General features: G+C 46.0%; 4 protein-coding genes and 1 non-coding gene across 19 annotated transcripts; 4 read left to right on the top strand and 1 right to left on the bottom strand.

The window, feature by feature from the left end:
* The first annotated feature begins 19,867 nt into the window (after positions 1–19,867).
* LOC133340395 (ribosyldihydronicotinamide dehydrogenase [quinone]-like) lies at positions 19,868–29,333 on the top strand. Its single transcript, XM_061548575.1, has 6 exons — positions 19,868–20,105; positions 22,618–22,791; positions 24,837–24,967; positions 27,043–27,156; positions 27,380–27,481; positions 28,355–29,333. The coding sequence occupies exons 1-6, from the start codon at positions 20,099–20,101 to the stop codon at positions 28,664–28,666; spliced, it is 840 nt and encodes a 279-aa protein (XP_061404559.1). The 5' UTR covers positions 19,868–20,098; the 3' UTR covers positions 28,667–29,333.
* A 9,312-nt stretch (positions 29,334–38,645) lies between these two features.
* On the top strand, positions 38,646–68,160 carry CNOT1 (CCR4-NOT transcription complex subunit 1). 13 transcript variants are annotated; one of them, XM_061548574.1, is made up of 48 exons: positions 38,646–39,028; positions 41,133–41,240; positions 41,370–41,468; positions 41,584–41,652; positions 41,758–41,812; positions 41,917–42,120; positions 42,685–42,853; positions 42,957–43,083; positions 43,171–43,281; positions 43,394–43,564; positions 43,669–43,796; positions 43,929–44,169; positions 44,280–44,399; positions 44,690–44,812; positions 45,201–45,352; positions 45,551–45,701; positions 46,058–46,259; positions 46,756–46,884; positions 47,610–47,734; positions 48,219–48,505; positions 48,703–48,781; positions 49,345–49,572; positions 49,903–50,043; positions 50,334–50,513; positions 50,707–50,823; positions 50,923–51,033; positions 51,316–51,393; positions 51,530–51,716; positions 51,889–52,013; positions 52,415–52,711; positions 53,184–53,327; positions 53,448–53,552; positions 53,714–53,833; positions 54,061–54,252; positions 54,415–54,557; positions 54,724–54,832; positions 55,348–55,517; positions 59,755–59,986; positions 60,945–61,193; positions 61,584–61,747; positions 62,147–62,264; positions 62,521–62,622; positions 63,247–63,420; positions 63,818–63,967; positions 64,124–64,304; positions 64,597–64,729; positions 64,856–64,990; positions 66,979–68,160. In XM_061548574.1, exons 1-48 carry the CDS (start codon positions 38,927–38,929, stop codon positions 67,055–67,057), a joined length of 7,116 nt encoding a protein of 2,371 aa, XP_061404558.1. In that variant the 5' UTR covers positions 38,646–38,926; the 3' UTR covers positions 67,058–68,160. The 13 variants fall into 13 exon arrangements, with proteins under 13 accessions (XP_061404558.1, XP_061404557.1, XP_061404555.1 ...); XM_061548573.1 differs by having other exon boundaries at positions 52,415–52,735; XM_061548571.1 differs by having other exon boundaries at positions 52,415–52,735; positions 62,518–62,622.
* On the top strand, positions 44,466–44,601 carry LOC133340509 (small nucleolar RNA SNORA76). Its single transcript, XR_009754909.1, has one exon. It is a non-coding gene; the product is annotated as a small nucleolar RNA SNORA76 (small nucleolar RNA).
* An 11,594-nt stretch (positions 68,161–79,754) lies between the features above and the next one.
* Positions 79,755–111,792, top strand: ZFAT (zinc finger and AT-hook domain containing). 3 transcript variants are annotated; one of them, XM_061548549.1, is made up of 19 exons: positions 79,755–79,934; positions 83,034–83,201; positions 83,400–83,756; positions 83,910–84,077; positions 84,611–84,749; positions 85,309–85,450; positions 85,886–86,037; positions 86,600–86,881; positions 87,518–88,110; positions 88,432–88,667; positions 105,357–105,444; positions 106,008–106,157; positions 106,707–106,880; positions 107,255–107,343; positions 107,508–107,646; positions 108,084–108,205; positions 108,617–108,734; positions 110,803–110,903; positions 111,348–111,792. In XM_061548549.1, exons 1-19 carry the CDS (start codon positions 79,925–79,927, stop codon positions 111,648–111,650), a joined length of 3,531 nt encoding a protein of 1,176 aa, XP_061404533.1. In that variant the 5' UTR covers positions 79,755–79,924; the 3' UTR covers positions 111,651–111,792. The 3 variants fall into 3 exon arrangements, with proteins under 3 accessions (XP_061404533.1, XP_061404532.1, XP_061404534.1); XM_061548548.1 differs by having other exon boundaries at positions 83,892–84,077; XM_061548550.1 differs by lacking the exon at positions 79,755–79,934 and adding an exon at positions 81,268–81,869 and having other exon boundaries at positions 83,892–84,077.
* A 330-nt stretch (positions 111,793–112,122) lies between these two features.
* SETD6 (SET domain containing 6, protein lysine methyltransferase) lies at positions 112,123–122,611 on the bottom strand. Its single transcript, XM_061548561.1, has 9 exons — positions 122,480–122,611; positions 121,145–121,261; positions 119,596–119,740; positions 118,782–118,923; positions 118,127–118,321; positions 117,672–117,795; positions 117,286–117,466; positions 113,275–113,414; positions 112,123–113,023 (listed from the first exon to the last, which is right to left on the bottom strand). Exons 1-9 carry the CDS (start codon positions 122,507–122,509, stop codon positions 112,697–112,699), a joined length of 1,401 nt encoding a protein of 466 aa, XP_061404545.1. The 5' UTR covers positions 122,510–122,611; the 3' UTR covers positions 112,123–112,696.
* Positions 122,612–144,179: the final 21,568 nt, after the last annotated feature.

Here is a 144,179-nt window from a genome sequence, read left to right as displayed (position 1 = left end):
GCATCTACCGCTCACACCAAAGATCCCCCGTGTAGCCGTCGCTGACAGTTGGGGCAAGTGCTGTTAGCGAGCACCGATGAAGGCCGGCACGGCACGCGAGGGGGTGGGTGGCCAGCACCAAGCCCGGCTCTCTTTGGCTCCCGAGTGGCGATGTTTATACATTGCACTGGGTACTCATTTGAGGTTGAGTCGACCTAGGGGAGGCCCATAACCGGTTCAGATAATCGTCATTGGTTTTGACCGTGAGAGGGAATCGAACTCGCGTGAGAATAGTCCACATCTATCCTCGAGTTCGGATTTCCAAAGCTCCCCGTTGAGAGGAGGCCCTTCTTCCAGCAGTGGCCACGAGCGAGACATTGCAGAGCTGTGCCTTCACCTGACTTGTATCGCCTGAATGTTCCTCCTACTTCAGGGCACTTGTCGACTCAACGACAGCCAAGACTCTTGTGTATGGTCTTTTTTCTCCAGAGATCTCTTTTTTACCACTCCGCAGTGGTTAAAAGTATTTGCGCATTACTGCTCCACATTTCTGGAATCCCCTTGCCGCTCATCTACAGCTTGGCTCCCTCCCTTCACTCCCCCTCTTCATTTCCCTCTGAAACTAAAACTCAGAGCATAGTTGCACCTGTACCTAACTGTTTTTTGGCGCCTCTTGCACTCATATTAAATTTGCACTGCTTTTTTTTATTCGTGTGCATTTTGTTAACGACTGTCCAATACCTTGTTTGTTAGTTGTGCAACATTCCTAAAGGACCCTGCACTCGCTCTCTCGTGCACCACGGATCTCCCGTGTAAAATAGCCGGGCAAATGGTTAAACGGAATAATCTGTGTAACAAATAAAATCAACTTAAAATGAGATTTCAATTAAATGCAAACAGTTTAGAAACAAACAAAAGACACTTTTCATCAAATAATTTGGCCAATTTGGGACATCAGCCGCGATTACCATTCTATGCCCCTCAAGGAATTATGAATCCCGATCAATTTACCTGGTCGTCTATTAACAGATTGTTCTGGCTGGCATCTCTGGAACACTTGAGCTATAGCAGGTTGAATAAATACAAATATACGATTGGCATCAAATATTGTCCCCATTCTCATCAACTCACCCCCTCAGCTTAACCCCAATATGAATAGGGACGCACCATGTCACGGGGTTGACCATCAATGACAACCAAAATAGCCCCAACCACCATCACCACCACCACACCCGCTCGAGTCACAGCCCCAAGACAGCCGCACGCCACATCGACATCAAAGACCGGACTTCCCAGCTGGCTTACCTCGCTGTATGAACAGTGGTTGTTGTAAAAGTTCTTGTTACAAACAAATAAATATATAATGGCAAATAATTTTACAATACATTGTTTAGGACTCTGCCGAAACATTACCCTGATCTTTATCACACACAGAGCATGGTAACAACAACTAATTCAATCTACTGTACAAGCAAGCAAGCAGCTGCTATTTTTCAAACACGCAAACATCAAATTCACAATCTACTCTATCTGCAAACGTAATCTGCGAATAAACATTTGGCTTCATTGTGCCAAAACGGGGATAAACCTTCCCCCATTGTGTCTCCGCTGATGCACTGCATCGGTAATGCTCGTTGCCCATCCTCGGTGTTTGAAGTTCCAAGCGATGAATGTGACGGTGCTTTGAGAGCGAAGGCGCCATGCCTCCCATTCGTGATCCCAGAACAAATGCAGTCGAAGATGAGAGAGAGGGAGACACACAAGATGGGAGAGAGAGAGATGCAAGATGAGAGAAAGGCACACCACCGACAACCTGTCAAATTATTGTTTTTTATTTTACCAGGTACGGCCCTACTGAACTATATAGCTATTTTCCAGAAGAGACTTGGCCACAAATGATAGCCCAATGAAGTGGCTTACCATGTGGAAATGTATAACAGCCAAATACTGTAAAGGTGTGATGTTGCGTCTAAATGTGGAGGGAAAAACCGGAGGACCCGGAGAAAAATCCACACGATCACGGGGAGAAAATGCAAACTCCAAATATACAGGCGTCAGGGTCGGGATCTAACCCATAACCTCCTGTGTACTAGACGAGGTAGTTAACATCTCTCACCTTGCTACGCCCCTAGCCGTCTTGCCCATCTTGCTTTTGGCAAACAGGAACAATCCTGGCACGCATGGCTTGCCAGTGACAGCTATTTACACAAACGGCTATCACGGGGCCCTATTCAGCTGCAGCCATTCAGGCCATAATGCATAGCACATAGCTTACATAGCAAATGGAGACAGGGACACACACGAAGGGGGCTGCATGTATTGATGGGGGCTCGGGACAATGCGATATGAATAGACTCGGCCAGGTCAAACATGCCAAGACCTCTTTTGGAAATACAACCCACAGAACAAACAGTTTTGTAATTATTTCACCCATTGTGAAACTTGCGGCAAGGGGGGGGGATTTGTTATTTTTTGACACTTTATTTTTTTCCAAAGCCCCTCTGCATTGTCGCGTGTATTTGCCTTGGTAAATCAACAATTGGGGCATTATCAACATTTCACCTGCACAAAGAATACGCGCTTGATCTCCGTCGTCGTCATCAACCTGTCTAATACGTTTGTATATAAATGTCACGGACACAACTGTATATCATCACCACCATCATCATAATCACCCGTGATCTATCCATTGCTGAACGAAGACCTCCCCGAGCTGTCGGCATGGCTCATGATTTCGCAATGCAACAACCCACCTCTTAGCGACTGCAAACCAAGATCCTATCGCTCCACCCCCTCCATGTTGTAGGGGACAGTTTCTACATTGGTTGCCACTTCCTTCGATAGACCCGTCCCGCTCATTCCAATTTAATAACCAGTTAATTAGGTCTTTAAGTTCATAGTTTCTCCAGTCATGCTCCTCCTCCTGCCTCTCAGTGCAATTCTTGTTTTTGCACCTTCACATTTTGTTACATGTTTACCATCAGTGTCCACACGGAATCCGTGCATTGTGGCTGGAAACTCGCTAAGCGCGTAACGTGGCAGTATTCGACGTGTAAAATGTGACCGCATCTCAAGATACTGCACATAAACGGGGTGCATATTTATTTTAGAGAGAGACAGTCCATCACAGGCAAAGGGAACAAAGGAAGGTCGTGAACTTGGGCTTGAACAAGGGCAGGGAGATCACAGCACGGATGGCTGGGGGGGACGTTCCAGACCTTAGGGGCAAGGGAGAATAAATTCCCTTCTGCTGAGCGAAGGTTAACTCGTGGCATAATAGGTTAATAATATACAAGGCGGGCCAAAAGTCAGGACATATTGTTATTATATTTGTTTAAACAAATCATAAAGGGTTATTTCCTTTATTTTGACAAATGTTCAAAATGACTGACATTTACATTCATGCATGCATGAATTATCTTCTGAAAGAAAATGTAGGACTTTTTCAAGATTGGGGGGTAATCTTTGAACATTCATCACTGATGTTTTGTCTCAATTCAGTACATTTTCTTTCCAATTTCAAATGTCATCTGAAAGGAAGAAATAAAACAGATATTAATGACAATAATATATACAATATTAACTTAAAGAATAACCAATTACAATGTTTTAATGCCAGCGTTAAATAAATGCAGCAATCACCGTATGTGTCCTGACTTTTGGACTACCCTGTACAATGGTAATATATTCATCGGGTCAAATTACGTTTGTATTGTCTATAGGGTACCTTTAAAGCATAGATTGAGGTTTAACATTTTCCCATAAGAACAAATTAACCTTATGGCGGCACCCCGGGGTCCCGAATAAACGGAAGTGAAACTCGTAAATAATAAATGTATTGTTGGCGACTCGGTCCCAGCGCGCACACAAACGCCGCGACCCGCCTGGCGCCGATCGTTCTCTTGTCGTGTCGTCCAAGCGCAACAGCGAGGACGAATGCACAGAAGAAACAAAACTTTGAAACTTTAATTAGCGCATCGTGCAGAGCTCGTCGAGAGGAACAGATCGCCGTCGCGTTCGCCTTCAACAGACGTAAAATTACGTCGCAGTGCAGTTTATGCGAGAGCCGGGGGCTTATGGGAGGGACCCCGGGGTCCCGCCATAAGGTGCATGAATAATCCCTTCTTCGACCTTTCCCGCCATCTAATATTGTGTACAGCATCTTCAGATAAGGACACATTTACACATGCTTTATGAATTAAAATGGTACCATTGTATTGAGACGGTAATAACAATGGTCGTATCAAGTATGACCACGACTGGGAAGCTGCTGCCAGCGAGCCTCACGCCAAGAGGCATCAAGTTGCATCACGTGAACCACGTGATAAAGTTATATTTCGGTCAGTCTGCCAAACTTGACTCGCAAATTATCATTGGCAGACAAATAATTACCCATGTTACGTCATTTTATATGATTAATGGTATATATTTAACATTTTAAATGGACAGTTAGGCGTGGTCACATTCCGGGCTTGTCAAACAAATTGAAGGGCTCATTTAAGCGGGCAGCACCTTTTTCAAAGTTGCAATGATGCTCAAACTCGGGTCATTCCCACGGAGTACTTTTGCAATAAAATTCGATGACATTGATGGTGCAGTGGTGAATGCACAGTCATGTGAGGAACACGGCGAAACGAGTCAGATTCCCAGCGACGGCTAAAATCGGTGGCAAGTGAAATATCCCGATCAGACCTCAACCACCCCCCGTCACCAAGTGTGGGTTGGTAAAGTAAAGTATCGTCAAAAAAGCCCCCCCCCCCCTCTCTTGACAAGGCATGGGAAGGTATCCAAATAACTGTTTTTACCAGGCAAGGTCCACGCGACCACGGACAGAGCACGCAAATTCCAAATATACAGCAGCAGGTGTCAGGATCGGGCTGGAACCCGCGACCTCCTGTAGACCAGGCAAGGTAGTTAACATCTCATCAGGATCAGGATGGAACCCACGACCTCCTGTACACCAGGCGAGGTAGTTAACATCAGGTTGACACAGGACTGTGATTCATTTATTTGTATTTAATTTCACCAACACTGCCATACAATGGGTCTCACGTTTGGCAAATCACCAGACCTAGTCACGTGTGGTACTGCGAGCCAAGCCAAATGAGCCGTCAGTTACGGTAATAACTCCGATCGCGCAATTGGATCCAACTGCCTGGCGCTTGCCAAGCAGTTGGAAACAAACACCAGCCCTGTCTTTTGGGAACGTTGAACATGCAATTAAATTGATCACATAATAACTCGACGGAGGCCCATAAGTTAAACTTGCAAAGGGAACAGCCCTTTCAGAGGAGATACGTGCTCTTCTTCTCGCGATGACGATGTTTGTCACAAAAGAAACGTCCGTGTGAAAAGTACATTCGTTGCACCCTCTTGCTCGGGAGAAGCGAAGATGGTTTGTAAAACGGCAACATAAACATCCTCCGTAGAGTTTTGGAAACGGACTTCACTTGCAGGCCGTGTAGGTTTTAGCAAGTGCTCGCCTCAACAAACAGACAACGTTAAACACGCGGTTGCCATAGAGTAAGGGGGTAAACAGCACGAGCGGCCTTGGAGAGCACTCTACCCCATCGCGGGGCAATGCTGATCACAGACGGACAACGTCGGACTTGTGCTGCAAAGAAAGCTTTGTCGCGGAGGGCCGGTGGCATGTGTGTGATGACAGCCGAGGAAGCGTCGGATTCATTGCCTTCCCCCTTGCGTAAATGTCTTCTCCGACTTGGGGTTTCCCCGCAGCTACCGGTGTTTAGAGTTACTGTTACAATCTTCCTCGCAACAAAGGAAACCTCGCACGTCACTGCACAAGCATTTCTGTTTATTACAGGGGTGGCCGAATTACGGCTCACGGTGCAGCTCAAGTTAGAGACGAAACTCGCAACTTCATTTGACATCAGCAGCAATCCGCGACGCGACCCACGACACTCGCTCCTGGCAGCGGAGCCAGACCCGAGTACGTCTGATGTGCTCCCAAAGATTTCAAGTTATTTTTTGACTCCATAAACCAACCGGGAGAAGAAGAAGACAAGCCGCATGCCCACCGTGCGTCTCATGGCCACAAGACTCGTGGTGGCTCATTGGGTCAGCAAGTTTGGGAAGCCCAGTCATATTGTATACATGCCATAGGGGGTCAGTGGCACAGTGGTTATCCATGGCTAACATCGGTGGAGTTTGATAGGAGTCCACCCCCTTTCTCCAACACAAATTGGCCACCGTGATGGAGTATGGACAAAGACTCCCCATGACTGATAGCATAGGGAGTGGCTTGACAAAGGGGTGTACGTTCATATTCTTCTTGCATGTACATTATGACTAGGCATGTCACCACTGCTTGATCACAGTTGATGTTTATGCACACAATACATGAAGTTACGGGTGCTGTACGGATCAATAATTTATAGAGGTGGACAAGTTGCTCAGAGGTCATACGTAACTGCAGAGAAGTCATCGCTGAGATTCTGGGTCTATATCCAGGCAGTTGCCTGTGATTGAACCAATTCTTTAGCGATACTACGCTGGCAGTAATGCACAACCACAAGCAACAAAAAAACCTCTCACATTCGTCCAAAACACTGCCTGAAAAATAAAACGATATAATGGGCAACGTTTTGGGCAAAAACACTTCATAATACAAATAATGACCATTATGTTTGACTTAATGTTTTGGCAGTGTTATTGTTGAATGTGTGGGGTTTGTGATTAATCTGTGTTCTCAAGCACAGCGATAGCATCAAGCCGGTTTGAATGTAGAATGTGAGCTCGACTCGGGCAGCCCCGCCGCGTGGCAGAGTGGGTGGGGGGGAAGTGCTGCCTCTTACGGGCTCTCGAGAGGTAGCTCTGTGAGATCCACTTCCATGGGCTGTTCTCGAACACGAAGGGTTGCAACTGCTGTGCAAGAGATCTGACATCGATAGCATAATCTGGAGAGACACAAACTGTGAAATCAGAAAGATTCAACAATGATGACGTGTGCAATGTATATACAAACTACTAGGCAGCAACCTTTAAGAAAGAATTAGAACAAACTAAACAGACGATACCAACAAGACGGTATTGACACGAGACGAAATAATATATTCTTCAATAGCACGTGAACCCCGGATTGTTAACAAGGCGTCAAATCATGTAAGTAAGGAGCAAACTTCATACTGGTAGGAACCTCCTGGTTACACCAGCCCACAGGGGATTATTGTGTCCGTCCGTCGTGCATCCAAAAATGGGAGGGGTGGGGCTGGGTGGAGAAGGGAGGGTGGGGAGGGGCTCAGTGGGGAGGGTGGGGAGGGGCTGGGTGGGGAGGGGAGGGTGGGGAGGGGCTGGGTGGGGAGGGTGGGGCTGGGTGGGGGGTGGGAGGGGTGGGGCTGGGTGGGGAGGGGCTGGTCACCCCGTGGTGCCCTTATAAAACTCAACGTTTAACCTACTCACGCCGGCTTGTGCCCGCCCTCACAGTCGGGCATATTTGTGGAATACACCACGCCGCCGTTGACCCTGGCCATTGATCGAGCAACCCAACGTTCCTACCAGCTCCCTCCGCAGGAATGTGTTAATGTAAAACTTCACAGCATTGGTTGGATCCAATCTGCACGATACATACCTTCCTTACTCAAATGCCCAACGATTTGTATGCTCTCAAAACTCATCAGCTCAGTGCCTATATCACCGCAGGATTCACCCAGAAAAAAATCGGCATGCAAAAATATGAATCAGCGATGCACCTTCAGGTGCAAGAAATTCGATCACTGCTGTTTCATGTGAGTATTGCCCCAAGCCCCCATGCAAAACTATAACAATAGCCTGCTGTCCCAAGTTATCAAAATAGAGACATGACAGATGGAATATTTATTGCTCCCACGGGCCACTTTATATTGAATTTACCAAACAATGAAAAAAAGAGACAAATACATAATGTTTGGGGTACTGACGTTTTTAAACCCGTAGTGTTTACAAATGTCGTCAAAACGTTGACAATTCCATGCTACAATACACCTTGTCTTTATGGCCTTTCGCACTGCCTTTATGATTTTAAGCGTTAGTCGATGGAAGTGTTCAAGAACATTTGCGCAATTAATTTACGTCAAAAGAATAATTAGCAAGCCCAACAACAAGGTGACTGACGGCACAACCATGAAGATGGATGTCACAAAACATCTACACCTGTAACCTCGCCCTCGTGGCCACAAAAGGAGAAAACAACCAGGGCAAATACAGATGCGGCACAATTAAACATCTTGATTTAATGTATCACAGGGCTCGTTATGCATTCGGCAAATACGTGTGCAATTGGACATCTGATCTACTCCCCAACTCTGCACAAACGTGTGGATCGAACGTGGTAGGGCTGCAGGCATTTGACAAGCAACGAGTGGATCACCCCCAATAGCTTCTAGCTTGATACACCACGCATACAATATGCAGGATGCACAGAGAGGTGACACACTAGCATAATTCATAACAAAGGTTTTTTGGGTTAGATCGCGTAAATACAGATGAGTCGTTAACCCACCATCACCCGACACAGCCAATTAGTAAGGTTTGTCATGTAAACAAACCGTGTCAATTAATTACGGCTTCAGCACACCGATGTGTTGGAGAGTAAACTCACAACATTTACAATTGGAGTATGGGTTTACTCTCCAACACAGAAACTGTGTATACATATGGTCCATGTGCCCAGACCAGAGATACTTTATTTCGGCACGACCTGGGTGGCATAAATGTAGTGGCTCCATTGGCTGGATATGACCAACAACATTGATAATAATTTCAAATTAGTGGATTACCAAATAATGTTGTCTTAGCCATGTAAATAAATCGGTACGACTAAATTTTATACAAATTAAAATGGTACCAACATCTTCTCTGGATATATCACCCTATGCAATATATATATGAACTCCAACGCTCAAACGTTCATCTTGGAGCCCCTGGAAGCACTGCTCAAATAGCAACATGCAAATCGTCATTGCTGTGTGTGGTCTCGGTTCGAGGCATTAAAACCTGGCAGTTGTCGCCCCTCGGCGCAGGATGTCCGCCACAAGTCGCCGCTACACCGGTGCAGCCCTCGCATTGGCTGCCTCATGTCTCCGGGGAAAGGGCCTCTCTCTTCCACGCGAGCCAGAAGTCTTGGGAGAAATTACATCACCCACACTTTATCCCACGACACAATCTGCCGATTGACTTAGTGGAGTACCCAATTTGCACAGCTGGGTGTCCAGGGACCCGCCAAATGTTGCAACTCTGCCATTCCGCGAGATGGATGCGAACGGGCGGCTTCTCAGAGGCACTGCGGCAGCAGTGACGGGGATCAAGTTGACTTTAGAGTAACACTGTTGCCCCGTCTGACATGTATATGATGTTAACTTTGTATGGATTCTCAGTTCGGTTTTTTTCAGGCTTGCAGAAATATAGGGGTTGTCTGCAGATGCATTCAGGATTTTATAATAATTAAATAAGTGTGCTAATATATGTATATATAATTAACATTTGCACATGTATCACATGTCCTAGAAATTGCTTACCTGGAGCAAATCCTGTGGGATGTTCTTTCTTATTGCCATAATAAACCTCGTAAACAGAACCGAGTCTCTTAATTACAAATTGACAAAAGCACACATCAGTTTAGAGTCCTCACGTGTCAAGTCTAGAATGGAACTGTAACCACATAAAACCCGAAATCTATATTCTCAAATCAGCTGCACAGCCTGCATCCAAACAAATGAAGGCAAAAACTTCTAATGTTTAAAAAAGCAATGTGCACATGAGCCAAACAAGTGGTCGTTGAACAAATGGCGAGACATCGCGCAACGATACACCAGAACCTAAAACCTCTTACATTTCAAATGATGTGAAAACACATTCATGCACTTCGCCTAATGCACGTACACAATTACACAACCGAAGTATGGCCATGTGTAGTAATATAATTGACTTATAAGTGGTGGGGAGGCAGTGGCGCAGCAGTTGACGTGCTGCCCTACAGACTCTGGACGACTTCTGTTCGACCCCCCCCCCCCCCACCAGCCTTGGCTCTAACAATGGCAAGCGATACCGCAGCGGTCCAGCTCCCTTCAGACACCCCCCCCCCCCATAGCAGATATGACACAGGGGCATCCAGCAGTGGATTGACTAAAGGGTTTGTAAATTATTTTAATGATAATTTTAAAATATATCCACTCTTCAATTTGATTCGTCGAGAGCATCACACATTCTTGCAATGATGTGTTTTATTAATGAACACTGTATCAAGACGGAAATTTTTTTAAATGGGGTCTAGAGGTACTTTTACCAAATGTCACATTAAAATGGTCTGCTAATCCTGAACCTAAAAATCCTTACAAGTTCATGGGAATCATTTACATTTTGTATGTACCCCATTGTATTTAATATGGGTCATTAGGCACTTGAACTAAAGTCCCATTAACCGTCTGTTGATGCTGAATTTCAAATCTATGCAAGTTTTGTTTTGATTTCCATTTTGGAAAGACTACCCTGTTAATTACTAATGTTTAATTACCGATGTTGTGACATTACATGGAAGCTCAACTTTTCTTTAAAATAGAGCTATCTATATTTTCTATAAAAGCAACAGCACAGTACTGAACACATAGGTTCTCACATGCAGTACATGTTACATTTGTAAAAGCACCCATCCCAAAACCTATTCCATATTCTTCTATTTGAACGTGGTTCAGTTGCATACTCGCCAATTTAAGCAGCAGGCTGCCAACTTGTTACATCATTTTAGCACTTTGGTTTTTCAAAGCAAAATTTTTATACTTTTTTTCGAAAAGTGTATAAAGCGGCGTGATCATCTTTCGGAAATAAATGCCGTGTGGTTAAAATATTATTTTATTGCAGCCTACTTCTCAAATACAATCGTAGGTTTGGAAAAGCAAATACCAACATCTATACCAATACCCGCCGTTTGCTACTAAGTGACGGTGACGTCCCAACGGCGCCTGTGCCAGGCCAGGTGCACATCTATATACACAGACACAGATACACATCACGGGGGTATACACCCATAATGTAGCAGCTATTGTATGCGTAGACAACAGAAACAAGCGATATTTTTATTAAATGGAGCACTTGCTCGGATCACTCACTCAGCAACATGGACCCTTGTGTGCACAAAAGGAACAGCTCTCCGCTATCCCAAAACAGGTGACATGTCCTAGCCCCCGGTACAATGAACAGGTGAGATGCACTTGCTTTACTGACAGAGAACAAATTAAACCAGACCCTGCCACAGCAAACAGTTTAAAGTGCCTCGCACAACAGGAAACAAAATACTGTGACAGGGCACTCGTAATAATAAAAAAGTGCTAAATTATTGTGTTTGCAGCGATACCAGATAGGCGGTGTAATTGCACGTTTTCTAAATTATTTATCTTTCAAAAATCCGTGCCATAAATAATATAAATATTGTTTAAGCTATTCCGCTTCGTGTTCCGCACCATTCTCGTTAACGTCAATATGGAGGCCATACACGGCCGAGAAAGGACACGAATCCCTTTGGTTTGGCGGAAGTTTTCTGTAACGTGAAATGTCGCCATCCACTACCTGGTGTATTGATGCTCTGCATATGCTAAGCATGTACTACTTAATCTGCATTCTACAGCAATTTAATCGATGACATCAGCTGTGATCTAATGAATCATGACTATTTTGGCTGACAATTCAATATTAATCTGGTTTTTTGAATCTCGTTTGTATCGTACATCGTTTTTGTCTCGTTTCTACAATTTTGTTCAGAGCAAATGTAACGTGAGCACATAATTTGCGTAAAATGCAAACACTTACCCACACCTACCGATACATATGCATCTTGCATGTAAGAATACATTTATAATCGACAAATTGATGCACCATTCTACAGAATATGCCCCCAACAGTATATATATAAACATTGACCATTTCATGGGGTGGGTATTTGCCATGTGAATTCATGTTAAACTTCCACAAGCATTAACAAAAAAACATTTGGAACCAAAAGGTGCACACCATCCAAAACAACTGACTCTTTTAAGTCGTTTTCCTCGGACCACCTAGCAGACAGTTTGAGTAAATGTGGGTGTTGACCCGAGTCACCTGACTGACCCTTAAGCCCAGGAGCCAGGCATTTGTCAAAGCTGTGAGTGCAAGTCCATGTGCATTGAATTCAACCCACAGGAGGCATCTTTCGCATGAAGATTTAAACTAAGAAACTATACCACCAACTGGATGTGCTGCACGAGCACATAACAAAGCATTATAATCATTTGCGAGAATTTACGCGACCGATTCATAATTGTGTTTAATGTTAACCGATCACGGGCATGGGTAGACTCGACGAAATGTTGTTTTTGTATAAACAATCTAAGAGCTGTTAATCCCAAGGGTAGGAACCCTTGCTGAATGACCTGGCTTAGCGATGGCCACGGCGTCGCGTCTCGCACGCCATAAACACTCTTCCAGGTGATGACCGCCTGCCTTTCAAACTGTTCACATTGCAGGACTCCAGGAGGTCGTGTTTGTTTGTTCACACGCATGCTAAATTGTAATGTATTGGCAGCAATAGTCTTTAAATAATCCACTTTTTCACATTCACCAGGAAACATATATCTGTTTCCCCTTAAAGAAAGCCATTCCTATACGTTTTGTCCAATCTAACAAAATTGATTTCAAAAGTTTTTGACAGAACACTCAGATTTCTTAGTAAACAAAACGGGCTGGTTTCCATGCCACATGCCACAACTTAAATACACTTCAGCCAAACAGAGACAAAAAGGAAATCTTGTTGTGGCTGCGATTTATACATTGAGCCATTGCCCGCGACGCGCTCGGTTGCCTCGCGTGTAGACAAGATCTTCTGGTTGGTCGCGTCCCGTCTGTGTGGCCTCTCAAGCACGACGCGGGTGGTCTCTCCCGTTCCCATCGCGAGGACTTGTTGATTAATGCGAACAGCGGGGCTCCAGAGGAATACCCACAATGAGCACCAGATGTTCGAATATCGATACAGCAAATTGTGTGGGCTTTATATCCGTGTTGGGCTATTGTCATGCCCAAAAGGCCCGGTTTTGTAAATGCAAACCGTTTTTTTTATCCACTGCTAAATGAAAGCCTCCCCTTCTGCTTTAGACACTGCTCAAGCCTTTGCAGTTGCCGCAAAACACGTAACCCACCTGTGCTCTAATCCACACCGCTCCATCTCTGCCTTGGTCGCAAGTTGACATAACGTGCGATTGTTTTGCTGGTTGCCAATATCCTAGCTTATAGCATCAAGTTTGACATTGTTCACAGTACCATGTCCTGCTCGGGTCTTTCAGTATCTGTTTATCCAAAGAGTTATGATGTCTCATTCTTGTTTGTTCTCTAATACATTTTATCCTCTTCTTGTCTTTTCATGTCAGGCAAGCTCGAATTGCCATTGAGAGCACGAGTGGAAATATAACAAGCAGAAAAGATGTTTTCTTCAAATGTACGCACTCAAACTTCAAGTCTCAATCTGGTTGTTTTCAATCTAAGCTAAAACTACATCATTTTTATTTCACCAGGGAAGGTCCACTGAGCTATGTAGATTTTTTTCATAAGGGGCCTGGCTAGTTGAACAAAATGGCTTATCACGTGGAAATTTATCGCAGCAAAATACTCTAAATGCATGTTTATAAAATGTGAAGGGAAACCCGGAGGACCCGGATTAAAATCCACGCAAACGGGATTGAATCCACGACCTCCTGTATACCTGGTGAGGTAGTTAACATCTCGCCACCGTGGATCCCGTTTTCAGGCGGATCCTGGACTGAAATGTTTGGTAAATGTCTTCTGCAAGGAGATATTTTTCACGTCGGGAAGGAGACAGAGTATCTGGTAGAACCGAGGCATACAAAGCGATAACCAGAAGGTCCACACAGATGGGTTCACAAACCCACGTGCCGTAATGCCACTACCCAGCAGAGTAGAGGTGGTTGGGTAATTTCAGAAATCCAAGTTATACACAAAACTTTATTTACAAAGTTTCGGATTCACAGATGTGCACTACCATGCTGGCATGGTACTTTCAATCGCACTGTCAATCCACTGCTGGATGACGGCCTCCCCATGCCAGCTTGGTCATAAGGTTGTTTGGCCGTACTTCACCATGCTAGTCAGTCAACAAGGTTGAAAGGTGACGGGCCTAGAACCAGTTCGGATATCACTGGTAATCTGTGAAAAAGAGCTTCATAGCTCATCGGATTCCTCCAGTCTAATTATTCTGATTCGGATTCACTCGCTAGCAATGTTTAGCCATGGCCGGGAATTGAACGCATGTTTCCACAGTGGTTCAACTGTTACGCCACGCCATATCCAAGAGATTTGTGTTCACACATTTGCTGACCAAGCACCTCTGTGCGTACGTATGTGTAAGTCAGTATTGTACTGCATGTCTGCACGTCTTCAAGAACCTTTCAACGATCAGCCACAGACAGGAATGATTTCAGTGGTGCAGGGCAGCCCTCTTGTGATCATTCATGGGAAGTTATTCATTCCCGTCATTGCGGATCAAAGCAGATAACAGGACCATTTCAAACAAGGATACAGCCATATAAGTGAGTCTATTTTCGTGTAATTCTTACAACGTATAATTAAGTATTCACTGTATCGGTAATGTGTAAAAACTGGAGGCAAGATACACCCCAACTTGATATACATGGCCGTGTATATCTCTAGAACTCCCTCTAGTGGAGGTCCATCCGCAAGCTGCGGTGGCAGGAAATAATTACCGTACACGGCTGCCCTGCCCCCTGAGGTGTTATAGCCACACAGTATCAAGAATCAAAGCTTGTTCAATTGGACATTGAATGGAGACATATTTGGCCTCTGGGACGTGTTAAGGAAAGGTCGAATGCATGCATTTTTTACAAGTAGCACTCCTATTGCAGCAGGAGAGTCGATGATATTTATGGGGCAAGATTCGAAAGTGTTTCAGGATCAGAGTTTTGACACTCCAGGCAACATCGTATAGAATTGCTCAAATAAAATCATGGCCTTTGAACGACTACAAGTTACTGATAATTCTATGTAGTATATGCTCAAACAAAAGGCAATGACGATGGAGAACAAGAACACACTACTGTAATGACTTTTATGCGAGCACCGGAAAAAGGAGGTCAAGAAATTCGTAAGTAAACCGAAGCAAAAGAGATGGAGAAAATGGAGAAATTAATTTTAAATGGGACTCGATTCTCATGAGTCCAGATTCATCAGAGATGTCTGTCCTAAATTCAAAGGAAGTAATCACAGGCTGGTGAGATGCATGTTATATTTCAAAATTGCCAAACATAGGATCAGACAAATTAGGATAATTAACATCGATCGCTCTATATCTGGAGGAAACCAATTTTAACCAATCAGATTCATATAACGATGTTGAACTGGCAAACCAATACAATCAGTTATTGCTTGATAAAAATTGTGAGATTTTCAATATTGTTACAAATCGTTGTAATATTTCTTAAGTTATAAGAGTTCCAGTCTTGTATTGAATACTTAAATGTTATTACTTTCCTAAATCCCTAATGGATTCCAACCCAGCTAGCATACTTGATGCAGCTTTCGGCCCTTTCGTTAAAACCCTGCACCACATGTTTAAGAACAAAGATTTACGTCCTGTAAGTGGATCAGACTCTCAAGACGTGTAGACACGCAGTGATTTATCTTCAAAACTAATAATAAACAAACACAACTGAAGTATTGTATCCACACTCGTAAGCCATAAACCATGAGCTTTTCCACACGGGTATAAAGCCTTGTTAAATACGTCAATATTACCCATGTAATTATAGCACTTGTAATGTTACTCCCATACGTTGCATGAATGTTAATGCAAACATGCTTTATTTGGGTGCCGTAACAATACTTTAGTAATCAAATTGAAAAAGCTTATAATACAATGGACAGCCCAGGCTACAGAAAATATAAATATCTATGAAGCCAATTATTAGGTTGAGTCCAAATAAAAAAAAGTAGTTTAGGGAATACATAAAAAAGATATTTATAGATGCAGACCAGTTCTTTGGGGTCTGGGTGGGAGAGGTTACAGAGGGAGACTTGAGGAGCATCAACATCACCATTGCTCGAGTCCATGCTTGGTGGCCCTCAGGCCGAGTCAACGCGTCACGGTGTCCACTTGGTCAGCCAGGTCCCGATCGCCTACTCAAAACATCTGGCTTCAGGGGCTTTTGTAGACCCCAACGAAATAAGTCATCCACTTGTAATCCAACCACGTTGCCAGCCACCGTTCAAATCATGAATTTGCATTCGTGAATTCTGAGATGGAGAAAAAATAATTACAAAAATGTCACAATTTGAAAAGCTTTGCACGGTTAAAATAATTTGGAGATCTTACAGTGATCAGGCATTGGATGAAATTGCAAATGTTTTCTCTACAAATTAACAAGTTGTGCTCAACGATGCAGTTTGCAAATTGCCAAAAGACATTACCACAGTAATGTTTTGACTAATCAGCTGAAACACCTTGAACGTACCTCTGTGGTTGTTCATCGGCAAGTTTATCCACAAATAATTGCTAAAGTACAGCACATGTTGCTTAAAAATCCATTGTGACCAGGCTTCGTCTGTTGAGGAGTGTATGATGAGCGGTAGTGTCGCGGTTAGTGCGTTGCACTGCGAACCCGCTGACATGAGTTCGATTCCTTTCACTGCCAACACCAGTTACGATTATTTGAACCAGTCCTGGGCATCCCCTAGATCGACTCAGCCTCAAATGGGTACCTGATGCAGTGTGTAAACATCGCCACTGGGGAGACAAAGGCGTCCGTGTGCTGGCCACCCACCGCCATGTGTACCGTTATGCGTTATGGCCTTCATAGGTGCTTGCTAACAGCACTTGCCTTATTTAGTTCTCCAAAGTGCAACTTGTCACAAGCAGGGATGCCCACAGCCCACCCTTCAGCTTGCACAGGCCGTGAGGCATGTTTGCTCGCGAGCACCTATTGGTCAACCCAATACAAAAACGCGTCGCCATTTGCTGCCACCAGGTGACCGACTTCACCACGGCACTTGTGCCAGGCTAGATACCCCTAATACGCACAAACGCCACGTTATCAGACGTGAACCAATGCCCTCGAATCAAGTGCACAATGGTCGCAATCGGTGGGGGTCGGTACAATTAGTACCATTTTCTAAGAACCACGTGGCTTTTCTGCTGGGAAAACTTGGCCCCAACAAGGTATCGTGGAATCCTCTCTGCAGACTCAAGCTCCAAAATTAAGATCTACTTGGCAATTTGTACATCTACACCAAGTATTTCCTTGCATGTATTGCAACGCTTGATGTAATATTTTATTTTATAGTATTGGTAATTAGAAAATGAAGTGACATCTTGTTTTTGAGGTATATAGTATACAGTAATACAAACTTGTCTACAAATGCGCAATTCGCCGAACCCGTCCGGAGTCAAAATACTGACAAAGACCACGAGAGGGCGACAAGACATCGCCACGCGGCCTCGCTCTCCGTCCAGGTGTCCTGCAGGGTGTCACAGCGCACTCGTGTCACGGCATGTGTCTCTAGTCTGCTTGTCTCCTCACAACATTCTATACGAGAGTGAGCAAATACTTTGCACGTAATGAGTTGTAATTATATAATTATAGAATATTACATACACGTACAGAATTTGTAAGAAAATATTAATTACTGGTGTTTCATAGTTACATGCTGGAGTCAAATTATATAAACAAAAATATTAAACCCACCATTCTAACTTACCTTTGATTAGCACGGTTGGCTACGTACAGTGCTAAAGTCAACATTCGAACATAACGTGATGGGTGGTGGGTTTGTGCAACTTGAATCCCACTGACAGCGCAGACAATTTCACGTAAACTTATAAATAGTAACAGTTGTAAATTAGTATCACGACCTGGAACATATTACGTGAGAACTTAAGCCCTGATTAACATAGGTTGCTTAAAAAAGAGATGTTTCACAATTCTTGGACTGTCAGATTTGTTATGGATCTTTGTTGTCAGGGTCGATGCGAGAGGCACCTGGTTTGTGGGTGACGATGGTCGCCAGTTAACGGGCTGTTTGAATCTCGTACTTTTGCTCTTCGCACGCAAACAGTGGAATGCATGACTCGTATATGTTCTACATATCAGGATTTCACTGACATCGCCTTGTTTGTTAGAACAAAACATTATTTCGCCGTGACTGTGTCCCTCGTTGCTCCCTCCAGCCAGCCATCCGGCAACACTTTTGTCGAATATCGTCCGATATGATAGCGTACCCCGCACGTTTGCCGATCTCTGAAGTCAATCGACAAAGCAGCATCTTGTCTTATCTAGATTTCAAGGCGCTTTACAGCACTTATACAATTGCACATACGATGAGCTTGGCTTATTGAAAGTGGTGGTGTAGTTTTAGTGACACAGCAGGGAGCGTTGAGGAGGGGTTGCGATAGGCCTCGTCGTAGTTGGGGGAGGCGACGGAATGCTGGGGGAGGGCGGAAAAGTGACGAGGCATTGCATTGAAGAACGCTGTTCTTGTTGTTGAAGAACAGCCCGTGGGCCACTGCCTTTAGTGCGGCCCCTGACAATACACACATGTGAAAACACCCCATCATGCTGTCAAACCCGACGATTTTAAATGTGTGGCGGCCCTCACACTGATGATGTCTTATTGGCGAACGTGCCCCCCCCCCCACCTCTGAACACGAGTGAAGAACACTGAACATGAGTGAAGAACACTGAACACGAGTGAAGAACACTGCTTTGGAAGGACAAAGGGGGTCGGCCAGGGGTAGAAGCCAGGCAGGGAAGGATGCCACTGCGATCTAAACTAAACTATATTTTAATTTTACCGGGAAAGGCCCACTGAGCTATATCGCTCTTTTTCAGAAACGACCTTGCCATAAATTATAGCCCAATGAAATTACTTATCACGTGGAAATGTATCACAGCCAAATACTCTTAAAGCGTGTTTCTAAATGTGGAGAGAAAATTCCACGTGACCACGGGAAGACAGAGAGACCGTAAACTCCAAAGATACAGCAGCAGCAGGCGTCAGGGTCTGGATCGAACCCACGACCCCTGTACACCTGGCGAGGTAGTCAACATTTCCTAGCCACCGTGATGATGGTGAGAGAGACACGCAAACTCCAAAGATACAGCAGCAGCAGGCGTCAGGGTCTGGACCGAACCCACGACCCCTGTACACCTGGCGAGGTAGTCAACATTTCCTAGCCACCGTGATGATGGTGAGAGAGACACGCAAACTCCAAAGATACAGCAGCAGCAGGCGTCAGGGTCTGGACCGAACCCACGACCCCTGTACACCTGGCGAGGTAGTCAACATCTCCTGGCCACCGCGGTGCTGCGTGCAGCGCAGCAGTCTCGAATCCAAGCTTCCCTCCGACTGGAGTCATCGTCTTCCTCTTCGCCACCACCACCACCAACATTATTTCAGTGTTGTAAAATGCTATTTGGTGATAGGTATTTTATGGCAGTGTTGCACAAACACAGATAACATAAACATTTGTTAAAAGCACTTTCAGGTATTAAAATGAGAAACCAAATATAACAGGCGACGTTTCGGGCAACGGCCCTTCATAGCACATACAACAATAATCAACATAATCTGGAGAATTGGCCACGCTTTGAGAGCAGGGAGAGTGTGAAGTGGGGATGGGAGGGAATTAATTCGTGGGCACGACAACACGATCTGAACCGGCCCTGGGCCTCCCCCCTCGGTCGACTCAGCCTCAAACGAGTACCGAGTGCGACGTGTAAACAAAAAACCCCCACTCGGGAATCAAACACCGGCCGGGCGTGGTGCTGGCCTCCAACCCAACTCGTTTGCCGTGTCGGCCTTCGTCGCAGGTGCCACTCAAGGTGCTCGCTAACAGCACCCGCCCCTGAGGTCAGCCGAGGTCACGCGGGGGGTGTTCGCCCCGCCCCCAGGCAGGGCAGATCCAAGCGGCTCTCCCCCTGCGCTCGCCTCTGCTGTAAGCGGCGCCTCCTGCCGCCAAGCGCGCACTGCACTTCAGCCGCCGCCCGAGACGCGTTGTGCAGCCCCCCCTGCCTGCCTGCCCTGCCTGCCCTGCCTGCCTGTTCGTGTCACCTCTGTGGAAGGAGCCAGCAACAAGATGAGCGGTGAGTACGCGCTGTGCGTGCTGCACTGCTCATGCGTGCACGCCACAGCAGTCGGTACAGTCGTAGTCTGTGAGTGTATGACCACTGTCCTTGTTTGCCCTCATTTACAAGTTTGGAGGCCCGTGCTCATCTTTTAAAATAGGCATGTTCAGCAGCTACGTGAGTGTGTGTACAGTGCGGAGTGGCTCTGCGGCATGTAGGCAGCAGCAGCAGAGAGAGAGGGCCGTGTACGAATGAACGCCGTCGTGTGGCAGCGAAACGTGGCGTGAACGCGGCCCCCGCCTTCACCAAACCCTCATTGCGCCCTGAGCTGCTCTCTCTCTGCCCTCTCTCTGCCGTCTCCGCTCCGCTCGCCACCAAAGTCGAATGCCTCCCAGTGAGCGAGCGCATCGTCGGCGGCGCTCGCCTACTCCAAGACTTTGCGCGCAGTGCGGAGGCTTTCCTCGAGCCGTGTGGGCGAAGCGGGAGGAGGGAGGGATGGGTGGAGGTGTTGCGTCGTCTGCCTCTCGTTCCCACCTCAACGTCGCGATTGCTCCTGGACAGAGTTGTTCGCTCGCCTCGACGCACATGCTCATCTCGGCACCATCGTGATCAAAGTCGCCACATCTCCCAACAAAAACTCTCATTCGTCAATAGGTGACGTTTCGAGCAATGGCCCTTCATAGCACATGAAGTGCCATTGCCCAATACACCTATTGTTTATATTTTATTCCTGTTTTTGCAGCTGGCGAATTTTGTTGTGCTTTGATTTGTGCTCTGCAGCCAACGCAGTTTCACGATGAAGTATTTTAAAAAAACCTCAGGGCTGCATGACCGGTAGCAGACCTTGAGCATACAAGGAAGGAGAGTAACACGCGAACTCTTGCTCACATTCCTCAATTGTTTTCATTCTTGCGTGCAATTATACAATACTGTATGCAATGGATAAATGTACGCGTCTTTAGAACGGCCAACAAACTTGGGAACGTTTCGCGTGAAGGATTTTTCATTCTCTTCATCCTTATCATCACAACCATTACAGTCGGAGTCATACCAATCCCTCTTCAGGTGCGAAGGGGTTATGGTCCAATCTGAAAGGGGTTGTAATGATACAATATTTACTTTTGACACCCCAGTTGCGAAGTGCAATCTCAATTTATTGAACCAGTTAACTGATAACTGCATCTTTCTAGGAGAAGTTTTCACTGCAGAGCAACAAATACTTTAATTGGGAAAATATGAGTTAAAACCGGTTTTTTTGTTCGGTTTGGCTGACTACAGCATTGATTTAATGAAAGTTTTTGTCCATCGTTCTACTTACAATTAAAAAATCAATATGCAAGAAGCTAAAAATCATGCGCGAAATCCCATTTTATTTTGCATCGCCGGTTTGTTTTGAGAGGTCGTGACCTAACCTGGGGAGTTGGCAATAGACTTTCTATCAAGAATTAACATTTTTCCAACGATTGCCACACTTGAATACGTAGGCTTTCGCGATCAATATCCATTAGAGGTTTTTTTTGGATTGCCACACTTTCGTCTGCATATCGCCAAACAATGGATATTGAACAAATGTCGGGGTGTGTGCAATAGAGCATAATTGGACAAGGCCGTTGTTAGAATGATGCAATTCCCATGCAACATCCTACCATTGCAATGATGGAGAGTCGTCAACCAACTTTGGACATCGCCCACAGCTGTGCGATTGCACTGAAGGTGTGCCCAACACTACACACAATCTCCCGCCCTTGGCAAAGAAATTCGGTGTTGCTGTTAGCTCAGTCAGCAGGCCAATCTTACCTGGAGACCCAGTGTTTTTTTATCTTTTCAGCGTTTCCTTAATTCATATAGCTTGCGGTATTAACAATCTTAAACTTTTGAAGACATCACTTTTTTTCAGTTGACAAAAAAATATTATTTCTACATGTTGCGTTTTAAAGGGGCTTGAGAGGACATGTAAAATAAGATATACTGTATAGCTTTTAATCACAACGATACAAGTGTGTAAACACGAGATGTCACCGTTTCTCTGTGGTGTCGAGGTGTATGCAATGGTTCATTGATTCTTTCTACACCAATTCATAATTTAGAATGAATGAGCCCAATAAACGTTTCTCACCAAATTCCACAGCCATACACTTGAGCAAACCTTCCTGAATCTACATCAGAACATTTTTAAAACAATGTGGAAGCTTCCCGAATCCCCCACCTCTCACCAACCAGCAGTATAAATCGGCACGCCGCAGTTCGTTGATTAGCAGGTCGCGTGTGGTGGGGTAAAGTATGGGTGGTGCCTACTCCCACCTCTTCTAAGACGTCTGGCCAGTATGGGAATGAGCAAAAATACCCCGTGGCGAGACTCGACTTCCCACTACTGGAGGCCCTTTCACCATCAGCGGTGTGAGGAGAATATTTTAGGGCTAGACTTTCATCTGTGAAGGTAAAGTTACATCTAAACATAACCTTTTTTACCTGCTGTTCATGTCAATTGATGAAATGCATGCCATACGTGCGTGCTCTCCTTGGTGCCCAGGTGCCGGAAAACGTGCGCTGATCGTGTTCGCTCACCAGGAGCCCCTGCGCTCCTTCAACGGGGCCCTCAAGGAGGCTGCCGTGCAGGCCTTGAGCAAGCAGGGTTGCCAGGTGGAGGTGTCCGACCTGTACGCCTCGACCTTCAACCCGGTGGCAACACGGGCCGACATCCTAGGTGCGTGTGACCCTTGCCACTTTTGAGGTTTGCTGACTCGCGGTCCCGAACAGAACAGCGGTGTAGCATGCACACCCATCATGTCTCGTGCAACTGGTGTGAGAGGGGCTTCATTTCTCCCCGATTGTTTCCCAGGTCGTTAAGTAGCCTGGAGACTAGGCACCTGACTAGTATCCACAGCCATAACTAGTAGTATACTGGATGTGGTGTGCTGGTTGCGAGAATATTTGCTGGGTCACCAACACGGACGTAACCCGGCTGAGGTTATGCCCTGCGTATAAGATGCGCGCACATTCCAAATGTATCTCACACATTCCGCAGACTCCCCCTAATTAGCATAAGAATTGAACGTAGACTCAACTTGGCAACTCATTCTACACACCAGGGGTTCTGTGCCGCCACAACCTCACATCACACCAATTTCACCCCAATCTCCCAACTTGAGTGATCCACGGACATGTGGCCAGTGCAGCATAAAACATGGTTGTAAATGTGGTCTGTTCTTCATAGAACACATTTAATTGAAATTAAACTCGCTTAGATTACGGAATTCTAAAGTTGTTTTTACTTATTGAAACGCTCTCCTATACAAGTGCGAACAAGTGTGGGTGTTGGGACCTCATTTGCCAGTAAAAATATGATAATTGGTTCTTTACCCTTCTATCTGGCAACAAAACTGACACCTTTTTGCAAGGAGTCATGTTTGCATAGACCGCAATACCTGCAGTCATAATACAAACAAAAGAACATAACTCTGATAATGTGCACTGTCCTTGAAGTTGATTGGTCCACACCCGAGACAGCTTTCCTTCGAGCCTAGTCTCATATGGGTTGGACCAGATGACTGCAGGTATTGCGGTCTATGCAAACATGACTCCTTGCAAAAAGGTGTCAGTTTTGTTGCCAGATAGAAGGGTAAAGAACCAATTATCAAGTGTGGGTGTTGCCATTATATGGGCTGATTTTTTTATTCTACAAAGCATTTGCCGATGCAAACTTATGCATTCGGGTGTGATCAGGTTTTTTCTTATCAGCCCGAATGTTTTTAGTTTCCTCTTATGGGTATCTACGTTGTCCACGGGTTGCAAAATACTGTACTGATGCCAAGGGAATGGGTAGTATCGGCTAATTGGAAACTCGTGACGGGATTACACAGTCTCATGAGTGGTTACAGTCCCATGAGTGGCGTGAGTACGCATGCCAAGTTTCCAAATCACCTGGCAGCAACAGGTGCTGTTAAACTTGGCAGCAAAAGTGCTGTCTCATGCTACGGAGATGCCCTCTGTGAATTGTGGAGTGTCATTTCACTGAGGATTAGGGTTAGTTGGGTGTATAATGGTTTTACTGATGCATTCTTTGAACGTAAATAAACCCTTTGGATATCAATTATTCATTCATTTCGACTCTTTTTCCATACCATGCGACAGTTGGATAATAAGACAAGCTTGCTGCATTGACAGATTGCCCTGCGTCTTTACGCATGAATCTCCACGTAGGATGCAGGCAGATGGTAGAGTTACCGCCAGTACGGCTTTTTCCCCAGTCTGACCTCTTCTACTCAGATTGCTGTCCTGTGGAATCTGTAAGCCTCTCCCGGGAAATTAAAAGTTACTCAAGTCCCTCTTCTACATGCCTTTCTCCCCTCTTCTGGTATTGTGATGATATTATTATGCTCATGATATATCCTGGGTTTTTTGTACCTCCCGAGGTGGCAGCCTTAGCAGGGGGGGATGCGTCCTGAGCAAAATTTAATATTTCACTTAAGTTTGATGGACCGCTGCTAGGCTGGCTTTGAGTAGGGATCATCAGCGCAAGGCAATACCACTCGAGTACTAGATACACCTTTGCATGTTAATTGTATATTATGAGCACTATTCAAAACACTTTTTTTCACATCACCGCACACACGCTGTAGTGTCGCGAGGAAAAAACAAGACGATGGATCTGGCATGCCAAAATAATTCTCGGAACAGCATTTCCAGGCCTGTTACTGGCTGAAATGAAGCACGGATTCTGAGTGGTTGCTGTCTCCATGAATGCGGCAGGGGATCTGAAGAGCACCGAGAGTTTTCGATACGGAGAAGAGACTGCAGCAGCCTGGGAGAAGGGAAAACTCAGCCAAGACATCGTGAACGAGCAGAAGAAGGTGCAGGATGCGGACCTCGTCATTTTCCAGGTGCTTGCTCATATTGGTGGTGCCCAGGGCACGCATGGAAGTTGGTGTTCTCCGATCATCTTCGTCCTAAACTGGCCAATCGCGCTTGACGCAAAACAAAACCTTCCTCTCCTGCCACTGCTATTCTAGTATCTGAGCACCGCTTGAGGTTACACAAATGCCACCTAAATCCGTGTTGAAATCACCATAATGATTGTGGCATTTTCGGCGCACTTTGAAAGTCTCTAAATTACAGACAATTTAACTTGTTCAGTTTGTGAGCAACTATTGAGGTCCAATTTCCAATACAGATGCATAGAAGCCCATATACACCGACTTGCATTGACACTCAACACTCCGACTAGCACGGTTGGCTACATGCGGTGCAAAAGAGGTTCAACATGCATACATGAACACTTATATGCACATCATAAGCTGCTCGCATTATGCATTTTGACACAGCCCCCTGCAGGATGTTGATCTTTCACCGCATCTCCTCTTATTATTGGCAGTTCCTATTGTTCCAAATCTTTGTCTACCGTCTTTTCCCATCTTGTCTTGGGTCTTCCTATTTTGCATCTTCAGTGTGTCAGTTTTGTTGCATAAGTTTCATGCTAACCTCCTATGTGGTGTCCACACTTAGTCGATGTCCAAGCCTTGTAGTCTCTTATTGATAATAAGCCTGCCTCTTGTCCTGATATCCACACAGATGCACCTATACACACATGAACACCCATATCCAGTACGCAACAAAACAAATTTACCCATGCAACCTACATAGACTTTTAGGGCGAGTGCTGTTCGCAAGCACCTATTAAGGCAGGCACGGCACACGAGGGAGTGGTGTGGTTCAGATATTCGTCATTGGTGTTGGCCATGAGCTGGAATCGAACTCGGGTCACTGAGTTCGTATCGCCAGCACACCAACCGCTACATTACCATTTCCCACAGATATATACAAGCATTCACAGACACATTGACTCCCATATACACAAATGCATGGAAACACATGGTGCTATGCAGAAATGTACTGCCTCATATTCATGATAATTAGTGGCATTTTGCCTGCGCACACATTTTATTCAATCTGTGTGGTATTTAAAATGCAGTAAATACTCCAATGGAATAGAACAAAAGAAGATGACAGAGCACACCCATGCAGTCGTTTACTTTCCTGTGTGTGTAAGTGTTCATCACAACAGTAATTCGCCTATGAAATAATTAACAAATTCACTTGTTCCAAGTGGCTTCAAGAATGAGTTTTATCTCGTGCCAAATTATTGAGAAATGTCCCATTTCCAGGGATAAGAGTATTTCTGAGTTTCTGATGTGTGTATAATTAAGGATGCAACAGAGTAAGTCCTTCACAATTTGCCACAAGTTTGTTAACTCTACGGTGTAAGTACAATCTACAGACATAGGAATCTATAGTGGCATCAAAAATAATTAAGTGCACGAGTAAGTCGTAAACGAGTCTTAGACACACAATTCCATATGTGTGCAGTGGCATAGCGCTGGCTGTTGGCGGAAAAGGGTAACTGCGCTGGAAGGGAGTACCCATGTCAGCAGGCCACGATAGACACGAGAGGGGGGATATCGAGGGGGGAAAGGTCACAGAGGGTGCCCATCGGGAAGCCTCAGGAGCCCGCTAGTAGGTTCTAGAGAGAAGGGGGCGTGTCCTGGGCGGAGCGAGGCCACGCTGACAGTACAAGAAGGGCCCCTCTGAGGGACCTCGTGGCTGTTGCTGGAAGTGGGATCCCCGTCGTGCTGTTCAAGATCGTCGTCGTTACCATCTCGTCGTCGCTGCCGTCTTCACTCGACATTGCGCTGATAGTTGTTGGCAGTCTCCGTTCAGCGCCGTTAGTGTTAGTCGATTAGTGTTGTGTATAGGCTAGCAACGGTAATAGTGTGTACCCACGTAGAGTGTGTATTATCCCGATGGTGTTCGTTCAATAAAATAAGCGCCTCCAAGTTTTACTGTCTCCGATTTAGTCGCTACATGTGCATCATGGGCATAAGAAACAAAGATGAATTGCGAATAGTTTAACCCAGTATTGTATTGATACCTGCGTGTGTGTCTACCCTGTGGTGTGCAGTTTCCCTTGTACTGGTTCAGCATGCCTGCCATCATGAAGGGCTGGATGGATCGGGTCCTCACCCGCGGCTTCGCTTATGGGTTCCCACAGTTTTATGAGAGCGGCCCTTTCACCGTACGTGTGCACACATTGTTCTTATTATCCTGATTGATGATCTAGATCAGTGGTTCTTAACTTTACTGCAGCCTGCACCCATTTGGTTCTCAGAAAGGGCATCTCACACCCCCAGGGAGTGCATGCACCCCAGGTTAATAACCACTGATCTTGATGATATTAGCGTGCGTGATGGGATCTTCTTTCCATGTCTCCCTCGTGTTGGCTTTTTTCGACGTTGCAGAAAAAGAAGGCTCTGATCTCCATCACCACGGGCGGGATGGAGTCAATGTATGGACCTACAGGTGTCAATGGTGACATCAATGTCATCCTGTGGCCCATGCAAGTAAGATAAATACCTGCAAATGTGACAATTGTAAATGGAATGAATGGTTGATTGTGATTGTTTGCTAGAGATACACATATGGATGGCTGACAATTAAAATATGAAACAATATTATGTTATGATCAATCAATTCAAATCATTGGTTTCATCAGCATGATACTATCAATAGATGTATTGAAAGACGTTTGTAATGACACTTTAAATTATGAGAACGAGACGTAGCACAAGGGCATGCATAGCCACTGTAGACATTAGGTTTGGTGGGGACCCAGGGCCATTATTGTTTTGAGGAGGCCCCTTTTCATATTCCGTTAATTCCCTTTACCGTTTCACCATCATCCACACCTGATACTAAATACTCCAATCTTATTTATCTTTGTTTGAACTGTTTTTTCAATTATATGTACATTATGAAATTGAATAAAATATTCAAATCTGGGTAATATGGCTTTAATGACCAAATTACTTACCAGATGTATCAAATATTTACATTATTGTGTTTCATCGGTTATAAAACAGTAAATCTTGACTTAAAGCTTTCGTGACTACAGAAATTAATATTCTTGGGTCTTTCGGTAAAGTCACGTAGATAGGTTCAAAGAAAATTAAAATAACAAAACTACGACGTTTCGATTGCTTGCCTTGCGATCGAAACGTCGTAGTTTTCTGTTATTTTTGATAATTTTCTTTGAACCTATCTACGTCGAAAGACCCAAGAATATAAAACAGTAGTTAATGTTGGGTGGGGGAGCTTTTAAGCCCCTGCGTTAATCTAGCCATGGCACCTCTGAGTCTAGTCTAAGACGGACACTCGGATATGAGACAGGTCTGTACGATCCCTAATATATTCCTCTGTACCGCTTTGTTTTGCAGCAAGGGATGCTGCACTTCTGTGGCTTCCAAGTGCTGGCCCCACAGATCTCGTGGAGCCCTTCGTTCATGCCAGAGGAGGGTCGCAAGGGCCTGGTCGCCACGTGGGAGCAGCGACTGGCATCCGTGTGGCAGGAGAAGACGCTTAACTTTGCACCTCTTGAGATTTTTGACCCCAAAAAAGGTTTCGTGCTCAATGATGACACCGTGAAGAATCTCTCCACCAAACCCCAGGGTCTCACCGTGGGCCAACATGCCGGCAAGCCTCTGCCCCCCAACAACCAGACCAAGGCCAACGATGCCTCTGCTGAATAAGCAACCGCTGCTTGAAATGATCAATCTGGTTGCTGGCATTTCACATGCACAACATGTTCATTTTTTACGATTGATTTATTGAAAGATGTTTAACATTTTGAATATAACTTGAGAATCTGGCCAGTTTTTACATAAAACATACACTCGATCTTAAAGGTATCAATTTGTGTGATCTGTTATCCTTTAAAAGGTGTGTTCTTTAAAATTACATGTTCCAATGACAAGGCATAATTGATTACATAGGACCTTCCACCACCAAATTATTCGATACAGAGGTGGAAATCGTTTTACTGACCATGCAGAGGTGATCAGGCAGTGGGACGTCGATGAAGATGTCATGTTTGCGCTCGCACAATTAGTTAATGTTTATGTCTTTAAACCAGAATGGCCATTATCACAGTATATTCAGCATGTAAGACATTGGAAATGTATTCTGTGGCATATTTAATAGATGTTGATTGATCATACTAAAACCTCATGTTGAAATTACACATTAATATCGTGCATATGGGTATTTATAGAATAAAAACTGGCTAAAATAGTTTATATGTATCCGATTATAAAATTGTGACTGATATATGAAAGGGTTTGTGAACTGGATGTGTTCACTAGTCTTAACTACATCCGTGCTCATTCGAAATAAATCTTGCAACATGAATACCTGAAACATGTGACCAGAGTCTTCACAATTTTAACTATAAGATGCTCAAAATAATTCATTAACCAACACAATTGAGAGCAACAGAATCCACTGCACCAGTTGGTACTAAGGGAAGCGGTGCAAGAACTGAAGTGATGGCGAGGTGAAGTCAAAGGATTTGGAGGCCACCGATGGACGAGAACGAGGTAGAGCAAGAAAATGGCGGAAGGCCTTTGGCGAATTTTTGGGACGTTAGGAGCCGACAACGCAGATGTCAGTTTTAACCTTCATGGTTTTAATTTACGGTGAGTTACTGTGCTGTATATTCACTTTCAAGATGTTTACTTCCGTATTGCGTTTAGCTTGATTTAAGTTGGGGTTGTTTGTTCCAAAATATTTAAAGTATCCCTTAAAGTTGCAGTTAGAAATTGGCCATTAAAACGCAATTATCACGCTATGGTAATTTCCATTACCGTGCCATGGTACACGTGTAGGCTTTGTGTTTGATTATGTGACAGACTCGGGTAGTCTGTGTACTGTCTTTCTTTTAAACTCGACACACAGGGGTGGGGAACATTTCTTTCCGATGTTTGCATGGAACAAACACCTTTCGCAGTCTCGCATTAACGTGCACACCTCGGGTCCCTCGTGTCCCTGCAAGATGCCCTTGCAGTTACAGAAGTATGAATGAAAGCGTGTACCAAATCAGAATCGGAATATTTGTACTGGAGGAATCCTATGAACTATAAAGCTCTTTTTCAGATGTCCAGTAGGGGTGGGTCAGAATGTTACACCAACGAACAATACAAAAACACGAGTACAAAGTACAAGGAAAGTAATCGAATCAATAAACACATTCCTGCGGAGGGAGCTGGTAGGAACGTTGGGTTGCTCGGTCAATGGCCAGGCTCAACGGCGGCGTGGTGTATTCCGCAAATATGCCCAACTGAGGGCGGGCACAAGCCGGCGTGAGTAGGTTAAACGTTGAGTTTTATAAGGGCACCACGGGGTGACCAGCCCCTAAACCACCCAGCCCCACCCCTACAAAAAACATAACTCTGATAATGTATGCATTGTCCTTGAAATTGATTGGTCCACACCCGAGACAGCTTTCCTTAGAGCCTAGTCTCATTCCGACTGCAGGTATTGTGGTCAATGCAAACATGACTCCTTGTAAAAAAAAAGGTGTCAGTTTTGTTGCCAGATAAAAGGGTAAAAAACCAATTATCGGATTATTTCTTACACAAGTAAATCGTTATATCGTGGTAAGTTTAACTTATGGCAGTCCTTCCCAAACTATTTCGGCCCGCGGCTCATTCAGCTGATGCAAACATTCCTGTGGACCACCCAGCCCCGCAGCCCTGGTGACAAAACGTGTTCCCTTCTCTCTAAATGCCACTCGCACGAAATGATTTGTATTACCAGAACATAACACTTATTTTTATTCCGAAGCGATGAGGGGTTTTAGAGGGGGGGGGGGGGCATTTAGATCTTAGGGTACTTTAATCAGGGTAGTTTCACGAACTTAATTTATCAATTAAATATGAGTAAAATGTTAATTAATGTCCGAAACAAAAGGTATAAACATTGTCATTATTTCCGGGTCAACCTGCGTCTGAAGTAACCCGCGGACCACCTGGAGGACCGTGGCACCTTGCTGGTGGTCCGGGTGCCACACTTTAAGAGCAGCTTGCTTGTGCGTCCATATCGTGCCACAGAGATGACAGAGACGAGCTGGAGTTGTTTACCACACGACACAAATAAAACCGTGCAAATGTAATGAAAGCAAGACGCGCCAGAAAAAGTTAGGTACAGATTTGTATGTTGAACTTCTTTTGCACCGCACGTAGTCAACCGTGATAATCGGATGTGAGGGGGAAGGTCAACAATCTAAACACAATAAGCAGGTACATGTGCAAATAACTGCAAAGTTAGGTAGAGGTGTAAGTACAGTTTTGACATTTCCACAGAAATGCGTATCCATACCCAAACTTGCTCTGAGCACGGTTCGTTAGGGACGCGCCGTAATAAGTTCAGCACACACCTATTCTCCACACACCTCCATACGTGCCACTTCAAGTTGCGAAATCTCGCGTGCGAGTGAGTGGCGCAACGAACCCCAAGCTTCCTCGCCACGACCGCATTCTCACGCGATCCACGACGCCCTGGCGGTACCGGCGTCAACGAAAGCACATGTCGTGCAAACAAGTGGCAGTTCCAGATTTGGCAGGCGACAAAGTCCGCCTCTGGGTGGTGTCCAGTCTCAGGTGAATATTGCATTGTGCTACGCCGTGGAATACGCTGGTAGCGACTTCAACATTAATTTTATTTTATTACTTCATTCTCGTCTCACCAGGAAAGCCTCGCTGAGCATCCTGAGTCTTCTTCTTTAGGAAGGTCCTGCCAAGTTTTTGCAAGAGGTGATGCAATTGTGTATACTTCCAATTGAGTAATTTGGAGATAACGTTTTTTATCTAAAATTTGGACCCTAACGTCAGCACACAATGGGCGATGCCTGTGTATCAAAGTGCACCCGCATCTGCAATAGATTTGTGCTCTTACTCTTCGGTTTTTTATATTTGTGCTTGAGACCGCAGGAGAAGGCGACGGCTTTGGGAGACCTTCACCCCCAGCTCGTGGGTGATGAGAACGACGATTGCGCTCTCCGTGGTGCTCATGTTGATTGTTGGTTTTAAACCAGCGGTGCTAATTCCGCGTTCATGTGACGGGGGCCCAGACTTCTCAACAAATGCTGCTGCTCGCCGAGCGGTGTTATATGTAACGACCAAAGGGACGATCCCACCTGATGACGGAGACTTGTGTTGCCTACGAAACGTCGTGATTTATTATTTTATTTCTATTATTTTTTATTTATATGTTTCACCTACGTGACTTTACCGAAAAAACCTAAGAGTATGAATCCTTGCAGTCACGAAAGCTTCAAATCTAGAAAGGGACGATGGTTGAGGAAATACCTTTGGTAGGTAATTAAAACTGGAAGGTAATTTGGTGATTAAAGCCATAGAACCTCTGGTTATAAGGTTTTCGTTTGTTGTCCTTCCCCCGCACCTCTAATTAGCACTGTTGGCTACGTACGGTGCAAACGAAGTTCAACATACTGTATATGCATACAAACGTACAAACAAGGGATGACTACTGCATGACGATGGTGGAGATGATGTGGCTGAGTCGACACTGGGTAGGGTTATGAACTCGCATTCTCACGATTCGGAGTCTGATGGCAACATCCCATCAAATGATACAGTCTGCATGGCTCAAGTTACTCTCTGAAGAAGTTGACTCCACATCCCATCACCCCTCTGGGCACCCAAACAGCGAGCCTCTTGTACATTTGAGCCTCTTGTACATTTGAGCCTCTTGTACATTTGAGCCTCTTGTACATTTGAGCCTCTTGTACATTTGAGCCTCTTGTACATTTGAGCCTCTTGTACATTTGAGCCTCTTGTATATTTGAGCCTGTGTGGACATTTGAGCCTCTTGTACATGAGCCTCTTGTACATTTGAGCCTGCAGCGACACCACATGGATGATTCATGCAGTGCGATTTGTTAATAAACACAGGGCAGCAATATATATTTTGCTTCACAACTTGGCAACGAACACAATAACATGATTATATGGCGAAACAAAGTAGATTACAAAGTAACATTCGCGATAAATGTGAATATAGCAAATTTCATGTGCAGTCCGACATGCTGGGTGGGTTCGAGGGGAGGGTAGGGGAGGGGCTGGGTGGGGAGGGGCTGGGTGGGGAGGGGCTGGGTGGGGGGAGGGGCTGGGTGGGGGGTGGGAGGGGTGGGGCTGGGTGGGGACGGAGGGGCTGGGTGGGGGGTGGGAGGGGTGGGGCTGGGTGGTGAGGGGCTGGTCACCCCGTGGTGCCCTTATAAAACTCAACGTTTAACCTACTCACGCCGGCTTGTGCCCGCCCTCACAGTCGGGCATATTTGCGGAATACACCACGCCGCCGTTGACCCTGCAGGCCATTGACCGAGCAACCCAACGTTCCTACCAGCTCCCTCCGCAACAGGACAATGTGTTTTATTCCAGTCTGACTTGGAGTTGGCGGGTGGGCTCTGTGACATGAAACTGCACATCGCCGCCGAAGGCAGCTGCGTCGATGCCGAAGCAGGATTTAAACTCACACTTCTGGCTGAAAGTCGCACTTTCCACTGCACTGTGGCCACCACTGTGCCACTGTTCCACATGCAATACCGCAATGCAATCCACATTGATAAGCAGAGCCATTGCATATACATGCACGCAAATTACTTGTACCATACTCTTCTGTCTGTTTATTACATTTTATGTGTTTTTTTGACAGATACAGTAGTAGCACAGTGGTTAGCACACGTGGCTTGGGGCCTGCTGTGCAGAGTTCTGTTAGTAGCCGTGGTGATCACCAGAACCGGTCCTGAGTTATTCCCTTAATCTGACGTAGCTTTATATTTGTAGTTAACCCACAACACGTTGATCTCCTGCCAGCAATCATGAGACACTTCATGTGCCTTCAAAGTGCACCTAGCCTGGCACATGTGCTGTCATGTTCAGCCAGTTGCTAATGGCATTTGTTTTTTTTATGGTAGCGTTGTGGTGGATCATCTTGCATTAGACGTTTCGGGGCACGCTGTCGATGTATCCTGCCGTGTGAGTCGTGGGGGTTACAGGACATAAATGGACCCATCAGTCGTTTCCATGACTGTCTTGTTTTAGTTTACCCAGATTAGCATTTTGTAGCATAAGGTCGCGGCCATCTCTGTAGGTGGTTGGGAATTCCGATATTGCGAGGACTGTTACAATACTATGCTGCAAAAACACAACTATTTCAGTATGTAACAAAACTGTTGTTTCTATACAGATGTGTACAATCACATCAAACAAGTCGGCAACACAACTGTCGTGTAAACCAAACGTCGTCTAAATATTAAAAGTGAATATTCAAGTGTTAACTTGTCAATACAGTACTCTTAATAAAACCTAAATCAAACTTCATCCGTTCTCCCATTTCTTTCCGCATCATCTCGGCAGCCCCCTGCCCACGTCCCTGTGATTACTGTGAAGACCAACTCACTACATTCGCTGCGTCTTACAACACCACCAAGGGCGACAATTCCGCGGCTTCTATTTCTGCTGCTCGCCCATCATCCTCAGGGCCTCACCACCACAGCGGCGTTGGGCCATCGCCTCCAACCACGTGCCAACAACCAACGCCGGCACAACTTACTACAAGTCTCTCTGAAAGTCTCTCTCTCCCCACCACCTCCTCCTCCTCTGCCCGCTCAATCCTTCCCTGAATGTCCTTCTTCTCCAGCTACAATTAATCACGCTGGGTTTGCCCCCACTAATAAACTCGACATCGGCACGCGTCTCTCTCATCTCTGCACACGTTGTTTCCCATTCACACTCAAACTTGTTCCACCTAAACAGCACCACCACCATCATCACCACCACCACCATCATCACCACCACCATCATCACCATCCACTCATCGCCTCGGCTCTCATTCACACCCAACAACACAGACACCTCTGAAGGTCGGCACTGTGGCGCACGAGGGGTGAGTGGCTAAGCTCCACGCCCGGCCGTCTTTGTCTCTCCAGCGGCGATGTTTACACCGCACCGGGTTCTCATTTGAGGCTGAGTCGACCTAGGGTAGACCCGGGACCAGTTCAGATAATTAATCGTCACTGGTGGAATCGAACTCGGGTCGCCAGGTTCGTAAACGAACACATTGACAACACCAACATTAATTACTTCGCTATAAATGACACTGATATACATTCATTCATTTTCACCAATCACATTAACGTCGTCAGTCACAATCCATCGTCCGCACACCGCGACGCATCTGCTGACGAACTCGACATTCACTCTCAATTACCGCGTGGCCACGTCCCGCAATCTCGCCACCTGCCGCTCGTCACTCCGTGGTGGGGGGATTCACGACACAATCGTCACAAACACCACCTCGTTAAGTGTCAATTTGTGTTCACGAGATCACAAGGAATGCGCCAGCTTACCCTCAACAGGTGTTGTATACATTTCGATTTAAAGCTTTCGTGACTGCAGGGATTAATATTCTTGGTTCTTTCGGTAAAGTCACGTAGAAGGGAAATAATAAAAATATAAAACAATAAAATTATAAAAAATATTAATCAATAACATAATAGAAATATAAAACAATAAAATAAAAAAATATATATAACAATAACAATACAAATAGTAAACAATACAAATTCTCACGACGTTTCGACTGCAACACAAGCAATCTTGCTGTGGATTTCACACCTGATGATGATGATTGCTTGTGTTGCAGTCGATACGTCGTGAGAATTTTTATTGTTTTATATTATTGTATTATTTCCCTTCTACGTGACTTTACCGAAAGGACCAAGAACAGGTATTGATTGTATAGTCAAGCAAACATTGAGAGGCGCCTTTAATAGACGTATGTGTGCGGGTGAGACAGGAATAGTGTAACTATTGATATAAGTTGGGGTTATTGTGATATTAGTATAACTATTGATACAAGTTGGGGTTATTGTGATATTAGTATAACTATTGATACAAGTTGGGGTTATTGTGATATTAGTATAACTATTGATACAAGTTGGGGTTATTGTGATATTAGTATAACTATTGATACGAGTTGGGGTTATTTTGATATTAGTATAACTATTGATACAAGTTGGGGTTATTTTAGTATAACTATTGATACAAGTTGGGGTTATTTTAGTATAACTATTGATACAAGTTGGGGTTATTTTGATATTAGTATAACTATTGATACAAGTTGGGGTTATTTTGATATTAGTATAACTATTGATAAAAGTTGGGGTTATTTTAGTATAACTATTGATACAAGTTGGGGTTATTTGATATTAGTATAACTATTGATACAAGTTGGGGTTATTTTAGTATAACTATTGACACAAGTTGGGATTATTTGATATTAGTATAACTATTGATACAAGTTGGGGTTATTGTAATATTAGTATAACTATTGATACAAGTTGGGGTTATTTTGATATTAGTATAACTATTGATACAAGTTGGGGTTATTTTAGTATAACTATTGATACATGTTGGGGTTATTTGATATTAGTATAACTATTGATACAAGTTGGGGTTATTTTAGTATAACTATTGACACAAGTTGGGATTATTTGATATTAGTATAACTATTGATACAAGTTGGGGTTATTGTGATATTAGTATAACTATTGATACAAGTTGGGGTTATTTGATATTAGTATAACTATTGATACAAGTTGGGGTTATTTTAGTATAACTATTGATTCAAGTTGGGGTTATTCTCCGGTGTTTCGGTGGCTAGGAGATGTTAACGACCTCTCCTCGTATACAGGAGAGGGTCGTCGGTTTGTGTGTTCTCCACGTGGTTGCGTGGATTTTTCTCTGGGTCCTCGGGGTTTTGACCTCCACATTAGAAACATGCCTTGAGACTATTTGGCTGCGATACATTTCCACATGAGAAGCCACTTTTTTAGTTATAATCTGTGGCCAGGTCGCTCTGAAAAAGATCTGTACAGCTCAGTGGGCCTTTCCTGCTAAATGTATTCTATTAACCACTGTGTTGTATTCTATTAACCACTGTATTGTATTCTATTAACCACTGTATCGTAATGTATTAACCACTGTATCGTATTGTATTTACCACTGTATTGTATTAACCACTGTATCGTATTGTATTAACCACTGTATTGTATTAACCGCTGTATTGTATTAACCGCTGTATTGTATTAACCGCTGTATTGTATTAACCACTCTGTTGTATTCTTTTATCCACTTTATTGTATTAACCACTGTATTGTATTAACCACTATTGTATTTTATTAACCACTGTATTGTATTATATTAACCACTGTATTGTGTTAACCACTGTATTGTATTATATTAACCACTGTATTGTATTAACCACTGTATTGTATTATATTAACCACTGTATTGTATTGTATTAACCACTGTAATGTATTTTATTAACCACTGTATTGTATTTTATTAACCACTGTATTGTATTGTATTAACCACTGTATTGTATTTTATTAACCACTGTATTGTATTGTATTAACCACTGTATTGTATTGTATTAACCACTGTATTGTATTAACCACTGTATTGTATTTTATTAACCACTGCCATGTATTAATTAACCACTGTATTCTATTCTATTAACCACTGTATTGTATTTTATTAACCACTGTATTCTATTCTATTAACCACTGTATTGTATTATATTAACCACTGTATTGTATTAACCGCTGTATTGTATTATATTAACCACTGTATTGTATTAACCACTGTATTGTATTTTATTAACCACTGTATTGTATTATATTAACCACTGTATTGTATTAACCACTGTATTGTATTTTATTAACCACTGTATTGTATTATATTAACCACTGTATTCTATTCTATTAACCACTGTATTGTATTTTATTAACCACTGTATTCTATTCTATTAACCACTGTATTGTATATTAACCACTGTATTGTATTAACCACTGTATTGTATTATATTAACCACTGTATTGTATTAACCACTGTAATGTATTTTATTAACCACTGTATTGTATTTTATTAACCACTGTATTGTATTAACCACTGTAATGTATTTTATTAACCACTGTATTGTATTTTATTAACCACTGTATTGTATTGTATTAACCACTGTATTGTATTTTATTAACCACTGTATTCTATTAACCACTGTATTATATTGCATTAACCACTGTGTTGTATTATATTAACCACTGTATTGTATTCGCATACAAACTCGTCTTTTTGGGGAGGAAAATAAAATATCAAAATCTAGACCAAAACCATTCCCTCATGTACGATTTGAACTTAGATTGCACTGTAAAACAGGCTTTGTAGAAGTAAATGAACCCACGCTATATTTAACCTGTCTGTACTGTACGTTGTTTAACGTCAACCACGCTTGTGTGTGACCACGTGTGACATTTGCTCTATATTTTAACTGGAATTAATAGCATAACCCCCTTGTATGTACAAACGTACTTCTAAAATGGGCGAATTAAAACCGCTACTTGTACACAACTAAATATAAAATACATCTGCGGTGTTTATTCACCACAATTTGCCACAAAGGCAAAAAGAAAACTCTAGATTGAGAGGTAATGCCCCCTCTGGTGTGGCACCGCGACGGCGTCGTGGACGAGCCCAACTCCCGCGTTACCGCGGGCGGGTTGGGGGGCGGGTTGGTCGGCGAAACCATCGCGTGGAGCCCCCCCCCCCCCCCGCATGCTCACAGAAGTGGAACATTCCACTATCATTCAAATCAACTTCATCGTCGTCGTCGTCGTGTTTTACCGTCGTATCGAAGCCGAATAACGGACAATCTGTAACAAATTAGCAATAACTGAGAGACGTGTGTGATCGATCCGTGTTATTGGTATCGCTATTTAAAGGGGGCGGCTCCGAGGCGCCGCGTCCTCCTCCCCCCTCCTCCTCCTCCCCAAGATGGCGGTGTAACGCGGCCATGTTCCACGGCGGGGAGACTGAGACAAGGGGGAATAATGAAAATTTCCCGCGTTTCTCTTCCGACCGTTCCAAACAGCAATGAATCTTGACTCGCTCTCATTGGCCCTATCGCAGATCGGCTACCTGGTGGACAATTTGACCAAGAAGAATTACAAGACGAGCCAACAGGAGATCTCTCACGTAAGTGCCTGGTGTGGGCCCTTCATGGCCTCCTCCCCTCCTTTGTCTCCTGGTGCATCTTTTCTTGACGTTTCCACTCTAATTCGACCCCCGTGTTCTCGTGTCTCGAGCTATATTGGGTGGCTGTGTTGTGTTCGACGGGGTGAGGCCGAGATTAACATTAAAGCGACGCGAAGCGACGAAGTCTTGGAAGCCTTCGCCTGGGTGGCGCCTGCGTGGTTTCCTGAATTGCGTGGTGTTTTCCGTGGACTTTATTTCCTACACAAATTCACTATTTAATCATGCACTAATGTAATAATGTATAAATAATGTCCCTTTATTTATATAGGAACGTCTCGTTGAGTTTTAAGACTTTTTTTTAGGAGAGGCCTACAATGGGATATTTGTCCCATTTAGGCCAAACTCCTTAGTATAGTCTAATCCTTAGTATAATTAGATGTGGTAGGTAACCGTAGAGCCAGGTGAATCCCACCACATACGATACGACACTAAAACATGCATTGGTCCGCACAGATCGATTCCATAATACATTTGCTACTGCCATGCCCTGACCACTACGCAGCCCAAGCCAACGGCACATTTGGGAATAAAAGTGGTGTTCGTAAAACGTCTCAATTCTTCCGGAGACTTGCGATGTGGTAAATGTGATCAGATATAGTAGTTACATTTATATCTTGTGGGAAATTTAATAGTCTCGTGTTTGGCTTTGGAAGTCCCAGATGCCAAGGGGCACAAATGGCCGCATGTCCTGAGTCATGAACACAAAGTGGGCAGTGCTGACGGATACGAGTTGCGGTGTTCACTTTTATTTGCAGTGGCAGTAAAATCATTGCTGTGTCTTTGAAGTTTCACAACTATACGTTCGCCTTATTCTGCCACGTGGTTTTTTTCGTCCTATTTTTAAAAAATAAGGCAGTTTGGTAATCCCTATTACTTTGCTGATTGACTGCCTTCTCAAAGAAATGAACGCGGCTGACCACGATGAATGTGAACGCAGCGAATCACGTGAACACAACACTCAGCCGAGCGGTGGTGGCGCAAGTCTAATCCAGTGCTCGAGGCGAGGGTGATCTATCACACGTAGGCCTTAAAGTGTCATACCCCTGGCTTGCCAGAAGAATGCGGTACAGTAACAATGTGGACACGACCTGTTCCATCTGGTATGGGATAGGGTTGCCCCCCTCGCGCGCTTTGGTAATTCGTGTATTAATACTCATTCTAGATTTGATGACGGACGCTTGTGTTGCGCCCGAAACGTCGTGATTTAATTTATTTTATACCTACATGACTTTACCGAAAGAACCAAAGAGTATTAGTCCTCGATTAACTGAACCTCTTAATACATCTAAGACTAGAGTTGGGGAAATGGTTGGCGCTGGCTCACTGCCTGTCTGCCTTCCAGCTTGCTTGTGGTTGCTCGAAGTGTGCAATTTCCATAAACGATACGATATAAAATTTAACTAGACCGGCAACGGTATTGTTTTGTTAATGAGGCATATGTCCATATTGCTAGGTATATCATCAATCGCCAAATGGTGTATTTCCTTCATTCCATCCGTTAAAATATAGGCTCTCTCACACGGCCCTTTGGTTATAATTTGTTTCGGCTTATTTGTATGGCTGAAAAAGGCGTAGATCAACTATTATAATGTTACAGTCAGATGGTTGTGCCAGGTAATTTCGTCACGAGTAGAATAGTTTTGCTGTGATGCCTCTTTCGTATTTATGAATCGGGTATGGGGATCGTACGGTCCATGATTACTCAGTTGCACACTGAAGCATTTGTGCTTCAAGTTTTCGCACTGCTATAGATTGTGTCGATGTGGGTTATGGTTGCCCATATGCTGCATGGAAAATCAAAGATCTGTCGGATCTTGCACGTGATGTCTAATGTGTGATCTCCAAGTATCAGGTTTGAAATTGCATTGTCGAAGGGGTTTTTTCAATTTTCTCTTCACATGAAAATATCTGGATTATACCAGGAACTTGTATTCTTTTAGAACATACGCTGTTAATGAGTTATGAAACTGATAACGGGCAGACCTGCAGAATCTCCCTTTGTGGGCCTGGTTTTAAAACTGCCTTGTTTGTCTTGTGTGCCCAGCTTGTGAGCAACCACGGCCCCGAGGCAGACAGACATCTGCTTCGTTGCCTCTTCTCTCATGTGGATTTCAGCGGCGATGGTAAAAGTAGCGGCAAAGATTTCCATCAGGTACAAACGTTCTCTGGTGATAATCGTTTGTTTTCTATACATGTTCATTGTCACTCAAATGTTGTGTTTGTGGCATAGTATCTTTTTTTTACCTTGATGGCAATCTTTGACATTTTGTTGACTTCTCAGACCCAGTTTCTGATCCAAGAGTGCATTGCGTTGATAACCAAGCCAAACTTTGTATCAACGCTTTGCTACGCCATCGACAATCCCTTGCACTATCAGAAGGTATGATATTTGTTTCTTCAAATATAATCCCATAATTTTTTAAAGGTCGTGGTAAATGAACAATGTTGCTATCAGTACTTAAACATAACACTTGTTTATGCTCCCATTTTTTTAGAGCCTCCGACCATCCCCTCATTTGCTTACTCAGCTCAGCAAAGTGTTGAAGTTGAGCAAAGTTCAAGAGGTATGGAATTATTTTGAGTTTCTTTTAATCACATACACTTTTTAAGATGTTCTTAAAATGGTGCTTTCTTTGTAAATTCACTTTTAACCTTTGTCAAATGTCTAGGTGGTGGTTGGTCTTGCACTGTTAAACTCTTCGAATCAAGACCTCCAGGGATTTGGTAAGTGTTTGAAAGTAATTGTTTACATTTGTGAAAAAAATACTTAATTACATTTTTTCACGTAGAGTTTCATAATGTAACTGGAGTGGTCTTGTTTGTCTCAGCGGGGCAGTTTGTGAAACAGAAGCTGCCGGATTTGCTGCGATCGTACGTTGATAGCGAGGTTGGTGGGCAGCAGGAGGGTGGATTCCAGGACATTGCCATCGAGTTGCTGCATCTGCTACTTTCTCTGCTGCTCTACGGGCCGCGGGGAACTTTTTGCGTTGCTCAAGAGCAGCTGCAGGCTTTCCTGCAGACATTACGCAAAGGTATGTTTGTGGCTGTGGTTTTGCATTAAAATATGAAAAAACAGTTAGTGTTCTTTAAGAGGCAATAAACCTAGAAGTTGAGATCAAAAGAACAAAAGGTGACATTTGTGGACATAGGATCAGTCTTCCCATTACGCCTTTACGTTCCACTTGACACCACCATACTGCTTGTAAAATATGCACGTTGTTTTAGACCACCTCAAATGTGTCAATGGTGGTAACATCTTGGTTGCAAATCATTGCCCAATGCTATATACCGATGAATACAGTATAGCCCTCATACTGCTGTCTTGCGTTTCCTGGGTTTTGTAGACAAGCCCTCCCCTGTTCACTTGAGGAAAGTGGTACTGCCAAAGGCCATCCAATCATATCGTCTCAAGCATACCTTTGTCGAGAAGGCATCTTTGTGTGTAACTCTTGTTTCCATTGTGGATGTACGCCTCTGACAAGTTTCCCATCGTGTGCAGAAATGGTTAGAATTAGTTAAATGTTTTTTTACAGCAAGTGAATTGCTTGTTTGTGGAGTTCTGATTTTTCATGAGGTTTGTTTACCTTCTTGGACAGATTTCCCGAGGGAACGTTGCCCGGTGGTGCTATCACCGCTGCTATATCTTGACAAGGCAGACCTGCTGATGGACCGCCTCCTGCCTGATACATCCGGCATGGCCAAAACCTCAATGGAAGGCTCCTTGGCAGACCTCATGCAGGAGGTTGGATACAGCTGCTGTTCCAGGTTCGCATAAGTTTATTTTCTAATTAAAAAGTCTGGATGGTGTTTTGGCTTTACGTACAAGGATATGGAATTTCTAACATCGTTGTCATTCTTTTTTTTGCAGCATTGATGAATGCCGTACCCTCATCGTGCAGTTTGGCGTGAGGGATGTACAGGCATTGCAGGTGGCTCGGGTGTTGGGGATGATGGCAAGATCTCACTCCAGCTTGACAGATGGGATGCCATTGCAGGTAACTGTCATATTGGCTGGTATGCAGCATCTCTTTTTAAGCACGTCTTAAACGTCTGACACATTTTAAACGTCCCTCTCTTTGCAGTCTATATGTGGTCCTGGAGGAAGCATCTGGAGTGATGGGAAGGATAAGAGTGAATCGACTCAGACTCATACTTGGAATGTGGAAATTTTCATTGATGTTGTCAAAGACCCTGTAAGTATTTTAAGCTCACCGTCTTGGACTGCTCTATACACTGGAGTTGTAATTTCTGGGATGTTTATTATAGTTTCAACTATTGCCTTAAAGATGGTATTGTTTTTTCCAGAACCTGCACATTAATTTCAAGGAAGTGGCTTATGAGTTGGATCACCCTGGCTTTCAAATCAAGGATGGAAAGGGACTACAGATCGTTGTGTATGGCATACAAAAGGGATTGGGCATGGATGTCTTTCCGGTGGAACTTGTTTATCGTCCCTGGAAAAACACCGACGGGCAGGTATATTTGCCATTGATTTGTGTTTTTCGAAATTGTCTTCTGCTCGTGATTTATTTTTGTTTTTCACGATTTGTGTATCATTCATGAATGTTTTTGTTTTCCAGATGTCTTTCATTCAGCACTCGTTGCTCAACCCAGATGTGTTTTGCTTTGCCGATTATGTCTGTCATACTGTGGTCACTGACATCCTCAAAGCCCCTCCAGAGGATGACAACAGAGAGATTGCTACCTGGTAATTATTACACGTTCTCACTGCACTATACTTTAGGTTACAGAAATCAATTTTGAAAATTATTCTAAAACTAAACCTTTTAATGCTCAAATTATATTGTGCAAAACCAATACCCTTGTGTGCCTTTCGTAGGAAATCACTGGATCTAATGGAAACATTGCTGAGACTGGCAGAATCTGGGCACTATGAGCAGGTGAAGCAGCTGTTCAGCTTCCCACTCAAGCACTGCCCAGACCTGCTGGTGTTGGCACTGCTACAGATCAACTGCACCTGGAACACACTGCGCCATGATCTCATCTCCTTGCTGATGCCCATCTTCTTGGGGAACCACCCCAACTCTGCCATCATCCTACACTACGCCTGGCACGGGCAGGTTCGTAGTGCTCACACCGGGATTGCAAGATTATCGCAGTCATGTTTTTGCTCTTCCGTCTGGCTTCAGATGTGAATTGTAACCAAATATGATGGACATTATTTCGACAGGGGCAGTCTCCTACCATCCGACAGCTCATCATGCACGCCATGGCCGAGTGGTACATGAGAGGAGAGCAGTACGATCAGACGCGCCTCTCCCGCATACTCGATGTGGCCCAAGACCTAAAAGTACGCACACTTTTCCGTAGTTGAGTGATCGTGGGGGGAAAATGCTATCTAACTTATCTTTCCAGTGCACTACCTTTGAACTTGCTCTACCATGCTGTGGTAGTGCAAGCCAAGCAGTGGTGCTACATAAAATATCTTGCTATAACTGGGGTTTTTCATTTTCTCCAAGATTGAAAAACTCTTTTAAAAGTAAGACACAAACGATCTTTATATTTTTGTTCATATTGTTTAGATTAAACAAATGAATGGATTGTGTTGTAGTGTCAAAGGTTTAAATCCCTGTTTTACAGGCCCTCTCGATGCTGCTAAATGCCACGCCATTTGCCTTCGTCATTGATTTGGCTGTGCTGGCATCTCGTCGTGAATACCTAAAGCTTGACAAATGGCTCACAGACAAGATCCGTGAGCATGGGGTAGGTTCAAATACTTTTTTGTAAAATGTAAGTGTTTTGAAACAACAACGTGTTCTATTTTGCATTCCTAAATGAGATGCATCCCCAATTTAAATCTTTATATATAAATACCCAAGCTTTATTCGGAGCTATCCAAAATTTTAATCTTTGACCTGTTTAAGACGAGTACGTGTATCTCGGCATTATGTGACACCACAGTTCATTCTATTAAAATGGATTCGACTTGAGTGAAGTCACGAGGGTACCGAGGGTGACATGCCTTCCTTTAACTTTAAAGTCTGTTGAAGCTTCAAACTTGCCCAGAATAATAGTTTTGTGTAGAAATATTTTTGTACATTGCATTCAACTATTAAAAATAAACATTTACCTGTTTGTGGTTGTGCTTCAGGAGCCATTCATACAAGCTTGTGTAAGCTTCCTGAAGCGTCGCTGCCCTTCAATCATGGGTGGTCTGCCCCCTGAAAAAGACCAACCGAAGAGTGCCCAACTTCCACCTGAAACCTTGGCTGCTATGTTGGCCTGCTTGCAGGCCTGTGCAGGGTATGTTTATAGTGGCAGAACATGTTTTCGCATGGTTGTCTAGACAACTCTATAGTCTGTAATTGTATTATCCTTTTGTGTAAGATGGACTAAAAAGGTATGTGAATTGATAGCCTTTTTTCCAACTTGCTACTAAAGTATATGCTCCAAGTTTATTATTTTTTGTTCACTCTGGTTATTTTCTCTGTTTGCATGCAGCAATGTATCGCAAGAGCTTTCGGAGACTATATTGACCATGGTAGCAAACTGCAGTAATGTGATGAATAAGGCTCGGCAGCCTCCACCTGGCGTAATGCCCAAAGGCCGTGTTTCGAGCACGAGCACACTGGACTCCATCTCGCCTGTGCAGGTCAGGACACCTGAGAGGGTAATTACCGTTTTTTGTTCTACACCTAATTCTCACCTGCGTGAAATAAGCTTTTTTTCATTGAAGATAAAAGTGCACCGCAACAAAATATATGCTGTATTTTAATGACTGTCATCATTAGTGCTACATAGCAGCAGTAAAATTTCACTTCGAAAATGTACAGGCTTTGCATTAAAGTGCAGAAACATTAAGTTTAACGTTTTTGTTCACTCTAATTATAGTTGGTCCATCTGTTTTTAAAATGCCGTAAATAGCTGCGTGCTGTATAACATCCTATATTATTGGCCGTGATGAAACACAATTCTGAACATTGTCACAATGCTGGTCTGTTCCTTCAGCTGGATGCACTATCCAGTATTGCCTCTCTCAACATCAGTGGAGCAGCACCTGCCCACGCCGGTGGTATGCAGGCCTTTCCACCCAACCTTGGACAAACCTTCAACGCACCTCCGTCACCAGCCAAGGCCTTTCCTCCGCTCTCAGCACCTAGCCAATCTCCATTCTCCAGCCTGGGGCTTACCTCCCAGCTGCCCGTGCCAGGTTAGGTCTTTTCTCGAATGAATGTATATTATTTTAATAGTGTACAATTTAATGAGCGCTTCTAATCCTTTGATCTACGATTTTTGAAGAACTACAATTTTTACAGTATTGTGCACCTACTTTGAACCTGTGCATGGCTCTATCAGTAGTGGTACAGGCCAAGCATAGGTGCTATAAAAAGTCTTGCTATAACTGGGGTTTTCTTGCAATATCTTCAACTTGAAAACTCTTTTAAAAGTAAGAAACAAATTATCAGTCATCTATATCGGAAACATTTTTTGATGGCTTGTATACTAAATATACTTATTCACACTGACTTGCCAATACAAGTTTATTTCGGGATAACACTAGCTAATGAGGCATTCTGTGGGCAACACCATTTTAAAGGGGTTATGTTAATCGACTCTGAAAAAGAGCTTAATAGCTCATCGGATTCCTCTATTCTAAATACAGTTTCTGATTGACTGCACATTTACATTGTTAACTATAATTGAAGGTCTTGGAAGTGGAGGCCTGAGTGGGATGAGCAGCTCGAACCTGGGACTGCAAGGCGTTGGCACAAGCGATCCATTCAGCCAGCGCAAGCTCAACCTCCCGGGGATAAACCCCCCAGCCTTCCAGCAGAGTAAGCTGAAGCCGTGTAAGTGGGTGGTGTGTTTGGTCCATCCCAAGCTGCTGCATGCTTAATAATCCATGCTTTGTAAGCTCCTAACCTCTGGTTTTACAGTATCTTACCAATGTGTATTATTGTTAATACATTGCTAAATTGGTGTGATACTTCATAATCATTTTTGTCTGTTGTGCTTTGTTTAGATTAACTTAAGTCCTTGTAATTGTCAGCATGCACTTGCTCCATCTCACTTTTCTGCATGTAAATGTTCTAGTAGTTATTACATTTTTGCTTTTCATCAAATAAAGAGACAAGTGCTTATCTTTTTTACATGCATTGTATTGTTTCTGGACATTGTTCAGAGGTCCTTTTTTGCTTGTAACACAAGCCATTGGCATCCTCCCTTGTGGAATCACAGTTTTCATGGCTTTTAACAATTCCTTTTGATCACTGCATTTTAGCTCTTTGACGTGGCTGTTTTGCTTGGCATTGCTCTTCATGCTTTCCACTAAGCCATCCTGAGTGAATGAGTTGAGTGATTTGAAATTGTCATTTGTTCTTTGTGCATTCATGTTGCTTTTGGAAATCATTCTGGTGCATGATAATATCCTTAATTTATGCGATAACATACCTTCATATGTATCGTTCCTGTAACTTGTAAATATTTTTGGTAGTTTAGTTTGTAATATGCATGAATGTGCTGTTCTGGTTCTGAGGTACTAAGTAGTGTTTTTCCCCAGCTGACCTATCACAGGTTTCTCCAGAGATGAGTCAGCAGTTCAGTAAGGAGATTGATGACGAGGCAAACAGCTACTTCCAACGCATCTACAACCAACCCCCCCACCCCACCATGTCTGTGGATGAGGCACGTACTTGCTTAAACCCCACTTTTAAAAAAGCTGCAATCCAAAATATAAATAGCTCCTTGTAAATATATACCAAGGCTGTGTCCCAGAAGGTCTGAAAATGTAATTCTTCGTTAGTAAGAAACTACATTTTTGGTCCTTCCAAGGGACATTACATGTTCTAACTTAGACTGCACAAATGTCATTGTCATACTGAAGGTAAACCTTTTTAAGTGTCAATTTTTTTCAGACTTGACAGTTTATATTCAAGTACAAAATGATCTGTTGGTATTACGTCTTAATATTTGTCTTTTGTCAACGCGAAACTTTTTTACTGATTGGGCGTGTCGGCTGGTGGAGGGTTTACGACACATTCATAAAGAACGCGATCTAACCCAAAAACCTTTATTATGAATTCATATTTCTTGTTGGATTTTAGGTTTTTGCCATTCGCTCTGGTTTTATTTTTTAACGAAGGGTTGTACGTGCTGCTTGTCTGTTCAGGTGCTGGAAATGTTGCAGAGTTTCAAGGACTCGAACAACAAACGAGAGCGAGAAGTGTTCAACTGCATGCTGCGCAATCTGTTTGAAGAGTACCGCTTCTTCCCACAATACCCGGACAAAGAGCTGCACATCACAGCCTGCCTGTTTGGGGGCATTATTGAGAAGGGGCTCGTGACATACATGGCCCTAGGCCTTGCCCTACGCTATGTGCTGGAGGCCCTGCGCAAGGCCTTTGGCTCCAAGATGTACTATTTTGGCATTGCCGCTCTGGACCGTTTCAAAAACAGGTGCAGTACCTTTCTAATTATTTTCTTGGGCAATAAAGCCTGCTGCTTATTGCTGTGTGACCAAATTATGTTGTTTTATACAATTGTTGTTTTATATGCTTCCTTTTAAAGCATAATGGAGACAATAGCCAAATGTTTACTTTTTAATGTTGATTGAAAAATTGAGATTTATCGTTTACAACATTGTATTTTTTTAGATTGAAAGATTATCCCCAATACTGTCAGCACCTTGCATCGATTGCACACTTCAGCCAGTTCCCACATCACTTGATAGAGGTAAGCGGATGATTTTACTGGAGTTAAAACAATGCTAGTATGTAAACTATCACTACACTTCTGTTTATTGCTTACTGTCATATTATAAGCATTGGCAGGGCTGCTGAGGCGAGATTTTGAGCTAAATGTTATCTATTTATGAAGGCTAATCGCTGTAGATATAACAATTACCATGTTTTTATATGGACAATGCAAGAAACATGGCTACTTGGTTTGATTAATCCCCGTTTTAAAATGGTGGAAATTATCTTATTTTCCTTAAACCTATTAAAATCATCACATTTACAGAATGTAGGTACCTAGTGGTACCTAGTGATACCTATGCAAATGATCTCGCCCAATCGTCAGTATTGCCACTACTTTCATACTTTTTTTATAACAGAATAGTATCATTGACCTCGTGATTATTTCTAAAAATGCGCACGCACTGAATAAAACCGTTTGTGCATATTTAAAAAAATACAAGTAAGTTTACTATGACTGCATTAATGAATAATTTGAGCACTTGTTTTGTCGGAGCGGAGGTGACTGGAGCCGCCATCGATTCTGCTTCCCCCACACAGTACATCGAGTACGGACAACAGTCTCGAGACCCTCCTGTGAAGATGCAGGGCTCCATCACCACACCCGGCAGCATCGCACTGGCCAGTAGTCTGAGCCACACCAAGCCCAGCTTGCCCAGCCCTGCCATCACCACTATGGCGCCACCCTCTGCCCTCGCCAACACACTCGTCCCCAAGGCAACAACTGGAACCAAAACGACACCCACCAACTTTAAGAAAGATGCCCCGGTGTGTTTTCAATCTTACACAAATTATTGCACTTGTGTTTAACTGTAAAATGCGCGTGCCGTCTACTTACGAATAAACATTTGATTCCCTGCTATCATTCACTAGAGTAGACCATTGTGCTTGCGTCGTGGTTGAAATTTATTCACTTTGCAATTTCCAAGCGTTTGCTCAATTGAGATTGCACATCGTTACACCACCTAAGAATGATGTGAATACCAAATGTAAATTATGCAATTCTCTTGTCCTAAATAAGTGTAAATATATGTACAATGTAAAAATGCAGTTGTCTTGCTTTTGCTTATCTGTTATGTACTTTGTTTATTTTCACAGCCTTCCATTAACACGACAAACATTGACACTTTGCTGGTGGCAACAGACATCTCGGATCGCATCATTGAACCCCAAGAGAGCGTTCAAGACAAAATATTTTTCATTTTCAACAACCTCTCGCAGTCCAACATGGCACAGAAGGTTTGTTTTTGTTTAGACATTTAATGCATACAAATGTAAGCAGTTAAATTGCTTGCCACAATTTGGTTTCAATGAAAAAAATTCTTGCATTAATCTTGTCTTAACTATTTTTGGATAATGGCCTGTCCCACGCAAGTCATTGCATTTATCATGAGTGTCAATATGAATCAATGCATTATCTACTTCTGTAGCATAATTGCATAACATTTATATTTTGTGGCCGTATTTATAGCTAAAACCACAATGCAGCACAAACCCTTGTCATCTAACTGGTCCATCTCTTATCGCAGACTGAGGAACTAAAGGACAGTGTAAAAGACGAGTCCATGCCTTGGATAGCGCAATACCTGGTGATGAAGAGAGTGAGCATTGAGCCAAATTTTCATGGGCTCTACTCAAACTTCCTCGACACCCTGAAAAATCCGGACTTCACTAAAATAGTGCTCAATGAAACGTACAGGAACATAAAGGTATGTTTGTGATGTGATTTTATAATGTGTGCTAGAATTGTAATTCCACTGCATCGGGAAGACTTTACATTTAAATGAAAATATTGTGCTGTTTTGGATAGTTTTGCCGTGGGTAAATGCATATAAAAATAATTCCTTTTACCAATTTATTAAAGATTGGTCCTAATTTCTGTCTGATGTATTTGTTTTTTAGGTGCTGCTAACATCTGACAAGCAGGCTGCAAATTTTTCAGACCGTTCCCTTCTAAAGAATCTGGGTCACTGGTTGGGAATGGTGACCCTGGCTAAGAATAGGCCTATTCTACAGATAGTAAGTTTAACCACAATTTCAATTAATTACCAATATGGATTACCTAGTGAAGTTTTGTCATACTAGTGAATGTTAACACTACGACTGGGTTTGTTTCAGGACATAGATGTCAAGTCTCTGCTCCTTGAGGCATACATGAAAGGACAGCAAGAGCTACTCTATGTTGTTCCATTTGTAGCCAAAGTTCTGGAGTCCTGCTCTAAGAGTCTGGTGAGAAACTTAGTTTTATGCTCTAGCGATGGTCAAATTTATATTGATTTGTACACCTTGCTAAGTGTTTCTGAAAATGTTTCCATTTTTATGCACGTTGTAATTAACACGAGTGCTGTTGACATGATTAATTCGTTAGGATATTTTTGTGCAAACCGCAGAGCACCCGTGAAAAGCGTACCGCATGTGTTTACCGATGTAATGCGAGTGCTGGCTGAAGCTGTGTAATTCCAGCCTTGTGTACTCTTGATCTCGTGCGAATGACATCCTGTTGTGGGGCAGGTGTTTCGTCCTCCAAACCCCTGGACCATGGCAATCATGAACGTGCTTGCCGAGTTGCATCAGGAACCAGACCTAAAGGTGTGCAGAGGGTTACATACCTTTTTTATTTCATATATATCAAAATACAACGGCTGCATTTTTTTGTTTGCTTTAGCAGCTTTATGTATGTTCCTGTGGGTGACTGCAACCATCTCCTGTCTTCCTTGGGCCACAGCTGAACTTGAAATTTGAGATAGAAGTTCTCTGCAAGACTCTGGCGCTTGACATCAATGAGCTGAAGCCTGGCAACTACCTCAAGGACAAAGATCGCATGAAGAGTGTGGAGGAACAGCTTTCTGCACCCAAAAAGGAGGTGAAGCCAGTTGATGAAGTATTGGTTCAACCACCTCCTGTCACCACTGGTAAGCCAAATTCTGGCCACTGGGTCTCTGTGTCGGCATCAAAATATTTGTATTTGCTAGTTATTGTTTCAAATTGTCCTTTCAGTTTTTCGTGTTATACATTTTTGACATTTCATCTGTTGCTGAGCGTGGAATAACTCTCGCCACTGAAATCCTTACTACCTCTTTATAGTGATAACAAGTGGAACGACCACAACTACCACAGCAGCTGGACCTCCGCAACCCCAGTTCAATTTCTATGATATCAACGTGTACTCGCTCACCGGTCTGGCTCCGCATGTCAGCATTGCTCCCAGCGTGAGTACCAACCTTGACATTGACCACTCAACCATCCAACATTAGTACAAGCCTTTTAATTGTATTTTTGTTGAAGTGTGTTTATTACACAATGAATCGTCACAAATATGTTCTTGCACTACAATGAATGTGCATTGAATCGCGAGTTTTAATTGGTTATGCAAATTGTATTCTTACTAAATACTGCCTATTGAAGCAAATCAATCTTTGACACTGACTAATGAGACTAAACCTGCCAATAAAGAATATCTTGAGTTGAAATCCAACTCGTATACACTCTATTGAAGGGTTGTGGTGGGGGGAGAGTGGTAATCATTGTCCCCTACTCTTTATAAAACCTGAGGTTACTTTTTTGATCTTTGTAAAAATGCGTTGTTTGGTACGTGTGATTTTTGGCGCAGATCGGGCTGTTTCAGACACACCCACATCTGAAACAGTGCGTGCGGCCGTCGCTGGAGCGCGCCGTGCAGGAGCTGGTACACCCAGTCGTCGAGCGATCCATCAAGATCGCCATGACCACGTGCGAGCAGATTGTTCGTAAGGATTTTGCGCTGGACCCAGAGGAAAGCCGTATGCGCGCAGCGGCGCAGCACATGATGCGCAACCTGACAGCCGGCATGGCAATGATCACATGCCGAGAGCCCCTGATGGTCAGCATTGCTAATAACCTGAAGAACAACTTCCTGGCGACCCTACGGGTGAGCCTTGACGAGCACATCATCGTAAGTTCGGATGTGTGAGGTTTTTAGATCTCAACACTTAATGCTGTTCATATTTCTAACTCCACATTTTGCATTGGTGATTTGCTTTTATAAGGAAGCCGAGCAACTGCTTGTTGCCATATCTGCGAAATGTGTTCCTTCTGAGGATATTTACTTGTTTTTACATAATCCATGAAGCCCCTAAACCAATTGTTACAAAAGATCAAGCTGTGTCCCCAATACATGGAATTTGAGCAAGGTTATGAATGAAATGTACAAGCAAATGTTTATATTAAAAATAATTGTACTCTCTGCACAAGTGTTTTGGCACCGTTGCGTTGGAGCCTATGGGTGTAAGCTTGTCTGAATTGTGTGTTTCCATGACTACAGTTGTGTAATCTCCTAAAAACGTGTGGCCACCTCATTGGTACTGGCTTGCTAAGTTAATATTTGTTTATGTTCTGCACAGGGACCAGCTACATTCCCACAGAAGGATATTATTGACCAGGCAGCGAACCAGCTTGCTCAGGACAACTGTGAGCTGGCATGCTGCTTCATCCAGAAGATGGCTGTTGAGAAAGCTGGCCCTGAAATGGACAAAAGACTTGCTACCGTAAATGTGTTTTTTTTGACTGCCATTAGCACAGACGTATATTTGTGTTTTACAGCTATGCCTGCAAGTAACCAATCTGTTATGCCTCCATGTATTCACTTGTATTGTGCGTGTTTGCAGGAATTTGAATTGCGAAAGCATGCACGTCAGGAGGGACGGAGATATTGTGACCCTGTGGTGCTCACTTACCAGGCCGAACGCATGCCCGAGCAGATCCGACTGAGAGTGAGCAAAGCTGATGTGCCATTTAATATCACCCATCCTCTGCATTGATGCGTTTTTAAAACCATAGTCGGTCATTGAGTTTGTGTGGAATGGTTTCATACGAATTGTCTTTGAGTAGCTATTCTCAGAGCCTCGCTTTTATATGGGTTCTTGTATTGCAGGTGGGTGGTGTAGACCCCAAACAGCTGGCTGTATATGAAGAGTTTGCTCGCTGCATCCCAGGATTTCTGCCCAACAATGACATCACACAGCCTACTGGATTCCTCACGAAGCCCATGCAGGTATTTATGGCCAGATTGAGAATTAAAAAATCCCTGATGAATTGTGTTTAAAAAATCCCTAACAATGTGGGAAACCTTAAGCCAACTTTAGATTGACTTGAGGGCCCTACATAATAGATTTTCATGAAATTAAGCAGTGTTCTTTTCCTTAGTATTTTTGTATTTGTGCATTCCTTTTGGATTTGATTGTGTATTATCTTTCTGTGTGGCACACCCCCACCTGGTAGCAGCAATGGGGGACAGACGACATCACGGCTGTGTACGACAAGTGCATTGCGGAGCTGGAGCACTGCCTGCACACGCTCCCTGGCACTGTCGCCATGAACCCGCATGTTGCTGCCATGCAATCCCTGCTCGAGGCCGTCCTGCTGGCCAGGAACTCTCGCGAAATCGTGACAGCCGTCGCCCTGCTGCAGAAGGTATTGCTGCTGTGCGCACTTTGGCATGGAGTTTTGTGTAGATGCTTGCATTGCTACCATCAAAGGCTGCACACTAACACGTCAAGACGACACTGTCTTTTGTGCCATAGAATGACTCTACAGAGCCTCTTTAAGCACTTCCATGTGTCCTTTTTCTTGCAGGCGGTGGAAGGACTTCTGGATGCCACGGTGGGTGGTGATCATGAGATCATCGTGCGTTACAGGGATTGCCACCTGCTGGTGCTGAAAGCTGTTCAAGATCCCCGAGCCTATGGCCCTATGTGGACCAGCAAGCAGGTCACAAGGTATAATTGGTGCCATATACATTCGCCCATGATGATAAACTTGAATGACCCACCCCTCCTGGACATCTCTGAGAAGAGATTCATAGCTCATAGGATTCCTCCAGTTTTTTAATCTGAATACGTTGAGGTTTCTGTACGTCCATTGTAACACTATCTTTGGTTGCAGGTGCTTGATGGAGTGTCGCGATGAATACCGCTACAATGTAGAGGCTGTGGAACTGCTCATTTGCCACCACCTGGTCAACATGCAGCAGTACGACATCCACCTTGCGCAGGTGAACTTAGTCTTTTAAGCTTTTTTTTTATTCTTAACTGCCAACCTTTTTTGCATGTGCCAAAAAATAATCTAATGATTCGTTGCGCATGTCCACATTTTGCAGATTAATACCATGTCAGCATTGACCTGGCACTGCTCAGAATTTGTTTTAATATAAAAAGTCACTCGTGATTGGTATTCGGTTTACAGATGATGGCGGAAAATAAGTATTAACTTAGTACACTTAATTCACTATCAGCTCCAAGGACTAAATATTTTAGTTCGGTACAGAGAACATAAAAGACCTTAACTACCCAGTGAGTACTATTGAATGGGTATCAAATGGTTTGGTAATGTAATTTTCTTTTAACCAAAGTTTTATGCTATTGATGCATTCCTGAAAGAGTTAAACATCTTAATTTCTTTGTCTCATGACGTTGCACTTGTATAACTAAAACTACACTAATTTGAGGAATACGTGAATAGCATTTTGTGAGCAAAGTGACTTGGATGGCATTTTTCTGTTTGACACAGTCGATGGAGAATGGGCTGAACTACATGGCGGTGGCGTTCGCTATGCAGCTGGTGCGTATCCACCTTGTGGAGGAACGGGGCACCCCGCAGATTACAGAGGCTGACCTCTTCAACACCATTGAGACACTGATGAGAATCAACGCCCACTCTCGCGTCAACGCTCCTGAAGGGTACGTTTTAGGCTCAACCACTAACTGTTAAGTGAAAAACCTTCAGGCTCTATTGAAAAAGCAGAGCTGTAATATAGCTTGGGTATTATCTCGGCTTTTTTTCTGGGTTGACTGCCATCACTTTGAAACTTCGTAAATGAGAATTATTTAAACCTGTCGGCAAGAGTATTGCTATCACAGTTGTAGCATTTTAAAAAATGCAGGAGTAAACCGGCAGTTAAATCACTCCTCTACTTCTGGTTGTATTTCAATATCTCATAAAAATAGTGTGCTGTGTAGTGTGTGTAATTGGGATCGGACGTTGTAGGATGATCGTTGAGATGTATAAGAGCACAGGGTGACCATTAAGATCTTCATTGGTCTATAATAAGGTAGGCACTGATAAGAGGTTGACAGGTATGCATCCTCTCACCATGTGCTATATCTGAGCTGTTTCCAGTAAATAGCGAGGGTGTTTAGAAAATAAGTGTCAAATAAAAGTGACATCGGTGATAAATCATACATAGTTAAATAAGACTAATGAGGTGTCGTCTTAATATTGTGCAACAATACGTACAGATATAGTAGAAAAAAATGGAGGCACTTTCTGGCAATGCCCGAATTTACAAACGCACGCACAAAAATACTAACTTTTCAAAATACTATTCTTTGGTTATTTTGGTGAAGTCCGTAGATAGAAAAATAATAAAATGATTTTTTAAATAAATGTAAATAAAACACTAATGTCGACTGTAGCCTGGTTCTTAATTTGAGTGATGTACTGGCAGTCTATAATGTAGACGTATTCTTGGTTCTTTAAGTAATACAAAAAATAGCCAGTGTGCTTGCAGAGTTCTATCATCTTAGAGAAATCATTTTCGTGTGAGCCAGCCGCATTAAAATAATGATCAGCCACGGCAGAAGTATTGGCCCTACCATGTTTCAAATCTGCCTTATGCTCCCGAACACGGTCCGAGACATGTCATTTAGTTTCCCCAATATAACTGCTGCCGTAGATACAGCTTAGTTTGTAGATGCCGGGATATTGCATGTCAGGATTCTTGTCCTTCACAGATGGGATCAGATCATGAATTGTGTATGTACTGTGTTTAAATCGGACCTGGATCTTGTGTTTTGTTCATGATTTTAGACATCTTTTTGGTTACCCCTGCTATGTATGACAAGGTGATTTGAAACACGGTATGACCAGTACTTCTGCCGTGGCTGGTAATTATTTTAATGTGGCTGGCTCAAGAAAATTATGTCTCCAAGACGATGGTACTTTGCAAGCCTACTGGATATCAAAGATTCGTTCATGAAGCCATCCATTTATACAGACAATTTCAACCGAGAGGATGGTTATAAACTCGGCAATCATTGGAAAGATGTCATCAACCACTTTGGGTCATGATTTGATTTGTGTTTTGTCGTCAACCTCCACCGTCAGCTGTGTGCGTCTGTGGAGCGAGGTGCAGTGATTGGCTGGCGGCCCTTTGATTTGTGTAGATCCGCTGCGTTGGCGTTGTTTTCTCCCACATTAAAATTAGCTGCCCCGCCCATGCTGCTGACACACTTGGGCTAGGCCCATCTCTAAACCTTTATAAACGGTTCGCCTTTAGAGGCTAATCCCCCTTTTCCTGATGACGACCGCTTGTGTTGCGATGGAAACGTCGTGTTTTTTTTGTATTACTGAAAGAACCAAGAATAAGTCTACAACATAGACTGCCAAATATGCTTACCCGCTTAAAAACCAGGCTACAGTCTACATTAGTGTTTTTTTTTAATTCACTTATTATGTTTCTATCTACGTGACTTTACCGAAAGAAACAAAGAATATGAATTCCTGCAGTCACGAAAGTTTTAAGTCGTAATTTGAAAAATACTGTAGATGTGTTTGGGTGATTTGTTTACCTTCCTTGTACTTGCACTACTGTCATGTTTTTGTACTGTTATAACGATCTTACTCCGTGCCCCTACTGGACATGTTAAGAGCTTTACAGCAGTGTAAATATTCTGATGTACATCCGTCCAATGATACCAAAATTAACATTGTAATAATAAATCATGTTACCAGAATCTGCTTTGAGCCACATTACTCCCCGTAGCTTTAGCGCTGTTAGGAATGTACCACTCACTCGGCATGGGGGGACCATACCAACATTTTCGCATGGACTTCTACTTTAAAACATACAAAAAACCAGAACATGGAATTATAACATTACTGCAACTGTTATTGTACAAGGATTAACAAATTACAAATTCAATCAACGGAATAGGGTAAAGTTTTTTATTTGTGAAATGGGATATACTCACCCCCTGTGGTTGATTATGGTTTCTCCGTGAATTATAGCATAGTAATGATTTCATTAAATTGTAATTGAACTTTAAAAATGTTTTAAATATAATAACCCTTATTTTATATTGGTGTTACCATCCCCTTTTAGTACATTTTGTTTTGGCCAATTAACAGGTTGGAAAGAAAGAGCATTGCCATGACACATCCGCACACGCTCCAAAACGACTAATTTATATATCGTTGTATATAGATGATCATGACTGCTATACATTTTGGTCTGGAAGGGCAGGGGAACAAATTTGTCTGGCATCTATTTGATTCTATGCTTTGAACAAGATAAAACACAACTAATTGAATTTGGATCTGTAAAAAGTGGTCATGAGATGTTAATTTGTAAAGACGGCCAGCCCGACCATCTTGGAGCACGACAGAATGTGGTGTTCGCTGTCCGACAGATTCAAGAACAGTGTTGAGCTGCATGAACTGTTCTTGGCATTCTGTAACCTAACCCAGGCTCACTCTCTGCGGGACCTCCAAATGACTCTAAATGTCTTCAACTGTGCATATAAGAGACTTGGCTTAACCTTGACGGTCCTCCACCAACTGCCATCCAAACAGCCAAACCAAAACCTGACTGTTGGTGGCAAGCCACTTAAATATGTGGAGTATTTCCCCTCCCCTTGGTAGTCATCTGTCCCAAACGGCCACTGGCGACAAGAAGAGTCCAGTGCGCCAGCGCCGCCTTCTACAGACTGCGACAGCGCGTCTTCAATAACCAAATATTGCCGCAGGACCAAAGCTAGTTTACTGGGCCATTGTCAACCCAACGCTCCTACTGCAGCAAAAAATGGACAACCTACCAGCGCCATGTCACTGCACCTCGAGCGCTACCTCCGCCAAATCCAGGGGATCAAGTGGGAAGATCACTGCACCAATGCGAGTGTTCTTCAAGCTGACACCAACATTGAAGTGATACTTCTAAAAAGAAACTCCTGATGGACCAGCCACTGCATCCTCGTGTCTGAACTGCCTTCCCTGCCAGATCATTTTCTCCAAGCTTTCCAATGGTCAGCGGACGAGGGGTGAACAAAGGAAGTGGTTCAAGGATTCATACTCTAAGATATTTTAGTAAAGTCACGTAGGTAAAATAATAATAAAATAATAATAATAAATGAAAATAACTATTAAATCACGACGTTTCGGAGGCAACACAAGTCTGCCTTCAGGTGGGACCGTCACAGCCAAATTTACTGTATCAAGTGAAGGGAAATCCAAGAGACAAGATCTTTTAAATACTGTTAAGGGGAGGGGGGGGGAGGAGCTTATCTAAATGTGGCAGTCAGGGACTGGGAGGGTGGTACAAGTGATGAACCTCCACAGGCGTTACGGCCGATGTTGGCTGCCAAAACCAAAATAGCAGCACTTAAATGATGTCAGCACCTCGGTAAAATAGACTAGTGGTTCAAGGATACCCTCAAGTTCTCCCTGAAGCGTGGAAAAATCAGCCTTTAAGACTGAGGAGCAGAGGCTGCCTACCGCCTAGAGTGGCGCCGCTGCATCCACTAGGCCGTGGCCCATTTCTAGATCCAACGTCTCGATGCCAAAGCAGATCGATGCCAGAAAAGAAAGGGAAACCAACCCGGCACTGCGGATTCCACTAACGTCTCTGACAGTGTGCCCTCAATGCCCAACATCTGCGGATCCAGAATTGTACTCGGCCACCTCCAAGAGCCACCACTAAACATGATAGACGTCCTCCTCGAACTGAGGGACTCCCAACGAGAATGTGGTCTACATCGGTGTCAAATAATTATTTGCCTTGTGCAGTGCAATTTTTATAATGTGATGCCTAGAAAGCTAGTACAAATACCTCTTGTTTTCATGCTTATCTTTGTCACGTTGGCGAAATTGTTTTGAGCCAAAATGTTTATTAATCCATCGTCATGTGTGCACGTGTAACAGGCTGCCGCAGTTGATGGAGGTGATTCGAACCAACCATGAGCCAATGATGGACCGCACACACGCTGGCCCCACGTCCATGATGCACTCTGGCATCTCTCAGGCGCGCGAGTACGACGACCCGCCTGGCCTGCACGAGAAGGCCGAGTATCTGCTGCGCGAGTGGGTCAACATGTACCACTCGCCCGCCGCCGGCCGCGACAGCACAAAGGCTTTCTCTGCCTTTGTCGGACAGGTGATTTGCCGTAGTGGGAAAGGGCCAAAACATCATGGGACATCACTACGGTGTAGGTTTTTAGCGGTTGTGTTGTTTTTGGGTTGTGTTCAACACTGTCTGACGGATTCATTCGTGGAAGCTAGAAGCTGCTTCAGGAACTGAAACCTCCAGCACATGGAACGAAATATCGGACCTTGTGTGAAGTAGTGATATGTATCATGGAACCTTAATACTTCAAATGTAAATTAGTAACACATTGGCATATGGGCATTCCTCGCTATATTTGGGTTGTGTTCTTGATACTCTTTGGGGTTTTTTCTCGCGACTTTACCTAAAAAACCAAAGAGTGAATCCTTGCAGTCACGAAAGCTTCAAATCTGTTTCCTTGATAACTTGAACGTAAAGTGGAAAATTGTACTGTATATAAAAATGTATTTTCCCATAAGGCCCCATTCTGTAACTTCAGATTTTCTGTTGCAAAACCTCTAATTAAAATGTCACTTTTCAACACAACTAAGATATTCATGTGTAAATATGGATAATAAGAACTAGACGGGTAATTAAAAAGTGTACACCGAGTTCCTAACGGGAAACTTGTGCACGTCAACGTGGTGAGGGTGATCCGAGTGGTAGGGGATGGAGGCTTTGCAGGGAGAGGGAGGGCGAGGGTCGAGGCGTCTGACCCCCCCCCCCCCCCATAGTAGTTGGCACTATGCGGCTTGGCTTGTAAACAAGTGGTGACGCTACAAAACGTAGCAGCCAGGAACAGTATATAATGCATGTACAGACAAACAACAGTGCTTTTACTCTTTTTTTTTTTCCCACCGACCGAGAATAATTTAAACAACGAAACAAACGAGACAAACCAAAGAAAAGTGTAATTTGTGACTAACTTAAGAAATTATCGTAAATCTAACGTATCAGGGTACACCTATATTTGAATACATTAACATGATGTGTTTTGTTTTAATTGTAGATGCACCAGCACGGCATCCTGAAGACTGATGATTTGATAACACGCTTCTTCCGACTGTGCACGGAGATGTGCGTGGACCTGTGCTACCGTGCACTGAACGAGCAGCACCTTAACCCAGCCGCAAACCCCACCCTGACACGCGCCAAATGTTTCCACACGCTGGATGCCTTTGTGAGACTCATCGCCCTACTTGTGAAGCACTCTGGCGATGCATCCAACACCGTCACGAAGATCAACCTCCTGAATAAGGTGGTGCACGTGACACGGAATACCACCAGTAACATTAGCCTAACTTGGTTGCTCAATTGTAAACTGGGAGCTTGTCTGTTGGGGCTCTGCTGAGGAAATATTGTGCATTGGGTGTGCTTCTAATTTAAGATTTTCTGCAGTGTATATGATCTCGTGCATAAGAAGTGGGCTTGGAATTAAATTGCAAAGAGCCTGCCAGCTGGACTCTTCACATCTTGACATTTTACTTCATTGATGCAAAGTGGAATTTGGCTGTGTTTTTGCTATTGTATGAAATGTATACCATATTTCTTCAATTTCCAAAAAGGTTTTGGAACTGCATTATTAGAAATTTAGGGGGTCATTGCCTCTGAATTCTAAGTTCTCTCTGCGGGGGTACTGGTTGTGCAGGTGCTGGGAATCGTGGTTGGCGTTCTCCTACAAGACCATGAGATACGTCGGACAGATTTTCAGCAGCTGCCATACCACCGAATATTCATCATGCTGCTGCTGGAGCTGAACGCACCTGAACATGTGCTCGAGTCCATCAATTTCCAAACCCTGACTGCCTTCTGGTGAGGCATTGTGCACTTTTGGCACCCCCGCCTATTGTCAATCCACAGTGGGATGAGGGCCTCCCAACCCCACCGGGCAGGTTATTGTCATGCTGCTTCGTGTGGGTTAGCAAAGGCAGAGATGATAGATATTCAAATAGAGTACAATACAAGGATGGACTTTGTTGGAATATCTAAATCTAATTGCATACAGTTTGGTATTTATCTAAACTATTGGGGCTCTATTTAGAGGCTGTTACTGATCTGACATTGGATTCATGATAAGTGGACCAGTTATTCGTCCTTTAATCACCTTTTTTATAATTGACCAATGAGTTAGACCAATTTTTTATAGTTTGAATAGGTGGGATTTTATTATGTCTGACCATAACCAAATGTTGATTGTGTGTTCTCCTTTAGCAATACGTTCCACATCCTGCGTCCATCCAAGGCTCCAGGTTTCACGTTTGCGTGGCTGGAGTTGATCTCTCACCGCATCTTTATTGCTCGAATGCTGGCCCATACTCCACAACAGAAGGTATTGCCTGGATAATGTTGTCAGTCGGCAAACAAAACCTCTTTTAATTCTGTTTTTTTTGTATAATTTAAATGAAGAAAAATTCCAAAAACTGTCTTCATCCGTTAATCCTGTGTCCCAAGATGTTTTGCAAATCCTATGCTGGAAATTATTTTCTGATGCTAAAAGCCTGAAGTGTGGAGGAGAGAACTCCTTTACACGAAGCATGTGTCATAGAATTTTTAATTTGACACTCCTTGTTCATGTGTTTAAGCAGGGCTGGCCGATGTACGCACAACTGCTCATCGACCTGTTCAAGTACCTAAGTCCTTTTCTGCGCAATGTGGAGCTGACAAAACCCATGCAGGTGCTTTACAAGGTAAGGCCTTTGGCATGTGTCTGGCCAGGTATAGGAATCTCCCTTCCCATGCAGTGTCTGTTTACTACCCCCTTGGTAAAACAAAACTCCCTGATCGCTGATCACTCACTAGAACATCACTAATAGAAATACAACTAGTTTCTATTGTATATTTGACCTACATGAATCGCTGCATATGTTAATTTAAAATGACAATCTGCATATTAGGAATACAAATGGCGTTTCGTAACATATATTCAACTTGTTTTTGCACCGTACATAGCCAACCGTGCTAATCAGAGGTGCGGGGGAAGGACAACAAATTGAACACAAAGCAGTTCTGAAGAATGAGTTTTCAATCCTAGATTTCATGTACGAGCCTCTTGCCAATCTGTTGCTGGATGAAGGCCTACACGATTGAGCTGTTTGACCATTACTAACCAGACTGGTCAGTCCAGTTTAGTCAAAGGGGGCCCATGACCTTGTTCGCCTATAACTCGCCAGTTGTGTCGCTATGGCTGGGAATTTAACTCTGGTTGTGTGATTCATGAGAGCTCTGCACTGCCACTGAGCCACTACCCCACAATGTCGTTACATTTGTTTTAGTTGTGTATAGTTAACGTGTTTTGTTGGCTGCCCCTGCAGGGAACATTGCGAGTGCTGCTTGTACTCCTGCACGACTTCCCCGAGTTCCTCTGTGACTACCACTATGGGTTCTGCGATGTCATTCCACCAAACTGCATCCAGCTGAGGAACTTGATCCTCAGTGCCTTCCCACGCAACATGCGTCTCCCTGACCCCTTCACTCCCAATCTGAAGGTAACGTGTTTGCAGAAATTCTGCCGCTGTATAATCATTGTCACTTAAATAATATTTAAATCTCTTAATTGTCTATCTAACTTGTGAATAAAGTTGGTTAGTTTAAGATATAAACCGTTATTCTTGGGTCTTTCCGTAAAGTCGTGTAGATGGGTTCAAAGAAAATAATAATAACAAAAAACTACGACGTTTCAATCGCAACACAAGTGGTCATCTTCAGAAGACGACTGCTTGTGTTGTGATCGAAAACGTTTTTTGTTATTTTTTAAAATTTTCTTTGAACCTACGTGACTTTACCGAAAGACCCAGGAATATGAATTTCTGCAGTCACGAAAGCTTTTTAAGTCAAGATGTAAACCGTTTTCTCACATGTGATGACATTTACAACTATCTGCAGGTGGATATGCTGAGCGAGATCAATATACCGCCACGCATCCTTACAAATTTCACGGCTGTGATGCCGTCACAATTCAAGAAAGATCTTGACCCTTATTTGAAAACTCGCTCACCGGTCACGTTCCTCTCAGAGCTACGGGGCAACTTGCAGGTCCGGTTCCAACCACACCTCATTGTTCTTTACCATGTGTACATTTTTGAGATCACATCTACAGCAGTGATCCAAGCTCCATATGGACAAGGTCACGTAGTTTACTTGCTGTGTGGTTTTTACAAATTGTGGTTGTCCTTTTGGCGTGTGAAACAGGTTTCTAATGAGCCAGGCATGCGGTACAACATACCGCTCATCAACGCATTGGTGCTCTACGTTGGCACTCAGGCCATTGCGCACATCAACAGCAAAGGCAGCTCGCCGTCCATGGGCACGATCACCCACTCTGCCCACATGGACATCTTCCAGAACTTGGCTGTGGACCTTGACACCGAAGGTGAATGCCTGAGCCACTGATGGGCTTTATTTAAATGATTTCCGTTAGCTTTGGCAGAAGCAAAAGGGTTTTATGCAGCTATATATAAAATATAAGGCAAAAGTTCAAAAACCTTTTAAAACTTAATAGAAATGTTTGGATTTCCAGTGATTTGCAATGCAGCATGGCATTTGGTGTGAGCTGCATATAATCCATTGTAAGATTGTGCACATGACATGTTATAATTTGCGATTATATAAGCATGCAAAGGTTATTTAAATATTGTATTCATGACAACTTTCTTTGTGTGCAGGTCGGTACCTGTTCCTGAATGCCATAGCCAACCAGCTACGCTATCCCAACAGCCATACGCACTATTTCAGCTGCACCATGCTCTACTTGTTTGCCGAAGCCAACACTGAAGCAATTCAGGAGCAAATTACTCGGTGAGAAATCTCCAACAAACTCGGATACTGCTGTCATTAAGCCACGACATTAAATCGGTATACATTTCTGTTGCTTGATGTTCTTATAATCCCCATTTTTTTATTGTGACTGATTTTATGCTGTAGGGTACTGCTGGAGCGACTGATTGTGAATCGTCCGCATCCATGGGGCCTGCTCATCACCTTCATCGAGCTCATCAAGAATCCCTCCTTCAAATTTTGGGACCACGAGTTTGTGCACTGTGCCCCAGAAATTCAAAAGTGAGTAGTGGTGGTTTACTACATGATTCCCCTGCTATGAATTGCTACATTATGTATTGTTTTCCATATACTTTGCCGATTTTAATTGGACAATCTTTCCAAAATAAGTGCAATGTTTCGCATATGCGTTAGTTAAAAAAATTGCTAAATCTTGTGCCATTTGCCAAGTTAAAAAGCTACTCTTGTTTTTGAAGACCAATAAAATTATTGTGAGTTGAGAAATGAAGACTTGGTTTACACGTTGAGCTGGAGTGGTCTGCATAATATGCAGTGTCACGTGAAGATGCAACTGCTGACAGTGTAGCAGCAAGAAATGATCCTGATATTTTGACAAGATATTCAAAAGGTTTGTACACACCCAAGAAAGTGTTCTGTGTGGATGAGACGGGGCTATACTGGAAGTGATTGCCAGCAAACATGTTAATTTTTACAAAAGAGAAGACTCCTCCAGGTTTCAAAGCGCAAGCCCAAGATCGCATCACTACTGCTAGGTGGGAACGCTTCAGAGATTTTAAAGCTCAACTCGTGCTCATTTACCACCAATACACCAAGAGCTAACAGGGATATGGCGATTGAAATAAAATAAAACGCCTCAAGTCACAATGGTGGCAGTTTAAGAATTGTTTAATTTGCACTTCTGCTCAGCTGTGAAGGAATCTTGTTACGAAACAATCTAGCACATAAGGCATTGCTTCTAACTAATGTCCCAGGTAATCCAGTCAACCTTGACGACTTAACCAGTGGCGACGTTAACTAACTTGCCTGGTTATGAAGTTGTAGGTTCAATCCCGACCCTGACGCCTGTATATTTGGAGTTTCCGTTTTCTCCCCGTGGTTGTATGGATATTCTCCGGGTCCCCCGATTTTTGCCTTTTTTTACATTTCAGAAACATGCATTTACAATAATTGGCTTTTATACATTTCTACATAAGCCACTTCGTTGAGCTATCATTTGTGGTCAGGCCTCTTATGAAAAAGCACTTTTTAGCTGAGTGGGCCTTACTACTTGCTGCAGACTGGATCAGAGTTACAGTGATGTTTAAGGCTTGCCTATGCTGCACCTCCCAGCTCATCAGAGACAACTGACTGCTGGTAAAGAAGTAAGCACTTTGCTGTTGGAAAAATATGAATCGTGTAGTGAAAAAATATGGCCCTAAATGTGTCACCATCTCCAAGGCATTTGTGGAGTAAGAAATTCAACAATCTTCTGGAACTGGTCAAAGAAGCTGGACTCTGCAATGTGGAAGAATTGATGTGGTTATGTTGCTTGAGTCGTGGTGAGGACCTGTTAAATGAGGATCTGATACAGCAGGAACAACGACCTGAGGAAGAGGTGGATTTAAATGATACAACTACCGCAAATATCAACTAAAAATAATGTCAAAGGCTTTTATTTGTTTGGAAGCGGCAATGGACATTTTCAGAGGTTCCAACTTGACCATGCAGCTCTCGAGGTAACGGCACATTAACCAGGTGGCATTCACTGCTACAAGGAGCTATACCAGAAGATGAAGAATGCTATCCAGCTGTCTTTGGGCGTTTTGCAATAAAGCCAAAAAGTCCAGACAAGAGCACAGAAGAGCCAGCTTCCTTTTCAACATTCCAGTTTCAGTGTCGGATGAGATGGTTCATCCTGGCCCCTTTGTTTGCCTAACCCTCTCACTGTTTACCCCTAGATGCCTCAATTGGCAAGCTCTTGCATCATCTCTGGAAAGTTTTATCTAATTGAATTATTAAAATGCATGTCGTATGCATTTTTACACTTCATGACGTTTTGTCGCTTTCCAGAAATGCCAGCTATGAATGCAACCCCTGATTTTTGCATTGCCTTTGGGATTTTCGAGTTTGCTTGAAGTAATTTCAAGTTGTGGCGTTTTTCAGAAACGGTTGATCCCTTATGTATAACTCAGGATTCGTGTAATTGTGTATTTTGGTTAAGCCGTTTATGCTTTGTGTAAGTTTTACATTTTAAGATGACTTTGTTGCAGGCTTTTTCAATCAGTGGCGCAGTGCTGCATGGGCCAGAAGCAGACTCAGCAGGTGATGGAGGGGACAGCGACAAGCTAACCATCCTTGCTGCAGATTGTCACGCCCAAGGGGATAACAGGCCGGCCTTGTGTTTAGCCCCTAGCCTTTCAGACTGGTTTGTACTACTCTATAACAAGCTTGCACATCACTTGCATAGTAATATGTGAACCGTTGTGGTTATGACAGATAAAACAGTAGTGCCATTTTATATTTTTCTTCAAAGTCCCATTTTGTGTATTGCCTCTAGACATCATTGGGGGGTGGGTAAGGCCAAACTTTGTAGCCTGTTGTATAAAATGTTTTTTCGTTTTAAACCACAGCTGTTAATGTTGTTGCTGTGTGATGGAGATGGTGGCATAATTATGAGATGGTGGTTAAGATTTCAAGTCCGGTGTGATGGACACCTGCAGCTCAGTCTTGAAAGTATTAAGGTCACAGCCTTGCCCACATCAGTCGTGTCGCTGGTGGTGTGCTGATGTAAAAGTAAACTTCTAAAGGTTGGAACTCACCAGCACCATGTACAAAAAATACTAAATTCAAACCCATCCATAAGCAACAGATTACTATGCGTTGATTTTGTATTTTGTTTCTTTAATGCTTAAAAGCAATGCACATGGCAATATGGCGAAATGCCCATATCTGCCAATTTGTGTAAATATGCCATTCTTTCCCTTTGAAATTTCCCTCTAACATTGACAAGTTGGTTAAGGGCTGATAGAAACGCAAGGTTTGTATGAATTACGAATGTAAATGGCCACAAGTGGACATGTGAAGCGTTGAGATATAGTGTATAGTTAATGCATGCTTTGGTTGAAAAGTGCTTGTTTGGTACATGTGCTGTAAAGAAAAAAAAAGCTCTAAGAGTGACTCTCGAAGATGTCTTCACAAGATTGGCCTGTACATTAAACGATCCTGTGGTCTAACAAAGGATTGTGGCAACAGAAATTGCCTTTAGTGTTTGTAAAAAAAATAAAGTTTCCGGACCAATGCAGTTTGTAATTTTTGAAAGGGCCGTTTTGTAAATGTATTGGTCCGCATCTAAAAATATTTTGTAGTCTTTGTAGTTTTGCCTTACAGATTTCTGCTTCACTTGTAAGTATTTGCTTCCTTGTAGTTGTGCATTAAACCACTCATTGCATCAACGTCTGTTTGGTATTCATTGTACACTGATAGTATTTGTGTTTGTACAGGTGCGATGTTTTCTTATTAACGACTGTAAATGGTTTACTTGGATCTATTAAGCTTAAGTATTCAGCAATGCATAAACAATACTGGAGGCCATTGCAACCCCTTTAAGACCATTGAAAGTACGTGCATGATTTGAAGTCTATTCCAATGACAATTCGTGTGGAAAAGTAATGCTCCTTAGACTAATCGCTCAATCCCAAATGAAAGGCCTTCCTGAAACAATATTGAGCGACGGCTCCTGCAATTCTAGGCAAAATATACCTGTTTAATGCATAATACAATCGAACCATGTACTTGTATCAACAAACGATGGATGACGGAACACTTGGCGTGCTGGGACTTAGACTGACGTGGGGGTTTAATCATTCCAAACCACGCTGATCAATGCCGGTTCGTGCCGGTGGGGTGCATGCAATGCAACACCTTCCAATATTACCGCACTGCCCTCTTGCTACTTTCCATAGAGCATCTCTAGATAATGGTGTATTCCAACTTGGCGTGGATGGTGACCCATCAACCGCATTTATCCAAGCACAACCAAGGCTTAATCTGTTGCATGATGGTCATTTGGTTCTGAAACTTGTGTCGCCACTATAACCAATTTTGCAATGAGTGCGTTGAGTATAATGAGAAGTAAAAAAAGATTTCACCACCAGTATGTGCAAAGATAGATGAACCTACCAAACGATAGAAAACGTAACTAAACATACTAGGAAAAATAGAATGAAGACCGAAAGGGGAAGTGCAAATGGATAAATCGGAGAACCTTGTGGAACTTTTGCATCCCAATACAGTATTGGACTTTCCACTATGAGATCTCTTTTACCAGTGGCAAAATATAGTAGTAGGTTTTTACCCTTTTAAACTGGTACAAAACTGACACCTTTATTCAAGGCATCATGTGTGCAATAACCACAACACAAGTAGTAAAAAAAGCAAACAAAAAGAAGCAACTGATAATGATAATAATATGCACTGTCCTTGAAGTTGATTAGTCCACACCCGAGACGGCTTTCTTTAGAGCCTAGTCCCCATTGGTGTTGGACCAGATGACACCAGAAGGCGTAGAACTCAAACACAGTGCAATATCAAAGTATTAAGAGCTCGGGGTAAGCATTTACACTATGAGATCTCTTTTACCAGTGGCAAAATATAGTAGTAGGTTTTTACCCTTTTAAACTGGTACAAAACTGACACCTTTATTCAGCTCTCAATACTCTGATATTGCTGCCATCGTTGAGTAGTTCTTGAATTTTGTTCAAGAACTACGCGCTACCCCGCAGTAAAATGGCCGCCTGACGACGCGATACTCCGCAGTAAGATGGCCGCCTGACGACGAGCTACCCGCAGTAAGATGGCCGCCTGACGACGCGCTATCCCGCAGTAAGATGGCCTGCCTGACGACGCGCTACCCCGCAGTAAAATGGCCGCCTAACGATGCGCTACCCCCAGTAAGATGGCCGCCTGACGACGCGCTACCCCGCGGTAAGATGGCCGCCTGACGACGCGCTACCCCGCAGTAAGATGGCCGCCTGACGACGCGCTACCCCGCAGTAAGATGGCCGCCTATCGACGGGCTACCCCTAGGCATGATGGACGCCTGACGACGAGCTACCCCGCAGTAAGATGGCCGCCTGACGACGCGCTACCCCGCAGTAAGATGGCCGCCTGACGACGCGATAGCCGCTGTAAGATGGCCGCCTGACGACGCGATAGCCGCTGTAAGATGGCCGCCTGACGACGCGATACCCCGCTGTAAGATTGCCGCCTGACGACGGGCTAACCCTAGGCATGATGGACGCCTGACGACGCGCTACCCCGCAGTAAGATGGCCGCCTGACGACGCGCTGCCCCGCGGTAAGATGGCCGCCTGACGACGCGCTACCCCGCAGTAAGATAAGATGGCCGCCTGACGACGCGCTACCCCGCAGTAAGATGGCCGCCTGACGACGCGCTACCCCGCGGTAAGATGGCCGCCTGACGACGCGCTACCCCGCAGTAAGATGGCCGCCTGACGACGCGATGCCCCGCAGTAAGATGGCCGCCTGACGACGCGCTTCCCCGCAGTAAGATGGCCGCCTGACGACGCGCTACCCCGCGGTAAGATGGCCGCCTGACGACGGGCTACCCCTAGGCATGATGACCGCCTGACGACGCGCTACCCACGGTAAAATGGCCGCCTGACGACGCGCTACCCCGCAGTAAGATGGCCGCCTGACGACGCGCTACCCCGTAGCAGAGGTGTGGACTCGAGTCATGTGACTTGGACTAGAGTCAGACTCGAGTCATGAATTTGATGACTTCAGACTCGACTTGGACTTGCATAACAATGACTTTGTCCCACCTCTGCCCCGTAGTAAGGTGGCCGCTTGACGACGCGCTACCCCGCAGTAAGATGGCCACCTGACGACGCGCTACCCCGCAGTAAGATGGCCGCCTGACGACGGGCTACCCCTAGGCATGATGGCCGCCTGACGACGCGCTACCCACGGTAAGATGGCCGCCTGACGACGCGCTACCCCGCAGTAAGATGGCCGCCTGACGACGCGCTACCCCGCAGGAAGATGGCCGCCTGACGACGCGCTACCCTGTAGTAAGGTGGCCGCTTAACGACGCGCTACCCCGCGGTAAGATGGCCGTCTGACGACGCGCTACCCCGCGGTAAGATGGCCGCCTGACGACGCACTACCCCGCAGTAAGATGGCCGCCTGACGACGCGATACCCCGCAGTAAGATGGCCGCCTGACGACGCGCTTCCCCGCAGTAAGATGGCCGCCTGACGACGCGCTACCCCGCGGTAAGATGGCCGCCTAACGACGGGTTACCCCTAGGCATGATGGCCGCCTGACGACGCGCTACCCACGGTAAAATGGCCGCCTGACGACGCGCTACCCCGCAGTAAGATGGCCGCCTGACGATGCGCTACCCCGTAGTAAGGTGGCCGCTTGACGACGCGCTACCCCGCAGTAAGATGGCCGCCTGACGACGCGCTACCCCGCAGTAAGATGGCCGCCTGACGACGCGCTACCCCGCAGTAAGATGGCCGCCTAACGACGGGCTACCCCTAGGCATGATGGCCGTCTGACGACGCGCTACCCTCGGTAAGATGGCCGCCTGACGACGCGCTACCCCGCAGTAAGATGGCCGCCTGACGACGCGCTACCCTGTAGTAAGGTGACCGCTTGACGACGCGCTACCCCGCGGTAAGATGGCCGCCTGACGACGCGCTACCCCGCGGTAAGATGGCCGCCTGACGACGCGCTACCCCGCGGTAAGATGGCCGCCTGACGACGTGCTACCCCGCTGTAAGATGGCCGCCTGACGACGCGCTATCCCGCAGTAAGATGGCCGCCTGACGACGCGCTTGCCTGCAGTAAAATGGCCGCCTGACGACGCGCTAACCCGCAGTAAGATGGCCGCCTGACGACGCGCTACCCGCAGTAAGATGGCCGCCTATCGACGGGCTACCCCTAGGCATGATGGTCGCCTGACGACGCGCTACCCCGCAGTAAGATGGCCGCCTGACGACGCGCTACCCCGCAGTAAGATGGCCACCTGACGACGCGATACCCCGCAGTAAGATGGCCGCCTGACGACGCGCTACCCCGCAGTAAGATGGCCGCCTATCGACGGGCTACCCCTAGGCATGATGGACGCCTGACGACGCGCTACCCCGCAGTAAGATGGCCGCCTGACGACGGGCTACCCCTAGGCATGATGGCCGCCTGACGACGTGCTACCCGCAGTAAGATGGCCGCCTGACGACGCGCTACCCCGCAGTAAGATGGCCGCCTGACGACGCGCTTGCATGCAGTAAGATGGCCGCCTGACGATGCGCTACCCCGCAGTAAGATGGCCGCCTGACGACGCGCTACCCCGCAGTAAGATGGCCGCCTGACGACGCGCTACCCCGCAGTAAGATGGCCGCCTGACGACGCGCTACCCCGCAGTTAGATGGCCGCCTGACGACGCGCTCGCCCGCAGTAAGATGGCCGCCTGACGACGCGCTTGCCTGCAGTAATATGGCCGCCTGACGACGCGCTGCCCCGCAGTAAGATGGCCGCCTGACGACGCGCTTCCCCGCAGTAAGATGGCCGCCTGACGACGCGCTACCCCGCAGTAATATGGCCGCCTGACGACGCGCTACCCGCAGTAAGATGGCCGCCTGACGACGCGCTACCCCGCGGTAAGATGGCCGCCTGACGACGGGTTACCCCTAGGCATGATGGCCGCCTGACGACGCGCTACCCACGGTAAAATGGCCGCCTGACGACGCGCTACCCCGCAGTAAGATGGCCGCCTGACGATGCGCTACCCCGCGGTAAGATGGCCGTCTGACGACGCGCTACCCCGCGGTAAGATGGCCGCCTGACGACGCACTACCCCGCAGTAAGATGGCCGCCTGACGACGCGATACCCCGCAGTAAGATGGCCGCCTGACGACGCGCTTCCCCGCAGTAAGATGGCCGCCTGACGACGCGCTACCCCGCGGTAAGATGGCCGCCTGACGACGGGTTACCCCTAGGCATGATGGCCGCCTGACGACGCGCTACCCACGGTAAAATGGCCGCCTGACGACGCGCTACCCCGCAGTAAGATGGCCGCCTGACGATGCGCTACCCCGTAGTAAGGTGGCCGCTTGACGACGCGCTACCCCGCAGTAAGATGGCCGCCTGACGACGCGCTACCCCGCAGTAAGATGGCCGCCTGACGACGCGCTACCCCGCAGTAAGATGGCCGCCTAACGACGGGCTACCCCTAGGCATGATGGCCGTCTGACGACGCGCTACCCTCGGTAAGATGGCCGCCTGACGACGCGCTACCCCGCAGTAAGATGGCCGCCTGACGACGCGCTACCCTGTAGTAAGGTGGCCGCTTGACGACGCGCTACCCCGCGGTAAGATGGCCGCCTGACGACGCGCTACCCCGCGGTAAGATGGCCGCCTGACGACGCGCTACCCCGCGGTAAGATGGCCGCCTGACGACGTGCTACCCCGCTGTAAGATGGCCGCCTGACGACGCGCTATCCCGCAGTAAGATGGCCGCCTGACGACGCGCTTGCCTGCAGTAAAATGGCCGCCTGACGACGCGCTAACCCGCAGTAAGATGGCCGCCTGACGACGCGCTACCCGCAGTAAGATGGCCGCCTATCGACGGGCTACCCCTAGGCATGATGGTCGCCTGACGACGCGCTACCCCGCAGTAAGATGGCCGCCTGACGACGCGCTACCCCGCAGTAAGATGGCCACCTGACGACGCGATACCCCGCAGTAAGATGGCCGCCTGACGACGCGCTACCCCGCAGTAAGATGGCCGCCTATCGACGGGCTACCCCTAGGCATGATGGACGCCTGACGACGCGCTACCCCGCAGTAAGATGGCCGCCTGACGACGGGCTACCCCTAGGCATGATGGCCGCCTGACGACGTGCTACCCGCAGTAAGATGGCCGCCTGACGACGCGCTGCCCCGCAGTAAGATGGCCGCCTGACGACGCGCTTCCCCGCAGTAAGATGGCCGCCCGACGACGCGCTACCCCGCAGTAAGATGGCCGCCTGACGACGCGCTACCCGCAGTAAGATGGCCGCCTGACGACGCGCTACCCCGCGGTAAGATGGCCGCCTGACGACGGGTTACCCCTAGGCATGATGGCCGCCTGACGACGCGCTACCCACGGTAAAATGGCCGCCTGACGACGCGCTACCCCGCAGTAAGATGGCCGCCTGACGATGCGCTACCCCGCGGTAAGATGGCCGTCTGACGACGCGCTACCCCGCGGTAAGATGGCCGCCTGACGACGCACTACCCCGCAGTAAGATGGCCGCCTGACGACGCGATACCCCGCAGTAAGATGGCCGCCTGACGACGCGCTTCCCCGCAGTAAGATGGCCGCCTGACGACGCGCTACCCCGCGGTAAGATGGCCGCCTGACGACGGGTTACCCCTAGGCATGATGGCCGCCTGACGACGCGCTACCCACGGTAAAATGGCCGCCTGACGACGCGCTACCCCGCAGTAAGATGGCCGCCTGACGATGCGCTACCCCGTAGTAAGGTGGCCGCTTGACGACGCGCTACCCCGCAGTAAGATGGCCGCCTGACGACGCGCTACCCCGCAGTAAGATGGCCGCCTGACGACGCGCTACCCCGCAGTAAGATGGCCGCCTAACGACGGGCTACCCCTAGGCATGATGGCCGTCTGACGACGCGCTACCCTCGGTAAGATGGCCGCCTGACGACGCGCTACCCCGCAGTAAGATGGCCGCCTGACGACGCGCTACCCTGTAGTAAGGTGGCCGCTTGACGACGCGCTACCCCGCGGTAAGATGGCCGCCTGACGACGCGCTACCCCGCGGTAAGATGGCCGCCTGACGACGCGCTACCCCGCGGTAAGATGGCCGCCTGACGACGCGCTATCCCGCAGTAAGATGGCCGCCTGACGACGCGCTTGCCTGCAGTAAAATGGCCGCCTGACGACGCGCTAACCCGCAGTAAGATGGCCGCCTGACGACGCGCTACCCGCAGTAAGATGGCCGCCTATCGACGGGCTACCCCTAGGCATGATGGTCGCCTGACGACGCGCTACCCCGCAGTAAGATGGCCGCCTGACGACGCGCTACCCCGCAGTAAGATGGCCACCTGACGACGCGATACCCCGCAGTAAGATGGCCGCCTGACGACGCGCTACCCCGCAGTAAGATGGCCGCCTATCGACGGGCTACCCCTAGGCATGATGGACGCCTGACGACGCGCTACCCCGCAGTAAGATGGCCGCCTGACGACGGGCTACCCCTAGGCATGATGGCCGCCTGACGACGTGCTACCCGCAGTAAGATGGCCGCCTGACGACGCGCTGCCCCGCAGTAAGATGGCCGCCTGACGACGCGCTTCCCCGCAGTAAGATGGCCGCCTGACGACGCGCTACCCCGCAGTAAGATGGCCGCCTGACGACGCGCTACCCGCAGTAAGATGGCCGCCTGACGACGCGCTACCCCGCGGTAAGATGGCCGCCTGACGACGGGTTACCCCTAGGCATGATGGCCGCCTGACGACGCGCTACCCACGGTAAAATGGCCGCCTGACGACGCGCTACCCCGCAGTAAGATGGCCGCCTGACGATGCGCTACCCCGCGGTAAGATGGCCGTCTGACGACGCGCTACCCCGCGGTAAGATGGCCGCCTGACGACGCACTACCCCGCAGTAAGATGGCCGCCTGACGACGCGATACCCCGCAGTAAGATGGCCGCCTGACGACGCGCTTCCCCGCAGTAAGATGGCCGCCTGACGACGCGCTACCCCGCGGTAAGATGGCCGCCTGACGACGGGTTACCCCTAGGCATGATGGCCGCCTGACGACGCGCTACCCACGGTAAAATGGCCGCCTGACGACGCGCTACCCCGCAGTAAGATGGCCGCCTGACGATGCGCTACCCCGTAGTAAGGTGGCCGCTTGACGACGCGCTACCCCGCAGTAAGATGGCCGCCTGACGACGCGCTACCCCGCAGTAAGATGGCCGCCTGACGACGCGCTACCCCGCAGTAAGATGGCCGCCTAACGACGGGCTACCCCTAGGCATGATGGCCGTCTGACGACGCGCTACCCTCGGTAAGATGGCCGCCTGACGACGCGCTACCCCGCAGTAAGATGGCCGCCTGACGACGCGCTACCCTGTAGTAAGGTGGCCGCTTGACGACGCGCTACCCCGCGGTAAGATGGCCGCCTGACGACGCGCTACCCCGCGGTAAGATGGCCGCCTGACGACGCGCTACCCCGCGGTAAGATGGCCGCCTGACGACGTGCTACCCCGCTGTAAGATGGCCGCCTGACGACGCGCTATCCCGCAGTAAGATGGCCGCCTGACGACGCGCTTGCCTGCAGTAAAATGGCCGCCTGACGACGCGCTAACCCGCAGTAAGATGGCCGCCTGACGACGCGCTACCCGCAGTAAGATGGCCGCCTATCGACGGGCTACCCCTAGGCATGATGGTCGCCTGACGACGCGCTACCCCGCAGTAAGATGGCCGCCTGACGACGCGCTACCCCGCAGTAAGATGGCCACCTGACGACGCGATACCCCGCAGTAAGATGGCCGCCTGACGACGCGCTACCCCGCAGTAAGATGGCCGCCTATCGACGGGCTACCCCTAGGCATGATGGACGCCTGACGACGCGCTACCCCGCAGTAAGATGGCCGCCTGACGACGGGCTACCCCTAGGCATGATGGCCGCCTGACGACGTGCTACCCGCAGTAAGATGGCCGCCTGACGACGCGCTACCCCGCAGTAAGATGGCCGCCTGACGACGCGCTTGCATGCAGTAAGATGGCCGCCTGACGATGCGCTACCCCGCAGTAAGATGGCCGCCTGACGACGCGCTACCCCGCAGTAAGATGGCCGCCTGACGACGCGCTACCCCGCAGTAAGATGGCCGCCTGACGACGCGCTACCCCGCAGTTAGATGGCCGCCTGACGACGCGCTCGCCCGCAGTAAGATGGCCGCCTGACGACGCGCTTGCCTGCAGTAATATGGCCGCCTGACGACGCGCTGCCCCGCAGTAAGATGGCCGCCTGACGACGCGCTTCCCCGCAGTAAGATGGCCGCCTGACGACGCGCTACCCCGCAGTAAGATGGCCGCCTGACGACGCGCTACCCGCAGTAAGATGGCCGCCTGACGACGCGCTACCCCGCGGTAAGATGGCCGCCTGACGACGGGTTACCCCTAGGCATGATGGCCGCCTGACGACGCGCTACCCACGGTAAAATGGCCGCCTGACGACGCGCTACCCCGCAGTAAGATGGCCGCCTGACGATGCGCTACCCCGCGGTAAGATGGCCGTCGGACGACGCGCTACCCCGCGGTAAGATGGCCGCCTGACGACGCACTACCCCGCAGTAAGATGGCCGCCTGACGACGCGATACCCCGCAGTAAGATGGCCGCCTGACGACGCGCTTCCCCGCAGTAAGATGGCCGCCTGACGACGCGCTACCCCGCGGTAAGATGGCCGCCTGACGACGGGTTACCCCTAGGCATGATGGCCGCCTGACGACGCGCTACCCACGGTAAAATGGCCGCCTGACGACGCGCTACCCCGCAGTAAGATGGCCGCCTGACGATGCGCTACCCCGTAGTAAGGTGGCCGCTTGACGACGCGCTACCCCGCAGTAAGATGGCCGCCTGACGACGCGCTACCCCGCAGTAAGATGGCCGCCTGACGACGCGCTACCCCGCAGTAAGATGGCCGCCTAACGACGGGCTACCCCTAGGCATGATGGCCGTCTGACGACGCGCTACCCTCGGTAAGATGGCCGCCTGACGACGCGCTACCCCGCAGTAAGATGGCCGCCTGACGACGCGCTACCCTGTAGTAAGGTGGCCGCTTGACGACGCGCTACCCCGCGGTAAGATGGCCGCCTGACGACGCGCTACCCCGCGGTAAGATGGCCGCCTGACGACGCGCTACCCCGCGGTAAGATGGCCGCCTGACGACGTGCTACCCCGCTGTAAGATGGCCGCCTGACGACGCGCTATCCCGCAGTAAGATGGCCGCCTGACGACGCGCTTGCCTGCAGTAAATGGCCGCCTGACGACGCGCTAACCCGCAGTAAGATGGCCGCCTGACGACGCGCTACCCGCAGTAAGATGGCCGCCTATCGACGGGCTACCCCTAGGCATGATGGTCGCCTGACGACGCGCTACCCCGCAGTAAGATGGCCGCCTGACGACGCGCTACCCCGCAGTAAGATGGCCACCTGACGACGCGATACCCCGCAGTAAGATGGCCGCCTGACGACGCGCTACCCCGCAGTAAGATGGCCGCCTATCGACGGGCTACCCCTAGGCATGATGGACGCCTGACGACGCGCTACCCCGCAGTAAGATGGCCGCCTGACGACGGGCTACCCCTAGGCATGATGGCCGCCTGACGACGTGCTACCCGCAGTAAGATGGCCGCCTGACGACGCGCTACCCCGCAGTAAGATGGCCGCCTGACGACGCGCTTGCATGCAGTAAGATGGCCGCCTGACGATGCGCTACCCCGCAGTAAGATGGCCGCCTGACGACGCGCTACCCCGCAGTAAGATGGCCGCCTGACGACGCGCTACCCCGCAGTAAGATGGCCGCCTGACGACGCGCTACCCCGCAGTTAGATGGCCGCCTGACGACGCGCTCGCCCGCAGTAAGATGGCCGCCTGACGACGCGCTTGCCTGCAGTAATATGGCCGCCTGACGACGCGCTGCCCCGCAGTAAGATGGCCGCCTGACGACGCGCTTCCCCGCAGTAAGATGGCCGCCTGACGACGCGCTACCCCGCAGTAAGATGGCCGCCTGACGACGCGCTACCCGCAGTAAGATGGCCGCCTGACGACGCGCTACCCCGCAGTAAGATGGCCGCCTGACGACGCGCTTGCCTGCAGTAAGATGGCCGCCTGACGACGCGTTACCCCGCAGTAAGATGGCCGCCTGACGACGCGCTACCCCGCAGTAAGATGGCCGCCTGACGACGCGCTACCCCGCGGTAAGATGGCCGCCTGACGACGCGCTACCCCGCGGTAAGATGGCCGCCTGACGACGCGCTACCCCGCGGTAAGATGGCCGCCTGACGACGCGCTACCCCGCGGTAAGATGGCCGCCTGACGACGCGCTACCCCGCTGTAAGATGGCCGCCTGACGACGCGCTATCCCGCAGTAAGATGGCCGCCTGACGACGCGCTTGCCTGCAGTAAAATGGCCGCCTGACGACGCGCTACCCCGCAGTAAGATGGCCGCCTGACGACGCGCTAACCCGCAGTAAGATGGCCGCCTGACGACGCGCTACCCGCAGTAAGATGGCCGCCTATCGACGGGCTACCCCTAGGCATGATGGTCGCCTGACGACGCGCTACCCCGCAGTAAGATGGCCGCCTGACGACGCGCTACCCCGCAGTAAGATGGCCGCCTGACGACGCGATACCCCGCAGTAAGATGGCCGCCTGACGACGCGCTACCCCGCAGTAAGATGGCCGCCTATCAACGGGCTACCCCTAGGCATGATGGACGCCTGACGACGCGCTACCCCGCAGTAAGATGGCCGCCTGACGACGGGCTACCCCTAGGCATGATGGCCGCCTGACGACGTGCTACCCGCAGTAAGATGGCCGCCTGACGACGCGCTACCCCGCAGTAAGATGGCCGCCTGACGACGCGCTTGCATGCAGTAAGATGGCCGCCTGACGATGCGCTACCCCGCAGTAAGATGGCCGCCTGACGACGCGCTACCCCGCAGTAAGATGGCCGCCTGACGACGCGCTACCCCGCAGTAAGATGGCCGCCTGACGACGCGCTACCCCGCAGTTAGATGGCCGCCTGACGACGCGCTCGCCCGCAGTAAGATGGCCGCCTGACGACGCGCTTGCCTGCAGTAAGATGGCCGCCTGACGACGCGTTACCCCGCAGTAAGATGGCCGCCTGACGACGCGCTACCCCGCAGTAAGATGGCCGCCGGTGTTCGTCGTCGTCTTCGCCCCGCCCACTCTCCGGTTGCGTTCCCCCCACCCCCTCCGCGCGTCCATCGGCCATGTTTAACCTCCTCTCGTTTGAAGCGAGCAGATTCGTCGAGATGAGCCCAAAAAAAGAGCGCGAAATATCCGCGTAAAAGGGAAAGTAGTTGGGCGGAAAAATTATTCTCGAAACTCATTTTGAAATAGAACCGTCGCCGTGCTTGGGGGATATCTCGCGATGGCCTCAGGTGAGTGGAGAAGGCGGCGGCGGCGGCAGGAACTGGTGGCCGCGCAAACGGGCGACTGGGTCGGCTACTGGGCCACTCACTGGGAGCAGCAGAAGCAGCAGCAGACGAGAGAAGCAGCAGCAGCAGTAGACAAGAGAAGCGGCAGCAGCAATAGACGAGAGAAGCAGCAGTAGACGAGAGAAGCAGCAGCAGCAGTAGACGAGAGAAGCAGCAGTAGACGAGAGAAGCAGCAGTAGACGAGAGAAGCAGCAGCAGCAGTAGACGAGAGAAGCAGCAGTAGACGAGAGAAGCAGCAGTAGACGAGAGAAGCAGCAGCAGCAGTAGACGAGAGAAGCAGCAGCAGACGAGAGAAGCAGCAGCAGCAGCAGACGAGAGAAGCAGCAGTAGACGAGAGAAGCAGCAGCAGCAGTAGACAAGAGAAGCAGCAGTAGACGAGAGAAGCAGCAGTAGACGAGAGAAGCAGCAGCAGCAGTAGACGAGAGAAGCAGCAGTAGACGAGAGAAGCAGCAGCAGCAGTAGACGAGAGAAGCAGCAGCAGACGAGAGAAGCAGCAGTAGACGAGAGAAGCAGCAGCAGCAGTAGACAAGAGAAGCAGCAGTAGACGAGAGAAGCAGCAGTAGACGAGAGAAGCAGCAGCAGCAGTAGACGAGAGAAGCAGCAGTAGACGAGAGAAGCAGCAGTAGACGAGAGAAGCAGCAGCAGACGAGAGAAGCAGCAGCAGCAGTAGACAAGAGAAGCAGCAGTAGACGAGAGAAGCAGCAGTAGACGAGAGAAGCAGCAGTAGACGAGAGAAGCAGCAGTAGACGAGAGAAGCAGCAGCAGCAGCAGACGAGAGAAGCAGCAGCAGCAGCAGACGAGAGAAGCAGCAGTAGACGAGAGAAGCAGCAGTAGACGAGAGAAGCAGCAGTAGACGAGAGAAACAGCAGTAGACGAGAGAAGCAGCAGCAGCAGCAGACGAGAGAAGCAGCAGTAGACGAGAGAAGCAGCAGTAGACGAGAGAAGCAGCAGTAGACGAGAGAAACAGCAGTAGACGAGAGAAGCAGCAGCAGCAGTAGACGAGAGAAGCAGCAGTAGACGAGAGAAGCAGCAGTAGACGAGAGAAGCAGCAGCAGCAGTAGACGAGAGAAGCAGCAGCAGCAGCAGCAGTAGACGAGAGAAGCAGCAGTAGACGAGAGAAGCAGCAGCAGCAGTAGACGAGAGAAGCAGCAGTAGACGAGAGAAGCAGCAGTAGACGAGAGAAACAGCAGTAGACGAGAGAAGCAGCAGCAGCAGCAGACGAGAGAAGCAGCAGTAGACGAGAGAAGCAGCAGTAGACGAGAGAAACAGCAGCAGCAGTAGACGAGAGAAGCAGCAGCAGCAGACGAGAGAAGCAGCAGCAGCAGACGAGAGAAGCAGCAGTAGACGAGAGAAGCAGCAGCAGTAGCAGCAGTAGGAGCCCTCTCCTCGCTCCGGCTGAGTTCGCAGTTCGCGAACGTTGCGCAGCGTGGCGACTCGGGGCGACTCGGGGCGCGCGTCTGGCCACTGTGCCGCGTTGTAATGTCGCTACAAGTGGCCCGCGTGTGTTGGGGCAGGCGGGAGGGCACGGCCACAGTGCACGGCTACACGTGCACTGTTTGTTCGTGTTGTGTTTCATTGGGGGATTCTTTTTTAAAGTCTGACCGTGAATATTACCATTTTAATTCTGGAGTGGGATTATGCAAAATTATTACAACACTCCGTGTGCGCTGAATGTGCTGCGGTGTTCATAATTGAGATTTGTATTTATCAGTGCCACCACTGGGGTTTAACAACCCAGTTTGGTGAATTTTCTTAAATGTGCTATTTTAAATCGACCAAGGAAACAACTGTCAAAAACAACCTCAGCAATTTAATTTCCTCCCAATCTCGGTGTCTGAAGTCCTGTCCTTGTTTCTCCACTCACCTCCAATTCGCAGGGTTGGCGACTTACTGTCCGACATACAGCAAACATACAAACAGCAAACATACATACAGCAAACATACATACAGCAAACATACATACAGCAAACATACAGCAAACATACATACAGCAAACATACATACAGCATACATACAGCAAACATACATACAGCAAACATACAGTAAACATACAGCAAACATACATACAGCAAACATACATACAGCAAACATACATACAGCAAACATACATACAGCAAACATACAGCAAACATACAGCATACATACAGCAAACATACATACAGCAAACATACAGTAAACATACAGCAAACATACATAAAGTAAACATACATACAGCAAACATACATACAGCAAACATGCAAACATACATACAGCAAACATACATACAGCAAACATACATACAGCAAACATACATACAGCAAACATACATACAGCAAACATACATACAGCAAACGTACAAATAAAAAAACACTTTCCTTTGTAATGGTAACAATGGCTTCCTGCCCGCATTTGCCCTCCACATTGTGGGTAACGTCACTGAAAAACCTGTAGCCCATCATACATTTAGCATATCCATTCCAGAGGCATCCACCCTCCTGAATGGAAACTGCTCATGCGCCCTCGTCATAAATGTGGCGCTCCAAACGACCCAAACAATTACCGCCCTATCTCAATCTGCCCCCCCCAACCCTCCCAATCAAATGTGGTTCGTGTATCGAAGTGTGCTGTTTAGTTTTTGAGAACACATTGGGATGCGGAGCGGTGGTGGCGCGCACGCGTGTCAATGTGTCATCCCGCAGTTTGTGTTGTGAAACTCCCAGTGGGCGTCCAGATGCCACACTGGCTCGCCAGGAGCAGGAAGTCCAGCAGGTTAAATCGTCGCTCTCAGTTTCCATGTGTACGTGGACAGTGTTGCCCCCTGCTCTGGCTGCTCCACTTTCCTCCCACTTGTCTAATAACGCGTTCATCGGCTGAAAACGCCTTGAAACAAGGACTCAATGCAGGACCCTCCTTAAAAAGTGTCCGACTACTCGGTGTGGCGTTCCTGGTTAAATGAGTACATTTAGAGAACGTGTAGGCACGTGTATTTCATTGTGAGGCACGATGGACATTACAGCATTGTCGGCGTGCCGAATCCTAAAGCTTGAGGGACTTTCGTTGCAGATGGAGCCCTGTACATGTGCCGGTTGTGTAACCAGTTCTCACCCAACAAGACCCGACTCCTGTCACACGTGACCGAGTGCCACCCAGGAGAAGATGAGCCTCCTGGCACCATCGTCATTCTTCTCCAGCCTCTGTCCGAAGCCGGAGTTGCGAATTCTGGGCAGCTGGGTAGGCTTAAACATTATTGCAATCGATACAATAAGCAGCATCGTATTAATGCTTAAAATTTAAATTTCAGTGAATATATCGTACAATAACAGCTCTTTAGAGTGTAAAAGTGGTTGCAATTTTCTTTTAACTAATCAGATAAGTCAAAAGTTACTTTGCAGTAATTGGGAGTGGTGTGGCTTGTCTCTGGATTTACAGAGGTGAAGAAAAAGAGGGGACGGCCTAAAGGGTCACGCAAGAAGTCCAGCGTTGATGCTTCAGATGCCTCCGAGGTTGATGACAATACGAAGGCTAAGACCCACTCTGAAAAGAGTAATCCTGCAAGCACTGTAGGAACAGAAGAGCTCCAGGTTGACATTGACTGTGGTGGTGAAGGGGGCCCAGTAAACAACAACCCAGACAGAGAGCCCGAGCCTGAGGAGCAAGTGGCTCACGACCAAATGAATTGTGGGAAATGCCGGCGCAGATTCTCCAATCAACGTCAGCTGAGAAAGCATCGCTGCATGCCACTTGTGGGCGAGGACAGAGATGATGCAGAGGAGAGGAGGGAGAAAGGTAAATGCTGCCCTCTACTATAACGTGTTTGTGTTTTATTATAATAGGGTGCTATTACACGTTTAACATACTTGTTACTTGATCGAGTATTGTACTCTGTTAAGAAGCAGCATGGTTCTTCTTGTTATGATGCAGGTGCCTCTATGCCTGCAGAGGTGGCAGACTCTGGAGAACGAAATGAGCAACATAACATAAAAGGAGACACGGAACAAGCAGAGCCAGCGAACATTCAGAAAGTAGTGCACGAAGACTCGACTGCACCTACCGAGGAGAGCAATGCGCCTGCTGGCTTGCTGCTGATGCCCCAGGAGGCCGTATCAGGTGCGCCTCGGACTTGTATCTCGTGCCCTTTTACAGACGGAAGTACTACCGAAATTAGACAACCATTTTATTATACTGTGTTCTATAATATTAAGAAACTGCATTGGCAGTGGTGCACAAGCACAATAAATAAACAAATCCACTTTCACCACTCGAGCTACCTTGCAACAGAAACCCTTATTCATCCATGAACAACACTTTGTAGTAAAGTTTCAAAACATCTGGGAGCTATGGTGAACATGTTGATCATCTATTGAGGCCTCAACAGCTCATACCCACTGCCCCCTGATGCATTTGCAGGGCAGTGCAAAAGGGGAGACGTAAAGGGGGATAGTACTACATATAAAAGCAATGTTGATGAAGAACATGAGGAGTATAATTATATGTTGGGCACAAAAACCACGTTATACTCACCGCATCACTGTCATTGCAGAGGAGCAAGCTTATTTTTGGAGATGAAAAAAGCAATAGTCTGCATTGTAGTGAAGTAACCGTGTTGTTGAAATGCCATTATTGCCAAAAAATGGATGCAGCAAGGACCGTGCCAGCACCTGGCCCAGAGGAGTCAGCTGACACGGTGATGCAGCCTGCCGCCATGGAAGCTGCCAAGGAACGAGGCTTCCAGGAGTACTCCATCTCACAGCTCTGCACCGGACAAAACAACATCACGAGGCAAGTGCCTCGCAGCACAATGAACACGTTTTGGTCCATATGCTTATACTGCCTATACAGGAATCCCATGCTATACATAAGGGATGTGTTCCTGGGAAATGCTGCTTCACTCGAAATTACTTGAAGTAAACTCTAATATCCCACAGATGTTGTTAAAATCAGGGGTTGCGTTTCGAGTCAACATTTCTAGAATACTAATTTGTGACTAAATGTCATGAAGTGTACAAAAAAGCACATTATAAGTTAACATACATTATATCTCATCATGAATAATAAGATAAAATGTACCGGAGATAGTTGAAGAGCTTGCTGGTCGGGCCCTCTTGGGGTGAGCAGTGGTGGAGTTCTGCAGACAAAGGGGCAGGATGTGTGTGTAGCCAGTAGAGGTGTTAATACCTCGAGTTATACTCAGTGTGAGGAAGAACACGTGTTGGCCTGTGTTGTGCCCAGTGTGAGTAATAAAGAAGAAGTACCCTCTACACGACGTGTCGTGGAAGTCGCTCATTACACGGTTAAAACATACGCGCTATCCCCAATCTGCTCCACACTTCCGCTGCAGGGCAAACAGTCTGAAGATCTTCTCGTGCGAGTACTGTGGAAAGGTCTTCAAGTTTAAGTATTCGCTGCAGGTCCATCTGCGTGTCCACACCCAGGAGAAGCCGTATAAGTGCCCTGACTGTGACTATGCCAGTGCCATCAAGGTAACTGTAGTTTACCACCAAATCACTCAAAATCCAGTTCATTAATGAAGCCTCCATTTTGTTGGAGAATTTGACTTTACAAGAAAAATCTTCGCACAGAAAGCTCACAAACACACGCACTGTGACATATGCAAGTTAAAACAGAGGCAAGTGCGTGAACATACACCCACAGACGTGCGTTTTATAGCATGTGTGGCAATGCTACATATTGTAAATACAAATGTTTATTTGTTAATCTTGGCCAAAACAACTAAACAAATCAGCTATAGCAGTAAGCTGTGTTTGCGGTATTTGAATTTTCTACGTGTGAAGTGACCTCTGCCAGACAGACTGGAGGTATGTTATAATTCCCGAGCATAACGATAAGTAGACTTTTAGAGTTCTCTTAAAAACCTACGATGAGTGACATTGATCGTTTGCCGATGGCGTGCGCAGGCCAACTTGGTGGTGCACATTCGCAAGCACACGGGCGAAGCCTTCAGCTGTGAGAAGTGCCCCTTTACCTGCCGCAACCGAGGACACCTGCGCGTGCACATGGAGCGCGTGCACCAGCGGGTGAAGCACGCCTGCTCCTTCTGCAGGATGCGGTATGCGGATGTAAACTTAAAACAAACTTTTATTTGACCAGGTGAGGCCCACTGAGCTCTATAGCTCTTTTTCAGAAGCAACTTGGCCACAAATGATAGCCAAATGAAGTGGCTTATCGTGTTAAAGTTTATAGCAGCCAAATACTCTTAATGCGTGTTTATAAATGTGGAGGGAAAAACCGGAGGACCCGGAGAAAAATTCACACGACCACGGGGAGAACATGCAAACTCCAAATTTACAGGCATTAGGGTCGGGTTCGATCCCACGACCTTTTGTATACCAGGCAAGGTAGCTAAAATCTCCTAGCCACCGATATTTTAGAACAATGTAGATGTAACACGCTGTGTGACATGAATACACCCTTTTTATGCATGTGAGCTTTCAGAAGTGTTTCTCGTTTAACGTTTGAGTGGCCCACGACCATATATCCGCGAGCTGCATGAAATCATTCTGCTTGCGAGCCATAGCTTCCCCATCCCTGAATTCTGCGCTTCGAATGTGAAGGATAACATTCAGGTTAGTGATGACAGTAGTGATGGCAACAATTGTTGTGCACGGCAGCTACACCGAAGTGAAGAACTTGCTGAAGCACCTGGAGCAGACCCACGACCAGCAGGATGAAAAGGTGCGCGTGGCTTATGCCGAGCTGAGGCTGCGCACGCGCGAGGGCCGGCGCCAGCTGCTCTACACGTGCCCCGTGTGCGGCCACGCCTTTAAGACGCAGTACGCCCGTGACCAGCACCGGCTCACCCACGCCGAGCCCGGCGTGCACCACACGCTCTCGTGCCACCTCTGCAGCTACGCGGCATCCCGCCTGTCGGTGCTCAAGGCCCACGTGCACAGGCAAGTGGCCGTCCCTCTCCTTTAAGCCACGTTGTTGCCGCCTGCGATCAAAGAGGCAAAGTGCAGCCCTGCAATAACCCGCTTTCTCCCACTGCTGGCAGAAGGGTTGCCATTGGAAGGAATTTTTGGGTCACTCTTCTACACTGGGCAAGATTCTTGAAAGAGATGGGAATGCCCCCATTTTACCCGACCACACGCGACCTGCTGATAGACAAATTGGTGTGCCCATTTATACTGCTGGGTGGGCAGAGATGGGAGGATTTAGGAAACTTGGACATTGTTACAACTGCCATGCCAGCAGACTGAATCGAACCAGCAACTACTGGATTACAAGTCCTCTTTACATAATCATTACTTCACAAAGCACCTCCATGAGACATAGGAAACATGAATAAGATGCTGTAACATATATCTTTCCGAGTTCTGCTTTATGTGTTGATGTTAACTGTTTTCTAACAAAAGGATATTAAGCAGCATTTAGATACTACGGCTTATTTTAATACTAAAATGTAGTTTTTGCGTTGGCCATTTTGCGATATCCTTGTGCACAGCATAAATATCGATGTTATATCAATAGTGTCGATTTAACTTTGGACACCCGTGACATTCATCAATGATTTTCTCTGAACGTGGCAGGCACCGCATGGTGTACACGTGCGCGGTTTGCACCTGTAAGTTTGTGAGCGCGGCCTGGCTCCGATCGCACCTGGCCAAGCAGCATGCCGATGATCCACGCTTCGCGTCCGACGCCCTCTTCGACGAATCCCTCGGTCGGAGCTTCTACCTCGTGGAGCCTGGCATCGGTGAGGATTCGGCCGATGCCGAGCAGCCCGACACCAGGGATCAAAAGGACGACCAGACGCTAATTCAGGACCCTCAAACGTCGCTCTACAATGCAGCGGACGGCGAAAAGCTCGGCCAGGATGGCGACGGGGCATTGCTGTTGAACGTTGGCTTACAGACGAGCGGGGAGAACGATCACCTGCAGAGCAAAGCAGACCTGGAGTGCTGCGAGGCTGCAGCGACGAGCAGCAGTGACCTGGAGCCAGGTTCATCCGTCGTGGGACCCGAGTCTGAATGTTTCAGCATGGCCAAGGACATTGATGGCGCACAAGAGGGGTTGTCCGCTTTTGATTTGATCTTCAGTGAGCTGCCGAAGAGGTCCCTCAGCCGCGCTGTGTACGAGAAGCTGAGACGAGAGTTCGGAGACCTGGAGTGTGAACATTGTGGTATGCTCACCGGTCATAACATATTGTCACTTCATAGCCTCACCATACTCATTTTATGCGGAATTATGGTTGTGTGTGATTAAAAAAAACTGGAACTGGAGAAAAATATGCGTCCTGTTAACATAAGGCATCGCTCGTTTATTTACATTAATTACAAAATCCTTTGTGCTAATGTTTTATTACTCGAATTTTATCCCGATTCTTGCTATATATCGTGACATTTTATATGAATAAACACCGTGTGAATAGGACTTGAACAAGTAATTATTTTTATAATTCGAAATGTATATGTTATGTTTTCTGTACCGCCCACCTATGCAGGGAAGCTCTTCTGGTACCAGGGCATGTTGGACATGCACTTGCGGACACACACGCGCGAGCACCCCTACGTTTGCACGCAGTGCGACTACTCGTCTGCCACCAAGAACGGACTCAAGCGGCACGAGACGCTCAAGCACGGCCAGCAGCAAATGAGCTGCAGTGAGCCTGGCTGCACCTTCGCCACAGCCGACAAGTACAAGCTGCAGGGACACGTACAGAGACGGCACTCCGCGAATGTGAGTCGCCTCACCTTCTTGCCCCTGGATCCACGCGAATGTCGTGGTGCTTGTTGTCATCGGCGCTTTCGCGCTCTGCCTATAGCATTGTATTGCATGTGCATGGCCAGCCAAGCGCAGGCTGGTCTGCAAAGGCATTAGAAGTTGTTGGCAGGGAATGTGCAAACATAACCCCCACCCCCACTGCAGTGTTGATAAAGACGTTTATTTTTTTTTGAAATGATCTCGGATATAGTTTCTGTTTATTCCACATATCGTTCATGGGTACATTTTTGTGATCTGAGCTCACAGATTGCACCACAATTAAAATAAGCATGGAGTTTAAGCTACACAACGGACACCAGATGGTTGTGAAAGCAGAGTTGATAGATAAACATTTCCACATTTTTTCCGTGACACATTTAAAAGCTTCACATTAGGTTTAAAGCACTCATATGCTTTTATTTTAATTTATTATTTTATCTTTAGACGTGACTTAACCGAAAGAACCAAAGAAGAACACTCATAGTAGTTACACCAAGCAGTGAATCTTGATATTACTTATGCTGCATCACATTGGCTGCAGGGCTTTGCACAGTGGCTGTGAAGTACGTGACGTCAGGATGAACGGCTCGTGGCCTCTCCCCACGAGCCGACCCCCCCGTGTCACAAGATTGAGGTTAGGTGGGGTCTGCCGACAGGGCAGCCGAGGTGTGCTGCTTCTGTGCAAAGACTCCACACAATGCAATACAACCCCTATTCTCTCTACATGTGCTGCCCTGCAGTGTTACCATAACAATCCATGCACCATGTATTACATTTGTACACGTGTACAACCCTATTGTCAATCCACTGCTGAAGGAGGGCCTCTATGCGGCTGTGCAGGTCATGGGGGCCGTTTGGAGTTACTTTGTGCAGAGATTAAACAACTCGCGTGGTCCTCATTCATTCTCTATTCGTGCCCCATAGACCCGGAATCCCATTGCTTCAACAATGTCCTTGGTGACTGTCCCATATAAATCACAACTTGATGCTGAGCTGTCGATTATTTAGAACTTCACTTGTAATTACATTGGTCTGGTATATTCTTGTTTATTTACCGAAAAGTACAATAATCACCCTTATATGTTTCACTAACTTAATTATAATTTTACTATGATCATACTAAAAATAATCTGCTGGAGCCGACTTAAGCGACAGGTAATGCATTAATGAACATTGATTCATGTTGTAGAATATTTTACATTTCTCATGTAACTATTGTCTTTCATTTCCGTTTGTTTCATTACTGTACTTCATTTTAAATATTTTGCTTTGCCAATTTGGTGACCCAGGTGTTGTATACTAACCCTTCTTCCATAATTGAGATTAATAATATTTGATGATTTTTATATATTATCTTTTTACTTGTTTTTTTTAATGAGTGAAACACACCAAGCGCAGCAAACTGCAAAACACCAGGTGTTGTTAAGTAATGAACCGGAGGAGGGCTAGGATGGCAGAATTTACAACGTTGCTTCAAGGGAAGATAAGGCCTGATGAACGGGCACATGTCACCCGTGCAGGCGGCAGAGACAGTGGGAGTGTCAGCCAGACATAGTTAAGGCAAAAGCCCAATCATCCTGCATGGTTTTAAAGTAACGTCAAAATTCGAAATTCAACAACAGAGTAGGCTAAATTATCGATCCTCGCGCTCGCTCAAATTGGAGACCAGGCTGCGAGCTACATCAATGAACCATTGCCCATTTGCTAATCCAATACTGAATGTTAATATTACTGAAGTCAAAACGAATTCTATGACCTCAGCACATGGGCAAATAATAGGGCAGTGTCGACTCAAAGGCAATGGAAGAAAACAGAGGCGCCTTTGTCTAAATCACAACCACAGAAAGCCAGGAATCATCACTGATTGTGTGTTCAGGAATTCCGAGCTAGTTAGAACACGTGCACAGGGGGGGGAGCTGATGTAAACAACCCTGCGCGTCTGGATGTGAGGGGGCCTTGGACCTGGAATCAAGAATAAACACTCCCAGAGCAGAAGGTTGGCAGGGGGAGAGGTGATTTAAAAGAGGGTTGTATATCTCTCAAGGCACAAGACCCAGCTGAACAACACGGCTGCGGGGGTCACCAGAAGTTCGCATTCGCCTAGTTAAGACAAAAAGCTCAATTATTCTGTATTGCTATTAAAGTAACGTTAAAGTCGGAATTTAACAACAGAGTAGGCTAAAGTTATTGATATTCACACCCACTCCAATTAAACCAGGTCACAAGTTACGCCTACTGAACCATCACCATCATTAAGTCAATATGAAATGTTATTTCCATACTTCAATACTTTCTATACAATTCGACCCGAAGCATATGACAATCAGAACCTTCCTAAGTCAAAATTGAATCGCACCCAGACAGGAGCGAATAGTCAATATAAGGTTGAAGAGGGAAGGAAATCAAGAGCACGGCGAACTGCAAACGTAAGCAAAAAGCCGGGAACAACACCAGCCCAGCAACAGCGAGTGGGGCTTCGACAGGCCATAAAGTAGAATAATAACTCCCGGGGTCAGGGGACACAAGAAGAAGTAGGCAGACAAAAACCAGAACTGACTCCAAGGTTCAACCGCCCTCACCTACTCAGGGGTGACGGAAATTAATGAGGCCTTGAATTAACGGCAGGCAACAACAACGGCGAGCAGAGATAGGGTGGGGCAAAGACTGCGGGCTAGGAATGCAACTTCGTGTCAGTAAAGCCCTGACAAACAAGTTAAGTTAAAGACATCACAATACATAATATCGCACATAACATCAATGTTAACGCTATTCACCGTAAACTATATTCCGCTTATATAACCATCCAGGCACCAAGGAATACGAATTCCTAGGATCAAGAAACTTACCCCTTAACCTAAGATATCGGAAATAAATTAATAGTAATAAGTATATGCATGAAAGACAAAAGTAAAACTTATGGAAAAGCCAGGATAACGGGATGAATCACCACCAGGTCGAATATAAATACATAATAAAAAAAACGATGTTAAACCCAGGGTCGGAGAGAAAGGGAGATCCCGGCCGTCTTTGTATCCCCGCAGCGCGGGATAGGAGTGTGTGTACGCTCGGGGAAACACCTACACTTGGGTCGGGAACCACGATGGGAAACGACAGACCTTAGGTTACATACAGAATCATAACTGTGAAATAGTAAGGGACAAATGTTAACTTAAAACTTTTAACCATTTCTTTGTGCGCCGGGTCGGAGAGAGTGTTGCCCCCCTCCAGGTTGTGCAACACGAACAAAGACGCCTATGAGACGATTTGTAACGTCTGTGTTTTGGGTTCATGAAGAAGGCCAGACAAGAGATAAATTGCACCCAGACAGAGAGACGACTTCGAGACAATTTGTAACATCTGGTTGTTTGCTCGTGGGTTTTATGGAGGGAGTTGACAACGGAATATACCGTCAGTGATGCACACAAGGACATACGGACACACACATGGACACACCTGCCTACGGACAGATCCTGACACAGCAAAAATCGGAAGCCCCGCCTTGTGGGCGGGATCCAGGGGGATTTTTCAGCATAAAGGAACGGATCCTGAACATTGGAAACCAGTGCGACGGGAGGGTCCACTCAGAAGCTCGACCGGGAGGGTCGACTCAGGAACGAGTGCGACCAGAGCGGGTCCACTCAGGAGTGCGACCAGAGAGTCGACTCAGGAGCGAGGGCGACCAGCGGGTCGACCCAGGAGCGAGCTCGACCGGGAGGGTCGACTCAGGAGCGAGCTGCGACCAGCGGGTCGGCTCGACTCATCTTCAGCTCGTCAATCTCTGCTGCCGCCGGAGATCTCCGCTGCCGCCGGTGGTGAGCGTCGCGACTTGGCGACGATCCAGCGCTGCACGCTACGAGCGAGTTGTGGGCGCCACCTACCGACCGGGTTCCGAACTGCGACAGCGTATCAACAGCCATCCGAGCCAATTCACCACGGTGACAGGAGAGCGCCTGATACGTATGACGCGCACCGCCCCCTCACCACACGACCACCAGGCGTCTGTTTGACATAAAGAATCGACTCCGAACACTGACTATTCAAGACAACTCTTACCACTCAAACACACTCGAACCCATAAGTCATCCGTGGCTGGGAAGGCATCACAACGAGACCGAGTGGTGGCCTCCGTCGTATAAGAGTATTCTTAATTTTTATCTTTAATATTTAGTGGGCTGTACTCTTAATCGCATAAATTCCCAACAGATCCATCAATACGAACTGATTCTTGGCACCTCCTTCCGCCGAGCCACGCTCACGTGGGGAGTGGTGGCCACCGGATCCTTATCAGGTGATCTGGTCCCCAATTAGTAAACTTGGTATAAGATAACGATCTTCGGAAAAGGAGCACCGTCGCAGGCCCTTACTCCGAGCCGTTCTGCTGTCAGATAACCTGCCGATGTATCTGTTGAGATTGGTGCCTTTAAGAATAGTAACTGTTTTGATTGTGTTTTTTTTTTTTTCGCCGTATAATCTTTCAAGTATCTTTCAGTCATAATCGCCGCACGTACTCGCATCCTCTACAGAATATTCAACTGTCCCGTGACCCAAGGTGTTAACAACGTGATAAGGGTTGCGTATGATCAATAAGGAGTGCGGTACTGCGTGAACAATATTGAGTATAATCATTCATTAACATTAAGGTTTTCTTAGCATAGTATTTGCATATTTCAACGACTCTTTCTCTCACTAACAACCATCGCGTTATGAACAATATTGAGTATAATCATTCATTAACATTAAGGTTTTCTTAGCATAGTATTTGCATATTTCAACGACTCTCTCTCTCACTAACAACCATCGCGTTATGAACAATATTGAGTATAATCATTCATTAACATTAAGGTTTTCTTAGCATAGTATTTGCGTGTTAACGACTCTCTCTCTCACTAACAACCATCGCGTTATGCGGGATCCATGTGCAGTTGTCAAAGTGAAATCAGACAATCGTTGATGATACTGTATTGATGCCGTGTTGACGTTCCGGGATTGAGAGTTTGCATATTATATCATAGTTAAGGTTGAATTAGTAATAAATTGATCAATACAGAAGTGGTTGTGTGATTCTTTCCTGAAATCTATGCATAAGATCTGCTTCTGCGTTGAGATTTGAACCTGGTGACCTTAATAAACACACTAACACATACTCAGTAAATGTTAAAGCGATAACGGGGTGAACCGGGGACCTAAAAATATAACCACGAATAAACACTCTGGGAATGTTAAAGCGAGAATGAGACAACCTAGACAACGATGCCGAGTTAATCTAAGTTAATCTTGCATACTTACACCACACCTGCATAACTGCATACGATTAATTGCCTTATTCCGATCGATAACCCACCCTCGTCACCGAGGCGGGGTCTGGTTATCATAACGACTTGCATTATCATAATTACACCCACTCGCATAATTAATACGATTACCTCTCGAATTGGCATAATTAAAATGTGCGTAATTACATAAATTAACATATTTCCGGATAATTACACATTTGGCCAAATTTCATTTAATTATTATTATTTCCACTGAATATTCATAACCCACATATACAACATAATAATTTCACCCACGCACGCATACAACATAACAAATTTTCATACCCAACATATACAACATAATGGGGGCTCGTCCGGGATCTCTCGCAGACAGGTTATGCATGAATTCAGGAACGAATCACTGATGTGTTAATCAAAGTGTTGTGAACTAACGTTGCCTTGTGATTGTAAACGGGGGTATACAAACAAAACGCGCTCTGAAGGGAGGTACCAGAGTAGCAGAGTATAAAAAAGACAGCTGGGCTGAGATTATTTGCTCGAGTTAAACTGACGCATCCTGTGATACAATTGTTTATATGTGCTCTGAAAGGGAATTCTAGAGTAACTCACGACGCACATGAGATGTTAGAATTAAGATACACTCTTAAGTCTATTAACCACACTACATAATAGAGATGGCACAGGATCCACAACATTCTGAGTTTGACACACCAACGCATAACACTGATACAGAGTGGACCTCTGAGGAGGAGATGGAATCTATGGAAAAACAATATCGGGAATTTGTGTTAAAACGTACTGGACGGACTGCTAGCCAGCAGACGGAGCAGAGAGATATATGGGAGGGGAGCCATACAGAAGATGTTAAGGCCCATAGAAGGAAACTACTTAAGGACGTGATGAAATGTGGCAAAGCCAAACGTGACGTAAAAATTGCAGAAATAGCGAGGGTAGACTCGTATCTCCTCGCACAGACAGACAGAGAAAGATTATGGAATGAGGAAAAATTTGAAAGGGAGAGACAAGAGAAACTGTCCTTAATGGTGCAGGTAGAGCGTCTGCACGCCCTCGTGAGAGAGAAAGAATCCGCACTAAATGCACCAGTGAAACACCCAGACGTTGATACACAGAACACATACGGGAGTAACAATTTACCACACTCCGAGCCACGGGGACGTAGCCCAGGGCCAGATCCCACAATGAGTGTGGCTACTATGCAAAGCAATTTTGATAAAGTAACACCCTCGCAAATCGAGGAGAGAGAAGAGGAAATAATAATACAAACGGGAAAACATGAGGCCGACCACCCCAACGTTAGAGAGAGACAAATAATTAACCCTAAGTCATCAGGATACACTGTAATGATAGAGCGGGAAAGGGCGGAGCTGGTGCAAGACGGGAAACATGACATAAACAGAACACCAGGCAGACGCACGCTACGCAAGTATGACCGACATGATGCAGATGACAGAGACAGCTCACCAGAGAAACGCACCTCGCACAAACACGACCAACACGACACACGTAACAAGAGCTCACCAGAGAGACGCACATCACACAAGCAGGAGCCATGGGATAAGCAGAAATCACCGAGCCAAGTTGACCCACGTAACAGGTGCAAAAGGCACTACAAAAGTTATGTTAAGCAGAGCCATCGTGATGGTGACGGCTCATCTGACACTGACTTCTCTGACAATGACCAACACGACACGGATAACAGGAGCTCACCAGAGAGACGCACATCACACAAGCATGAGCCATGGGATAAGCAGAAATCACCGAGCCAAGTTGACCCACGTAACAGGTGCAAAAGGCACTACAAAAGTTATGTTAAGCAGAGCCACCGTGATGGTGACGGCTCATCTAACACTGACTCCTCTGACAATGACCAACACGACATGGGTACCAGAGAGAGCTCACCAGAGGGACGCATGACATGTAAAAATCACCCACGCAAAACCACCCGCACCAAAAATCCCAGAGACAGGAATCCCGATAACCATGAAGCACGAGACAAACATAAATTCAACACCTCACCTAGCAGGCACCACACACGTAGTAGGCAGCATGAAGGTCGAGGACAAAAACACTCACCACATAGACACCGCTCAAGGAGATCACGCACACCAACCCACAAGCACGAATCACAAGACCCACATAAGGAAAACAAGAGACACAAGCAACGGGACAGATACGAATCCTCGGACAGAGGGAGATCACGACACAGACACGGGACACATGACAACAGTGATAGTGGAGACAAGGGTAGCTCAAGGGAGCACTCCTCAGGAACCGAGACCACTGATGACGAACAACACACTTTTAACAGTAAGACACTAAAACTAATGGACAAAGCACTCGTGAGAATTCCCTATTTCGATCCACATAACAAAAACAGGGATATCCACACTCACATAACTACAGTAGAACAGGAGGCTAAGATCCGGGGTCTGGGTAAATCAGCAGAAAAGGCATGTTTATTATCAAGGAGCCTACATGAACCCGCCAGACCATGGGTAGCCTCCCTGCCAAATAGGGTGAAGAGTGACTTTAAACAATTGAGCCGAGCAGTAGTTAAGAGATTTGGGGAATACTCCACACTATCCGAAGGATTGAACGCGGCAAAGTTGATGACCCAGCGTGTAGACGAAGACCCACGAGATTATCTCCTACGCCTTAAGAAAGCATATTACGCAGGGGACGTGGACAATGCCCAGGGAGATAAGACAGTCTTAAAAGTGATGTTCTTCCAATCATTGAGACCTGAAATAGTGAGAATAGTAGGAATGATGTTGGACCCCGAGACTGCCTCCCTACGCCAGATTGAAAGCAAGGCCCACACGGCCTGGGTGAACGGACGGAAAACCACTGGCATAGCCAAAACCCACATCGTCACCAGAGATAAAGAATGCCTCGATCTGGAGGGAAGCGAATCTCCAAGGAATAATATTAGCGCCACACGGGGTAGACATGAATTCCCCCAGGAGAGGGCGCCTAACCCAATAGAATCGACACCCGTCCACAACACGCTGAATAACGTTCCACGTGGGGGGAGGAATGAGGCCAGAGGAACTTGGCACCCACAGCCGCCACCACCATGGAATTCAGAAGAGGGCGGAGGCTGGAATTATGGACGAGGAAGAGAGAGTGACGGGCCACACCTACCCCGCGGAGGCCGACGCCCACCAAACCAGTCACCATATCGTCCCCTACTGCCGCCTCCACCAGCAATAGAGCATAGACCGCCGTTAGCTAACAGGAATCGATATGCTCACCACATTAGGATGGAAAAAGAGCTCCTAGGGAGTATGAAGACTTCCATGCAAGTAGCGAAGGGAAGAATACCAACTATACCCACACAGGAGGAGGGCACACCCAGAGCAAAGGTAGCCCAAGTGAACGTAGAGAAGACAAGAAGCCTCGAAGCAATCACCGAAGTGGTACCAGAAGGAAAAGGGTACCATCTGGGGGAATTGATTCCCGTAGGACCAGTTGGACGAGTCCACGTGGAAGTAATACTGCAAGACACCCTGACCAGCCAAGGCCTTTGTGATACTGGAGCAGAAATATCCATGATATCCAGAGAATTATTTGACGAACTCCAGACTGCCCTCCAGAGGAAGAATGAAACACTACAAATGATGCCAAGTAAACTTACCTACTCAGGATGTGAAGGGACCCACATGCGACCATTGGGCAAAGTTATGACGAAGTTGACGTTCAACAAAATCAACATGAACCATCCACTATATGTCGTACAATACCCAGATAAAGAACTGATTTTTGGGATCGAACTACTGAATCGCCTGAAACCCATTGTGAACCTTGAATCCCGACAAATTTGGGCACAGTCAATGCCGGAGAAACAAAGGGACTCAGAAGATGAAGACGTTATGAGAGACTCCACGGGAATCCAAGTGATAACACAAGAGCTCGACGACCTATCAACGACAATCAGGAACGAAGACAAGCTCCCCGCAGGAATTCGAATCACTCAGCTAATGACTAACAGACTGAGAGAAGTCCGAAAGGAAGCCGACTTAGAGTCAGTATCACCGAAAGACCGTCCCCTCATGGAGTATATACCGCCCCCTGGAGGCCAAACCGACGAACTGCAAACTGATGAAGGAGAACCCAAGGGCAAGAGCGTATTACCCTCGGATGAAGCCAAGGCAACTCAACCGATAGTAACGCAAAAGGAACTTTCAATTGAGCCGCCCGAAACCACGAAGGCCCTAGATCCAAACCAAGAGGGAAGAGTCCTTACAATAGAAGAACAAATAGAACAACAAATTGAAGCAGCAGACGCCCTCGAGAGGGAGGAGAAGTCAAAGCTCGCGACACCAGCGAAACTCACAGACGTTGAGCCACAAAATAAATATGGAAGTAACATCAAATCACTCTCTTGGGTACGTGGACAGAGTCCAGGGATTGATCGCACAAAAGTTAAAGTAAAATCGCCAGGACATGGTACACTAAGGGCAGAGGCAAAAACTGAAGGGAAATGGCAACACGAGCGACACGGCACTGGGCGCGCACACAGAAAATGCACACCACTTAAACACAGGAGACACAGCACAGACCAAAGTGACAGATTGCCTGATGATAACTTGTTTGATGATGACGCTGTCAGCAATCAACTTTCGGAATACCTGTTCACCAGTAAAACCCTTAAGTTGATGGACAAGGCTCTAGTCAGAATTCCCGATTTTGACCCCCACAATAAGACTATGGATATCCACACACATATCGCGACAGTGGAAGAGGAGGCAATGATTAGAGGGCTGAGGAGACGGGATGAAAAAGCGAGTTTGTTGAAACGGACCTTACATAAAGAATCTATTCCATGGGTAAAGTCACTACCACACAAGGTTAGAAATGATTTTAAACAATTGAGCCTGGCAGTGATTCGGAAGTTTGGAGAATATTCGACACTCACTGAGGGGTTTTATGCTGTAAAATCGATGACCCAGGGCATGGACCAAGATCCACGTGACTACCTCGTCCAATTTAAAAGAGCGTATTACGCAGGCGATGTGAATCAATACCACGAAGGGGATAAAATGTTCAAAATAATGTTTTTTGAATCCTTGAGCCCAGAGATTACAGAAAGGGTGAGAATGGTTTTGAATCCAGAAACCGCATCCTTACGCCGCATAGAGAGCAAGGCGTACATGGCATGGTTATACAGAGCTAAGAATCATAATTCGGATCCAGAACACAGGGAGAGGGATGAGGAACCCAGCCTCTCAGAGAGGAATAAAAATCACCGAGCAGTCCCACCATGCAGAGAGCAGCAGAAACGCACGCACACATGGCAAAATAACCCAGAGAGAGGTTGGCACGAGAATGAGAGCGGCACAAAGCCGAACATTCAGGAGAATCGCAGGAGGGGGAGGTTCAGAATAGAACCATACCAACACCCCATGCCCCGACATGCGCAAGGTCAAGATTACCCACAGGGATGGCGAAGTAACAATCCAGGAAAAATTTGGCACCCAAATGGGAAAAACACTGGGCCAAGGGTGCAGGAGAATCGTAGGAGGGGGAGGTTCAGAACAGAACCATATCAACACCCCATCCCACGACACACGCAAGGTTCAAATTACGCACAGAGATGGGAAGATAACCACCTAGCGGGAAGGTGTTACACATACCGCGGAGGTATGGATGCGAACATTCACGAGAATCGCAGGATGGGAGGTCAAACACAATCGATACAATTCCGACCAATTCCTCCACCGGCTATACCAGGAGGGAATAGAGGAATAACACAGAATACGGTCCAAATACGTGATGAACCATCCACAGTGATTGAGAGCGGGCAGCCCATACGCGCCACACCCGCCGAGGTGTTAAACCCGGCGCTCAATGTGAAATACAGGCAGGCTGCAAGTGACAGGGCGGGCAAAAACGTGGACAGTGCTCCCGTAAATGACGCGCGGATCGAATACAAGGACAGGGTTGCATTGAAGCGTGATCGGACAGTACAAAAACAGACAGCAGGGACACGCCCTGAGGAGCGCAGGCATGAGCCTTTGAATGGAAAATATCCAAGGGAAACCAAAAATTATGTGGATCGGAGTGCTAAAATGGAGACGAATGTCCATGACGTATCGGGAATGGTGTTGAAATCCAACACACTAGTAAAAACAAAGAGGGCAACATTACGAGGGACAGAATTAAATCGACACACGGACTCGGCAAATGTGCATGTAATCGCAGAGAGAGCGAATGCCTCGAACCAAGGGTCAAAGTGGGTCGGGTGCGCGAATTCTGGTTATGTGCAGCACAATTTTTCACCACACACTCCCACGACACAGAGAGTGAGAGAAGAAACTACAAAAACGAACCCCGAAAACCGTGATCGAATTATCGAAGTGATAAGTGGTGAACGAGGCAACATGAGGAAAGTAACGCATAAATGCGTTCGAAACCGCTACCTAGCGTTTCCCAGGATTTAACAAAAACAAAAATGAATATTCGTCGGAGTCATGATGTATCAGAACCGATGTAACGCAATATCGATGTTTAACGCTTGTTTAATTTTCTTTGCTCAATTCAAAATAACCATGTTAAGTTGTGACACGTACGCGCGCGTTGTAAGGAATAGCAGCAAAACTTGAGGACAATCGATGGTTCATGATGGAAGAAGGGTATACATTATTTTTAAAAATAACCCGTGGCCATTTGACCACTGGTCATTTTTAAAAGGGCGGAATGTTGTATACTAACCCTTCTTCCATAATTGAGATTAATAATATTTGATGATTTTTATATATTATCTTTTTACTTGTTTTTTTTAATGAGTGAAACACACCAAGCGCAGCAAACTGCAAAACACCAGGTGTTGTTAAGTAATGAACCGGAGGAGGGCTAGGATGGCAGAATTTACAACGTTGCTTCAAGGGAAGATAAGGCCTGATGAACGGGCACATGTCACCCGTGCAGGCGGCAGAGACAGTGGGAGTGTCAGCCAGACATAGTTAAGGCAAAAGCCCAATCATCCTGCATGGTTTTAAAGTAACGTCAAAATTCGAAATTCAACAACAGAGTAGGCTAAATTATCGATCCTCGCGCTCGCTCAAATTGGAGACCAGGCTGCGAGCTACATCAATGAACCATTGCCCATTTGCTAATCCAATACTGAATGTTAATATTACTGAAGTCAAAACGAATTCTATGACCTCAGCACATGGGCAAATAATAGGGCAGTGTCGACTCAAAGGCAATGGAAGAAAACAGAGGCGCCTTTGTCTAAATCACAACCACAGAAAGCCAGGAATCATCACTGATTGTGTGTTCAGGAATTCCGAGCTAGTTAGAACACGTGCACAGGGGGGGGAGCTGATGTAAACAACCCTGCGCGTCTGGATGTGAGGGGGCCTTGGACCTGGAATCAAGAATAAACACTCCCAGAGCAGAAGGTTGGCAGGGGGAGAGGTGATTTAAAAGAGGGTTGTATATCTCTCAAGGCACAAGACCCAGCTGAACAACACGGCTGCGGGGGTCACCAGAAGTTCGCATTCGCCTAGTTAAGACAAAAAGCTCAATTATTCTGTATTGCTATTAAAGTAACGTTAAAGTCGGAATTTAACAACAGAGTAGGCTAAAGTTATTGATATTCACACCCACTCCAATTAAACCAGGTCACAAGTTACGCCTACTGAACCATCACCATCATTAAGTCAATATGAAATGTTATTTCCATACTTCAATACTTTCTATACAATTCGACCCGAAGCATATGACAATCAGAACCTTCCTAAGTCAAAATTGAATCGCACCCAGACAGGAGCGAATAGTCAATATAAGGTTGAAGAGGGAAGGAAATCAAGAGCACGGCGAACTGCAAACGTAAGCAAAAAGCCGGGAACAACACCAGCCCAGCAACAGCGAGTGGGGCTTCGACAGGCCATAAAGTAGAATAATAACTCCCGGGGTCAGGGGACACAAGAAGAAGTAGGCAGACAAAAACCAGAACTGACTCCAAGGTTCAACCGCCCTCACCTACTCAGGGGTGACGGAAATTAATGAGGCCTTGAATTAACGGCAGGCAACAACAACGGCGAGCAGAGATAGGGTGGGGCAAAGACTGCGGGCTAGGAATGCAACTTCGTGTCAGTAAAGCCCTGACAAACAAGTTAAGTTAAAGACATCACAATACATAATATCGCACATAACATCAATGTTAACGCTATTCACCGTAAACTATATTCCGCTTATATAACCATCCAGGCACCAAGGAATACGAATTCCTAGGATCAAGAAACTTACCCCTTAACCTAAGATATCGGAAATAAATTAATAGTAATAAGTATATGCATGAAAGACAAAAGTAAAACTTATGGAAAAGCCAGGATAACGGGATGAATCACCACCAGGTCGAATATAAATACATAATAAAAAAAACGATGTTAAACCCAGGGTCGGAGAGAAAGGGAGATCCCGGCCGTCTTTGTATCCCCGCAGCGCGGGATAGGAGTGTGTGTACGCTCGGGGAAACACCTACACTTGGGTCGGGAACCACGATGGGAAACGACAGACCTTAGGTTACATACAGAATCATAACTGTGAAATAGTAAGGGACAAATGTTAACTTAAAACTTTTAACCATTTCTTTGTGCGCCGGGTCGGAGAGAGTGTTGCCCCCCTCCAGGTTGTGCAACACGAACAAAGACGCCTATGAGACGATTTGTAACGTCTGTGTTTTGGGTTCATGAAGAAGGCCAGACAAGAGATAAATTGCACCCAGACAGAGAGACGACTTCGAGACAATTTGTAACATCTGGTTGTTTGCTCGTGGGTTTTATGGAGGGAGTTGACAACGGAATATACCGTCAGTGATGCACACAAGGACATACGGACACACACATGGACACACCTGCCTACGGACAGATCCTGACACAGCAAAAATCGGAAGCCCCGCCTTGTGGGCGGGATCCAGGGGGATTTTTCAGCATAAAGGAACGGATCCTGAACATTGGAAACCAGTGCGACGGGAGGGTCCACTCAGAAGCTCGACCGGGAGGGTCGACTCAGGAACGAGTGCGACCAGAGCGGGTCCACTCAGGAGTGCGACCAGAGAGTCGACTCAGGAGCGAGGGCGACCAGCGGGTCGACCCAGGAGCGAGCTCGACCGGGAGGGTCGACTCAGGAGCGAGCTGCGACCAGCGGGTCGGCTCGACTCATCTTCAGCTCGTCAATCTCTGCTGCCGCCGGAGATCTCCGCTGCCGCCGGTGGTGAGCGTCGCGACTTGGCGACGATCCAGCGCTGCACGCTACGAGCGAGTTGTGGGCGCCACCTACCGACCGGGTTCCGAACTGCGACAGCGTATCAACAGCCATCCGAGCCAATTCACCACGGTGACAGGAGAGCGCCTGATACGTATGACGCGCACCGCCCCCTCACCACACGACCACCAGGCGTCTGTTTGACATAAAGAATCGACTCCGAACACTGACTATTCAAGACAACTCTTACCACTCAAACACACTCGAACCCATAAGTCATCCGTGGCTGGGAAGGCATCACAACGAGACCGAGTGGTGGCCTCCGTCGTATAAGAGTATTCTTAATTTTTATCTTTAATATTTAGTGGGCTGTACTCTTAATCGCATAAATTCCCAACAGATCCATCAATACGAACTGATTCTTGGCACCTCCTTCCGCCGAGCCACGCTCACGTGGGGAGTGGTGGCCACCGGATCCTTATCAGGTGATCTGGTCCCCAATTAGTAAACTTGGTATAAGATAACGATCTTCGGAAAAGGAGCACCGTCGCAGGCCCTTACTCCGAGCCGTTCTGCTGTCAGATAACCTGCCGATGTATCTGTTGAGATTGGTGCCTTTAAGAATAGTAACTGTTTTGATTGTGTTTTTTTTTTTTTTCGCCGTATAATCTTTCAAGTATCTTTCAGTCATAATCGCCGCACGTACTCGCATCCTCTACAGAATATTCAACTGTCCCGTGACCCAAGGTGTTAACAACGTGATAAGGGTTGCGTATGATCAATAAGGAGTGCGGTACTGCGTGAACAATATTGAGTATAATCATTCATTAACATTAAGGTTTTCTTAGCATAGTATTTGCATATTTCAACGACTCTTTCTCTCACTAACAACCATCGCGTTATGAACAATATTGAGTATAATCATTCATTAACATTAAGGTTTTCTTAGCATAGTATTTGCATATTTCAACGACTCTCTCTCTCACTAACAACCATCGCGTTATGAACAATATTGAGTATAATCATTCATTAACATTAAGGTTTTCTTAGCATAGTATTTGCGTGTTAACGACTCTCTCTCTCACTAACAACCATCGCGTTATGCGGGATCCATGTGCAGTTGTCAAAGTGAAATCAGACAATCGTTGATGATACTGTATTGATGCCGTGTTGACGTTCCGGGATTGAGAGTTTGCATATTATATCATAGTTAAGGTTGAATTAGTAATAAATTGATCAATACAGAAGTGGTTGTGTGATTCTTTCCTGAAATCTATGCATAAGATCTGCTTCTGCGTTGAGATTTGAACCTGGTGACCTTAATAAACACACTAACACATACTCAGTAAATGTTAAAGCGATAACGGGGTGAACCGGGGACCTAAAAATATAACCACGAATAAACACTCTGGGAATGTTAAAGCGAGAATGAGACAACCTAGACAACGATGCCGAGTTAATCTAAGTTAATCTTGCATACTTACACCACACCTGCATAACTGCATACGATTAATTGCCTTATTCCGATCGATAACCCACCCTCGTCACCGAGGCGGGGTCTGGTTATCATAACGACTTGCATTATCATAATTACACCCACTCGCATAATTAATACGATTACCTCTCGAATTGGCATAATTAAAATGTGCGTAATTACATAAATTAACATATTTCCGGATAATTACACATTTGGCCAAATTTCATTTAATTATTATTATTTCCACTGAATATTCATAACCCACATATACAACATAATAATTTCACCCACGCACGCATACAACATAACAAATTTTCATACCCAACATATACAACACAGGTCACTCTTGCAAATAAGACTTCTATCTTATGAGTTCTCACTGCCTGGATAAACAAACTTTAATTGACCATCCTCAACCTTGCTGGTCCGTGCAGGTTGGTGAAGGGGTGGGGAGCCTAGCAATAGAAGCCCACCACGGAACCCAGGAAATCCTAGGGACAACAACCTAATGTGTGCGTGGTGGTCGCACATCCAAACTCTGTCCAGGCTCAAAACATACTTAGCTTCTGCAATCTGATAAGACATGCACGCACCATTGACGATCGTGACTCTTGGTAGTCAAAGGTTTTTGTTAAAGTCGCCACTGTTGTGTGTTACGATCTTGCGCCTGTGCTGCAGAAGGAGCATTTGTACCAGTGTCCGGCTTGTAACAAAACCCACACTGATGGGCGGGCATTCAAGAGCCACATATTTAGGCAGCACCCAGGTGAGTGTTATGTATGCATTCTACAGCAAAATCCTTTGCTGTGTACATGTGTGCAAACGTGTCGATAGGCCACGTAAACTACCAGTTCATTTTTTAAGTGTATCAGCCCTGGTTGAAAACAACTTTATCAGTTGGAAGCATACTATCATGAATGACCACACTATAAACATCTCCGCAGTGATTCTATGGATTGTCACAATTCAGGGTTAAGATTCAATTCATTAATCAATAATTGTGTTATTTTTAATGTTTTGTTTGTATGACATTTATAATTAGTTATTTCTTATTCTAGCTTGTTCCTTCCATTAGCCTAAAGGAGTGATAATCAGAATCTTTATTTAGACTGGAGGAATGCGATGAGCTATGAAGCTCTTTTTCACAGATTTCAGTTCAATTTGGACATGTTTCATTTGCTAAATCTATGAATCAATTAATAGATGCTTGATGTGATACTTGTACCATGAGCATAAGGGACATTTATTGTGCCCAAGTAGTGACTGTGTGACTGTATTTTGTGTACGGCCATGAATGTACGCCACGTGCACACATACGGATACGCACAGAGGTGCCAGCAAGCAGCATCGCGAAGCTGCTTGGCAAGCCGGTGCAGATGAAGGGACTGATCGGAAAGCGTGCCATCAAATGCCCATACTGCGACAAGCACTTCCACAAAGCCAGCACTGACCTGCAGCGCCACATCTGGTCCCACGAAGGTACGTTGTTGTCCTTTGACCCAGGCATCTGAGCAAGTACCCTACAACTTATAGAGCTCTGTATTGTTTACTCACACTGCTGCTGGAACACGGGAACTCTGAAGGAACCCTCTATATGGAATTTGGCCTACTTTTCCATGTTGGCGAGACTTATTAGAAGAGATGGGAGTAGCCACACTTTACCTTACCACACACAATCTGCCAATAGACTTTCGTGTGCCCATTCGTACTGCTTGGCGGACATGGGTGGGGAAGGGGTAGGGCGGCGGATTTAAAAAAGAAAACTCTCCTTTTTCAAACTGCCACGCCGGGAGATCAAATTGATCATGCGATCTCTACATTGCAAGTCCAGTGTGATCGCCATTATACCACAGCAGCAACCCTTTTATATAGCTGCAGTCTTATAACCACGCAGGTTTCTACAGCATTGCAGGGACTTTGACGTATTAGTATAAACACCCAGAGTTGACAGAATGAGCCTTAGCCGTTATCTGCTAATTTTGAGCATTAAGTGGTCTGCTGCGTGATCTGTTCATTTGCACATCCCAGGCCTGAAGCCGTTCAAGTGCTCCAAATGTCCCTATGCCACTGGCAACAAGAGCAATCTGACGTCGCACATGAACACACACAGCATGGAGAAAACCCATCTGTGCGACATCTGCGGCAAGAAGTTCAAGACCAAGGGAAACCTGACCAACCACAAACATCTGCACTCGCAGAAAGGTAGACACCGTCAGAATGTCTGGCTACAATTGCCAGTGCAACTCCCATCAGCTTTTGTAGTGTGACTATGTTAGTGGTGTCTACTGTGTAATTTCCATATGTAATGACCTCTCGGACTCTGTAGATTAATTAAGTACTATATCTCCATTGTTTGGGTCTGAAGGACCCTATAAGCAATATTGTATATATTCTCACAAATTAATTACTGATCCCTATATGTAATAAGTTATTGTATTTCAGAAGGTCATGCAAGAGCCTTTACCATGTGTACCAAAGACATCATGATGCAGGGTCTCCTGGATGCAGGGTTAACATTGGTTGTGCCTCTTGTGAATGAAGACCACTGTCTGTTGCCCATATTGTGTGTTGGTCAGACAAACAATTCAAGTGCCTGCTGTGCGACTTTTCGGCATCGGTGAAGTCCAAGCTAACCCGACACATGGAACAGCATTCCAGCTCGAAGGTGACCACTCCCGCCATGAGCACGAGCACCCACAACAAATAACGTTCATGATCCGCACAATACAGATCACAGCTTGCGTAGGGTCACGACACAACAGCAATGTTTATCTGCCTAAAGTGTTTGTGTCTGGTAGAACCACTCATTCCCTCTGCGTTGGTTTTCAGCCTTTCCGGTGCGAGCACTGCAGCTACTCGTGCAACCAGGTGAGCTCCCTCAAGAGACACCACCACAAAAAGCACCCAGACCTGGACTACACGAACCCTGCCAAGAGCAACCAGAGCCAGCACCAGCTGCTGAGTCCAGGTGAGAGATAAGCAGCAATTATTTTTTGACTCTGTATAATAGGCTTTTAAAACTATATTTTTCCCGGTGGGACGCGTAATAAAATGTCCGTGTGCAGTTGGGTCGCGTAACATCTTATGCCATGTGTACAGATGTTATAATACCACGTGACATCATGACATCTGTACCTCTTGTCTCGTGCTCATCTAACCTGTATCTCGTGTCTATACCTCTTTCATCTCTCCCTTATGTATGTCGCTTTCATCTTGCTCATCTATATCAGCGGGACTTTCCCACACGTGGCCCGCAGGGCGCCAGTTGAAGAACCCTGATTCATACAATTGTGTGAATCTGGTTCAATAATCATTTACATTTATTTGTAAGGCACCTTCCACTGTCTCTTGGTCGTTGTAATCTTCACTTAAGCACAAGCATGTGTGGTGTTTTTGTTGTCACAGGTGGGGTGAAGTGCCCCATCTGCGACTATGTTTACCATACCAAATGGGAGCTGAACCGCCACTTTAAGACTCGCCACAACCTAAAGCTGCTCCAGACACCTGAGATGCGAGGTTTGGAGCAGGTAAGGCGTTTCAACAAAAATCTACCTCGCGGCCATCGTTACTGCTCAGTCTGAACTTGTATACGTGTCTGCGTAATATCCAAAAAGTCATACGTCCTTGAAGTCTTACAATGTTGAATTTAACATAGTTGTTCTTTCGTAAAGTGCTGGCGCATTGTTAACCTGCAATGATGCTCTTCACTAAAGGGCTCAATTTCTTCAGCTGTAGTCCTTGCAAGCGTTCACAAGACAGCTTTCCATGAATACCACCAGGTGCAGGAATCATCGCGAATTAAACTGAAAATTAACGGAGTAGATCGGGAAACACAACTGCGGGAGGTCGCTATCACTGGCGTTTAATAGCGCTGTGACGCTTGGGGTTTGTGACGCATCAGATGATGGTAAAATGGCCTTCTGCTCTGGTGCTCGCAGGAGCATGCCCTGGTGCTGTCAGTGGACACCGCCAGCCACATGGAGGAGCTGGAGGAAGCACGCAGCACGGAGACCGCAGTGGCCGCCTTGCAGGACCTTCGCTACACGATAGAGAGCGGTGGGTGGTAACACCAGTCCATGCTTACTTACCATCTCTTAGGCTAGAGCAGTAGCTTGCCGTAGTATATCACAATTCAACCCAATTAAATCTGTCCATTAGCCCGTTAAGATGTTGACATGAAAAAAACATGGTCAAGCTTACTCTAACGTCTCTGCCCAGATTACACTGCTTTCCATGGAGCGGTGTGTTGAGCAACTCCTGCATTGTCTTCAATATTGCTCAATCCAGATATCCCAATTTACCAGTGGAGGCATCGTGTCGTTACAACCCATACCACACTGCCGAAACTCATCCAAACCTACGCAATCTCACACTTTAACTCGCACCACTTGGTGTGTTCATCCTTCACGTCAGAGCTCTTACGACTCAAGTGCTCGCTGATGCTCATTCTCATTCACGACACAAGATACTTAACACGGCACACGCATGACCGCAAACAAGATTCTCATCATGATTCCTCCCACCAGAAATCTGTGTAGCTGGGAATGCCAAGGCAGGTCCTCCGAAGTCTCTCACCTCACCTGTGCCCCACATTGATCTCTGCTCAACAGGCCCCCACACCAAAACCCTGTGAAAAAAACCTGTAAACACCATGAGGATCTCCCCAGCCATAAGTTCAAACTTCCTATAGTAAGTGTGCAGTTTAATTTAGTCTTAGATACTGGACCTCACCAGAGCACCAATGCCCCACTCTTGGTCGTTGCATCTCCTAGCTGCCTTTGTCCTCCTGGAAAGCTGCCAGTCGGCTGTGCTGTCAAGCTCTAGATGCTGCCACTTTTTCTCAACTGAGTTTAGTTGGCCTTTTTATACTTTCCAGGCAGTGAGACTACCACCCCATTGGCTCATTACCCCCATCTGTTTTGCTAGGATTGACTCCTTTTGCATGGGTTATCAGACCCAATTGGTACTTCAGCACTTAAGAGGCCAATAATTCTATCAATAACTCACATCAGAACTGATCCTTCAACCTATCTGAATGCAAGCTAATCTATTCCTGACTCAGTGCCTATGTCTGATAATCAGCAACAAATGAGATGCCACATTTCCAATACTGCTGCTACAATTGTCAGGTGTGGATAGTTTATAGATCTGTGGGACAGTCATCATTAACTTCGTGACACTGAATTACTGAACTGTGGTGCAACTACTTATACTCCTGGGATTTGAGGAATCTGCTTCACCGGGAGATCAAATCATAACAATGAGTTTCTTCAAACTAGGACCCATATCTAACAGTCTAAGCATGGCATCTCTGTGGAGCCATGATCAACAGCTACATTAACATTCTGGGGGTAGTGCTCCGCTACCCCTGATTAGATCAAGAAATTGGCCGCGGCAAAGCACTGCAGTGAGTGGGTGCCCCGCACCAGAGGATGGCTGCTGCGCCCTTGGCCGGGAGCTGATAATTACTGGTGACTTAAACTGGAACAATCCCCACAACTGAAGCCTTCGCGCTGATACATTCAATCTTTCCAAACTCATTTGCTCACCAAGGCGGCTTAACTTGAACAATCAATATGATTCAATGCTCCTGAAAAGTTTGTGAAAGTGGGTATCCGGGGAAGCCACCTTAGCGATTCAATCATATTTGGTATCACTCAGCTACCAACACTCGGACATAAAATACTATTTCTTGAATTATTTTGATCATCAGGTCTTTGCCCATGATATCGGCAATTCTGATGTATCCATTGGCTACGAGATCATCCCTACTCTGCATACATGGTCTTTCTTTAGGAGGGCATTTCTCTTCATCGTTGATAAACATGCTCCATTGGAAACGTCAGGGAAACACCAGGCTCTGTGGTTTATCGCCCAACCCCCCATACGCAAAACCTGCAAGGGTTTACTGTATGTCTGTTTTATTAATATTGTGTAAGCACTTATTTCCTGCACCTCTGTATTCTGGTCCTCTGCACTGCCTGATCCTCTGTACCGTCACTTTTATGCTCTTGTTCTCTGCTGCCACAGATCTCACTTGCAAACTAGCTGGGTACCTGGCTAAATGGTGCTTTCCGTGTAACAAATAAAACATTGGTTTTGTTTGTATGGAAAATGTGTGCAGTAGAGCAAGTGGGCGGGTCAGCTGTCAACCTCCTGCATCAGATCATCGAGTTGGGGTCGGACGTGACGCCTGGAACGGTGATGGTGGAGGAGGCATGTACGGTCAGTACTTGCGCAACATTTCACACGTTTTTTGCGATAACTCTTCAATTCGAGAACACTTTTCGCACAACGCGCCCGCTTTAACGTGGTTTGTGTGGCGACGACAAAACAATTTTCCTGAGTGGCACGGCTGAGCAGTGGGAATTCTGAGTATACAAAGGAATGATACAGTACGCAATGTGCGCTCATCCCAAATCTTTGTCCCACCATGGGATGACTGCAGATTGATTTTATAGTGCAACTGGAATTCAAATTTGCACTTTTTATCCCCATAATCTCTATACAGTAATTCCTTGCCTGATGTGTTTTTTCAATAAATGTAGCACTTTTCAGGAACTCATCTACCGCATAAAAAGAGGAATTGTCCTCCATCTGAAAATTGCCATTCCTCAAATATTACAGCAGATTCTTAACTCATGCCTGCCACATGTCTCACGGCGGCAGGGCTATGAAGTGCAGCACATGGTCATTTCATCGGCCGTCGAGGCCGCTGTGGAGGCGGTGACCATGTACAGCCAGGGTGAGCCATCGTCCGAGTTCATCGTCTACGTGCAGGAGGACGCCGCGCCCGGGCAGCCCGAGATGGTCAACACCGAGGAGACGGAAGTGGTGGAGACGGTGGAGATGGCAGAAACGTTGATGGAGGAGGAGACGTTGATGGAGACGGAAGAGACGACAGAAATGGAAGAGACGGTGGAGACGGTCGAAACAGAACTCGCAGGCGGGGAGACGGAGCAGCAGGGATAGCAGTTCCCTTGCCTGTGCCACTGGGTGGGCGACGACCTTCAGTGCTGGCATGAGGCTGGGTGAGCAACAACAATCTCCAGTAGTTCAATTGAAAATTATAAAAAAAAACTATTTAAGCAGTTAACTCTGCCTCACCATCTTCAGCCGTGGTCAATCCACTTCTGGACAAATGCCTCAAAGTCGTCGTCGTCATCCCTCACGAGTACTGGTTAAATGTCATGAAAAAGCAAAAGGTAGGACTGCTGGCATGAGACCAATGCAAACTCTAAGCCCAACCAACCCTGCAAATAAATGTGATGGAATGCCACACAACCGCTATTTTGTCATTCATTCTTACATAATACTTTGCATTTATAACATATAATTTAATATATGCATTTGTTTTTATTTTAAAAAGTTGTCTGAATTGTGATCAGGTGTTAACTTTAACCTATGTGCCTGTATTTGTGCTGTCAAAATATGCAAAGCAATGTGATGGTGGAATTATATTTATGTTTAACATTATACATTTTGTACAAAATATACAATAACGTGAAAAACACAAGATAGCATTAAAATGAAGACAATTACATTGTGCTTTCTTTCCTTTTGGAATCTGCTCAAACGTACAGTATATTGGCCTTGTAACCTTATCTCATTGCGACTGCTGTGCTATGACGCAGCTTTGCAACTGCTTGCTTACGCTATTGGAGGAAGAACCTCCACTGTAGAGCCCCACTGTGACAAATTTGGCCTATTCCACAAGAGTACCCACACTTTACCCCACCAGACGTGACCTGTAATTGACTTAACTGTGGTGCACCCATTTACATTGCTGGGTGGACAGGTGGGGTGGGAAGGGATTTACAAAACTTATCCCACCGTTTCAGCAGTCCCGTCAAGAGATCTAACCATTGATTGGGCTTGCATATTCAGTTGGCTAACCATGACACCACACAGCATCCCTCAGGCTCAGTCCCCATTCCTTTTTTTACGTGTACAAAAGAGGGGTGGGTGTGGGGGGAGATGTACAAATAATTTTCATCTCAAGCCTGCACATTCGGAATTTAGACTTGGGCCATCAACTGCCCCTCTGTGAGCCGCAGCAAGTTCTGCAAGATGCTCGTCTGTCCGCAGCGCAAGTTCAGCGCGTATCGCTCGCGACGGCTCAGCTTGGCACTGAGCACGGGGTCTGCGAGCATGGCCGCATCTTCCTTTTGCACGGGGCCATATGCCGCCAGTGTGATGCGGATGCTTTCTGCCAACAGTGTCCGCCACATGGGGTGCAGCTCCACAATTGCCTCATTGGTCAGTGACTCGTCAGCTGCATCATCCTCCTCCCACCCCTCGTTCTCCTGGTAGTCCTGCAACTCTTCCTCTGACATGCAGAGCACCTAGGTCACAGGCATACGGTCGCAGAAGTCCAATTACGTCCAGAGTATTTGTAGAATTAGGAAAGATGCGAGTGTCGAGCTGGTGTTTTAATTAGCAATTTACTGAAGCAAATGTGCTCTGCAAATTGGACGGATCTTGTAGCTACACGATTTGAGAGCAGTGGATGTGATTATTGAGGCATGGTATAGAAGCACATGGATATAGACATTGTGGGCAGCCAATAAAATTGACATTTGGCTTAGAAAAGCACCTTGAGGGCTGCGTAGAGCTCTTCTTCGGTGAGGACTCCTTCGCGACCGATAACGAACGCTCCCTCCTCGCCCACCAGCAGCATGTCACACAGCACTTTCCATTTCTTCTCGACCAGCTGCTTCCTACTTTCTCCAAACACTGTTCGACCAGCACGTTTCACAATGGTGTTTAAATAACACAAGCGGATTATAAGAGCTACAGCAGTACACAATATGACGTGAAAATATTTTATCTTGAAAGATTTTTATAATGTGTTTATCGTCATCGAAACCATAAGAGCTTTGTAGCGTTACCAGTGATGTAAAACACTGGGCAGCACAGCTCGAAAATTAGCCGATGCCCATCAACATAGCTTCAGGTCTGTATGGGTATGATCTAAATCGTCCTTCCGAGCCAAAAGTGCAATTATTGCATGGGGTTGGTATGATCTAAATCGTCCTTCCGAGCCAAAAGTGCAATTATTGCATGGGGTTGGTATGATCTAAATCGTCCTTCTGAGCCAAAAGTGCAATTATTGCATGTGGTTGGTATGATCTAAATCGTCCTTCTGAGCCAAAAGTGCAATTATTGCATGTGGTTGGTATGATCTAAATCGTCCTTCCAAGCCAAAAGTGCAATTATTGCATGTGGTTGGTATGATCTAAATCGTCCTTCTGAGCCAAAAGTGCAATTATTGCATGGGGTTGGTATGATCTAAATCGTCCTTCCGAGCCAAAAGTGCAATTATTGCATGTGGTTGGTATGATCTAAATCGTCCTTCCGAGCCAAAAGTGCAATTATTGCATGTGGTTGGTATGATCTAAATCGTCCTTCCAAGCCAAAAGTGCAATTATTGCATGTGGTTGGTATGATCTAAATCGTCCTTTCGAGCCAAAAGTGCAATTATTGCATGGGGTTGGTATGATCTAAATCGTCCTTCCGAGCCAAAAGTGCAATTATTGCATGTGGTTGGTATGATCTAAATCGTCCTTCTGAGCCAAAAGTGCAATTATTGCATGTGGTTGGTATGATCTAAATCGTCCTTCCGAGCCAAAAGTGCAATTATTGCATGTGGTTGGTATGATCTAAATCGTCCTTCTGAGCCAAAAGTGCAATTATTGCATGTGGTTGGTATGATCTAAATCGTCCTTCTGAGCCAAAAGTGCAATTATTGCATGTGGTTGGTATGATCTAAATCGTCCTTCTGAGCCAAAAGTGCAATTATTGCATGGGGTTGGTATGATCTAAATCGTCCTTCCGAGCCAAAAGTGCAATTATTGCATGTGGTTGGTATGATCTAAATCGGTCCTTCTGAGCCAAAAGTGCAATTATTGCATGGGGTTGGTATGATCTAAATCGTCCTTCCGAGCCAAAAGTGCAATTATTGCATGTGGTTGGTATGATCTAAATCGTCCTTCCGAGCCAAAAGTGCAATTATTGCATGTGGTTGGTATGATCTAAATCGTCCTTCTGAGCCAAAAGTGCAATTTTTGCATGTGGTTGGTATGATCTAAATCGTCCTTCTGAGCCAAAAGTACAATTATTGCATGTGGTTGGTATGATCTAAATCGTCCTTCTGAGCCAAAAGTGCAATTATTGCATGGGGTTGGTATGATCTAAATCGTCCTTCCGAGCCAAAAGTGCAATTATTGCATGTGGTTGGTATGATCTAAATCGTCCTTCTGAGCCAAAAGTGCAATTATTGCATGTGGTTGGTATGATCTAAATCGTCCTTCTGAGCCAAAAGTGCAATTATTGCATGGGGTTGGTATGATCTAAATCGTCCTTCTGAGCCAAAAGTGCAATTATTGCATGGGGTTGGTATGATCTAAATCGTCCTTCTGAGCCAAAAGTGCAATTATTGCATGGGGTTGGTATGATCTAAATCGTCCTTCTGAGCCAAAAGTGCAATTATTGCATGTGGTTGGTATGATCTAAATCGTCCTTCTGAGCCAAAAGTGCAATTATTGCATGGGGTTGGTATGATCTAAATCGTCCTTCCGAGCCAAAAGTGCAATTATTGCATGTGGTTGGTATGATCTAAATCGTCCTTCTGAGCCAAAAGTGCAATTATTGCATGGGGTTGGTATGATCTAAATCGTCCTTCTGAGCCAAAAGTGCAATTATTGCATGTGGTTGGTATGATCTAAATCGTCCTTCCGAGCCAAAAGTGCAATTATTGCATGTGGTTGGTATGATCTAAATCGTCCTTCTGAGCCAAAAGTGCAATTATTGCATGGGGTTGGTATGATCTAAATCGTCCTTCCAAGCCAAAAGTGCAATTATTGCATGGGGTTGGTATGATCTAAATCGTCCTTCCGAGCCAAAAGTGCAATTATTGCATGTGGTTGGTATGATCTAAATCGTCCTTCCGAGCCAAAAGTGCAATTATTGCATGTGGTTGGTATGATCTAAATCGTCCTTCTGAGCCAAAAGTGCAATTATTGCATGTGGTTGGTATGATCTAAATCGTCCTTCCGAGCCAAAAGTGCAATTATTGCATGTGGTTGGTATGATCTAAATCGTCCTTCTGAGCCAAAAGTGCAATTATTGCATGTGGTTGGTATGATCTAAATCGTCCTTCCGAGCCAAAAGTGCAATTATTGCATGTGGTTGGTATGATCTAAATCGTCCTTCTGAGCCAAAAGTGCAATTATTGCATGTGGTTGGTATGATCTAAATCGTCCTTCCGAGCCAAAAGTGCAATTATTGCATGTGGTTGGTATGATCTAAATCGTCCTTCCGAGCCAAAAGTGCAATTATTGCATGTGGTTGGTATGATCTAAATCGTCCTTCCGAGCCAAAAGTGCAATTATTGCATGTGGTTGGTATGATCTAAATCGTCCTTCCGAGCCAAAAGTGCAATTATTGCATGGGGTTGGTATGATCTAAATCGTCCTTCTGAGCCAAAAGTGCAATTATTGCATGTGGTTGGTATGATCTAAATCGTCCTTCTGAGCCAAAAGTGCAATTATTGCATGTGGTTGGTATGATCTAAATCGTCCTTCCGAGCCAAAAGTGCAATTATTGCATGGGGTTGGTATGATCTAAATCGTCCTTCTGAGCCAAAAGTGCAATTATTGCATGTGGTTGGTATGATCTAAATCGTCCTTCTGAGCCAAAAGTGCAATTATTGCATGTGGTTGGTATGATCTAAATCGTCCTTCCGAGCCAAAAGTGCAATTATTGCATGTGGTTGGTATGATCTAAATCGTCCTTCCGAGCCAAAAGTGCAATTATTGCATGGGGTTGGTATGATCTAAATCGTCCTTCCGAGCCAAAAGTGCAATTATTGCATGGGGTTGGTATGATCTAAATCGTCCTTCCAAGCCAAAAGTGCAATTATTGCATGTGGTTGGTATGATCTAAATCGTCCTTCCGAGCCAAAAGTGCAATTATTGCATGTGGTTGGTATGATCTAAATCGTCCTTCCGAGCCAAAAGTGCAATTATTGCATGGGGTTGGTATGATCTAAATCGTCCTTCCAAGCCAAAAGTGCAATTATTGCATGGGGTTGGTATGATCTAAATCGTCCTTCCAAGCCAAAAGTGCAATTATTGCATGTGGTTGGTATGATCTAAATCGTCCTTCCGAGCCAAAAGTGCAATTATTGCATGGGGTTGGTATGATCTAAATCGTCCTTTCGAGCCAAAAGTGCAATTATTGCATGTGGTTGGTATGATCTAAATCGTCCTTCCAAGCCAAAAGTGCAATTATTGCATGGGGTTGGTATGATCTAAATCGTCCTTTCGAGCCAAAAGTGCAATTATTGCATGGGGTTGGTATGATCTAAATCGTCCTTCCAAGCCAAAAGTGCAATTATTGCATGGGGTTGGTATGATCTAAATCGTCCTTTCGAGCCAAAAGTGCAATTATTGCATGGGGTTGGTATGATCTAAATCGTCCTTCCAAGCCAAAAGTGCAATTATTGCATGGGGTTGGTATGATCTAAATCGTCCTTCCGAGCCAAAAGTGCAATTATTGCATGTGGTTGGTATGATCTAAATCCGAACAATGAAATAGTCTGTACCCTGCAGTGCGGCCTTATATAGTGTCGTCATCTGGATTTCTGCCGCATCATTGTTGTTGGCAGGGTGAGGCTCCACGAATCCATACATGTGCAGCAGCTGCCAGTTAGCCAGGTCGCCGTATGTGTTATACACCTCTTCCCCCTTGGCTATAGGGCGTGTCGATATCATCTTCAGGCAGTCCTGCACACAAGACAAAACAAACAAGCGTAACTATTCAATGCAATTCAATATTATTGTTTTATTTACGTGACTTGACCGAAAGACGCAAGAGTATTCAATACAAATTAGAAGATGGCGATAACATGTGTGAGCAAAGAAAATGTGTAAACGTCTTGAATTCAATGCTTGAAAAATGTGAGGTGCAGGCTCCTGCTAGGTCACACACCTTGGTGAATTCCAGATTGGCGTTGTGGTTTGACACGTGGTTGAGGATATCTGCCATTGGAACCATAATGGGTGGATTTGGATCTTTTTCATCCTCATCTTCTTCCTCCAGAGGTTCCTGGAAACTGCATTATAAAGACTTCATGTTAAAAAGTGCAATACTGCTCTCAATCTCACACTCTGCAATGTTTATGCTCAGCATGTAACTATGCATCGATTTGTCAATCACAATAGTTTCCTATGCTCACAATACACGCAGAGAATCGTGTAGTTATGTTGTTATTGGTTCCTGTACACTCGGCAGCCACTGCTAATTATCTATGTATCGCAATAGGGGGGGGGGGGGGGAGTTGGGGAATAATCTTAAATCGAAGTGCAATTTGTTAAATCGCAAGGGAGGCACATTGTTAAATAGCTACTTTCTGCAATTAACACCATTCTGCAACTCTTCCACACCTGTAGGCCATGACAAAGGCGACCATGCGCTTGTAAAGGTTCAGTGTGTGTTGTTTGCTGTCGAAGAGCGTAGGGTGGGCGGCCAGGAAGGGCTGCACCACGGAGTTGAACTCAAGCTCGATGTTTTCCAGGTCCAAGTGCACAGCCTCAGGCACACCCGTCCCACGCAGCAAACGTTTTCTCTCCTCCTCCGGCCTAGCGATATGCAGTGTGGTGAATTCAGGAAACATGGAGATCTATTTTCATGTTTTACTGTACAAATTATTAAGAATGATTAAGACATTTTTATCTTCAAAAGTAAATGGGCTTGGACAGGACACCACCAGACAGAATGATGACCGATGGACAAGACAGAGTCGTAGCCAAAGGATATAACATGACCAAGAGGCTGACCACTACAGAGATGGAGCATTGACAGCAGTTTATGTGCAGGAGATGGATGGTAGCAGCAATTGGACCATGAGGGATGACAAGAACACTGGCTGGTGAAATAATTAACCTTTTGGAAGATTAAAAAATGTATAGTTATGGCTTAATGTGCATCAATACTTTCAATGTAATTGTACAATGATAATGTGAATTGAAAATTTTAACCAATCATAAAAACCAAGCCTTACGTGGCTTGGGGTCTTGCCAATCAGCTCTGCAAACTCACCAAAACATGGGCAGGTCAAGCTGATCAGGTTCAGGGCAGAGAGCGAGGTAGGGTTTCCACCGCGAGTTTGGACAGGTGAACTCGTACATTAGTGCCACAATCAGTGCCACCCAGCCAGACTGGCTCTTCAAAGAGGCAGCGTCTGCAGATGGAAAACACAAGCATCCATTTAATAACTATTTAATATGATCCCATTAAACGTCTCAAAAGGGTGAGAGTGCTTGGAATAATGAATGGTTGTGAAATGCAGATCACAGTATTCATGTGCAGTTTTCATGAATCTCCAACAATGGCTTTTATTTGCCTAGTTGCTTGTACTGGGTTTTAAAAAAGTGCCAATGTTGTGCAAGTTGGTAATTTTGGGCCCGGCATGAAATGCGTTTTTATTATAAACTAGCTGTTTTGCCCGTCCAAGGATGGGTGTATATTGCAGTAAATCTGAAATATGCAATAGAAAAATAGTTCAGCTCATGATTATTGAGGGGGTGGGGTTGCCGATGTGGAGTGACGTCACCCGCTAATGATTATTGGGGAGGGGTGCGGCATGTGGAGTGACGTCACCCCCTCACGGTTGTGGAGGGGAGGGGTGCAGCATGTGGAGTGCACGACCTTGTGCGTTAGTGTAAATTTTGCAAAAATTCACCCACTCATGAATATTAATGAGGGGGTGGGGTGGGCCTCATGTGGAGTGACATCGCGGGGGGGTAGGCCTCGTGGAGTGACGTCACGTGCGGGACACACACATTCTTGGCTTATTATAGTAGTAATTTGAAAGGCACAACAACAAAAAAATCCCACTTAATAACTTACGCACCTTTTTCAAGGACCTGGCTGATGGAGGTAGTCATAGAGCTGAGCAACGCATCTCGGGGCACAGAAAACAGCACCTCTCCTTCAGAGATATTCTCCACTGCCTGCAGGCCATAGCGGTCCACCAAGCCATCCTCACTTAGAACCACCTGCAAAAAAGTATTCATCATGGCCTCCGTCAGCAACGTTATCACCATTGTAATGCAGAAGCATGATCGAGCACACTCGCTGAACTTACTGAAAAACTTTTGGCTGGGTTGGTAACATTCCTCCAACTCTCAAAACAGCATTGTTCTCTGGAAAATATATCTAACAGCAGTTCTCAAATTCCAGTTATAATAACGCTGCTGTTGTCCAACATTTGCTTGCTCACCAATAGTATCCTTTAAACTCCTATGGTGCAATGCTGATGGATGTTAAGACCAACTCCAGAAATGTGTGGAGTTGTGACAAGGAAACATTTTTGAGACAAACGTTCTCGTCAGCAACACCTCGATATCCTACTCACGAGGGGGAACCTGCTTCACAGCACTGTTCCACTCTTCCCACATTAACCTTGGACGCCATGGTGGCGAGATGCTAACTACCTCGCCTGGTATACTGGAGGGCGTGGGGTCAATTCCGACCTTGACGTCTGTATAGGTAATCCTCAGTTTACGCGCTTTTGTGCTACGCCATTTTGGAATAACACGCGCTTTGTATTTAGACATTTTATTGACATGCGTGAGGTAATTTTCGGAATATCATCCGCAACGCGACATAGCCACCCAGGCCTGGCACCGTTGCCAACAGCCAGTGCGGTACAATAACTAGTGTACAATCTACAGCATCTCGCGGCGTGTACACCAGCGCTCTTGCCTTTGTCTCCACAACGCAAATCAGGCGAAGTTACAAGTGTAGGGGACACCAAATGGAGAAGAAATGTTATGCAGAGCTACTAAAGATTTATGAAATAGAACACAGGTGCTGAGAGAAATTAGAAAGAGAACAGGTTGTGAAGGGATCATTAAGAACACGGGTGGCCGGATGTCTAATATCCGGAGAGGAACAGGTGGTAAAGGGATAACGAATGAGAGGGCACTGAAGCAAGAGAACACAGAGAGGTTAAGAATGAAGGACCGAGAGAGATAAAAGGGGAGCGTCGCTGGAAAACGGCCTATTAATATGCACGGATAATATAGGCGATTATGTCTGCGAGTGAAACTCCCTCCTTTACCATTATTTCTTATGAGAAAATTGCTTTTGACATACACGATTTTGAGATGCGTGTGTTTTTCTAGGAACGCATCTATCACGTATGTCAAGGAGTGCCTGTATATTTCGAGTTTGCATGTTCTCCCCGTGGTTGTGTGGATTTTCTCCGGTTCCTCCGGCTTTTCCCTCCACATCTAGACACCTGCATTTAGAGTATTTGGCTACAATAAATGTCCACATGAGCTATCATTTGTGGTCAGGTCGCTTCTGAGAACGAGCTACATACCTCAGTGGGCCTTACCTGGTGAGAAATAAAATAGTTTAGTAACCCGAGGCCTTCACAAGAACGGCGGACGCACCTTGGGGCTGAGCTCAAGGTTCACACTGCTGCACCACGACTCGAATTCCTGCAAGATGTCATCCAGGCCGTGGCGACTCGCCTTCACAGTGCCCCCTGTTGCCACTTCATCGTCCACCTGGAAATGCAAAGACTGTTAATCGATAACCGTTCTCAAGATTTCCTTTTAAACAAGGCAACACTTTGTCTAACGCAGTCTCCCAACTAGCAATCAATCAATTGCTCGTCTAAAAAAAGGGTCATTGCTCAAAACGTCGCCTGTTGTACGGTTCCTCTTTAGAGCAGAACTATTGACGAATGTGTCGAGATCAAATTGAAGGCAGAGCAGGGCGAGATGGGTCAGGGAAGAAAGAACAACACAGATTAGTGTGCAACACCGAACTCCACTGGCTGGGCTGCAGGGTGGCCAGGAGTACAGCAAAGCACTCTGTGTGTGTGTGGACCTTCTCTCTCTCTGTGTGTGTGTGGACCTTCTCTCTCTCTGTGTGTGTGGACCTTCTCTCTCTGTGTGTGTGGACCTTCTCTCTGTGTGTGTGTGGACCTTCTCTCTCTGTGTGTGTGGACCTTCTCTGTGTGTGTGTGTGTGGACCTTCTCTCTCTGTGTGTGTGGACCTTCTCTCTGTGTGTGTGTGTGGACCTTCTCTCTGTGTGTGTGTGTGGACCTTCTCTCTGTGTGTGTGTGTGGACCTTCTGAGCGTGGCTACCCGGTCTGCGTTATGAACCCGGTGAGCCGATGCAACTCCCGGCCAGGGCGACCGCCAGCGGCGGCCTGACAGCGGCACCACCACCAGGGCCCTTCACCACCACCACCAATACCACCACCATCATCATCACCACACCATCACCACCGCGTGGTCCACACACCACGGCCACTCGCGAAACGCGTGGGGGGAGGGCGCGGCCTCATCCAGCAGTGGACAGATCGAGGGCTGTGCACTAGGGTTGCACGACTGCCCCATGTTAAACTCTCAAAACATCGCAGCGCATACACACAAAGCGGCCGTCACCATTACCAAGAACCATTCTCTATCCACTGTTGTCCCACTGCCGCAGCTGAACCAAGTGCAAGCTGCGTGCAGACTCCATCCGCGATCAGCACGAGGCAAACGAGACGTCAGGGCAACGCGCATTAATTGCATGGCGCCACCAGCGTCGCAAACGAACGAGCGGTAGTTGTATGAAGGCGCTCGCTGCTGCCGCTGCTGTGGTGCAACACGCGGGTGGCCGCCACCATCGACCACGTGCGGCGCGGGGGGGGCAGCAGCGACACCGTCGTGGACACCACCAGGACGGGCAATGGAGGCGCCTGGGGCCTCCTCCTCCTCCTCCCACTCACCTTCACTCGCTTGCTGCGCGCGTGAGACATGGAGGCGGCGAGGCGAACTCGAGAGAGAGAAGATGGAGAAGATGGAGAATCACGCCGTGGGCTGAGCGCTTCCAGCGGCTCGCGACCCTCAATGTGGCGGGGGGGAGGCGAGGGGGAGGGTCACGTGACGAGTGGGGGGGGTCACGTGACGAGTGGGGGGGGTCACGTGACGAGTGGGGGGGGTCACGTGACGAGTGGGGGGGGTCACGTGGTCCGCGTCACGCACGCGAAGCGCGCTCGGCGAAGCGGTGACCGCGAATTAAGCAAGTTGTGGTTTAGTTAAAGTTGTGATTTAGCTACATTAATTTAATCTTTCGCGTTGCCGAGACGCGCCGTGTTCACAGGAGAGCAACAGGCAGAAATTTCGGTCGGAACAAAACAAATGAACGCAAGCGTGGAGGCCTGAGAAGGCGAAATGGAAGCCGAAGAAGGATCGTGGTGGTTGAAGCCGAAGCAGCCCGAGGCCGATGGGGGCGACCACCCGACAAGGCGGGCCAAGTGCGTCTCCATCGCGTCCCACGTCTCGCCACAGTGGATTCTGACACCACGAGTGGATGATGATACCACAGTGGATGATGACACCACGAGTGGATGATTGATGATATCACAGTGGGTGATGATACCAAGTTCATGTATTAGGTATAGCCCTGCGAGCCATGCGGCTCTTGAATCGGGTGCAACCGCAACAAACAAAAACATGAACAAGAAAACATCTTAAAGTGACTATGTGACTAAGTGCAAACAGAAAATCCAAGAAAAGAGCAAAATATTGCAGAAAAAAGTACCGTACACCAACACTGAAAAAATCCCAGTGGGATGCAAGCCAAACAACAACAACAACCACAAGACAACTTAGATTAAGGCCATCAGTCTTACTCCGTACTACAACAAACAAACATGGCCAAACCAAAAAACTTTTCGAAATCACCAAAATAAAGCATGAAACAGTGATCATAGGAACTGTGATGGAATTTTCACAATAAACGACATAAACATGAACCACCAAACTCTGTAACCATAGCTGGCTGCATGAATCACTCCACAACAGCAGGAGCATCAGTCGGGGTATCATAATTTTTCAATGCACCACGGTGAGTGATACCACGGCCCTCCTGGGAGTGCATCAGTTCAGCGGCAATGATTCAAGACAAGCAAAAGTGTGCACCGGTTTCGAAATTGAGTGACTCGTCAGCAGTCTGGCTTGGCTCGAATCAACGCTGTGGAAATGCCAGATGTTAAAGGCGATTTAGACTATCACGTAACTAAAATAATAATGAAAAGTCGTGGAATGTATCGATTAAATCATAAAACGTGCCGATGCTGCCTTGGCAGTGGTTGATAAGCACGATGGAAGATACAAACCTCAACAATAATCAAGACAATTATATAAATCTTAAGAGCTGAGAAAATGTATAAACCCAGTGATTGAAACTCAACAAGATACTCATTGAAACAAGAACCAAAATACTATTTGGGTCTTTCGGTAAAGTCTCGTAGCTAGGTTCAAAAAATAACAAATTAAACAAAAAAACGACAACGTTTCGATCTCAACACAAGCGACCGTCATCAGCAGGAAAGAGGGGAAAAGCCGCTAAAGGCGAGCGGTTTTAAAGGTTTAAATTTGGCGTGGCCCAGGCGTGGCCCCCTGGTGTCAGGACGCAGTGGGCGGGGCACGAGTGGCCTGGGGCCCCCCAAGCCGAGATGGTTTTATGTTCATGTGAAATCGGAATTAGGAGAGAGCGCCGCATGAGACGTGGATAAAGTAACAACTTGTGGTGCGCCCAATGCAGCGGCGACACCGCAGGAACTGGAATTGCTTGTCCCATCTTTGGTAAAATAATACTAACATCGGAGGGTGACAAGATGGAAACATCACAGCCAGTTATGACTTAAACTGGTCAATGAAGTCCTTCCGATGATTGCTGAGATTGTACCCATCCTCTCGGTTGAAATTGTGTTTGTATATATGGATGGCTTCATGAACGAATCTTTATTGATAGCCAGTGGGCTTGTAAAGTACCTTTGTCTTAGACTAAGCTGTGTCTGCGGCAATAGTAACATTGGGGAAACTAAGCGACATGTCTCGGACCGTGTTTGTGAGCATGAGGCAGATTAGAAACACGGGAGGACCAACACCTCAGCCGTGGCTGACCATTGTTTTTAATGCGGGTGGCTCACACGAAATGTATTTGTCTAAGACAAAGGTATGTGCTATGAAAAAGGGCCATTGCCTGAAACGTCCATTACGATATCGTTTTCACTTTAAGGCGGTGATTTATTTTTACATTAAAATACCGCGCTTAACGCTGTTATTTTTCTGATTTGGAATTCTTGTGGTATGACGTGGAGGTCTCCAGGTGAGGGCGCTGTTTTCAAAGTTTCTGTGCGGTGTTCAAAGACTGAATTTAATTATTAAATATGGGGACCGAAGGCATTTTTGCACGAATGCTTAGCTGGGTTTTATAAATTCATATTGACGTGGCCCAAATACTGGCAAATACAGCACAACAATGACTGGGACACGTGGTTTATCACAGTCAAACCAGCTCTTGTGTGCGCCGGCAAGTTGCCATTAACATGCATTCATCAATCCACTGTTCAATGAAGGCCTCCCTATGTTGTGGTCATTGAAGATGTTTGACCATACTACACCATGCTGGTCAATGTGCGCCGGTGAAGTTGGGGGTGGGGGGGAGGTGAGATATCACTCGCCACTCATGTTAACTGTGTCCAGCAATCAAACTAACGTTGCTGGGTTCAGCGCGGAGTGTGCTAACCACTGCCCCACCGCTCCACCTCCCAGGTGTCATTATCGTAATGTGTTTATCAATTTGCTTGACGATCGTCCCATCAGGGCTAACTGCGGTAGACGGCATACACAAACAAACTGGAAAGCCGGTCGGTCAATGGAATTTACAGATTATTGTAAAGGATATATGATTGTACAAAAAAATCATATGAAACTATACCAATCGGAGCATTGGTTATGTTAACCTGTATGGTAAAATTTTATAGTCATTGGTTTAGGAGTTTTCCAGTTGAAAAAAGTGAAGTGTTCTGGACAGACATAGCGATACAAAGCCTTATCAGTTCCGTTAGAAAGAAACAACACCATACCTGTTTAGCCACCTCTATCAATGTTCCAATCCTTTGTGGAGCCAAATCAGATTACTAGCAATAAGAAAATAATGTCATGTTGAACAATTTGAATCACTTGTAAAGGATAACAGTTGTAGTAATATTTTTTTAAATCTATGAATTAACTGTGATCATACTATATATATGTATTTCCATTCCATGATACACTCTAAGAAGTATATTTTCAATACTTCACTGTGCCATGAGGGTTGTTTGACCATACTTCCTCATGATGGTCATTGTGCGGGTAGATGAAGCTGGGGTTGAAGAGGGACCACTTTGAGAGGTCCACGTGGTGCCACTGATGTTCGCTGTGGTCGAGAATCGAGCTCAGGTGACCGGGTTCACAGTGCAATGCGTTATCCCTTGTGTCACTGCTCCACTGTGATTACAGTATATCTACACTACAGGATATAAAGTTAATGTACTGTGTATAGTGAGTGCTTTATTCACACACAAGATGATCGTCGTTAACAATGAATTTATGTTTTCTTGGTTGGTGGACATGTTTAATAACTTCACAACCACTGCAGAAAACAACTCAACAATTAAAGTGCAACATTTGCAGCGAATGTAATTTATGGACTTTGTGGGTATCTTAGAGAAAGCTCCAATAAAAGTCGTTAATGTTTGACAGCAGAGGCAGCAATGTGATGAGTGATCAGCCCATCAGCATTGGAACGACTTTGCCATCTGTGGAGCAATGAGAAGACTCCATTCCTGGGAGGATTGCGGTGAGCTAACAGTCAACTAGGGATCATGGGATGCAAGGCAATGGGCAGCAATCTGCTAATCCACCACAATTCCATTGATAATGCCTGGGTTGTCCATAGATTTCTTGTGTTTGATTGTGTGTAATTAAGTTTGTACGTAGCCAACTGTGCTTATATTTGCGATTAATTTTGTTCAAATGTGTACATATCTACAATGGTTCAGTGAACAACACTAATTAAAAAGTAGTGAATGCAGTTGCAATTTGTACATAACATTTAGTTTGTTTAGAACAAAAACTAATGAGGCTTTCAATAGAATAGAATTATCACCATATGCAGTCAGCCATTGCTTTGAGAGTACTATTGTGTGATCATGATATAATGAGTAGGCTATGGTGGATTCCCTATTAACGCTTGATTTCCCAATTTCTTGACATTGTATTTTCATACGTGATTATTTTTTTTGCTTGCGATGGTTCTGCTGTTTCTGTCCCATGTTTCGCCACACCAATGCTTCCCTGACTTCCATCTTGACCTCATTTCATGTGGCTGCGGACGAAGCATACCAAAGCTTGGGTGCCTGGTTCCCAGTCACGCTCGCTGCTTTGATACCATCAGCAGACCCGTGCACGTCGCAGTCACGTGACTGCCAGAGCTTGAATGCCCGTTGAAAAGTAAGAACAGCACCAAATGGCCGAGGAGACTTTTGCCACTTCTCTAAGCCTGCGGGGGTTGGAGGGGAACAATTCAAACCCGCTGAGCTGCTTAAAGAGCCAGATCTGAGAGCTTAGTTTTGTTATAGTCGCTATCCTTGTGTGGCCCCGGATACACATATTGCAAAATGAATCGCATTGAATAAGTCCCTGTGCACGGTACTTTTCAATGCTATGTTTATAATTTTATGAATGCTAATATGAAAATGTGTCGGCTGTGTAATGGCTTTCCAGCAAGCATTACGGGCTTACGGACTTGAGCTGCTAATGCGCCATGTCGTGACCCATCGTCGTCGGGTCTCATATTTGAGCCCCAGGGCCGACGGACAAAAATTAATCCTGGCTGAGAACCCATTTTTGGAAGCATTGTCAGGCGCAATAAAAACCATAATTGTTTCTGCTAAGTTGTTCGTGGCATTACAATTGTTTTCAATATTATTAATCATAACAATGTAAATGGAGTTTCATACTGGATTGAAACATGCTGACCCCTTTATGCCTTTATGGGCATCAACTTAGGAACGATGTTTTTTTCCAAGCCAGTAGATTTTGATTTACAAGCTGAGGGTTGATGTACTCCTATTAGTTAAGTTCGACCTGCCAGCGGACACAACACGTCCTTCCTCAGCGTCTCTCAAGCAGCTTGCACAACAAATACCTCGCCACCACCACACTGCCACGCTTTCACAACACACAGCTCATGACCGAGCCCACCACCACCACCACACTGCCCGACTTCCGTCTTCCACGGAAACAACGGGCAGCACTGAACTGGATCTGCATAAAGCTCGGAAGATACGGAACCTTAATGCACAAGTGGAGAATCAGAAACTCTCTCTTTCTCAATGCTACAAACACCAACCCATGGACCATAAAACTTCACATTTCCCCAAATACAAATCCGAAGTTGGTGGGTGGATGTATCTATAATTCAGCACCACTCATACAGAGTGATTGAATGATTACATCACATTAAACTGAATATCACTTCATTGGCCATGCAAACTAATCATAATCTCTCAGCATTCGGCAGAATTGCGTGTATTTGTTTATGCATATCCTGTGGCACCGGATAAGTGCAAATTATTATCATTGTTATAACCTTGATTTCACAAGTATGTAATGTCCAGCTCAGACAACTTTCTGTCCAGAACATATTTCGTGCGTCCTGGATAGCCTGCAACGGGCGTGGCAGATGTAGAGCACTTGCGTGACTCGACTGCGTCCGTGCTGTGTGCTTAGAGTGCACCCTACAGCTGACAGCTCAACGTAAACGGATGCAAGAAGTCACGCTTCCGATTATTCCGTGCTCGTAGCACACTTGTAACGATGAAATAATTTAAACAAATATAAAAAAATACACAACTCAAATAAAAAATGCCAGTAAGATACCTCTGAACACATCGCAACCATACAGATTCCATACATCAATAATGCTTTGTGTACAGCTTTAGCATTTGACAGTGGACCTGTATTATGTTATCTTGCAAGTATTTATTGTACGTGCTTTTCTGCTGCCGACTATGCTGCCTGTGGGTTGAGTGTTGTCAAGTTTCAACATAGATCTCAACAGCTGACGTGTAAATGGGCCATATCATTGAGTTAGTTGCACGCCCGAAAAATGTCTCCGGCCGATTCCATAAGAACCAAGTATATACTTAGAACTTTGCACATGCTAGCCAAGCAGATGGTGAGACAATATGCAAATTTATATCCAATTTTCTTTTTCTATCCACGTTAATTAAATTGCATCAGATTGAATAGTACCCAGTTATCCACAGCATCGGGTGAGTGCTGTTAGTGGGGTAGATGATAATAGACGCATGGAGCTGCATCAGATGAAATCCTCCCCTCTCAATTGAAAGCCAAGGGTATGAGATGAATTACCACATCGCACAATTGTTTGCGACCGCCTCTGCTCTTGGAGCCATGTCACCACCCCTTGAAAACAGTACGAGCAGTTCCCCCATTTATTAAATAGATCGTAGTACTCGGGGAGCAATTCACTTTATAAATTGCCCTCTTGCCTCCAGAACAACCACTTTCTGTCTCGCTCCATTGGATATAATGCTTTGGTCAGCCTTACCTAATATGGCACGGTCGTATCCTCTTGGGCCAACGATCGCAGGCGCGTGCGTGTGTGCGGTGCGTTTGTGCCTGTGTACCTAGAATGACAAATTAAATCATTATCTGTTTAGATTGTCAGTTTAGTGTGAGGTTAGGGGGGTTGGGTCATAATTTTTTTCTCACGAAGCCCTTGATCCCAAACAAAAACGTGCGCACGTCAGCTGCAGTAACAATGTGCCCAGTCTTCTCCTTGCAAGGTGAACTTGACGAATGGTATATCAATGTATGGCTGAAAGGACCTAGCGAAAACATACTTGGTGGCGTTCTTGAAAAAATATTAATGTTTAAATAGTCTTGTGTAGAATGCAGTGCGCAGCCTGCATGATGTAAATATGAAAGTCTTTCATGCAAGGTGTACATTTTTTTAAACTTGGGTGAATTTCACTTGTAGTTTATTTTGAAAGCAGTTAAACAGCCAGACTTCAGTCCCTTACCCACTGCAGCTGCTGACAGCCTTTACACACAGCGCTCTCTGATATTGCTCGCATAATCAAACTATTTGCAAAGTGAGCAGCGAGCAGACTGCGTGCCGTGGAATTTCCCAAATGTAGAGCAAATTAAGAGTGGGTACTGGGTTTAAGAATTCTATGAAGCGTAAAAAATGTATGCATGGCAGCGGCTGTATTTTATGAGTGTACTTGGTTATTTTTGATCATATAAACAAGTGAGTGCATATAATAGTACAGTAGTAACGTGGCTGCCAACGCAATGCACTTAACAGAAATGGGACTCCAAGCCGAGTAAGACCGATGCGTGATTTTGCAAATAATACATAAATGCTTGGCCTCAGGCAGCCCAAAGGCAGTGTAATTATCAGCTGCTGCTGCCGACGGCGAAGGCTTCTTGTCAGTACCGTCAACTGCAAGTACAGTTCACATTCTGGGATTGTTTTTCATTCAATTACTTAATGCATTTCCAAGGTCACCTGCAGAGTTGAGACGATGCTCAGTGTGCTTGTGGCACAAGCACACGCCACAGCAGCCTCCACGTACCACATGCACTCAAGTTTATTGTTTTCTTAACTCTCAGCGACATCTTGTGAGTGCCACAATACGCCGCTGTTCAAACCTTCTCAATGAGGTCAGTATCGAACACATGAACTGCTGGATGCAACGATTTATCCAGTACGTTAATTGGTTAATATTGGTGCATGAGGTCGCGATACACGTATCGAATTGCCTCGGGAACATGTTTTTGTATATGTATATGTTGTTGTGGGTTCATGTCACCCAGAGCAACCCCGAATCACAACAAATCCTAGAATCGCAGCGTAGGTGGTGTTAATTGTTCTACCCCTCCTGGATTGCAAGCTGATGGACGTCATCCCAAGCAAAACAGCAGCCAGAAGTTGACTGAAAACGGAGAGAGGAGGGGTAAGGGTGTAAAGACTTGCAGTCTCAGAAACTCTGTGCTGGAGTGTATGTTCTCAATCACTTTGGGAATAGTGACATAAAAAAAATAGTTTTCAAACACGAGTTGGTCTACGTTGCTTTTAGAGATATAAAAAAAATTCCACCGTACGAATCGGCCTCTTTCCAGAAAAAATCCCAACCAAAACTTTTCATTTAAAAGTCCGCAAGGGCAACTCCCTCAATGTCAGCAAAATTATTTCGTGTATTGAGACATTTATAAGAAAAACATGGAAAATTAAAAACGAACAAAACCGCCAACTGTATCACGTGCTGATACCAAATCTCGTCAGCGACGATGTTGTGAAATGTATCCACGATTCACAGGATGCCAGGGGCATTTTGAGCCAAGGGCCACTGACAAAAATGCAATGGAATCCACAGTCCGGCAGCAGTGGCAGTCGGAACAAAGCAATATAAGAACGCAAGGCGTGCGTGCGAGCATGCTCAGCCACGGCGATGAATAACCTTGCCCTGTCTGGGCACAGAGAGTCCCGTCTTTGTGGTTTATTTCACATGATCTGTGTAGGCTGACGTGTCCACTGACAGCTCACATGATGGAGGTCTATGCTGCAGATCCCAGTTACAGCCTTAGAGCGCGAGCCCTGTGGGGACCGGGTGAAAGGAGGGTGCGCTGCCCAAAACGAGATGCCCGCATCATGCTTGGGCAGTTATTTTGGGCCTGAAGATGAGATTTGGACAAGGAAATCGAAGTCGCCACATACACGGCTCAAGATGGGAGCTCTGATCGGTAAACAAAAAGGCCACAAGGTCAATGCGGACTCCAGAGCAGCGTATTTTTCCTCCCTCCTGTGGCACAGGAAGCAGGTTTATGTGAGGAGGTCGGATATTAAAATGGAGTGATGAATGCAGTTTTGAAGAAACGGTCAAAAAATATTCAAGGAGATGTGGCCACGAGAAGCGCGGAAGATTGATGTGGCTCACTCCTTGAGAGGTAAAGAGCGTTAAGCCGTTGAGAGATGTCCGTGTGTGGGCCATGAAAGGCCCCTCTCCAGGGTGTTGTGGAGACCCTGATGGGCCGTGCGCGCTAATGGCCTTGCTCTGCGCTCATTGTCTAGCAGCTGCCACGTGCATTCTTTCTCTTAGGGGCAGCAACAGATATGAACGTGCGACGAGCTCGTTATGCTCTCCGCTCGCATGACCCAATAACCGACCATGGCTGGTTGCACTGTACAAATTGTAACTCTCTTCATTATTAGGGAGTTGGGAAAATATAATTCAATGGAGCCAGCTGTTAAATCATGGCCAAGCCATTCTGGGTGGTTTTTTTATATGACGTTAAACACAGGATAACTCCTCCATTGTTTATGGATAACAGGATCCACAATGTAGGTCGCCCACGTCACCGTGGATACAAGTCAACGGAATTCTCCTGTAGAGTGTAAAACACACTTCAATGTTGTCAATGTGAAATTGTACATTTACATTTGAGCAAAGCGAAACATTAGAGACGTGGCCTCGGAGCAGTGGCGAAGCAAAATGTGAGAATGTCTGTTCTACTGAATAGGCATGTTGCTAAGTATACAGAGGGAAAGAATAAGGTAACGTTTCAGTCAACTAGCCACCTTCAGGAAAATTGCGTTAACTGTATCGTACCTCTGCATATGCTGCATTTGTATCTTCCTTTAACACAGAATAAACACACGCTACCATTAATGACTGTGCTGTAATGAGCTACATCCTACAGTTGGCGACAAATCTATGAATGGAACAAACAAACATAAAAAAAAATTCCAAAGTGAAAATTACATTTATTTGAGAAGTCAGGGTGGCATTAACTCTGTGGGTGGTAAATAATCACGACCAATTTGCTGTAATTACGCTTTAGAAGTTGACGTCACTGGCTGGGACTCTGCCACGGTAGCTGCTTTACCATTGTCCACATTTACTCGGACATTTGCGTCGACTTTGTACATTATATATATATTTTATTCTTTGGAAATTCGTTTTATTGTGAACACAAGGTTTGAGCGAACGATTATATTGTTAAAGCGCTTTAAAATGCATTAATGGACATGTCAATGCAGCCGTCTGATGCCACAAACAAATGGTGCGTAATGTCTTGTTCCCCAGCATCCTCTTCTGCATTTGGCTGCTTTCATTTCCCCCCGTCTCGGGTGCACAACGATTCTTGGTCTTTCGCTTCCGTGCAATGTGCTTGCATTCTAGCGTCAGGCCTCGAAGGACCACTGGCTTGCGTGAAGGAAGCAACGATAACCAAAATACAAAATAAAACATCTAATTCCCAAAAGCTGAGCCCTGTGAGTAGCGTATTGGCCTTGTGGCCTCGTGACACTTGCTCACCCACACACAGAGCCCCCCCCCCCCCAACCGACACGTCGTCACAACGCCGCGCGTCGCATTGACACTGCAGCTCGCTCGGATCTGAACAAGATGTCAGATTCGTACCGACGATCATCTGGTAGGGTCAGCCCGGCAACAGTCCCCAGGTAGGAGCTGTTGCGATGGGTTTGCAGTGGCCTGGGCAGTGTTGCCCGTAATTGCTACAAGTCATATTGCTTTCTGCTACGGGTTACATTGTGCGATGAAAATGAGTTTAACAGTGAATCTGAACAGCTTTTAAATGTGTTGGAAGTCAAACCCATAAGGCTTCACGGTGTTTGGTTAATACATAAATGCACATGATGCAATAAAAACATACTTTCCTTTCGTGCTGGAAGCTGACAGTGATGCCAAGCTCTTGTGCAGGTTCTCCCTGGAGTGTAGCACTTGTAATAAACAGCCCCCTAATTTTAAAACGTTATATATGCATTAGCTTCCTAAACTGTAACACAGGGCCATTTCATCAGAGTCATGAATCAACCATTGAAAAAAACTCTCCTCAAATCGAAATCTAAAAAATTATGTCACGTGATATTCCGCCCTTTGTCAATCCACTGCTGGATGATGGCATCCTGCTGCTGTTGGTCCATGAGGGTGTTTGTCCGTACTTCGCTACGTTGGGCAGTGCAGGTCAGAGAAAAGTGGGCGCCCAGGACCGGTTCAGATGTCACCATTCTTGTTCATCGTGGCCACGAATCGAACTGACGTCGCCAGGTTCATAGCACCGAGCACACAAACTATTGTGCCTCTGCTCCACCCCTCGAACCCAAAAAGTATGCAGAATCCTTCCTGGAACTTGGGTTGCACTTTGGCTATGATAAAGCCCATTGCATAAATCTCACCCACGATGTATTAATATTTAATGTAGCAACATTCCCACACGGTAGTTCAATACCACGCTTGGCTGCATCGTACATAGCAAAGTTCGTGATGCCTTCTAACAAAGTGCATTGCTTCTGATATAACTCGTCTGCTGAGCGGATCTTTGCGAGCGATCCCTAAACAGGATTGAGGTAAACTACGTACGTTTTTGCAGTTACTCTCTGGGTTGGACCATACGCTGTCCAACATGATGTCTAATATTTCGCTGGGAACAATTCGCTACTTCCGATTAGCACGGTTGGCTACATACGGTGCGAAATAAGTGCAACATACATACACACACACGTATTAAGGGGCCGTTCATAAATGACGTCACACACACTAGGGGGGGGGGGTCAGACATTTGTGACGATGTGTGACGAGTGGGGGGGGGTCAAAAATCGTCCAAAATCGCGTGACGTCATTTATGGACGGCCCCTAAGTCGGAAGAAGAAGCTCCCAGCACATGGAGCGACAAGTGAGGCATGGTACCGAACAACTTACAGGGACAACCCAAAACACATCAAAAGCTGTCGGGACGTTCTTGCAGCTCGTCGTAAAACGGCTCCCAGTTGGGAGTGAGGATCGCGAGTGAAGTCATGACCCAAAAATACCTCCCCCCCCCCTCTCTGCTGGCCTTTCTGCCGTGCAGCTGTGCAGCTGTGCAGCGCTCGCTTCAGAGGATGCAGAACGTCTCCTTCTCTGCACAGGAAGTCGGTCGGCTGCTGAGACGACGTGAGCCACGTCCCTTGGGGGTGGGGGCCCCATCGCCCCCCCTGACCCTGGTGGGGTTGACCTCACTCACTCTCCCGTCGCTGGGGAGAGGGCACCACACTCTCCACACTCGCCGCCTACCCCCCCGCCCCTCGAGCATCTTGGTTCTATACAAACCCTCTGTGTTTGAAAAGTAAACATGGGGTTTCAGAACACTACATTGCCTTCCTGCCTATGTAAGTGCACTGGGTTTTCAGCTTTTTTCGCGTCTAAATAACTTTATTGAAGATATTTAACAAATGTTGTGCTGTGTTGATTATATTATTATCATTGCTTGTACCGAGAGTCGAAGATAATACACATTTACCCCCCCCCCCCCCGCAAAATGTCCACTTGATGTCCGCTTACTGCAGTCTCAAAATACGCTCGTAAAAGGTTTGTGGGTGGAAGTGTGCCATTAATGTGTGGGAAGATGCAGATATAGTCCCCGAAATGTCAGTGCCAGTGAAGTTTGCCATCAGGAAGACGGACTGAAAATACATTCCTGCAGAGACAATTTTTGGGCCCCTCCAGCATTAACGTTATCAGCTTAACCTCCTGCTTAGGTCTGTAAAACTAAAATTATTGGAAAAATAAACAAATCTTTAACTGTCGTCTGCAAAACTGTCTATCGAGGAATTTGACCAAATGTGATTTCCGTCCATATGTTTCCTCGCGTGAAGTTTGTGTTACATTATCCAGCGTTCTGTGACCTACTCCTTTTCGACCCCTTTTCGAACCCGTAAAATATAAAAAAACATAACGTGATATTTCCTGGACCATGGCCAGATTTCATATTAAAGTCAATAACAGAGATGAGATGAACCGAATGTTAAACAGTCCCACCGTGCTCCTGGGCTCGCTGAAAAGCTTTCCACCCTTTTGTTGTTTTGTTTTCCCTTTCGTATCCAACATACCCATCGCTAGCATAATGTACAGCTTCATTGCTATTGTGTTGATGTGTATGGTCAATGTAAGACACGTTTTTAGCGGTATTAATTTATTTTCATAACTTTCATGAGAAGTATCAATGACGCATATACACGTGGAATCTCTCCGCTCGTCCATAATTACAGGCGGAAGGGCACTTGCGTCATTCGACACGTATAACATAAATCCAATCCTCTCGATTTTTAAATATACGTCACAGCGTGATGATGCAGGGAAACACTTGGCAATATGCCATTGAATTCCAAAGCCCGAATCTTGGTCGATGTTTCTTTCGGGTGAGCTCTTGGCATGACCAAGTTCTGCCCTCGAATTTGTATTGTATTGCCAACATTGATGCCCCATGGTTAAGAGTAACAGGAGGAGGTATCGAGTGATGGTAACTGATTTGAAGCTTTCATGACTGCAAGAATCCATACTCTTTGGTTCTTTCGGTAAAGTCACAGTATTTCTACCTACGTGACTTTACCGAAAGAAGCAAAGAGTATGTGATGGTGACTGTATCGTCAGTAATCAAGTCATGTGGACATGTACAGAAGTTGTCAATCCACTGCTGGATGAGGGCCTCTGCACGCCGCGCAGCATTATGGGGGTTAATTGACCATAGCTCAACGTGCTCGTCGCTGCCAGTCGGTGAAGGTGGAGAGCGAAGACGCGAGTGTGGACGAACACGGTACTGACCACCAACGTGGCACAGCTACACTGCCGCCTGTGGTCATCCGGCTTGCACGGCGATCACTCACTCATACACTGTCCAGGCTCAAGCCTGCTTAAGCTTCCAAGATCTCACGAGATTGTCGTCACGAGCCCATTGTCTTGTGAACATGAGCGGCATTGAGACGCGCCACCTGCACCGGAGCCAGGCAAGCAACGCCCCCCCCCTCCCAAGTGATGTGATGAATTGTCACAATTAGACAAATGGTTTGGCTATGCTGCCTGTGCTATAAAGAATGGCGATTGACATGAGCATTGCCTATTTTTTATTTATATTACTTTGAAGGCAGTATTTTTGACAAATGTGATGAATGTGTTGTCACAATTCGAATCATGCTTTCATTCAAGAATACATTTTTGTTGCCTTGTTTACCCCCATCTCATTTACATTATTCGTATGTATTGGTTGTAATCTTTCATTCACTCCATGAGTCTAAATGTAAGCTTAGCATATGCTTAATATATCATTTACTTAAATTCTGTACAATTGATTCACATTCCTGATTTGTTTTTTGTCAGCATAATCGATTTTAATTGATGAGTGAATACTTTGCTAACTCACTACTTTCCATCATTCACAGTTCTACAGATGTTGTTGACTTATCCATTCACTGGGTGGGGGGGGGGGTTACAATGTATGGGTCTCAGTCGCGATGGGGCAGGATACCGAGTCTGGTATTAAGCGTGTGCGTGTGTGCTGTGTCGTACGGAATTTAAGTAAACAATCCGCCGAGATTTCCCTGAAGACGAGGCAACTATTTTTGCCGAACGGGATTATATGATGTATCGTGCATTTTTGTTTTTTTGCATGGGTCAACTAAATTTCAGAATTTTGGCTTTAGAGAGCACACACACACGAACACACACGCACACACACACATACTTGCGTGGCCTGTATATTAAACAGAGGCCGAGACGTAATGTTCACATTGTTTGGAATCATCGTGCAGCTCGCCACTTACATGCAGAGAGGAGCAGAGGAGAGGAACGATTTCCCGACGGCCATTTGAAAGTCCAACCTCATACACTGAGGCATTTGAGTTTTACCCATCCCTGCTTCAGCTGATTTTGGCATCATGGCTCCACATCGCAAGCCATTGCAAAATCACGAGTCCTTCCTGTGCTGCTTGGATGTCATTTACATCCAGAGTCTTAGCTCAGTCACACCATTTCAGTCTTTCAGTTGCCCTGGTCAGTGGCCGCGGCACTGAGCACGGTGGATGTTGGGGGTAGGAGGGACGCGGCGAGGGAGTTGGAGGAAAGAGATCAGGAAAGTTCATCTTTGAATGTAGACGAACAATTGGAGGATGCCAAAACAGCATTGCGTTTCATATCCATGATTCCCAAGCCACATTCCTCTTCGGTACATATTTTTGTTGATTACATTTAATAGTATAAACATTGCAATTCCAGTACTGTCAATAAGAGACAACAATGGTACATTTACATCCCCTTGTCAATCCACTGCTGGGTGATGGCTTCCCCATCTCCTGCACATTGTGGTCGTTATTTGACCATACTTCACCACGGCCTTATACACAGCACATCAGAAAAAATATTCTATGATATCTCTTTTACCAGTGGCAAAATATAGTAGTAGGTTTTTACCCTTTTAAACTGGTACAAAACTGACACCTTTATTCAAGGCATCATGTTTGCAATGACCACAACACAAGTAGTCAAAAAAGCAAACATGATGCCTTGAATAAAGGTGTCAGTTTTGTACCAGTTTAAAAGGGTAAAAACCTACTACTAGAACAATTGTTATAAAATAACTGCATGCATTTGGAGTAACATACATATGTTGTCTAATGCTGTGTGTTTTTGGGACAATACACATTGATGTCCATTCTTCTTGGTAACTCTTAGAGTTCTTCACCAAAGTGCAGGAAATAGCATGACTTGAGACTGCTTGTTATTTATCCGCTCCGCATGCTGCCCAGCGAAGTAATGCGTGGGAGAGTAAACACAGCAACGGCACAGTGTGACCCTCCATAGACAACATATGGCAGCAATTTGCAAGATGTTTGTAAGTGTGCTTACAAAATAATACGAACCCTTCGTCAATCCACTGCTGAATTAAACACCTCCCCACAGTGTGTCAGTCATCGGGGTTGTTTGACTATACTTCACCGCGCTGGTCATTTTGGGTTGGTGAAGTGGGGGGAGGATGGGGGACATCCAGAACTCAGACCACCAGGTTTGTCGCAGTGCGGTGCACGAACCACTGCACCACCGCTCACACTCGTCTTTCTTTGTTTACAAATCTGCTCTTCATAAAGCGGGGAATAAAATGACACATGTCTAAAGGGGTTATTATATTCGTCTAATTTTGAAGAACAACACAGTAATCAAATTAAAATAAACACTCGTCTCCTTCATGAAAATAATCATTTGTGGCAATTGCTGTGGGCTTAATCTTGACATGTGTGATGGTGACTTGACCCTGTCATTGCAGGTAAAGCCTCTTCCAGGAAAGCCTCACATCTGTAGATAGAGGACTGCGCTTCCTAACTCATGTAAATTGTTGCCACACTGCAAGAAGAATGAGGCCGGCCAGTGCAGCTCAAACCCAAGCTCCGCATGATTCGACCTTTCGCATTTCATAAATAGGAAACTTTTCATCATGACCCAGTGGCCCACTTAAATATGTGTGCCAATTTAATGCTCTCTCTCACGCGTTAATTCATGAAAAAAAAGCTACAAAAACACAACAAAATACGTTGGTATGATAATGATTTTGGGAGTCAAAGAAAAACCTTCCAAAATATGTTCAAGCGTCATCATATAAGCTCACAGCAGTCACACACAGGACATGTGTAACAGCTGCCCACCACACTGAACATCACGATTTTGAGGGTTAGAACTCTCCGGTGTTTGACCCTGACCCAGGAAACAGCGGAGCAGAGCACAGAAAATGTGGTCACCTCCTCCTTCATCGATGGAAATGAATAACAGTCGACAATGTTCCTGCTGCGGTCACCAGAGGCCGACGATGGCGTCAGCTGATGTCACGCTGCGACCTGGGCCGCCCACTGGCGATCCGCGGGCCAATCTCACCGACATTCATCAAGCCTCCTGAGAGGCCACTGAATGGCTTAATATTCGCGATATTAAAACGTATACAATGTTGCAAATATCACCGTGCCATATGAAAGAAGAACAGTTTGAGGGTTAAACGGGAGGATTAATGTGAGGGAGTTTCCTACGGGTATCGGGCAATTAGGTAAGGGGTGACATGTTTTATATATATAATAAACGAAATGTGCACTTGTTAGAGGTGCTGAGCCAGATTATTTTAAACCGCAGTAATGTTAATTACTGTCAATACATATAAAGCATGTTGACAAAATACACATTTTGTTATAAATGCAATTGATTGCAAATAGCATCTGTTGCTTATTATTTCATGCAATTCAAGCTTTCCTTATTACCAAATCACCCGGAATGCAACCCATCGCATCAGATCTCAGGAGCTAATCAGGCTTTAGCCTGGCACGTGCTTAGACAAGTCACCACGTTATGTCACAGATTTTCGAACGGCTGTGATGGTAGTGGAGGGCAGTGCAGCAACATAATCCACTGCCGCAGCGCACTTCTCTGCTCATAAATCGACGCTGCCTGCCTTCAGAACCCCTCACCGCCCACTGTGGTCGAGAAAAGTCAATTAGCCTCACCACGGCCGACATAGCGTGGCGAGGCCCTCATCCAGTGGGAGTACACATGCAAAGCTTTGGAGTCACCGGTCACACAGAGTGTGGAATTAGCTGTGATCACCGAGTGTTATTATTTCACATCGCATGCCTTCTCATTGTTTAATTAGTGGCTTGCTAACAAGCTGGCTAAAACACGCATTCATGAACGTCTCCCATCAGGACGGAATCAGCATTTGCTCCACTTACGAGTTGTACCCCCGCGGGAGTGATCTGACCGCGATGAGGTTGAAATGTTCCCCATGCCACACGCAATACATGGAGATAAGCAATTAGAGAGTGGCCTGCGTCCTCGGGGTGAGATCTCAGATGGCTTCTAAAGGTCGATCCTTGGCAAGGGAGAATAGCAGATACTTGGGCAGCGTCAGGATAAGCACCGCTTAAACCCAGTACTTAATTTCTCACGGAACAATCCAGAAGGTTGTTCCGGTTGGAATTGTTTTGGTCACACCACATTCATTGCGGTGAATCCAAACATCTCATATTGTATAAACTTGTCAATATAATTATTAAGAATATATGATACACGACGAATAGAAAGCTCGAGGGTATAGATTGTGTGCCTTAGAGTTTTTGAACAACCTTGGAAACAAGGCGACAAATCAAATGGATTGACGTATGTAACACTAAGAGCGAGTTGAATGGCCGGAAGACTTTCAAAGGACATCCATGGTACCTTTGTAAAATAAACCAAATGCTATGGAATGTGGAGAACAAAGATCAATCAGCCTGGTTCCACACGCATCCAAGATATTGCGCAGAATGATCACAAAAAGAGTGGAAACATCGGCGAATGATTGTATTGGAGGGAAAGGGTGTGGGACGTGAGAAGCGATGGCAGTGGTGGGAATGCTGTGTGCAAGGAACATGGAGCGTGACAATGAGTTCATGTTAACAACACAACAACGACGAGAATATCAGGGGAAGGTGGAGGAAAATGTCAAGATTGACGGACAACTTGAAGAACAGACGAAGACATTGAGGCGTTTGGGTGCAATGATCACGGAAGATGGACGGCGTATAACGGAAATAAAACCGAGAATTGGTGGCCAAAGAGGCATTCAGCAAAGGAGAGAGATGTTTATGAGAACTGTGAGTGAAACAGTCAAGACTTTGGTGCGGAATTTAGCTTTGCATGGAGCGGACATTTCGATGCTGAGAAAGGTGGGAGTGAGACGGTTTGACGCGTTTGAGATGTGGATATGGAGAAGGATGCAGGAAGTAAGCTGGACCGAAGAATGCCAATTAATGATAATTAGTTGGATGAACGAAGCCATTAGAAGGAGAGAGAAGTTCGGGCATTTCGGCTCCCCCACCCCTCCCTTTTCTGAGCAGCGCGCTTTCTGTTTGGGTTAACAAAAACGTGCATGAATTTCGAGCGTTAAATTAAATTATCTCAGATAATAAACTCGGTGTGTTTGAAAAGTGAGTTTACAACAACACACACATAAGCTCAATGCATTTATTGCTCTAATCTGCATGTGACTTTGATTACAGAAGACGCTGATACACTCGGTTGTGGGACTCTTTTCCTGACTGAGAGTTGACGAGGAGTAGCAAATGCCTTTCGTGGTACACGCAATAATTACACACCATCATGAGTAGTATCGAATATAAACGCGAAACATAATCATGGCTCACCTTTACCATACTAAGTTAGAAACAAGCTGTTGATATTGCCAAGTCAAAAATAGGGCCTTATAGTTCCGAATTAATGCTACTAATATGATAGCAGCTACGAATTGTATATTTGTATCACATTAGCGATGGATAAATGTGAATTACGAGCCGTATTAAGTGGTAGGCAGGCCTCGTGACCGTGGGTCGTATAACATTAAGTTATGGATCGATTCCAGTCCGTTATCCATAGGCTGTCGACCACTCTCTTAAACAAACACTACGGTGTCATTGGTGTGTGCAACGAATTGTTTCCCTATCGCGTGCTCATGAATTGTGGTGATACACAGCCATGATCCGAATAAAACATCTTATTTTTTACATTGTGGTGAATTACAGCGGCCTCTAGTTGCTTAAGGTATTACATAACCCAATTCATTGTGAATCAAAGCACATATATCTTACACGTACGGTGCGAAAAAAGTTCAACATAGATACGTGAGATAGGAATATACATAGATATATACCATCAATTACTCCATGCATCATTGCACCCATGAGCAACGTACTGTACAATACCGTGATGAGTCTTCGTTATTTTCCATCTTATGTTGAGTTGAAGGCCTCTCGAGCCACTGCTTTCTGTCCTACACTGTCGAACTTTGCTCTTCAAACGCTCGAAGTGGCCATGACTAAAAATACATCCAGACTCGGGAAGAAAAGGAAAACCACAATTACAGTAAAGCGAATCATCATCATCATCATCTGTGAAACGCGCCGATCTCGAGAGCGTTTGACCTCAATGCTGCAAGAATGTACCCCTCTCTCTCTCTTTACAAGGGGAACACTTGAAGTCAAGGTAAGGACTTGAGATCAAAGTTGCTGAGGATTAATATTATCTGGGGCGTTAAACGTTCCCACTTGGAGAGGAGAGAAACGTCGCTGTTATCGATACCGGGGCTGGTTGCGGGAGGGGTGGCACGGGGCAGGATGTGACCCCTGGCGTGAAGACCGAGCCGCGAGTGGCTCTCCAAGGTGGCAGCTGTGATCTTGTACGCGGTCTTGCACACAGGGATTGTGGGGTGCGTGTTTGCGAAGGGCTGGCAACTCTGTGATGTTCGCTCCTGATTTAGAATGCTCGCCTCCTTCGAGGCCTCCCCATTCTCGAAGGGTTCGTGGAAAAGTCAGAAGCGGCGTGGGAAGATGCCACGGGAATGTCTCACTGTTGTCGTCTCTATTTGGACGCCCAGAATGTGTTCCAGGCTGTTTATTTTTACCTCTCAAAAACCAGAAGAAGTGAAATCTCAAGAAAAAAAACAAGGGCTTTAAAACCTAGCTAAGAGCTGCTGCTGCTGCTGCTGCTGCTGAGAGCCTTGTGCACTTAAACCGCGAGTGTTGCTGGCTTTTATAATAACACGAGCTACCAGCGGCAGCGTATGTGGTTTTTATCTGCCTGGGCTATCTGAAAGCAGTGGTATAGTGGCTGAAAGCGGTTTGGCCCTGTTGGCTAGCCTGATTACACCAGGATGTCATATGTGCTGCTGGGCCTTTTATCTCCCGAAGATGTGTGCAGCCATCCCCCGCTTGTTTGTGACGCCCCCGTGAAAGGCTCAAAGTGTGGTCCGTCCTCAACAATGCGGTCGCCCTCCGCTGTGAATGCCGCCACCTTCGCCTTTGTTCCCACGCCGCTTTCAGAGCTGGTCATTTTCACCAAAACACATTTTCATGAGTGACCTACACGCCTGCAGTTTGTGCTTTCAGTGTCCTTGTTCTTCATCGGCCGTGATTTATCCACTGCTGGGCACGTTACCTCTGAGTTGCCTGCCACTCCGTTGTTAGAATTAGCCTCGACCATCGGTCCTGACATTACTTAACAACCAATGACTTGCAACACACCAATGTGAAGAAAGAAGAAATCGTTTAATCGCTGAATATCCCCTGATGTGACATATAGATCAGATACATGGGCATTGACAAATAAAATAACACAGAAGCTGAAAAGTGCGCAAAGAAGCATGCAGAGGTGGCATGCTGGGAATTACGCCGAGTTTCCTCCTCGTTACTGCTGGTACTGTATTTACATTCGTTAACTTTCCCATTTTTGTAATACATTTTAAGGATTTTCTTCCCAGGTAATTTGTGTTCGTCGTTAATTAATCGTCTATTGTCCTTGCTGTCTCCCCCTGGCATTTGTTGGATAAAAAGGCTTTTCATGTGAGTCTTGGTCTGACAATAAAATGAAATTGGAATTATAAACACCGTGGATGAGCCCTCTTTCTGTCAAGACACAAACTCACGGCGAGTGGGGCTCTGAGGATTTCACTGTCAGCCACGGGCAGTGGCTTTATTTCAAAGCCAAAACAATGATTTGGAAATGTTTCAGATAGAAATGAAAACTGACATCTGTGAACCAAGATTTGAAATTTGAAAGACTTGAATGTGTGTATTATATTTGAAAGGATGGTCACGTAATTTTCCTTCAACAGTGTGCACCCTCCATATTTATTGGGAACCATGTATTAATGTATAATTCAGTTTTATACTTAATTAATGACTCACCTTAGAGAATCTCACAGAATGTCAACGTTATTGCACGGGGA

Source organism: Lethenteron reissneri, chromosome 9 (assembly GCF_015708825.2).
Source record: "Lethenteron reissneri isolate LAM-NWPU_2019-01 chromosome 9, ASM1570882v1, whole genome shotgun sequence".
NCBI classification, from domain to species: domain Eukaryota; kingdom Metazoa; phylum Chordata; class Hyperoartia; order Petromyzontiformes; family Petromyzontidae; genus Lethenteron; species Lethenteron reissneri.
This window is presented reverse-complemented; position numbering and strand designations above follow the sequence as displayed.

Bases quoted from the DNA above. Each gene is read 5' to 3' on its own strand.
- CNOT1 (XM_061548562.1), top strand. From the start codon at position 38,927: ATGAATCTTGACTCGCTCTCATTGGCCCTATCGCAGATCGGCTACCTG. The intron at 53,553-53,713 runs GTGAGCAAAGCT...CTTGTATTGCAG, and splicing joins CCGAGCAGATCCGACTGAGA to GTGGGTGGTGTAGACCCCAA. The intron at 62,623-63,246 runs GTAAGGCCTTTG...CTGCCCCTGCAG, and splicing joins CCATGCAGGTGCTTTACAAG to GGAACATTGCGAGTGCTGCT.
- SETD6 (XM_061548561.1), bottom strand. From the start codon at position 122,509: ATGTCTCACGCGCGCAGCAAGCGAGTGAAG. The intron at 119,741-121,144 runs GTGCGTCCGCCG...ACTTTTTTGCAG, and splicing joins ACCTTGAGCTCAGCCCCAAG to GTGGTTCTAAGTGAGGATGG. The intron at 118,322-118,781 runs GTGAGTTTGCAG...GCATATCGCTAG, and splicing joins CTTGACCTGCCCATGTTTTG to GCCGGAGGAGGAGAGAAAAC.
- ZFAT (XM_061548548.1), top strand. The intron at 106,158-106,706 runs GTACGTTGTTGT...TGCACATCCCAG, and splicing joins CCACATCTGGTCCCACGAAG to GCCTGAAGCCGTTCAAGTGC. The intron at 110,904-111,347 runs GTCAGTACTTGC...TCACGGCGGCAG, and splicing joins TGGTGGAGGAGGCATGTACG to GGCTATGAAGTGCAGCACAT.
- LOC133340395 (XM_061548575.1), top strand. The intron at 22,792-24,836 runs GTGCGTGTGACC...TGAATGCGGCAG, and splicing joins AACACGGGCCGACATCCTAG to GGGATCTGAAGAGCACCGAG. The intron at 24,968-27,042 runs GTGCTTGCTCAT...TGTGGTGTGCAG, and splicing joins CGGACCTCGTCATTTTCCAG to TTTCCCTTGTACTGGTTCAG.